The sequence below is a fragment of the Trichomycterus rosablanca genome, chromosome 3, assembly GCF_030014385.1.
Source record: "Trichomycterus rosablanca isolate fTriRos1 chromosome 3, fTriRos1.hap1, whole genome shotgun sequence".
NCBI classification, from domain to species: Eukaryota; Metazoa; Chordata; class Actinopteri; order Siluriformes; family Trichomycteridae; genus Trichomycterus; species Trichomycterus rosablanca.
In genome coordinates this window covers 49,336,301-49,480,479 of record NC_085990.1, presented here as the reverse complement: position 1 = coordinate 49,480,479, position 144,179 = coordinate 49,336,301, and the positions used below count along the sequence as shown (strand labels likewise).

Below are 144,179 nucleotides of genomic sequence, written 5' to 3'. Positions count from 1 at the left end.
GCATGTTCTTACCATATTTGTGTGTGTCTTCTACATCTTTAGTTTTCTCCCACATTAAAACATGCAGAAGGTGAATTGACTGCCTAGTTTTTTATTCTAAACAAGTAAACAAGAGAAGGTTTTTACACAGTGTGTTATTGCTTTGCATCCACTGTGACCCTCACCAGAATGAAGTGATTAGTAAAATGAAATAAATAAATAAATAATTAGTTTGATTAGTTTACTGTATGTACATATTTGATCAGACTGGCCTATCATCTGATACTCTGAGGGGCAAAAATGCCTACAATTCTTTATTTTAGGGGACAGAGCTGGACTGCAGGCAGGCCAGACAAGCACACACATTCTGTGTCTACGGTTGTAGCTCATGCAGAATGAGGTCTGGCATCATCACACAGATTCAACGGTGATTGCTGGCTTTGCCTTACATGGACCAGAGCTCTTCAGATTCCCTGAATCTTTTCACAGTATTGTGAACAGTAGATGGTAAAACACTTAATTATTTGCAATTTTACTGACGTTTGGCACAAAGTGGGGAGCCATGAGCCTAGTAATTTTATCAGTAAAAATAAAGATTTAAGAGAATTAACAAATCACAGATTCTTCTCTTTTCTTGCATGTTTTTTTTTTTTTTACTTTTTCTTGGCCACTAAAAATAAAAAAAAACAATAAAATGATGAATTAAAATAAATTATTATTAATTCGTTTTGTATTCTTTGTTCAGTGGTACTTTAAAACAGCTACAAAGCCAAATTTCCTTCATTGGTTTAGTAATGAGAGTGTAATGAAACCTCTCTCTCTCTCTCTCTCTCTCTCTCTCCTCACATGACTGAGGGAGACGGGATGAGGGTGAAGATAATTGGCCTTTTTTTTTTCACAGTGCAGATCAGTCAAAGTCCGGGAGGATTTTGGGTTGTCAGGGCTGGCTACACGTTGGGTTTTAATTATCCTCCTTGGACTTCTGTGAGGGACAACAGTGTTGGCAGCCCAAACTGTTTTCCAAACAGAGCTTTAAGATCTTTGAGTCCATCAAGGCAAGACAGGGTCATCTCTCGTCACACTGAATAGCTCGCTCTGAATTTACCCAGACCGTCAGAGACTGACACGGGCTGCATGCTTGCACTCTGGAAATCAAAACCGAATGAATAAAATGTATATTTTAGCCTGCGATATTGCTCTAGACAACTGGTTGTGGAATAAACCTTTCTTTAACATTGTCTTGCTACATCATGACCCAAATACAGTTAATAAATGATACACTTAGCATATACTGTATGTGAGGCTTCAGTAAATGCAAAAAACACGATCAAAGACACAGACACTAGAATGTATTTATTTATTCAGATTTTAATGTCATGTTTTACACACTTTACTGGTTACAGTTACTGGTTATGCCTAGTTCCTGATTTTCGCTCGCCTGCTGGTCGCCACTAGATGTAACAACTCTGTGTTCGCTCGGGGATTGAAACTCGGCTCTCGGTCACTATGTGTGAACTGCTCAACGACTCGATCCAAGCAGCTCGCTGATCGCTTGGCAACTGAAGAAAATGATCTAGCATGTTAAATATCTGGATCAGTCAGGCAACTGGCAGTGAGTGCGGTGTCGAACTACAGCCAATGAGAACGCAAGATATGGGGTGAGAAGAAACCCGGGGGAGGAGTTGTAAAAAGATGGGACAGGGGCATAATATAGATTCTATCAGAATACATTGGCACACACACAAGTTTTACAGTATTTCTGACCTTATCATTCTCGACAAACTATAATACCAACACTGCATTGCAAAAAATATTTTTTAACCTCCAACTCACTACAGTACAGACGATCCCTACTGGTTGTGTAGCCCAATCCACTCGGATTCATTTATTTTTCCTCTTTGATTTTACGCTGCACATCAGCGCACAAACAACTTTGATCGCTCGCTTATTGCTGACGTGCATTTTTGAAAGTGGTATCATTTTTTATGCATTTTCTCCCCATTTTCCTCCCGATTTAGCGCACTCACTTTTGTCTTCCGCTGCTGAGAGATACCAGTTTGTATCCGAGGAGAGCACATCACTGTACACGCCTCTTCCAACACGTGTACAGCCCTCCTCTTCTCGCTAGTACTCGTATTATTAAACCCCTCGTCACTTCTCGTGTGTGTTTTCATGACAAAATGTAGTTTGGAAGACCATACAGACTCGCCTGCGATTTCTTATGGTGATAGATTGTGTAGCATGAAGCCCCCTATCACAGATCAGTCATGTAGTGTGAAATACACAACGACTTAAAAGACTCCCGAGTGCAAGAGATCCAGTTGTGTAGTGTGAACTGTACAGCGATCTGAGCAACTTGAAAGTTGTGTATTGTGAACTTGGCATAACACAAGATTCATCAGTTCAAATCTTTTAATGTCAAACACATTCATGGACAATTTTGTATCTCCAATTCACCTCACTTGAACGCCTTTGGACTGTCGGAGGAAACCGAAGCTCCCAGAGAAAACCCACACAGACACGGGGAGAACATGCAAACTCCACACAGAAAGGACCCGGGCCACTCCAGCTGGTAATCGAACCCAGGACCTTTTTGCTGTGAGCCACTGCATCGCCCACAGACACTAAAAATTGGCTAGTTAATAATAAAGGAAAAATAAATTGATAAAGAATGCAAGCATTGTGTCTTTTATTTAGATCCCAGACAACACAAGCAGTGTCCTTGGTCCTTTGTTTATTAATGGATTTTTAAAAAACTGTGTTTTCTAATGGACTGAAAATAGTGTTTTAGTGTCTCTCACAAATGCTCCAGTGGTGTTCTTTCACCATTTAGCCCAGAGTTTAAAGCATGAGCAACTTTCACAGTGTCTGATGCTCTTACAAATATGACCTTGGTATGGTATGTGACATCATTAGCATTATCATCCTTCCTAGAAAAGCTTTACAGACCTGAGGTAAAAAAAAAAATCTGGTTTATATAAAAACTAATCATTACTCTTTATTTGAAATAATCCACTTCACAAAAAAAACACTTTTTGTACTTTTTTCATCTACAAAAACTTTTCCATACTAAATAACTTTATATTTCAAAATGATATTAAAGAGAAAACATTAAGACATTCAACCCACTGATGTTATTCAGATGAAATAAATAAGGATTAAATCTGTATTCTCTCTTATTTAAAGATAAAATAAAAAAGTTTTATTATAGCTGTGTGGCCTTGATATGCCACTACAAATTTGTGTTTACCACATAATTTGTGTTTACCACAAGCATTTTATCACATCTGCCCCCTTCAACTGCTTTTAAACCCCCATTCACACGTGCAGATTTACCCAGGTATCATCTAATAGTTTTTTTTTAACTGGGCACTGTGTGTGATGGCATGTCAGAGACAAAAAGTAATCTGACAAGGTCATTTACCAGGTCGGTTCACATGTGAACAAAAGCTGATGCATCACCTGCTAAAATAAATACTAAAACAAGTAATTAAAACACTAAAACAATAAAAAGAAAACCAAGAAGACCAAATCATTACAATATTTCAGATATTTCCGTAAAGATAATTAAATTGGATTTAAAATCATTATGTCTATCTAAAAATCTGCATATTTGAACAACATGGGCAAGGGGCAGCATGGTGGCGCAGTGGGTAGCTCTGCCGCTTTGCAGCAAAAAACGGCCTGGGTTTAATTCCTCGACCAGGCGTCCGATGTTTATTGTATCATTTCAAAGAACATTGAGTTGTAAAACTTCTGTTTAATTTTGTTATGGATTTGCCAGTAGGGCAGAATGGTGGCTCAGTGGGTACACTGTCGCCTCACAGCAAGAAGGGCCTGGGTTTGATTCCTCGACCAGGCGTCCAGGTCCTTTCTGTGTGGAGCTTGCATGTTCTTCCCGTGTCTGCGTGGATTTCCTCCGGGTGCTCCGGTTTCCTCACACAATCCAAAATATGCAGTCAGGCCAATTGGAGCTACTAAAATTGCCCTGAATATGTGTATGTGTGTGTGTGTGTGTGTGTGTGTGTGTGTGTGTTTACCCTGTGATGGACTTCCAGCCTGTCTGGGGTGTTTCTTACGTTTTGCCCAATGAATTAGACCCATCACAAGCCTGACCAGGATAAAGCGGTGGTAAATGAATGAATGTGAGTTTTGCTTTTGAATTTGGCTCCACTAATCAGCTATTTGAACATATGTTGTTAGTTTGTGCCTACAGTTACAAGGATTTCTTTATAAATGCTCTTTAAAATAAACATTGTTTTCATCTCTTAGTGTGGGAGAATGTGTAAAAATCTTATTTTATAAAGAACTATCAGTATGGTACAAGATGTATTAACTGTATTTACAAATAAATTGATTTTACATTCACTGGTTTGATGTTAGTGGTTTTAATCCTGATGGTAAGTGTGCTGTGTGCTGAGTCTATAATCTAACTGCACCAGTGTGGTAAAATAAAACAGACCAGTAAAATTTTACTCTGTGCCGTCTAAAACCAAACCTCTTTGATTCATGAGGGAAACGCTTCTGGAACAGTTCCCCCTCTCGCCCCCTTATCATTAAATCTTACCTCTCATTTCAACACCTGGCAAATTCCTTTCTCACTGTTCGACCTTCTGTAATTAAGAAGGTGTGTATGTGTATGTGTGTGTGGGGGGGGGGAAGGGTCTTGGAGTGTGGTGTGATTAAAATCATACGATTAAAAATCAATGCATTAATTTCACATGTGTGTAGAGTTATTTTTAAAATGTATTACTAAGATGTTCATCCCACTGTCTGGAGATCACATGTTCAGCTCCTGACAGTGCTTGCATAATGGAATGGGATGTTGTCGGGTTCTTGTCAATCAGAGCAACACAAACCATTTATTGATGCTTATTCACGTAGTGTGTTTATAAATATCATGTTAATATTCTGTATATTTATATGTGCTGTACCTACTATATATATATATATACTGTATATACTGTATATATATATATATATGCTACAGCTCTCGATGATCTCGGCATATTTAAGAGGAGGGTTAAGACCTACCGTTAAAATGAGCTTTTAATTAATATTTTATTTCTTTCTTTTAGTTCTTTCCTACTGTTTTTAATTTTGCATTTGCATTAGTAATAGTATTTATTATTATTATTCATATTCTTATTCTTATTAGTAATATTATTATTAGTAGTAGTATGTACGTATTATTAATCATATTATTATTAGTAGTAGTATTTATTATCATTATTCATATCATTATTATTATTAGTAGTAGTAGTACTATTTATTATTATTATTAATATTATTATTATTATTTAGTAGTAGTAGTAGTATTTATTATTATTATTATTTAGTAGTAGTAGTAGTATTTATTATTATTATTATTTAGTAGTAGTAGTAGTACTTATTATTATTATTATTATTATTATTATTATTATTATTATTTAGTAGTAGTAGTAGTAGTAGTATTTATAATCATTATTCATATTATTATTATTAGTAGTAGTAGTAGTAGTACTTATTATTATTATTAGTAGTAGTAGTAGTAGTAGTAGTATTTATTATTATTAATAATATTATTATGATTATTATTTAGTAGTAGTAGTAGTAGTATTTATTAGTAGTAGTAGTAGTAGTAGTAGTAGTAGTAGTATTTATTATTATTGTTAATATTATTATTATTATTTTTAGTAGTAGTAGTAGTATTTATTATTATTGTTAATATTATTATTATTATTATTTAGTAGTAGTAGTAGTATTTATTATTATTATTATTAATAATAATAATAATATTATTATTATTAATATTATTTAGTAGTAGTAGTATTTATTATTATTATTATTATTATTATTATTATTATTATTATTAATATTATTATTATTATTTAGTAGTAGTAGTAGTAGTATTTATTATTATTTATATTATTAGTAGTAGTAGTGGTAGTATTAGCCCTTACCCTCAAATCAGTAGCTGTTGTGTGATATAAAGGAACTACTCATTTATTCATTCATCTTCATCATCATTTTCATAACCAGATCAGGTCCACAATGTGTCTGGAACCTACCTGAAAATACTGGTTGCAAAGAAACTGTGCCTTTTGGTCAGGAAACCAAGCAACTGCAAAATCACGCGCTTATGCATGTGCTTACTTATCAACAGCAAGTGTCTTTAAAAGCAGTCAATCAGCTTACTGACCTGTTCTGAGAGTTGATGGGAAACCAGAGTAATGTATCTAGAGAAAACCACTGGGAAACTAACTAGTCCTAGCTGTGAACTAACTAATGAAAATTACTTGAATTGGGGGAAATTGGGTATTGAATGCCCAAAAAATCTTCAGAAACTTTGGGTGCAACAGTAAAACACAGGGCTCAACTTAATCTGCAGATAGCGTAGAGTGTTAGACTTGAGCTGTACCTCCCTGGTTTGTAGTCTTAAATAAGTAGCACAGTATGTCAGCTTTATAAATGCGCTGCAGATATCACGGCACTCAGAAATAAAGCACACGGATTGATTTTACTCCTCGATCCCTGCTTTAAGCTCGCAGTTCTCTGCTGGCTTTTACCTTCTTCACTAGATAAATGAGATGCAGCCTATTCCCTTGGCCTTTTGTATCAATTTGTTTTATTTTTTGTTGTTGTAAATACTTTCTCTCTCAGTAATGGGTTCTTTTCAATGTACGTATATGTGAGAGTATACACTTGATGAGTAAAACTTAAGACATGTATGTAATTTATAGATTACAGAGCATAGATTACAGAGCATTTATGTATTACATATACATAGTCTTACAAATTCTTTATGAATTACTCCCCAAGGCCTTACAAACTCATATGTTTTATCTTTTAAACTTTATTATCCTTCTTTTCTGGAATATTTAAGAAAGCTGATTCATATAGCAGTTTATAATTCCATTTTCCCTTTTGTTTAGCATGCCTCTTAATTTATTTGCTATTTCCAGTTAAGTTGATAAAAAAAACTACTACAAAAATCTTTATTAATATTAGTAATCTACAATAAAATTGTAAGTCCTAATTCACAAATGTTCACACAAACGTTGAGCAGCCATGTTAATGGGATGTTGTATGTTTAAAATGTGTTGAGCAAGGTTGTTAATCCTCATCTGATTGCTATGTTTTCTGTCACAACTGTGAGTTGCTTCGCTTCAGATAAAAGCATCTGCCTAATCCAGTTCTGTTCTTCAATTTAGAAAAGATTCACTTGAATCATCAGCATCAGATCCCACCAACTTTTCAGCAGGAACCATACATTTTTTAAATACAGCGGTACCTTGAAACTCAACGTCAGTTGGTTCTGGGAGTGGCGTTGAGTTTAAAAGGTGTTGAGTTTAAAGGAATTTATCCAAAAAGGATGTATGGAAAACCTGTTAATGCATTCCATGGTCCCGTGGAACTGCATATATTTTAGGCTAATGTAAAATAATGAGGTTGTTTTTGACACTTACACACTGAAAATAACACAAATATAATATAAACACACTGAAATACAGTTAAAAACAGTTAAACGTCAATAAAAAATACAGTACAATAAAACCTGCACTTTACTTTGACTTTTTTATTGTTTCCTTACGCTTCCTAATTAGTGGAGAGAACTTATGAGCAGTAATAATTAAGAGAGGTTTAGTGTTTCTGTGTCGTTCTTTTAATACATTAAGTCACATTAAGCTTTTTTTTAACAATAAGTGTTTTAAACTCTCGGAAGAGCTGATTCTTACAATTCCTCAGAACCTCGAGCTGTAACACAAGTTTAAAAGTGAAACAGTGAGGAAAATCCAGATAAACACAGATACATGTGGAGCTTTCAGACGGGATCTGATGGTTATTCCACACACATGCAGATTCGTCTCATATTCTCACTTTGATGACGTTTTACCACACCGCTCAAGCCAAGCGCTGAACAAAGCGGCAGTCACACACAATCTGAGTTTAAGGGTACAAATTTCTTGACGAGTTTAGGGGACGTTGAGTTACAAGGTACCACTGTATTTTGATACATCTATCAATACATCTATTAAAATCTGTGTTTCTTCCTCCTTGTGATTTCTGCTTCTTTGCTGTATTTTTGGGTTTATTTATAACCCTAGATTTGTCTAGATGAACGTGTTTGTCTGTGTTATGTTTGCTATAGGCTTCGATTGTGGACAAAACATTCTAAACTGCTCAGCGCAATGATTCCATATTTACACTGTATACAACATATTTACACTGGTGTGTACAGTTCTGGCAATGTGTGCACTTTAATGTATTATTTTGTTGTGTTATTGAACATGTTCCTGTGTTTTATTCCCCAACATAAAATATTCATGTTCAATTTCTACAAAACAACGGGGTTGCTTTTTAACTGACCCTGTAGTATGTATCACATGCAAAATAGGTTTAAATATACTGTATACCTATACCTGAGTTAATTAATGATATATAATATTTATTTACACAGTATATGCAAAACTGATCTTCCTTTTATTAAAAATGTATTGTTTAAAGGTGAATACTGTGTAATAAATATGTTTACTTAACTCCAGACATTTTAGACAGACCTATTTCTCCTACTGCTCCACACCTCACTGGTCCACACACACTTACACACACAATACAAAACGATGGAAGGAAAGAAAGAAGAGGACAGAACTAGGATGAAGCTTTTCTGGGGCATCACAAAAGACTAAATGAAAAAAAACAAACAATGAGAGCAGAGTCTGTGCTCATAGTACCATTTCAGCATTTCAGCAGGGAGTTCTGCTCACAAACTGAAAAGACAATGTAATCCTATTTTAATGGCTAGCAAAAATTCAGTCACACTTCAACCATGACAGATTTTCAGCCGTGTTTTGAGTAAAAGATTTGACCTTTACTTCTGTATAACTTGTGTCTTGTACATTTTTCTCCTCCCATGCTGTTTTTATTTTGGACTACAATGTGCTACAGTAGAAATCAAAATTGTAAGCAGAACATTTTGACCAATAGCAGGGGCGGCTCGTTCCTTAGGGCGATAGGGCGACGCACCACCAAAGGGCGAAAGGGAAGAAATTTTTCTATCACAGCTGTCTTGCCTCGGAGTATCATAGTCCAATCAGCGTCGAGTTGTGTTCCGTACAGTACCGCCCCTTTTGGGGCGATTTCAGCCTAACTGAAAATCGCCCCGGATTGCTCGCATAGACTCTCATGTTAAGGCTCTTTTTTCGAACTGCAGGCGCTGCAATACAATCTGAATGGCTTCCAGGAGGGCTAGCGATCTCGTCACCATGTAGCAAGTATCTACAAAGGGGGAAAATCATATAAGTTACAAGTAAATTACAAGTAAGTAATGTAATTTTTAAATTGTGAATTGTGCACTTATTGTATTTCCCCAATTGTTTAATAAAGCAATAAGCCACGAGAGGCCGTGCGTTACTGTGATTTTAGCACGGGGAATGACGTTTTAAAACTTCTTTCCCCGTGATAAAATCCTAACAGTAACGCACGGTCTCGAGTGGCTTATTGCTTTTATAAAACGGCGGTCAACATAAAATACAATAAATACAACAATGTTTAATTCATAAATGTTTTTATTGTGTATAAACTTACAATAAAGCATTCTTCCGCGACGCAAGGTAGTTCGATTAACAGTGTTGCTAGGCAACATGAGGGCGAACGTAACATTCACTTTTTCTTTTCAGTGGCGTATTAATATGGAATGATGTGAGGTGGTCATAGGTGTGCGTTTATCGGGGATTTTACAACAGCTTCGAACGCGGCTCAGCCAATCAGATTTTAGGACCGGAACTATCCATTTTATAATAAAGCAATAAGCCATGAGAGACCGTGCATTACAGCGATTTTATCACGGGGAAGGTTGTTTTGGCACGACCACTCACAAACACAAAAACAATAAAATGAAATTTACTGTGTAAACCAGAATTAAAGACATGAGACCAAACAGAGCAAATTACTACATGAATATGCTGTATATTGGATTAACTTACTGATAAAACTTCTTTCCCTGTGATAAAATCATAGCAGTCTCGAGTGGCTTATTGCTTTTATAAAACGGCGGTCAACATAAAATATAATAAATATAACAATGTTCAATTTATAAAGGTTTTTATTTACATAAACACTTACAAAAAGCATTCTTCCGCGAAATCAGGTAGTCCGTTAACAGTGTTGCTAGGCAACATGAGGGCGAACATTACATTCGCAATAAACACACTATTACTTGGAGGAAACACCCGCTTAATGACTAGGATTACTGTTTATATTAATCTGGACATTTCCATGTACAGTACATGACTTAAAATAGTGCTCAACCAAGTTTGTACTTTTTCTTTTCAGTGGCGTATTAATATGGAATGATGTGAGGTGGTCCTAGGTGTGCATATATCAGGGATTTTACAACGGCTTTGAATGCGGCTCAGCCAATCAGATTTTAGGACCGGAACTATCCGTTTTATAATTGTACTTCTTTATTCATTGCACATCAGCTTTAATTTACCCATTGAACGGGTCTCCTTGGCCATCATCGCAACAATTGCCCCCTGAGAGATTTGGCAGGAGCCGCCACTGACCAACAGGATATCGATGGGACCCCTGACATGCTCCAGTGTTAATCTAATCAATACATTTGATGATAAATAATCTTTGATGTGTTGTTTAATTTCAACCAGACAGAAAGAAAAATAAGGAGAAATGGAATCAATGTTAAACAATATACGTACCCAGGTGGCGCAGCGGGATATTCCATTAACACACCAGCACAGAGATTCTGAACTCGGTGTTGCCACTGGTTGGCTGGGCGCCATCTGGTGGGCATAATTGGCAGTGTCTGCAGCAGATACTAATTGGCCACCGTATCTGCAGGGTGGGGGCCGGACTTTGTGTGGTTGGGTGGGTCTTCATACGCTGTGTAAAGACTCTGATTGGTGGAAGAGACGCCTGTGCAGAATGCACGAGTGAGAAGAGGAGGGTTGTACATGTGTCTAAAGAGGCGTGTACAGCGACGTGCTCTCCTCGGATACAATCTGGTATCTCTCAGCAAAGGAGGAAAATGGGGAGAAAATGCATTAAAAAAATCAATCTGCTTTCTCAGCATCCTCGCCTCCTGCAGGTGAAAAGATGCAGTCGGCTACTGCACATGTGTCGGAGGGGGTGTGTGTCAGTCTTGCTCTCCTCAACCAGGGTGGGGATCAGCATCAGTAGAGAGAAAGTATAATGCAATTGGATTATTGGATATGCTAAAAGTCAGGAGCAAAAGGGGAGAAAATGCATAAACAAAAATAAACAAAAATAAACAAAAATAAAAAATTTAAATGATTATTTCATTATGAGAGTGGCACAGTGGCGCAGTGGCTAGTGCTGTTGCCTCACAGGAAGAAGGTTTGATTCCCTCACAGCAAGAGGGTTTGATTCCCCGGGCGGGCAGCCAGAGTCATTTCTGTGTGGAGTTTGCATGTTCTCTCTGTTTCTAACACAAGTCCAAAAACATGCAGCCAGGCCAACTGGAGCAACTAAATTGCCAATGCTAAAAGTGTCAATGTGTGTGTGTGTGTGTGTTTGTGTGTGTCTGTTACCAACTTTACCAATGATGATTCCTACCCATGTAGGCAATTGGAATGTTTTGACTTTGGATCCCAGTTCTGCCATGCAGTCACTGTTGGACTCTTAACCAAGGCCCTTATTTCTCTCTGGTCTAGGGGCGTCGTACAGTGGCTGACCCTGAACTCTGAGATTTGTGGCAAAGAATTTCATTGGAATGCACATGTGTATGTGCATATATGACAAATAATAGTTCCTATCCCCTAGATTATTATGTTTACGTTTATGTTTACGTGAGGTCGATTGTTTCCTCATTCATGTTTGAAAGATCTGGATGAATTGATTAAGTTGTTGCATAATGAGAACACAATACACAAAGACATTTTCATCAATAAAAAATGCTATACTTTTTATTTTCTGTTCATAGATCTGCTCACTACCTCACCAGAACGTGTCTCACCTTCGATGTTATGGTTGAGTAATGGTTACTAATGCTCGTTCGGCTGGAGCTGATGAAGGACAGAGATCTGAACAGGTGGACACTCAGAGAGGAATCTTTGTGATGAATGATGCCAATGCTGTAATGACCAAAAACACACTGATACCATTACAGATGTTTACAGATGTTACTGAGGAAGAAGTGATCACAAGAGTGCTTTGTTATAAAGTGAGTAAACATTAGAAATTAGGAAGGTAAAAATGCTTATTACAGTATGTTTTGAAGAACTGCTGAGTGTTGTTTACTATATTTTTGTGGTGAAAAGTAATTACCCACGATTCTTCACACATCTGATTATTTTAGATTATTAAACAAACATAATATATACACTGATCAGACAAAACAGTATGACCACTTTTCTAATATTGTGTTGGTCCCCCCTTTGCTGCCCCATACGCAACAAACTGTGATGCTCTGTGTATTCTGACACCTTTCTATCAGAACCAGCATGAACTTCTTCAGCAATCTGTTGGATCGGACTACACGGACCAGCCTTCGCCCCCCACGTGCATCAATGAGCCTTGGCCGCCCATGACCGTGTCGCCGGTTTACCACTGTTCCTTCCTTGGACCACTTTAATAGATATTGACCACTGCAGACCGGGAACACATCACAAGAGCTGCAGTTTTGGAGATGCTCTGTCGTCTAGCCGTCACAATTTGGCCCTTGTCAAACTCACTCAAATCCTCATGCCTCATTTTTCCTGATTATAACATCAATTTTGAGGATAAAATGTCACTTGCTGCCTAATATATCCCATCCACTAACAGGTGCCGTGATGAAGAGATAATCAGTGTTATTCACTTCACCTGTCAGTGCTCATAATGTTATACCTGGTTGGTGTAAAGGTAACCTAAGTAAGAATTTCATAAATTTTTTTAAATAAATTATAATTTGTAAAATAAATTATTTAACTTGCCTCTTCAGCCAGTTTATTGAGTTTACTCGATAAGCCAATTAATAAACAGAGATTTGCATTTATTCAGCTGTGTAAAAATTGTATTTCTAAGAGGGACAAAGAAGGTTTATATCTAGAAAGGTTTATGACACCATAAATTAAGGACCTTTATATTCAAATAAAATAATAAAATAGAGAAGTGGTGAAATGAGAACAGCAACTCATCCTAAAAGTGGCAGTGAAGTGGTAGTGTAATGTCTGGTGGCCTTTGCTAGGTTTTTATTAGGTACATTTTTAGAATTCATAATTATGAATTTTTAAATCATTAGTTCAAAAGCTTATGTGTGCTTAAAAAGCAAGTTTAAATCTGAATGGCTAAAAATAAATAATGCAGGGGCGATCAGAAAGGGGCGATTTTATAGCACTGTACATGTGGAGTAGATTTTATTATTTAGTAGTATTTATATTATTTATTTAATGAGTTTGTTTGTTTATTAGGATTTCAACGTCATGTTTTACACTTTGGTTACATTCATGACAGAAACAGTAGTTATTCATTACACAAGATTCATCAGTTTACATGGTTATACCAAACACAGTCCTGGATAATTTTCTATCTCCAATTCATCTCACGTCTTTGGACTGTGGGAGGAAACCAGAGCACCCGGAGGAAACCCACACAGACACGGGGAGAACATGCAAACTCCACACAGAAAGAACCCGGACCGCCCACCTGGGGATCGAACCCAGGACCTTCTTGCTGTGAGGCGAAAGTGCTACCCACCCAGCCACCGTGCCACCTTATTTAGTGAGTAATTACTTTATATTGAGGGGGAATCCAGGACTTTAAAAAAAAATCAGGACTAATTAAAAAATCAGCACTCCGAGCCATCAGCTGCATCACATCTATGGAAACAACGGCCAATTATTGATTCATCCTCAAAGGTCAGTGTGAGAGCCATAATTAAAATAATTGGAGGATAAAAGATAGGGTAATCGAGTGTATTCACATGAAAGTGCTGAATCAAGTGAACGAGAGAAACTGAGAGGTGAGGTGAGAGAGACGAGTGTCTCTGTGGTTGGTGTTGATGGTGGACAGTGAGCTTTAGCAGTGTCCAGCTCATTAGAGAGGTTGAGGTTTATGTGAGATATCTGAGTGGACTACACACACTGAGCTCACCTCTGCCTGACCCGCTGCTGATTGGTGTAGTTACTCCGGTCTCTGCAAAATGATCCTCTCTCCCAAGAACAAAATCCAGATCATGTGGTGGAATCTAACTGTCTGCGTTTTCTAACTACAATCACATTCCATAACGGTAAATTAAAACAACAAACACAAACCTGTCATTATACAATAAAGATTGGTTATATTCTGATTATATGACCATGACATTAGGTGATGTAATGTAATGTAATGACATTAGGTGACCATGTAATGAACTCTTGTTCATTACATGCCACGCCCCTCTCTCCAGGAGCACATGTTGGAGAAGGTTTGTTTTCTGTCTCCAGCCAATGCCCTTCATTATGATTCCTCTTAATTCTACACAGCTGAACCTTGTTTAGGGCTAATGCTCTGTGGATATAAGGAAGAAGCTGGGGAACATTTGTTGGAGACTATTTATATATAGTCCAATTGCCCGATTGCGTCATGCTTCCTCTCCACCAATGCCGATCCCTGCTCTGATTGAGGAGAACGAAGCTAACCCACACCCCCTCCGACACATGGGCCGCAGCCGTATGCATCTTGTCACCTACACTTTGACGAGTGCAGTGCAGCTCAGCATTGTGTATGGAGAGACACACCCTGAGAGCACTCTTTTCTCATCTCTGTGCAGGCGCCATCAAGTCGTAATTGCACCAGTCATGAGAGAGAGAGACCCCATCCGGCTTAGTCCCGCACAAATCTGAACAACAAGCCAATCGTTGTTCATGTGGCTGCTCAGCCTTAGCCGGCAGGCAGAGCTGAGATTCGATACGATGTATTCGAGATCCCAGCTATGGTTCCAGCGTGTGTTTTTACCGCTGCGCCACCTGAGCGGCCGTTGGAGACTATTTTGCCTGTGACTCTGGCATGTTGGGTTGGTTTACTCCTGCTTATTTTGCCTGTTTGCCTTGTTTTGATTTGCCTTTGGATTAGCTTTGCTTCTGTCTGTCTGTCTGTCTATCTGTTTTGCCTTTAATTCTGTTTGTCTGTTTGCCTTAGCCTTTGTCTGTTAGTCTTAGCATTATTTTGGTTTGTTTGTCTGTTCCTGTTAACTCTTGTTCATTCCTGTTTGTTCTTGTTTAGGTTAGGGTTTAGATTCTTGTTTCATTTGTGTTAGCTTAGCTTAGGGTTTTGTATACTTTAGTCCACTTTCATGTGTGTTTAGTATTGTTTTGTGTTCAGATTAGTTTAGCATTTAGCTTAGTCCATGTGTGTTTAGCTTAGTTCCTGCATTTGTGTCTGGTCTTGTCTGTTGTTAACTTGTCTTGTGTGTTTTGTTCTTATTAAACTTTAATCAACATTTAATCATCGTTAATCAACATCTCTTGTGTGTGTGTGTCTGCCCCTCTTGTCTGGTCCTAGCCCAGCCCAAGAATTTCCGTGTATGGGGTTAAATCCCCCATTATAACTCAAATACAGGAAACGGGACATGTTAAAGTCCTGCTCTGATTAAAGTCCAGTTCTGAATTTGGTGGTCCCAAGAGTCTAGACCACTGCATGCATTTTCAGCATTTAGCTGATGATTTATCCAAAGCGACTTATAGTACTGTGACAGTATATTGTCTAAGCAATCAAGGGTTAAGGGCCTTGCTCAAGAGCCCAACAGTGACATCCTGGCAGTGGTGGGACTTAAACCAGTGATCTTTTAATTACTAGTCCAGTACCTTAACCACTGCTGTATAAAATGTGCTAAATATACAGTATAAAGATTATTATTATTACCTTGTGCTAAGTGTTTAAGGTACTGGACTAGCAATCAGAAGGCTGCAAATCCCACGTATGGTACTAATGATGAGAGACACGGTTTGTAGTTGCTCTGTTTTTATGTACTTTGCATTAATTGATGTATGATGAATACTTTAAAGCTTTACTATAATATAAAATGAAATGAAACGAACCCCTGCTACCCTATTATGAAAGAACAAGAGCTGTTATAACCCTGAGGTCTTCCACACAATCCTCCACCTGGACTATTGTTTCAGGTGTCAATTTGTTGCTGGATCCTGTACGTCCTGTCCCCAGTCCTCAGCCCACCTTTCATCATTCTGTTCTTTCTCCTTCATCTCCTCACAGGATTTGTCTGAAGCTGAACACAGATGACATCAGGCGATGTGAAGCGCTTCTAAAGCCCAAACACCTCAGCCGGGTTATTAGAGTCTGGGAAGCAAAATAAACAGTGATTGAGGGAGTGTGGCTTGATCCGGCTTCCTTCGTGACCCTCGGACTGAGGCGAGTGGAATCAGCCCTCTCCCCTCACACCCCAGTGCCTGTGGTTCTGTGTGAGTGGGTGGGTGTATGGTGGAATACTGGGAAGCCTCCTGAGGGTTAAACACTGAACACAAACATCCATGCAAAACCAGGACTCACGTTAGATTTTATCTCAAGGTAAGGTTGCAGTCACTAAAACGTTTATGGCAACTGATTGTGATTAATAATTACAGAGTTACCTTGTAACTACTGTAGATGTCCACTTTGAAACTCAACGTCCTTTGACGAGAAATGTGTGCCCTTAAACTCAACGTGTTCAGTTTGTTTTTTAAAAATGTATTTATTTAATTTCAAATTAACAATAAACAGCCACTTTGTTCAGCTTTGGTTTGAGCAGTCCAGTAAAACGTCATCAAAATGCGAATATGAGACGAATCTGCATTTGTGTGGAACAACCATCAAAGCTCCACATGTATCTGTGTTTAGCTGGATTTTCCTCACTGTTTCACTTTTAAACTTGTGTTACAGCTTAAGGTTCTGAGAAATTGTGAGAATCAACTTTTTATTGCAGTGTTTTTTATATTATATTTGTGTTATTTTCAGTGTATAAGTGTCGAAATCTACCCCATTATTTATCATTAGCCTAAAATATATGCAAGCCCACGGGACCTTGGAACGCATTAACAGGTTTCCCAAACATCCTTATTCGAAAAGATACCTTAAAACTCAACATCTTTTAAACTCAATGCCAGTCCCAGAACCAATTGATGTTGAGTTTCAAGGTACCACTGCATTGATCATTATTGAAATATGACCGTACTGCATGGCCTTGTGAAAAGCTAGACCACGTTGTGAACATTCTTAATGCAAGAACAGAAAAGCAAACTGCAATGCAAGGCCAATGCAGTGCAAGTGTGCATTCTGTTGCACATTCCCACCACCCCAAAACATGCCAGTCAGAAGATTTGCTTCACTAAATTGTCCAAAGATGACATGTCCCCACATGACAGATTTGTTATTGTGCCATGGTTTGTCTTAAATGCTGTGACAAAGGTAAAAAACACCTCTGTCCCAACTTTTTTGGAGTGTGTTGCAGGCATCAAATTGTAAATGTGGCCTAGTGATTAAGGTACTGGACTAGTAATTCACAGGTTGCTGGTTCAAGCACCATTACTGCCAGGTTATGTTACTGTTGGGCTCTTGAGCAAGGCCCTTAACCTTTAATTGCTTAGACTGTAGACTGTCACAGTACTGTAAGTCGCTTTGAATCAAAGCAGAAATCTTTTATTTGTACAAAATCACTTATTTATTTATCTAGATATTTATTTAATGTATTTATTTATACTCACTAAGCATTTGTATCATGTCATAGTCAAGTCATGGTTGGTCCGAAGTCCTCTCCAGAAACATAGGGTGCAAGGCAGTAATATAATACATCATGGAAAGGATGCCATTTAGTTGCAAGGCTCAAACCTGAGACAATGCAGCTGCACAGCACCAATGCTGTCTGCGGTGCAACTGCGCTGCCCTTACAATCTGCCACGTTAATATAATGAATGGAGAGTATCAAGCCTCTGATTTTCCCCTCAGCTCTTCAGTCACTGTACACCGACAAGGCATAACATTATGACCACCGACAGGTGAAGTGAATAACACTGATTATCTCCTCATCACGGCACCTGTTAGTGGGGGGGATATATCAGGCAGCAGTTGAACATTTTATCCTCAAAGTTGATGTTAGAAGCAGGAAAAATGAACAAGCGTGAGGATTTGAGCGAGTTTGACAATGGACAAACTGTGATGGCTAGACGACTGGATCAGAGCATCTCCAAAACTGCAGCTCTTGTGGGGTGTTCCCGGTCTGCAGTGGTCAGTATCTATCAAAACTGGCAACTGGGTCATGTGGGGCCAAGGCTCATTGATGCACATGGGGAGGGAAGGCTGGCCCGTGTGGTCCGATCCAACAGAACTACTGTAGCTCAAATTGCTGAAAAAGTTAATGCTGGTTCTGATAGAAAGGTGTCAGAATACACAGAGCATCACAGTTTGTTCCGTATGGGGCAGCAAAAGGGGGACCAACACAATATTAGGAAGGTGGTCATAATGTTATGCCTGATCGGTGTATATACTGTACTAGTTTATAGGTTTCTCTGCATAGGAAGCATACATGCAAAGATTTAATCACAACATTTCCAAAACGCCGACACGCTGTCATGTGCTTTCCAGCCGTTTATATATTTGAGGAAGAAAAAATAAATCACTACAATATGTACATATAAAATAAGTAGCAATGTCAGCAGTCACATTCACTGATTCTGTTATAGATAAACATTTACATATCGACACACACTGTCTGCATAGAGCTCTCAACATCACTAAGCACATTCTCTCACTCCTCAGTAAAAAAAATAACAGACAGCATTTCTACTACTGAGCCGGTAAATCCGAGATCTGTTTATTATATTTGGTTTATATGTAGATGTAAAAGAACACTAGCTGTACTGAATTTACTGACCACTCTAAGGTGAAGATTTTATTAAAAGTCATGCTGTACTGGATCATAAACATTACATGACGCTGTGATCCTTCAGTCACGGCGTCATTAGCAGAACTTGAATAACCATTTAATGTTTGAGCTGTAATACAGTACTCTTCATTATGCTGCAGATAATATGGAACAGGGTTATAAAGACATGACTGTATTTATCGTTTAAAAGTTATCTGACATTGGGTCTGTCTGAAAACCTACTGATCTCTCTATGGGTGTGTTCGAAAACCTAGTGAGCTGCCTTGCTGTCTTACTGCCTACACAGGCAGCTGCCTAAGTAGAGAGGATTCTAATAAGTCATTGACATATAATGCCAAGTTCACACTACACGACTTTCCAAGTCGTCAGGTCACTGTACAGTTCACACTACACAACTGGATCTCTTGTAATCAGGAGTCTTTCAAGTCGGTGTGGCTTTCACACTACACGACTGATCTATCACCAACTGGAATCACAGGCGAGCTTCTCTGGTCTCCCAAACTACGTTCTGTCACGAAAACAAACGCAAGAAGTGACGAGGGGTTTAATGATACCACGTCCAAAAATGCACGTCAACAAGTAGCGAGCGATCAAAGTTTGTGTGCTGATGTGCAGCGTAAAAGCAAGTACAAAAAATAAATAAATCTGAGTGGATTTGGCTACATGAGCAGCATGGATTGTTCTATAGTGAGTTGGAGGTTAATAAATATTTTTTGCAATGCAGGGTTGAAAATCAGGGCAAAAATCGTGTAGTGTGAACTAGGCATAAGGTAGGTTATTCGAACGCGCTACTTAGACAGCGATAACATCAGTTTTCGCTAAGTAAGCTAACACAGTTAGCCTCATGCCATTCAGACCAATGGGATGGGGTGGCACAACCTGCTAGTATGTCAACTAACATCTCCCTTGTACCGAAAACGGTTAAATTCACTGACGAGCAAATTAGAAATCAGTAATAATTTATTTACATTTAAAAATAACTCCGCACCATCCGCCATGTTTTTTATTTTTCTGTGAGCAAAGTTGTGCTGTACTGAATGCTGGGATTGCCTTCACCGTTAAGGCAGCATCAGATGCTCCCTCATTTTTCTGTCAAAATACAGTTCAGATTTAAGGTGCCTTAGTAGACAGCATTTAAAGGCATCTAGGAATTCGGGAATTTGAACAGCCTTCTTCTCGGGAGTCTATGTACAGAGCTCACTAGGTTTTCGAACACACCCTATATAGATGCATTTTATGTCATCCTACACTCCTGAAAAGAAGGCATGTCTAAATTCTTAGATTCCCTAAAATGTTCCTACTGAGGTGCCTTAATTCTGAGTGATAATCTGACTGAATAACGACGGAGTGTTCGACGCTTCCTCAGCGCTGAAGGCAATCCCAGCATTCAGTGCGGCACAACTTTTCTCATAAAAAATGTGGAGCAAATAACGGAGTTCTTTTCAAATGCAAATAAATTCTCATTGATGTTTGATTTGTATAAAGGTGCACGAGTGTCATTTATTTGCAAATTTGGGCTTATTAGTGACAATTTAACCATTTTCGGTACACGGAGGGAGACGTTAGCTGGTGTGCTAGCGGGTTGTGCCACCTCAGCTTGTTTATTTGAATGACCTGTGGCTCACTGTGTTAGCTTAGTAAGCAAAAACTGTGTTGATGTAATCCTCATGACGTCATCGCAGTATAAGTTTGATGAGTCAGTAGAATCCTCTCTACTGAGGCAGCTGATCAGGAAGGTATTAGGCAGTAAGGCAGCTCACTAGGTTCTCAGACAGACCCGTAGAGTCATTCATTAGTCAGAAATATTCCTTGTGTTCCATTCAGAAGGCTGTTACCCACTTGAACAACATACTTGGGCAGCATAGGTCTCCTGTGGTATCCCTGATGGCCAGATTAAAAGACAGTGTAGCATAAACCCTCATCAGCGATGGAAAACATGTAATCAATGGAAAGCAATGAGTACAAGGGAGAAGTACACTCAGGTTTGAACACGAGTCCATGTCCTTGGCACTAAACAAATTTAAAGTAGCAAGTTCATCCATTAAGTGTTTTTTGGGTGGACAGTAGGATAATAAATAACCAAGGGTGAGGTTCAAATCCATTATCTAGTATCGTGGAGCTCTTTGTGCTGCACCACCATGCAGCCCACAAAGGGAGAATCAGAGTTCTATTTACTTTATCTATCACTGGTCTTTGAAAAGCATGGTGGCTTCAGCTGACTAATTAAACATTTCCCATAATAAGGTATCATTATTCACAAATCATCTCATCTCAGTCAGGGCCATGAGGCCAAGAACCACCCAAAAATACAAGACGCAAGGTGGGACAACATTTCGGACATTGCACCAATCTATCACAGGGCAACACCCACACACTCATGTTTATTCACAACAGAGGGGGTCTAATGTAGGTGGAAGGCAACCTAAAGGAAACCCACAGGGACACGGACGATGGCAAAGGTCCCAGTACCCATGATGCTGTGCGCACCCACAGATGTACTGCCCTATAATGAAGCGCTGACTGTATCTGGACAGCTCATCTAAGTATTCAGTTCAAGTCTTTTATTCACACCCATTGCTAACAAGTGTATCAGAATGTTGCCACATTTTGTTCCTAATGTGGCAACAGTTTGGGGAATGCCCTTCCCTGAGCCAGCTTGATTGTGCACAAAGCGAGATCAAAAAAGCAGTAAAACACACAGCTTACCAGAGCTGACATCTCGAACTCATCGAATCTCAGCTCTGCCACCTGGCAGGCTTAGTGCCTACATGAGCAATGATTGGCTAGTTGTTCAAGGCCAGGGTGCCGGAGGGGGATTCCTCATAACTGATGCTATTCTGACCTCTGCTGACTGATTGATGACGCCTGCACAGAGACAAGGGTGCGGCTCTCTGTGCACAAAGCTGATCCACAGATGAAGTCGCCTCGTGCAGGTGGAAAGATGCAGTCGGCTACTGCACATGTGTGTTAGTCACAGCTCTCCTCAGTCAGAGTGGAGGTCAACATCAGTACAGAGGAAGCGTAATGCAAGCGGGTAATTGGATACGACTGGGAGATTGGGAGGAAATACACGTTTTTTTTAAATAGGATGTTCAACCGACTTATGATCAGGTGTTCACATACTTTTTGAACAGTTTAGGTTCTTCTAAATGAATCATTATAAATTTGCTTTGCTCTTTCTTTTTTGCAGACATTTGGCTCAGCTGGATACATCAATGTGTAAATAGGAAACTAAAACTTCACAAAAGGGTTTGAGAAGGGTGAGAATTTGCTCCTTCCTTAAATGATAAAGGAACGAGGTGGAAGATCTGAACGATATTGTTTGGAAGACATCATTACCAGTTAAACCTATCAAAATTGAATGGAAGACATACTTAGACATACTTAACATTTGCTCCAAGTCTGCTAATTCAGCCTTCATGCGTTCCTATTAATAGACTGGATCAGGTAGCAAATGTTAATTTATTTATTTAATCTTTAATAACGACTTTATCCTGATCATCCTGAAACAATGAGCGGGAGGCAGGTACACACCCTGCACAGGCTGACAATCTATTATAAGGCACAACGGATTCACCCATTTATTTACGTACTCAGTCACAACTAGGGCCGATTTAGAGTAGCCGGTCCACCGTCTGCCTGTTTTTGGAAGAAAAGAACCAAAAGAAAAGGAAACTTCAGAGAAAGTGACAGAAAGAGTCAATATGTTGTATCTACATGTACACTGATCAGCCATAACATTAAAACCACCTCCTTGTTTCTACACTCACTGTCCATTTTATCAGCTCCACTTACCATATAGAAGCACTTTGTAGTTCTACAATTAGAAAGATAGATAAGATAGAAAGATATCCTTTATTTGTCATATATACATATACAGATGTACAGTACAATGGTGTTGGAAGCTGGGGTCAGAGCGCAGGGTCAGCCAACTTACGGCGCCCCTGGAGCAGACAGGGTTAAGGCCTTTTGCTCAAGGACCCAACAGTGGCTACATAGCAGAGCCAGGATTTGAACCGCCAATCTTCCGGTTGATAGCCCAAAGCTCTACCCACTAGGCTACCACAGGCCCCCACAGTCCAGCAGTGACAGTGAGGTGTTTAAAAACTCCAGCAGTGCTGCTGTGTCTGATCCACGCATACCAGCACAACACACACTAACACACCACCACCATGTCAGTGTCACTGCAGTGCTGAGAATGATCCACCACCTAAATAATACCTGCTCTGTAGTTGTCCTGGTAGAGTCCTGACCATTGAAGAACAGCATGAAAGGGGGCTAACAAAGCATGCAGAGAAACAGATGGACTACAGTCAGTAATTGTAGAACTACAAAGTGCTTCTATATGGTAAGTGGAGCTGATAAAATGGACAGTGAGTGTAGAAACAAGGAGGTGGTTTTAATGTTATGGCTGATCAGTGTATATCATAGCATGTGTGTCCATGTGGATTTTCTTCTACCTTCTAAACACATGCAGACTGGAATTGATATTATAAATCACCCCGTACATGAACCAGGACCAAGTCTTTTCAAATGTCACAATATGACAGGCGACTCCAGTCGCTCGCAACAAGAACAGCTCTCAGGAACAAAAGAAAAGACAAGGAACTGTCCGAACCTGCCACACCAAATCTTGAACTGTGCATAGCTGTGGATTTACGGGTGATTCCATCTCAAAATTCATTATATTATAATTATTTATTCATTCATTTACTTTCAATTTACTGCTTTATCCAAATCTGAGATGTGGTGGGTCCTGCGTCTTTAGACACAAGTCCATCAGAGGGTTTATGCACTCACTTAGATCTAGGTACAAGTCCCAGCAGCTAATCCACCTTCTGCATGTTTTAAATAATAAAAAAAGAAAAGACTATAGACATGGAAAAGAATATGTACAACCTTGGGCCTCTAGTAGCAACTCAGCTGCTCCGCTAAATCTTAGTCTAAAAGTGACAAACAATTGTGCCACAGTGGAACAATTCTGATTATTTTGTATAGATGGTCACAATATACACCGATCAGCCATAACATTAAAACCACCTCCTTGTTTCTACACTTATTGTGCATTTTATCAGCTCCACTTACCATATAGAAGCACTTTGCGGTTCTACAATTACTGACTGTAGTCCATCTGTTTCTCTGCATGCTTTGTTAGCACCTTTCATGCTGTTCTTCAATGGTCAGGAGAGGACCACCACAGAGCAGGTATTATTTAGGTGGTGGATCATTCGCAGCACTGCAGTGACACTGACATGGTGGTGGTGTGTTAGTGTGTGTTGTGCTGGTATGAGTGGATCAGACACAGCAGCGCCGCTGGAGTTTTTAAACACCTCACTGTCACTGCTGGACTGAGAATAGTCCACCAACCAAAAATATCCAGTCAACAGCACCCAGTGGGCAGTGTCCTGTGACCACTGATGAAGCTCTAGAAGATGACCAACTCAAACAGCAGCAATAGATGAGCGATCGTCTCTGACTTTACATCTACAAGGTGGACCAACTAGGTAGGAGTGACTAATAGAGTGGACAGTGAGTGGAGACGGTATGTGTGTGATCCAGTCACACGCGCACAACACACACTAACACACCACCACCATGTCAGTGTCACTGCAGTGCTGAGAATGATCCACCACCTAAATAATACCTGCTCTGTGGTGGTCCTGTGAGAGTCCTGATCATTGAAGAACAGGATGAAAGGGGGCTAACAAAGCATGCAGAGAAACAGATGAACTACAGTCAGTAATTGTAGAACTACAAAGTGCTTCTATATGGTAAGTGGAGCTGATAAAATGGACAGTGAGTGTAGAAACAAGGTGGTTTTAATTTTATGGCTGATCAGTGTATATTCAGATATGTTCGAAATGTACACTTACTAGATTTGCATAATGTTAGGATCCGTCAGCTGTTGATATGGCAGGAATGTTTTACCAACCCTTCCTCCTCCCCCGATAGATTTGGCTCATGGCTACGGCCTTGTGTTTATGTAGTAGCACAATATCAGGCATGCTGTGTTTGTGTTGCTGTTGCAAGTGAATTCATTAATTGCAGCACTAAGAATATAAAACCCAATAACATTTTCTTTTATGTTCATTTTATGAGCGATCAGTGTCACAGTGCTAATGCGTTAACTAATTAGCTACATTTAGGTTAGGGAAAATGTGTGTTTATTATGACAAGACCAGCTCTCAGAAAAAAACAAAGACCGGAAATTGTCCGAACATGCTGCTTGTGGTAATACACAAGCGGAACCACAACCACACTAATTCAAGTCCCACTGTGCATAACTGTGGATTTACGAGCAAATTATTTATTCATTCATTTACGTGGGATATTGAAAAAGTTTCCACACTTTTATATTGTGTTTATAAGTGGTGAGGGTGGAAGGAGTAGTAATCAGTCGTATCTGAGAGACTGAGAGACGCTTATAGTCCGGATTTAGCTCCATCTGATTTCCACCTTTTTGGACGCCCAAAGAAGCTTTAAGGGGAAGAAGATTTTCATGTGATGATGAAGTGAAAGCAGCGCTGCATCAGTGGCTACGGGGTCAACCAAAGTTGGTACAATGCTGGAAAACATGCTTTGGAAGAAGACTGTAGACAAAGAATGTAATTTGTCTTTTAAATCCTTAATAAATAGAGTTTAAAAAGTGTGGAAACCCTTTGAAGAACCCGTATATTTATATAACTCGTATATTTTTAAGTTATTTTAAAATGCAGCCAATGGGAAGAGCGAGTCTGAAATCACTGTGCTATCTTCAGAATGGAACACAGAACCAATTCAGTTTACAGGTTTTAATCACTGGGAGACGTAAAGTCTTGATTATGGATGAACGCTTGACTTACAATCGTTGGGCTAATTCGTGGATGTTATTGCACAAGGTGGAAAAGTGTTTTGTGGTCAGAAATGGTCGGTAGCTACAGAAACAACAACTTACAGTACAAGAGTAACCGCTTTGGAGATGGAAAAGACTCATTTATGATTTTTTCAGGCTGATGTTTTGGTTCTTCAGTTTCCTCTCCGTGTGTGGAATTATATCAGTCGCCCTTATTTAAACCGGCTTGTCCTGGACTTTCGAATTAGACTTGAAGAGTCAGGACCGTGGTTTTACTTCCGCCAGCTCACACTCTTCACATATACCAGCTTGTTTATAGCGACGGAATGGTATACCGATGAGGGAGTGTGCCAACCGTCTCTGGCTCTGGGGGTTTGAAAGGAAACGTGAGAGGAACAGAAAGAATCTCATCTACTAATCAGCGTAGATGATGAAGCCGGAGAAGGTGCTGTATTTGTTGTTGTTGCCTCCGTGTGCTTTGCCGCCGTCCAGTTTAATATAGACTTCGTCTCCGGGCTCCAGGTGAAGAACCGCACTGTTACTGGCGTAGTCGTAGTTCTGATCCGCATCCTGTGCTATGGCACTCGCACGCACCTGTAAAGTGGAAAAAAAAAAAGTCATTCGCACTTCTCAAAGTCATTTCAAGTGATTTTATTAGCAGGGTGACCGTATAGTAACTTTTAGAGCCACCGCCCGATGGGAAACAAATAAACCAGATTTAGCTTTCTTCATATAGCTTTAACTTTATTTCAGCACCGTGGTCAGCAGCAGGCCAGCAAAATCCTCCCTGCTCAGCTAACATCTCCACTGCTGAGTGCTGAATCAACTCTTTATAGTGTCCATCTTCATTCTTTCATTGTCTGTATTACCACAGCTTCATCCTGGTCAAAATCACGGTGGGTTTGATTCACTCCGGACAGGTCGCCAGTCCATCACAGGGCAAACACACACATTTATATTTAAATACATAAAATGTACATTTACATTTTCTGCATTTAGCAGACGCTTTTATCCAAAGCGACTTACAGTACTGTGACAGTATAGTATCCAAGCAATTGAAGGTTAAGTGAATTGCTCAAGGGCCCAACAGTGGCAACCTGGCAGTGGTGGGGCTTGAAACAGCGACCTTCTGATTACTGGACCAGTACCTTAACCGCTAGGCTACAACTGCCCTTTAAAATATCAGTACAAACACTCCTGATCAAAATAGTGATATGGACAGGGTGAAGTGATTTAATTACACTTTTGCATCTATTACACTTTTTCTTAATTTAGGAAATCCACAGTGCCCTGTAAATCAGCTCGACTCTCGTCACCATTTAATAAAATGATTAGATTTAATAGAAATAGGTCTTCAATTACCCAGACGAAAATATAAAATAGGCCTCGTTATTCATGTCAGTTTTGAGGTATTTTTTAGAATCAAAGAGACTCACATGTGATTAGATTAAAGACACCGTCAAGTGCTCACTGTTTAAAAGGGTCTTGATTCACCCTTTATCAAATGACATGTTTATTTGATCTTCCAAGTGAACGTCATTACTGTTTATTTATTAAATGTAACATTTGCATGCAGAGGTGCAGTATGTACCACTATCATCTGACAGCAAGAAGGGCCTGGGTTTGATTCCCCGGCTGGGCAATCAGGGTCTTTTCTGTGTGCCGTTTGCATGTTCTCCCTGTGTCTCTGTTAGTTTCCTCTGGGTCAGGTTAATTGAAGCTATTAAAATTGCCTCATGTGTGTGTGCTTAATCATAGGAAAGCTGTAACCTAGCGGTTAAGGTACTGGTCCAGTAATCAGAAGGTTCCCGGTTCAAGCCCCACCACTGCCAGGTTGCCATTGTTGGGCCCTTGAGCAAGGTCCTTAATATACTGTTACCGTTCTGTAAGTCGCTTTGCATAAAAGCGTCTGCTAAATGCTGAAAAAGTAAATGTGCGTCATCCCTGTGATGGACTGGCGACCTGTCTGATGTGTTTCCTGGCTTTCGCCCAGTCAATAAGACCCACTGTGACCCTGACCAGGAAAAAGAGGTGGTAAAACAAACACTGAATAAATAAATGAATGAATTTGCCTGTGTGAAAACTGATGGCGCCTTTCTTGTCAAGTCATTGTCTAATATTTTAATATAAATATTTAAAGTAGTATGCACTAATATGCAGTCTATGTGTTAACTTATGTTTAAATGACAGGGAAATTTGGACTTTCGACTTGTCTGGGGTGTTTCCAGACCCACTGCGACCCTGACCAGGATACAGCGGTGGTAAAACAGACACAATGAATAAATTAATGAATTTGTCTGTGCAAAAAGTGAAGCCGCCTTTCATGTTCAAGTCATTGTCTAACATTTTAATGAAAATGTTTAAAGTAGTATGCAGTAATATACAGTTTGTGTTAACTCATGTTTAAACTCATGTGACCAAAACAAGGGAATTTAACCAGGAGCGTCCAAACGTTTGTGTGCGACCTGTAACTTAAGGATGGAAGAATGTAGGTCTTAAACACAGCAGAAGAAAGGCAGTGTTGCTTTGTTTGACCAACTCACATGTACAACCTTTAAAAAAGTAATAAAATACACATTGATCACGTCTTCGATGATACTTTTTGGGATGTCATTTCAAGTACATACAACAATTAACAACAAGTAATTTATGGTACGACAGCAGTTAAACCCCATTAACAAAAAATAAATTAATAAATAAATAAAAAGAAGTGCTCAATGTGTATTTTATTACCTTTTTAAAGGTTGTATATGTGAGTTGGTCTAACAAAGCAGCACTGCCTTTCTTTTGCTGTGTTTAAGACCTACATTCTTTCATCTTCAAGTTACAGGTCACACACAAACATTTGGACGTTCCTGGTCAAATTCCCCTGTTGTGATCAAATAATAATAATAATAATAATAATAATAATAAATAAATAAATAACAGCTTTATGCATAACAAATAATTAAATTAATAAATTATTTTTATTATTATTATTTATAATAATTAATTTTTAGAGTGGAATTTTAGTTATTTTTACATGAGATAAAACAGATAAAATAGCATCATATAAAAATGGTCTTCAACACTATACTGAAATTGTCATTAATTTTCAGTTCATTTTTAGGGCATTCAATTGAGCTGTTCTCAATCTTGTAAATGAATAGAGTTTCAGTTTTATCATCTCCAATCATCTGCTACATAAAGCATTTAAATGTATTATTTGTATACGAATGTATCCAAGACTTGTTAATATTTTCTTTACTCATATCTGTAATATCTATTTAAAAAAGCCCAAATAAAAAGAAAATAGTTCATAAAAAACTTTCATTTTTTTGCACTTCAAAACAAGTCATCAATACTTATGAACCATGTGTTGTTTTAATGACACATTTTAAGTGGAGTAAAAGAAAAAGGACTGGAACAGGGATGATGGTGCGATGTGCTCTCACCTGGTTGTTTTTGCACAGATCTGCCCACATGCTTGTTCCATCACCGCCGCGCATCAGCACATGGTAGGTAAAGAAATAGATCCCTGGTATGGAGCAGGTGAACTTTCCTGTGGTCGGATCGTAGTGATTCCCCAGATTCGTAACTACATCGTCGAACTTGAGTAACTCGTAACCTTCGTGCTGCTTTTTAAGCCCCGCGTAAAAGGCGATTTTGGGGACGGTGCTGTAGGTGGCGGCACTGATGGCTCCTGCGCTGTTGGGCCCCGGCGGTCCAGGTAAGCCTGGTCGTCCCGGATCTCCTCGCTCTCCAGGGGGGCCGGCGGGTCCCGGAGGTCCGGGCTCTCCAGGTGGACCACGTGGTCCAATCTTCCCGGGACGGCCTGGCTCTCCCCTCGGCCCCTGGATAAAGGTGGGCAACGATTGTACGAGACCGGTGTCCCGCGCGGCTGTCTCCGCTGTGGCCGTACTGCTGGGTGATTTGGTGCCGTACGGATCGCACACCATCCTGCATGTACCCAGCATCTCATAGTGCGCCGATGTGCCGGCCGAGTTCACCAAAACTGGGATGAGCACGACCAACACCAGAACCATGACCACTCCGAGCACCCCGGCCGCGATCATGCGTTTTCTGCTGCCGACCAGCCGAGTGAGCGCCGGACGCTCCTCCTGTCTGCTTTTGGGCGAAATCTTGCTGGTTGTTAAGTGACACCCTGGAGAAAAAAACACAACCAATTGGCTGTGATGATAATGTTAATGAACCGTTTTGGGCAGGGCCCAAACTTTTTTCCTCTAACTTTTTTGGGGGGGGGCAGATGTTTGCCTATTCAAGTCGCACTGAAAGTTCTCCAAGCTTATCTCGCTCCAGCCCGCTGGACTTTAAAAAGCACTTGCTCCAGCATCTCAAACAACCTGTATAGAATTTAAATCTCCATTATCACGTAGGGAACACGTTATTCACGGCGTATGTATCCCACGAGCACGTAGTTGTCCCGGTTCTTAAGGGCTTCCTTAGTGCGTAAAGGCAGCGTAAGGCAGCATCGGAGCGACAAATGCGCGCTGCTGAGATGCGCTGTGAAGAGAAACAGAAGCAGTGAGCGCACAGAGCTGACCGCCCAGCATCAAGACACAGCAGAAAAAGAGAGGGAGGGTGAACCACAGAGCATCCTTCCAACTAAACAGAATAGAAGATGTTCAGCCACCACCTCTTCTGCAAGCCTGATACCTCCCTCTGGTCTGAAGTCAGAGTGTTGAGCATCAAAAAGCAGCATGAAAAAATGATGCTGAAAAGCGGTACATGTGGTTACATCAGTTAATAATGCTGTGCCAAACAGCATGTGCAGTATTTTCTGGGTTTAGCTGGTCCAGTGACAATGCCTTGGAAAAACAATTTAATTCCCTAAACTATTTAAAATATTTTATTGCTTCAGATTTACTTATTTATTAATAAATCATCCAGAACAGGATTGTGGTGGACCTGGAGTTCTGGAGACGGGAATACACCCTACACCAATCCATAGCTACCTTCATATACATATAAATATATTTAGCTACACACACATACACACATGCATGTGCTTAATCACAGCTAGTTAAAATAGTGATATTAACATAATTAATATCAGCTGTAGCCTAGTGGTTAAGGTACTGGTCCAGTAATCAGAAGGTTGCCGGTTCAAGCCCCACTGCCAGGTTGCCACTGTTGGGCCCTTGAGCAAGGCCCTTAACCCTCAATTGCTCAGACAATATACTGTCACAGTACTGTAAGTTGCTTTGGATAAAAGCGTCTGCTAAATGCCGAAAATGTAAATGTAAGTGTAAATAATTTCCTGGGTGTTATTTACAGTTGAAGTCAAAAGTATACATACGCTTGTAGTGGACATATACAGTATGTCATGTCAGAGTTTATATTTTCAGCATTTATCCAAAGCGATATACAGTATACAGTCTAAGCAACTGATGGTTAAGGGTCTTGCACAAGGGCCCAACAGTGGCAACCTGATAGTGGTGGGGTTTTAACCAGAAACCTTCTGCTTGCTAGTTCAGTATCTTAACCGCTAGGCTACAACTGCAACTGAAGTTGTTCAACAAGTTCAATAAAGTTAGTTTACTCTAAGGCCAGGACAACTTTCTTAACCCTGGACAGAGTCACTTGTGTTCCAGCACAATAAATAAATAAAAATTTACAGCAGATCTGTTTTTGGTGGATCTTGCACTGACCAAATGTGTTAACTTGAGTATCCAAAAGGACGTTAACAGTGCTGATAAAAAAGCAACAAGTAATCTACAGTTGTTTTCACAAGCTTTTGTAATGTCATACATACTGAACATATTTAAACAGATGCACAGATACAGGTTTGCATGGTGGCTAAGTAGCACTGTCGTCTCACAGCTAGAAGGTTTGATTCCCTGGTGGAGTTTGCATGTTCTCCTGGAGTCGGTTTCCTCCCACAATTTAAAAACATGCGGTCAGGTTAATTGGTGCTACTAAAATTGCCCCAGATGTGAATACGCATGTGTGTGTGTGTGTATATGTGTGTGTGCGCCCAGTAAAGTGTACCCACCACAACCCTGAATAGAATAAAGCTGGTGTAAAATGGTAAATGACTGCATGCACCTATAAATATGATAAAAAGTATGTGGACATCCCCACTGATTAATGAGTTCATGTGACCCTCTCGACAAATTACACTTGAGATTTTCTTTTCCTGCCTAAATGGCAGAAATTATTGTAAGCCATGGTGTACAGTCTAAAAAGTTTAGACACCCCAGGTTTTGTCGATTTTTATAGTAAAAATAACGAAACCAATCCAATTATATGTATTTGCTGAATTAAGCATACTGTTTAACCCTTTAATGGTCTGACCATGAAAATAATGTTTAAATTATTTCTTAGCATGTCTTAGTTTCTTGGGACTATACCAACGACAAACAATTATATAATAATATGTATTATATTATATTGTATTGTATTGTATTGTATTGTATTGTATTGTATTATATTATATTATATATAAAGTATATATAAAAATATATTATTTTTTTACACACAGTATTTTTTAATGAGCCTCTACCAAACAGATCACAAAAAGATGCAACTTTCTTGGATGATTATTCAGCTGCAGCTTCAAGTCGACATAAGTTGAGTCAAGTCAAGTCAGGTTTATTTATAAAGCCCCTTCAAACACCTCAAGTGTCATTCAAGGTGCTGTACAGTAAAATCAGAACAATAATAAAGCAAATCAATGACATAAAGTACAGTAAAAGACATATAGCAACCCATAAAGATTAGAAAGGATGTTTTCTTAAAACCATCTACCAATATTTTTGAATTTAACACACATGAACCAAGGAGTAGATACAACCCGAACACTCACTTACTTTCTTAACCGATTATCCAATTAGGGTTGCATGGCGGTGCTGGAGCCTATCTAAGGTTTTCAATGGACGGGGCACCAGTCTATCACAGGGCAGACACACATACACACACACACCCCTTCACCTATAGGGCAATTCAGTGTCTCCAATTAGCCTGACTGCATGTTTTTGGACTGTGGGAGGAAACCGGAGCACCCAGAGGTAACCCACACAGACAAGGGGAGAACATGCAAACTCCACACAGAAAAGACCCAGACTGCTCCATCTGGGGATCGAACCCAGGACCTTCTTGCTGTGAGGTGACAGTGCTACCCACTGAGCCACCGTGCCGCCCCACAACCCAAACAAGATTATTTAAAAACAGTGTAAAGAAACATTTATAGCATTTAAAAGACGCTGTTATTCAATGCAACTTACAATTATGAATGAATACAAAGAAATAAAGGGGTAAGGGATTTACTAAGTGGCCCAACAGTGGCAATTTGACATTGCTGGGGCTTGAACCAGCAAACTTATTAGTCCAGTACCTTAACCACAGAGCTACCACTGCCCTGATAAAAAACACAAAATATCATTACTTGCTATAACTATTCCATATCTCACATTTGTTCAACAAAACATAAAAAATCTGACCAATGGGTGGCCTAACTTTTCTGTCCTATTCCAAGTGTATGTTTAATTTTTTTATTTATTTTTTATTCATTTTTCCCCAATTTTCCTTCCCAATCTAGTCATATCCAATTACCCAATTGCATTACGCTTCCTCTCTACCGATGCTGATCCCCACTTCTGATTAAGGAGAGAGAGACTGACACACGTCCCCTCCGACACCTGCGCAGTACTGACTGCATCTTTTCACCTGCATGAGGCGAGTTCATATGCGAATCAGCTTTGTGTACGAAGAGCCACACCCTGTCCACATTATTCCTTGACTCTGTGCAGGTGCCATTAACCAACCAGCAGAGGTCATAATTGCCTCAGTTATGAGGAGCTCTGGTCTGGCTTCCCACCCTGTATGAACAACAGGCCAATCGTTGTCCATATAGCCGCCCAGCGCAGTCAGATGTCAGCTCTGGTGTGCTAGCGTGTTTTACCACTGCGCCACCTGAGCGGCTCGTGTATGTTTATTTTTTTTAATTAACATTTATGTAAATGTAACATTTAAGAGATTGGGAGAACAGTGTTTTAAAGCACTGTAAATACTGTAGTCATTATCTCTGAGCACTATGTACTGTTTGCGTATTGACTGCATGATTTTAGCTCACTGAAGATTTTGCTTTGTAGAAACAATTTGTCAGGACAAAACTTGTTGATTTGACGATATAACCAATGTATCGTTACACCCGTTTATTTTTCCTCTAATTAACAGCCACTTTAGGCCGGTGCATGGTGAAAAATGCGCACACCGGGAGTTTGCACTTAAAGCTCGTACTCAGAGGCTGAGAATGAGCTGTGAAGGTAACAGAGCGATCATGAACATGACACCTTTGCCAATACTGGACTGGCAAGTGATGTATTGCTCCTCCAGAACGCAAGGAGAAATCATTTCCTCAGAATCGACTCTAACTCACAAATAATCACTTGCTGAAGCAATTTTGTTTCTTCTGATTTTCCTACAAATTTGTCAAGTTGCTTATCCAAAAGGACGGAGGGGGGCAGAGCTGATGAAAGGAGCCCTAATAGATCAAAAGTGATCTATAGTTGTTGTTGTTGTTGTTGTTTTCACCACAATAACTATTGGGAAAGTTTTAATTCACATTCACATATTTAGACAGATACACAATATGAAAACCCCATTATTTTTATATTATTATTAGGTTAGTGGCAGTAGTAGCTCAGCAGTTAAAGTACTAGACTACAAATTAGAAGGTCCTGGGTTAGATCCACAGGTGGAGCGGTCCGGGTCCTTTCTGTGTGGAATTTGCATGTTCTCCCTGTGTCTGTGTAGGTTTCCTCTTGGAGCTCCGGTTTCCTTCCACAGTTCAAAGACGTGCAAGTGAGGTGAACTGGGGGAAAAAAAGTCTGTGACTGTGTTTGACATTAAACTTGAACTGATAAATCTTGTGTAACCAGTAACTATCTGTCCTGTCAGGAATGTAACCAAAGTGTGTAAAACATGATGTTAAAATCCTAATAAACAAATAAATAGAAATTAGAAAGGTGTTGGTGCATTGCCATGTTGTCACTGTTGGGCCCTCAATTGCTCAAATTGTATTCAGCCACAACTCTAAGTCGCTTTGGATTAAAAAAAAAGCATCTGCTAAATGCTATAAAAAATTAAATGCAAATTTACATTTAGGAGTTTCAGCCTCACTCATTGCTGACAAGTGTATACATTTAATTATATCAAATAAATGATATACTTCAACTTTGTGGCAACCATAAGGGAAATACTCTTTCCTGTTCCAGCATGACTGTGGCCCCATCAAAGGCGTGGTTGGATGAGTGTGGTGTGAATGAACTCCAGTGACCTGCAAAGTCCCGAACTCTACCTCACTAAACACCAACTGTAGGCCGGGCCTTCCTTTTCAACATCAGCGCCTGACCTTACAAATGCTCTTATGACTGAATAGGGACGAATTCCCACAGATACATTTCAAAAACTTGGAAAGCCTTCCCAGCAGAGCTGTGCGGGGTGGGTGCGTGGGGGGTGTATGGGATACTCCGTGTTAAGATAAGATAAGATAGCCTTTTATTATCCCACAGGGGGAATTTGTAACGTTACAGCAGCTTTCAAAAATATACAGATATAAAATGTTTTATACATATATTAATAAAAGAAATGTAAGAAATGTATACATACAGTATATAAAAGATATATAGAATATATAAAACATTTACAAGAGGTATATAAAATGATATATAAAACATTACAAAAATACAAATGACAAAAGAATCAGTCTTTGAAAAGCAGAAGACATACAGTATATTGCCCTGTTTCATAAAGTGAACTGCACATTGTATGACAATTATTGCACATGATTCAAAAAATGTATTGCACATCGTTTAGGTTTACTTCAAATAAGTGCAAATATAAAACCATACGAGTTATTGTGATGGAGATGACTGTCTGCGCTTGGGGTGGTGCTGGTTACGTAGCCTTACAGCAGAAGGAGCTGCAGTATCTCTCCCTCGAGCAACGTGGGTGAAGAAGCCTGTCGCTAAAGGAGCTGCCCAGTGCTGCCACTGTCTCATACAGTGGGTGAGAGGTGTTCTCCATTAGGGATGAAAGCTTGGCCATCATCCCTCTCTCATGGTTGCACATGGTTTTGAAATAGAATGTGGAACAAGCTTGTAGTCAGGTGTCAATTATTGCACATAATGATCAGTGTATACACAAAAAATGGAGAGGGGGGTGGGTGTTAGGTCTGTTTACATTTTCAAAACAGTCAGGGGTGCTGTGTTGGGTAAACAGTCGTTCAAGAAATCAATTATTTCTGGTCTGCACAACCAGAAGCAATTGAGGGATCTAAACTGGCTTGAGGTCAGTAAATGTGTCTGATTGGCACCCTGTGCAGAGTGTATTCCTGTATTTACATGTGGAACTGGACCCACTGTGACCGTTTTCAGAATGAATCAGGTACTAAAGATAAACAAATAAATACATAAATAAAAATCAGTGTTTGGGTGTGTCAGTCACAAATGATATGCTTCCAACTTTGTGGCATTACTTTCCTGTTCTGGCATGGCTGTGCCTCTGCTGACTGAGTTCTGTAAAGACGTGGATTGATCAGTTTGGTGTGGAGGAACTTCAGTGGCCTACATTGAGCTCCGACCACAACCTCGTTGAATAAATTTGTGATTAGGCGGAACATCTAATGCGAGTCAGGTTCTCTCGTCCAACATGAGCGCCTGACCTCACAAATCCTCTTTGGACAGAATGAACAGGCACAGATCTTCTCAGTCACAATTCAGAATCGTATTCAGAATGAAGTCAGAGCGCCTATAGCTGTAAGGGCGTGGAGGGATTAATAATACGCATGGTTTTGGTAGATGTCCATCAATCTCATGGTCAGTTGTCAACATGTTATTGGTCATACTGGGTCTGTCTGGAAACCTAGTGATCTCTCTGCATAGACACATTTTACGTCATCCTACGCTCCCGAGAAGAGGGCGTGTCTAAACTCTTAGATTACTTAAAATGCTCCTACTGAGGCGCCTTAATTCTGAGTGATGATCTGACTGAATAATGAGGAAGCGTCCGATGCTTCCTTAGCGCTGAAGGCAATCCCAGCATTCAGTGTCGCACAACTTTTCACTCACTCACTCACTGTCTTAACCGCTTATCCAATCAGGGTCGTGGGGTGGGGTGGGAGGGGGGGGGGGGGTGCTGGAGCCTATCCCAGCTTTTCAATGGGCGCAAGGCATATAGTAACACCCTGGATGGGGCACCAGTCCACTGCAGGGCAGACACACACATACACACACACCCATTCATCTATAGGACAATTCAGTGTCTCCAATTAACCTGACTGCATGTTTTTGGACTGTGGGAGGAAACCGGAGCTCCCGGAAGAAACCCACACAGACACGGGGAGAACATGCAAACTCTGCACAGAAAGGACCCGGACCGCCCCGCCTGAGGATCTAACCCAGAACCCTCTTGCTGTGAGGCTCAACTTTTTTTAGAAGAAAATGACAAATATGGCGGGACGAATGTGGAGCAACCAACGGAGTTCTCTTCAAATGTAAACAAATTCTCATTGATGTTTAATTTGTATAAAGGTGCACAAGTGTCGTTTATTTGTAAATTCGGGCTCATCAGGGGCAGTTTAACCGTTTTCGGTACACGGGAGACGTTAGCTGGCATGCTAGCAAATTGTGCCACCTCAGCCCACTGGTTTGAATGGCCTGAGGCTAAATGGATACGTGGTAGCTCAGCGGTTAAGGTACTGGACTAGTAATCAGAAGGTTGCCAGTTCAAACCACACCACCGCCAAGTTGTTGGGCCCCTGAGCAAAGCCGCTAACCCTCAGTTGCTCAAAACTGCATCAGTCATAATTCCTAGCCGCTCTGGTTTAAAGCATCTGCTAAATGCTGCAAATGTAAATATAATCATGTTTTGAGGGCAGTGGTAGCTCAGTGGTTAAGGTACTGGAGTAGTAATGATAAGGTTGCTGCCAGGTTGTCACTGTTGGGCCCTTGAGCCCTTGAGCCTTGCTTAGACAGTGTATTATCACAATACTGTAAGTCGCTTTGGATGAAAGCGTCTGCTAAATGCGGAAGTGTAAATGCAAGCTTAGTAAGCTAAAGCTGCAGTGACTTACTCGCTGTAATCACTGTCTAAGTAGAGCGTCTAAATAATCTGAGTTATGAGTTACTATAGCCACAAAGTTGGAAGCATATAATTATTTACACCTGTTATCAATGGGTGTGACTGACGCACCCAAACATCTCAATAATTAGGAAGAATGTCCACTTACTTTAGATCATGTACTGCATACTAATCCACAACAGAAACGGCTTCCTGATCAGGGTCGTAGTGGGTCTACAGCCTGAATGGAAACACCGAGCACAGGGCAGGAATGTTTACTAAACAGATAGGCAGCAGGCAGCAAGGCAGCTCACTAGGTTTTCAGACAGACTCATAATGTCTGTTAATTTTCAAATGCGATGTCTTTTAATGTCCTTCATTTACAAACAACACCAAAATTGCCCTGGTAAACCTGACCTTGTATTCAGCACAGTCTGGACAGGTCTGAGTATTGTCCACTCTCTCCCTCACCTCCATAAATCAACCTTTAAAAATCGATGGGTTTGGTTAACCCGGCAGTTTCTGTGTCTGTGAGCCTGTGAGTCGCATAGACAAAAAGATATTAAGCGCTTAAACAGAAAAGTGCCGTTTTTTTTTTTAAAGCAACAGAAAAGTCATCACACGGAGCATCATCTGAACAGCTTTTCTCAACAGCTTTGACTTTGGGTGGGGGGGGGGGAGTACACAAAATGATTACTTTGAAAGGTCAGTGAGTAATTGGGCGTCAGAGTCAGGGATGTGGCATGAATAATGATCCATCGACGCCGAGTCATTTTTAAACCTCAATTTCCCATTTGCTGTTGATACTGACAGAAAGATTGGAAGGACCAGGATAAGGAGCCGGAGAGGCGTTCTTCCGGGCAGCGGAGGAGATTGATTGCGTGACGGGGCAGTCCGGTAATGAATCGGTCTGGAGTTCGGTGCTAACTTTGAAACCACACCTACGTCGTTTCTAACTTCTGGATGAAGAAAGTTCAGCGTCCGTGAGCCGTATTCCCCAAACGGAATAAAGAAAGAGGAAAAATGTTATAAAAGGAAAAGTGAGCACAGGATGAAGTGAATAGATGAAGGGTGTGACCGAACGCTGGTAGCGTGTGCGCTCGACTGGCATCGTCTCAGCAGCGTGCCGTGGACAGATGTGCCTGCTGAGTGTGTGAGTGTGAATGAGGAGGACAGGAGGACACACAGCACCTGAGACAGGATAATAATAATGAGACAATAATAACACTGAGAAAGGTGTGTGACAGGATCTCTCAGGGGTCTAGCCTGCACACACACACACACACACACACACAAAGAGCTTTGTCAGACTCATAGCAGTGAAAGGTCAACACTTCCTCCTTATCTCCTGTCACCGGGCCGGGCAGGGCTTTGACATGACCTCTCATGAGCTGATCGTTTTTAGATGTGTGATGATCCTTCATAACGGTTCCAGATCACACTCTCTAACTCTGAGTTCTATAAGCGCAGTAGTTTCAAACTTGTTTCAGTAAAGCCACTGTTTTTTTTTTTTAAATGTAACATTTATTTAATATTTGTTGAGACTTTTATCCTCATCAGGGTATTTTAAACCCTGGGTCGGGTCGCAAGCCGAAAAAATGGGTCGCAGAGAAAATAATAATAATTAAATAAACTTGTGGGTGGCACGGTGGCTCGGTGGGTAGCACTGTCGTCTCCCAGCGGGGCGGTCCGGGTCCTTTCTGTGTGGAGTTTGCATGTTCTCCCCGTGTCTGCGTGGTTTTCCACCGGGAGCTCCGATTTCCTCCCACAGTCCAAAAAAACATGCAGTCAGGTTAATTGGAGACACTGAATTGCCCTATAGGGGAATGTATGTGTGTCTGCCCTGCGATGGACTGGCCAGGGTGTTACTGTGTGCCTTGCGCCCATTGAAAAGCTGGGATAGGCTCCAGCAATCCCTGCGACCCTAATTGGATAAGCAGTTAAGAAAGTGAGTGAGTGAGTAAATAAACTTGTACACGAACACCTTCTTGTGGAAGCTTTATGATACATCTTGTAAATCACATTTGAGACCAGATAAATTAAGATGCATTGTTTGTGTTACCTGGGTCATGTAAAAAATCATGGACAAAATGTGGTTCCCTTGAAAAAAGTTTGAAATAACCTGAAGGTTGTTGGTTCACGTTTCAGAACTGTCAGATTGCCTCTGTGGACCCTTGAGCAAGGCCCTTAACCCCAAATTCTTGTCCTTTTGGATAAAAATGCCCAGTAATTGCCAAAAATGTACCATGATGCCAATTAACCCATTTACATCAAAGCAACAATTTAGATTAACCAACCTATGGTGGTGGAAAGAGAAGGGGAAAAAATAACACCTACACCATATTCTTGACTAGTGAGGGGATTTGTGGCATACAACAAGAGGACAGTACAGTAGTGTTCAAAAAAAATAGCAGTCCAACACCATTAACTTGATGAATCACTGTTTTTAGTAGAAGTGCTATTTCTACATAGCAAAAAATTTACTTGAAAGTGTAGTAGAGTAATGAAAACAAAACAAACCCAACAATTAGGACATGCATGCCACTCATTCTGAGTAATTGAAGCATTGATTGAAAGGTGGTTGTTCAAAATAATAGCAGTGAGGAGTTCAATTGGTGAAGACATTCATTCTGCAGAAGAACGGGTGTCAATTTTGGCCCTTATTTAAGGTAGGAGGGGGGCAAATGTTGCACAGGTTTGTCATAGCACATTTCCTTTTGAAATACTGGGTAAAATGGGTTGTTCCTGACATTGTTCTGATGAACAGCATACTTTGATTAAAAAGTTAATTTTAGAGGGAAAAAACATACAGAGAAGTGCAGCAGATTATTGGCTGCTCAGCTAAAATGCCTTGAAGTGACAACCAAAACCTGAAAGATGCAGAAGGAAGCGTGTAACTACTGTTTGAATGGATCAGAGAATAGCCAAAATGGCAAATACTCAGCCAATGATCACCTCCAGAAAGATCAAGAAACATCTGAAGTTAGCAGTGAGTACAGACGATGATTAAATGAAGCCAATTTACCAGCAAGAACTCCTTGCAAAGTCCCGTTGTTAAGATAAAGACGTGTCCTGAATGGGTTCAAATCTGCCAAAGAACACATTGACTGGTCCAAAGAGAAATGACTCAACATTTGTGGACTGATGAAAGCAAAATTGTTCTTTTTGGGTCTAGTGGCCGTAGACAGTATGTCAGACGACCCTCGAGCACTGAATTCAAGCCACAGTACACTGTGAAGACAGTAAAGCATGGTGGTACAAAATGATGATATGGGATGTTTTTCATACCATGGTGTTACACCTATTTATCACATACGAGGGATCATGGATCAGTTTAAATATATCAGAATACTTGAGCAGATCATGTTGCCCTATGTCGAAGAAGAAATGTCCTTAAAATGGGTGTTTCAACATGACAATGACCCAAAACATCTTGGTTACAGACAAACAAGATTGAGGTAATAGAGTGGCCAGCACAATCCAGAGAACTTGTGTTCTGATATCTGAAACACGTTTTTTTGAGGCAAAACCCAAAAATGCAGAAGAACTGTGGAATGTAGTGTAATCATCCTGGACTGGAATACCTGTTCAGAGGTGCCAGAAGTTGGTCGACTCCATGCAACACAGATCTCAGAAACAATTGTTATGCCACTAAATATTAGTTCAGTAATTTAAAGTAAAGTGAAACCTCAAACATTTTTTCATGTTATAGATACATTTTTTTAGTTTTTAAAGAAAAATGCTGCACTGCTATTTTTTTGAACAGCCTAATATTAATTTTTCTTAATTTTCTGTAAAGGATTAACACAAACTGGCTACATTTTGTTAATGTTAATGTTAATGTTTTAGAATTGAAAGTGTAGTATTTTCAGTGCATTTGCATTTATGGAAATAAAAGTTATTATAATGATTTTGTGCTTTATTCACTTTTTTAAAGTCACTGCTATTTTTTTGAACACTACTGTACATGGGCACTCGGTTGGCCGGGAGCCAACACAGACACATGATTGGCTGTGTCTGTAGCAGAGATGGGGACTAGAGTCTGCAACTTGAGTCCGAGTCGCACGTAAGTCGCACACACAGCGACTTCAGACTCAACTCGGACTCATTTCAAATGACTCGTGACTCGCAAAAAATTACTTGTAGACAACAAAAGTCAGTGTGTGTTAACATTAGTTACATGTGACAAGTATATATACAGTGGTGTTCAAAAAAATTGCAGTGATTCTAAAAAAGTGAATAAAGCGCAAAATCATTATAATAACTTTTATTTCCATAAATGCAAACGCACTGAAAATACTACACTTTCAATTCTAAATCAAAACATTAACAAAATGTAGCCAGTTTGTGTTAATCCTTTACAGAAAGTTAAGAAAAATGAATATTAGGCTGTTCAAAAAAATAGCAGTGCCAGCAATTTTCTTTAAAAACTCAACAAATGTATCTATAAACTAAAAATGTTTGAGGTTTCACTTTACTTTAAATTACTGAACTAATATTTAGTGGCATAACAATTGTTTCCGAGATCTGTGTTGCATGGAGTCGACCAACTTCTGGCACCTCTGAACAGGTATTCCAGTCCAGGATGATTAGACGACATACCACAGTTCTTCTGCAATTTTGGGTTTTGCCTCAAAAGAACGCATTTCAGATATCAGAACACAAGTTCTCTATGGGATTGAAGTCAGGGGATTGGGCTGGTCACTCTATTACCTCAATCTTGTTTGTCTGTAACCAAGATGTTTTGGGTCATTGTCATGTTGAAACACAAAATTTTAAGGACATTTCTTCTTCGACATAGGGCAACATGATCTGCTCAAGTATTCTGATATATTTAAACTGATCCATGATCCCTCGTATGTGATAAATAGGTGTAACACCATGGTATGAGAAACATCCCATATCATCATTTTGTACCACCATGCTTTACTGTCTTCACAGTGTACTCTGGCTTGAATTCAGTGCTCGAGGGTCGTCTGACATACTGTCTACAGCCACTAGACCCAAAAAGAACAATTTTGCTTTCACCAGTCCACAAAATGTTGAGCCATTTCTCTTTGGACCAGTCAATGTGTTCTTTGGGAAATTTGACTTAACAACGGGACTTTCCAAGGAGTTCTTGCTGGTAAATTGGCTTCACTTAATCATCTTCTGTACTCACTGGTAAGTTCAGATGTTCCTTGATCTTTCTGGAGGTGATCACTGGCTGAACCTTTGCCATTCTGGCTATTCTTCGATCCATTCGAACAGTAGTTCCACACTTCCTTCTGCATCTTTCAGGTTTTGGTTGTCACTTCAAGGCATTTGAGATCATTTTAGCTGAGCAGCCAATAATCTGCTGCACTTCTCTGTATGTTTTTCCCTCTAAAATTAACTTTTTAATAAAAGTACTCTGTTCATCAGAACAATGTCAGGAACAACCCATTTTACCCAGTATTTTAGAAGAAAATGTGCTATGACCAACCTGTGCAACATTTGCCCCCCTCCTACCTTAAATAAGGGCCAAAATTGACACCCGTTCTTCTGCAGAATGAATGACTTCACCAATTAAACTCCTCACTGCTATTATTTTGAACAACCCCCTTTCAATCAATGCTTCGATTACTCAGAATGAGCGGCATGCATGTCCTAATTGTTGGGTTTGTTTTGTTTTCAATACTCTACTACACTTTCAAGTAAATGTTTTGCTATGTAGAAATAGCATTTCTACTAAAACATTGATTTATCAAGTTAATGGTGTTGGACTGCTATTTTTTTGAACACCACTGTATATATATATATACAGTGTATCACAAAAGTGAGTACACCCCTCACATTTCTGCAGATATTTAAGTATATCTTTTCATGGGACAACACTGACAAAATGACACTTTGACACAATGAAAAGTAGTCTGTGTGCAGCTTATATAACAGTGTAAATTTATTCTTCCCTCAAAATAACTCAATATACAGCCATTAATGTCTAAACCACCGGCAACAAAAGTGAGTACACCCCTAAGAGACTATACCCCTAAATGTCCAAATTGAGCACTGCTTGTCATTTTCCCTCCAAAATGTCATGTGATTTGTTAGTGTTACTAGGTCTCAGGTGTGCATAGGGAGCAGGTGTGTTCAATTTAGTAGTACAGCTCTCACACTCTCTCATACTGGTCACTGAAAGTTCCAACATGGCACCTCATGGCAAAGAACTCTCTGAGGATCCTAAAAGACGAATTGTTGCGCTACATGAAGATGGCCAAGGCTACAAGAAGATTGCCAACACCCTGAAACTAGGCTGCAGCACAGTGGCCAAGATCATCCAGTGTTTTAAAAGAGCAGGGTCCACTCAGAACAGACCTCGCGTTGGTCGTCCAAAGAAGCTGAGTGCACGTGATCAGCGTCACATCCAACTGCTGTCTTTGAAAGATAGGCGCAGGAGTGCTGTCAGCATTGCTGCAGAGATTGAAAAGGTGGGGGGTCAGCCTGTCAGTGCTCAGACCATACGCCGCACACTACATCAAATTGGTCTGCATGGCTGTCACCCCAGAAGGAAGCCTCTTCTGAAGTCTCTACACAAGAAAGCCCGCAAACAGTTTGCTGAAGACATGTCAACAAAGGACATGGATTACTGGAACCATGTCCTATGGTCTGATGAGACCAAGATTAATTTCTTTGGTTCAGATGGTCTCTAGCATGTGTGGTGGCAATCAGGTGAGGAGTACAAAGATAAGTGTGTCATGCCTACAGTCAAGCATGGTGGTGGGAATGCCATGGTCTGGGGCTGCATGAGTGCAGCAGGTGTTGGTGAGTTACATTTCATTGAGGGACACATGAACTCCAATATGTACTGTGAAATACTGAAGCAGAGCATGATCCCCTCCCTCCGGAAACTGGGTCGCAGGGCAGTGTTCCAGCATGATAATGACCCCAAACACACCTCTAAGACGACCACTGCTTTATTGAAGAGGCTGAGGGTAAAGGTGATGGACTGGCCAAGCATGTCTCCAGACCTAAACCCAATAGAACATCTTTGGGGCATCCTCAAGCGGAAGGTGGAGGAGCGCAAAGTCTCGAATATCCGCCAGCTCCGTGATGTCGTCATGGAGGAGTGGAAAAGCATTCCAGTGGCAACCTGTGAAGCTCTGGTAAACTCCATGCCCAGGAGAGTTAAGGCAGTTCTGGGAAATAATGATGGCCACACAAAGTATTGACACTTCAGGAACTTTCACTAAGGGGTGTACTCACTTTTGTTGCCGGTGGTTTAGACATTAATGGCTGTATATTGAGTTATTTTGAGGGAAGAATAAATTTACACTGTTATATAAGCTGCACACAGACTACTTTTCATTGTGTCAAAGTGTCATTTTGTCAGTGTTGTCCCATGAAAAGATATACTTAAATATCTGCAGAAATGTGAGGGGTGTACTCACTTTTGTGATACACTGTATATATATACAAAAGTGAGTACACCCCTTAGTGAAAGTTCCTGAAGTGTCAATATTTTGTGTGGCCACCATTATTTCCCAGAACTGCCTTAACTCTCCTGGGCATGGAGTTTACCAGAGCTTCACAGGTTGCCACTGGAATGCTTTTCCACTCCTCCATGACGACATCACGGAGCTGGCGGATATTCGAGACTTTGCGCTCCCCCACCTTCCATTATCATGCTGGAACACTGCCCTGCGACCCAGTTTCCGGAGGGAAGGGATCATGCTCTGCTTCAGTATTTCACAGTACATATTGGAGTTCATGTGTCCCTCAATGAAATGTAACTCCCCAACACCTGCTGCACTCATGCAGCCCCAGACCATGGCATTCCCACCACCATGCTTGACTGTAGGCATGACACACTTATCTTTGTACTCCCCACCTGATTGCCGCCACACATGCTTGAGACCATCTAAACCAAACAAATTAATCTTGGTCTCATCAGACCATAGGACATGGTTCCAGTAATCCATGTTCTTTGTTGCCTTGTCTTCAGCAAACTGTTTGCAGGCTTTCTTGTGTAGAGACTTCAGAAGAGGCTTCCTTCTGGGGCGACAGCCATGGAGACCAATTTGATGTAGTGTGCGGCGTATGGTCTGAGCACTGACAGGCTGACCCCCCACCTTTTCAATCTCTGCAGCAATGCTGACAGCACTCCTGCGCCTATCTTTCAAAGACAGCAGCTGGATGTGACGCTGAGCACGTGCACTCAGCTTCTTTGGACGACCAACGCGAGGTCTGTTCTGAGTGGACCCTGCTCTTTTAAAACGCTGGATGATCTTGGCCACTGTGCTGCAGCTCAGTTTCAGGGTGTTGGCAATCTTCTTGTAGCCTTGGCCATCTTCATGTAGCGCAAAAATTCGTCTTTTAAGATCCTCAGAGAGTTCTTTGCCATGAGGTGCCATGTTGGAACTTTCAGTGACCAGTATGAGAGAGTGTGAGAGCTGTACTACTAAATTGAACAAACCTGCTCCCTATGCACACCTGAGACCTAGTAACACTAACGAGTCACATGACATTTTGGAGGGAAAATGATAAGCAGTGCTCAATTTGGACATTTAGGGGTGTAGTCTCTTAGGGGTGTACTCACTTTTGTTGCCGGTGGTTTAGACATTAATGGCTGTATATTGAGTTATTTTGAGGGAAGAATAAATTTACACTGTTATATAAGCTGCACACAGACTACTTTTCATTGTGTCAAAGTGTCATTTTGTCAGTGTTGTCCCATGAAAAGATATACTTAAATATCTGCAGAAATGTGAGGGGTGTACTCACTTTTGTGATACACTGTATATATATTTATATGATCCGACATCATTCTGATTGTCATTTCTGCTCTCTAATAACGCTCCAGCCACTATAACCAGCAACGCACGCAGTGGGTAAATGTTCCAGCCAGCTTCCGACGTAGTGATGAAGCGTCGCTCCCTACTCCCTACTTGAATTTGCATCTCACGTAAAATAGTGGAATACCCTACATAGTGCACTTCAGAGGAACAACTAGGGTGAATTGAACGCTCCAACAGAATTGGCGCTAATGGTTGAAAGAGCGCTTTCTGAACCAATCAGACTTCTGATTTAAATTTTTAGTAAGAAATGCTGTTATTTACATTAATTCAGTTTGCGTCACACAAATGATTGTCAATGAAACGCTTCAATGGCTTTCCAACGAGTTCGTGTTTTACTTCACAACTGGTACCTTCTTGTTACAGAAATTACATTCATTTGCACAATGACTAGGAGAGTAAAGGCATGAAGTAAAATGGCAAATTACAGTCGCTAATCTGTTGTTGTTTTTTTATCTGAACTTATAGATTATTTGTTTATTTCTATGCTACATCTCCAATATATGTTTTGTGTTTATTATATTGACTCGTGACTTGACTCGGACTCTAGCCTAAAGACTCGTGACTTGACTCGGACTCTAACCTAAAGACTCGTGACTTGACTTGGACTCTAGTCTGAAGACTATTGACTTGACTCGGACTCTAGCCTAAAGACTCGTGACTCGACTCGGACTCTAGCCTAAAGACTCGTGACTCGACTCGGACTCTAGCCTAAAGACTCGTGACTCGACTCGGACTCTAGCCTAAAGACTCGTGACTCGACTCGGACTCTAGCCTAAAGACTCGTGACTCGACTCGGACTCTAGCCTAAAGACTCGTGACTTGAACTGGACACTAGCCTAAAGACTTGTGACTTGACTCAGACTCTAGCCTAAAGACTCGTGACTTGCCTAAAGACTCGTGACTTGACTAAAGACTCGTGACTTCACTCGGACTCTAGCCTAAAGACTCGTGACTCGACTCGGACTCTAGCCTAAAGACTCGTGACTTGACTAAAGACTCTAGCCTAAAGACTCGTGACTTGACTCGGACTCTAGCCTAAAGACTCGTGACTTGACTCGGACTCTAGCCTAAAGACTCGTGACTTGACTCGGACTCGTGTTTTGTGACCTCTGAACATCTCTGCTCCGGACTTTCATAACTCCAGAATCAGAAAAGACAGAATAGAACAGGTTTCTATAGGTTAAATAGAACAGTAGCCAGATCAAGTCCATTCAGTTTTTGCACAACGATGGTGTATAATAAACAACAAACTCTGTAAACAAAGACACTCAAAGCTGCCAAAATGCACCAACAGATTTTATTTAAACTGGTTATAGACTAATACACATGGCATACGGTGAGGAAATTAAAGCCAAACGTGACACAAATACATAAAAATGACAATTATAATGAAACGTTCTGTGACTTAAAGCTGCTGGTGTAGACGTGAGTGTAGAAATCAATCTGGTACAGTACAGAACAACACTGAGCACATTCAAACAAACGAAGCTAAATAAACACCAGCACCATGACTTCAGTGGTCCGTTGTTCAAAGCTGCTAGGACTAATCTACATTTCAGAAAGCTTTCAACACTTTGTTTGTTTGCAGCCATTTATATTAGCCATAAAAGACAAGAGGTATAGCAAAGAGAAAGAGAGAGAAACGATTCTGCACATGTTGATCTAAGACCCCAAACCCCTTCTATAATCCCCTCGAGTTATGCAACAGCTCCACCGACAAGATCAGCAATAGAGGGAAAAAAAACTGCTCTTGAGGAAAGCTGGGTCCTTTGTTGATTGACTTGAATTAAATAGTCAGGTGGGATCCTCATACTTAATCTGTATAAAAAATAGTAAAATAAAATAGTCTGTATTTAACTAAGTATTGCATTTACCTTTCTTTTTGTAAGAAAATACAGTAATATTGTTACACTCTACTAAAACCCAAGTCTTAAAATTTAAAAATAAGATTTCTCTAATAGAGCTTTTTATTTTGTATGCACTCCCAGTGTTGTCATACAATCATATCCAATGGTTGATTTGTATTTCCACCTCAACTGCTGAAGACCTCCACTGCTGACTGAGAGCCGTGACTTACACACGCCCCCTCTGACATGTGTGCAGTAGCTGACCGCTTCTTTTCACCTGCACCAGAAAGGTTCATATGGGGATCCGTAGCACGCACGGAGAGTCACACACTCAGCAGCAGGTATGACGAATCCCTATGTCCCTCCCTCCCTCAGACTAGCCAATCATTGTCCGTAAAGGCACCCGGACGGCTGTCAGCAGAGCCGAAACTCAGCATGTCAGCGCCGGTGGTGTAGTGTGCTTTACCGCTACCCCACCCGAGCGCCCATAATAGGACTAATTCTAAGTCATAATTGTGTACAACAAAGGCAGCTACACTCATCAATAGGGGTGGCACGGTGGCTAAGAAGCAAGAAGGTCCTGGGTTCGATCCCCAGATGGGGCGGCCCGGGTCCTTTCTGTGTGGAGTTTGCATGTTCTCCCCATGTCTGCGTGGGTTTCCTCCGGGTGCTCCGGTTTCCTCCCACAGTCCAAAGACGTGCAAGTGAGGTGAATTGGAGATACAAAATTGTCCATGACTGTGTTCGATATAACCTTGTGAACTGATGAATCTTGTGTAATGAGTAACTACCGTTCCTGTCATGGATGTAACCAAAGTGTAAAACATGACGTTAAAGTCCTAATAAAACAATCACTAATCAATAAATGTTTAGGTTTGTCCTGTCCAATTACAAGATAATGTATGATATACGAGGGATCTTCAAAAAGTTTCTGCACTTTTATATTTTGGTTATAAGCGGTGAGGGTGGGAGGAGTAGTAATCGGTCGTGTCTGAGAGAGAGTCCGGATTTAGCTCCATCTGATTCCCACCTTTTTGGACGCTTGAAGAAGCTTTAAGGGGAAGAAGATTTTCATGTGATGATGATGTGAAAGCAGCACTGCATCAGTGGCTACACACTCAACCAAAAACTATTTTTGCCGATGGTGTTAAAAAGTTAATAAATAGAGTTTAAAAAGTGCAAAAACTTGTTGAAGAACCAACTCCAAGACCTGCTGCACATTTAAAATTAAAAACCTTTGTGATGTTTTACCTTACAGCAGTATAACTGTTAACATCTATTAAAGTGTGTTTACATTTTTTGGCCACCTCTGTATACACCGATCAGGCATAACTTTATGACCACCTTCTTAATATTGTGTTAGTCCCCCATTTGCTGCCAAAACAGCCCTGACCAGTCGAGGCATGGAGACTGACACCTTTCTATCAGAACCAGCATTAACGTCTTCAGCAATTTGAGCTACAGTAGCTCGTCTGTTGGATCGGACCACACGGGCCAGCCTTCCCTCCCCACGTACATCAATGAGCCTTGTCCGCCCATGACCCTGTCGCCGGTTTACCTTCCTTGGATCATTTTTGATAGATACTGACCACTGCAGACCGGGAACACCCCACAAGAGCTGCAGTTTTGGAGATGCTCTGACCCAGTCGTCTAGCCATCACAATTTGAGGATAAAATGTTCACTTGCTGCCTAATATATACCACCCACTAACAGGTGCCATGATGAAGAGATAATCAGTGTTATTCACTTCGCCTGTCCGTGGTCATAATGTTATGCCTAGTCGGTGTATTTCCATAGGTCTATTTACGTCTATTAAAGTGTTAAAAATTTTTTTGGTCACCTCAGTATATACAGAACACGATGAGACAGAATTTCTGATATCACTGAGAAAACAGGAAGGATGGTTTACATTTCTCCTCACAAACGACTCTGATGCTCTAAGTTTTACCCTGATTACATTTAGGGTACCTTCTAAAAGTCCTTATTTAATACAACAATCTTATTCATGATTACATACAAGTGCAATGTAAGCGTATTTAAAATGGAAAATAAAGATGCGTCTGTGTAGTAGTGTTAAATGTTACATACTGCAGCTTTAAAATAAAAATACTGTTAAATATTTTGACAGAACAGAAATAAAACATCAGTTTGTTACATTTTTGAACGTTCAGTTAGACAAAATTCTAGACAAAAGTAAATTTGATATGAAATGACGTTTACTGAAATACTGTCCAACTTTAACAAATCAAAAATTATAATAATATAAAAATCATAGTACAAAATATTCACCCCTCAGGAGGATTTACTTCAGGATAAACGAATATATAAAGATCAGGAAGCATAAAACAAACCGTATGGACGTGCAGCATTTGTACGCAGTTCGTGATAATCTAGATTATTTGTAGCAGAGGAAGCCAGAAAGAAGCAGGAGCTCGATATACTCGTGATCAGACCTGAAGCACGGTGAGGCCACACACGTACAACACAGGAACTTCACTGGTATAAAATGACGTGTTGTTTTTGGTAAATAAATAGAAAAGTGAAGGAAGGCACATGCAGAGCGGTCCGGCTCGAACAGGCAGACAGGGATTCCTCATCCACCCTCCAGAGTCTCACTTGTTTTTGGCAGCCAGGGGTTTGCGACTGATCTTCTTTGATTTATCGTTGTTATTTTTGGGAGGTTCGGGGTTCGCCTGCATGTGTCGCCCGTAAAGACTGAAAAGCAGAACATACGATTTGTGTTATATACACAGCACTGTTTCAAAATACAAATATATACACTTAAAAAAAACAAGTGAACCTTATCTGGATTTCAGCAATAATTAAATATAACATGAAACCTGACAGATAAAACACACACTCTTTAACCTGGTCAAGGTCGCAGGCCCTAATTCATTGCAGAGCTTACCTCCAATTATTATTTTTTTTTTTCATTACTAGACTGTCAATAGATAGATAGACAAATAGATTCTTTATTGATCCTTTGCAGGAAATGTCTTTGTTACAGCAGCTCACATCAGACAACAACAACAACTTGTATACATACAACATTCACTTACAGTAAAAACACAAGCAATAAGAATAAAAATGTACAGTATGGTACTATATACATTATATACAGGGGTTGGACAAAATAACTGAAACACCTGTCATTTTAGTGTGGGAGGTTTCATGGCTAAATTGGACCAGTCTGGTGGCCAATCTTCATTAATTGCACATTGCACCAGTAAGAGCAGAGTGTGAAGGTTCAATTAGCAGGGTAAGAGCACAGTTTTGCTCAAAATATTGCAATGCACACAACGCATGCACACAATGCACCAATACACACAGCAAGACTGGTGAAAGATTGGTTTGATGAACATGAAAGTGAAGTTGAACATCTCCCATGGCCTGCACAGTCACCAGATCTAAATATTATTGAGCCACTTTGGGGTGTTTTGGAGAAGCGAGTCAGGAAACGTTTTCCTCCACCAGCATCACGTAGTGACCTGGCCACTATCCTGCAAGAAGAATGGCTTAAAATCCCTCTGACCACTGTGCAGGACTTGTATATGTCATTTCCAAGACGAATTGACGCTGTATTGGCCGCAAAAGGAGGCCCTACACCATACTAATAAATTATTGTGGTCTAAAACCAGGTGTTTCAGTTATTTTGTCCAACCCCTGTACATACTATATACAATGCACGAGTGGCACCCCAATCACACAAACTGGTGCTGCCCTGCCCAAGATTTAGAGATGTTTTTTGTTACTTACTCTTAATTGTTTTTGTCAATCTGAAAATCAACACTGCATTAAGATTTAATGGCTTGGCAGTAGATACAGAATCAATTTTAAATGTATTTTTAAGGGGATCATTCTGGTTTGGCACAAAACGACTCTCCCACCCACACAGACACAGCCAATCATCTCTGTGCAGACAAGAAAAGTTTGAAAAGACCATGAATGACACGATGCATGTGATGCAAACCTGAACACAGGTTACAAATACCAAAACACAGTTTTATAATTGTTTTTACTGTTAATTTAAGTTACAGGTACAGGTCAAAATTCAAGCTTTAAATTTGTATATTCATGATTTGGCATTAAGTTGGCATATGAAGGTGCTACAAAATGTGCAAAACAGAGTATGGGTTACACTATAATGGAAAAGGTCTGCGGAAACCCTCCTAAATGGGTCCCATATCATTATTTTTTTAGTTTATTATTATTATTATTATTATTATTATTATATCATAATTGGAAACATGAACATACCAGACGTGTACTCTGCTACAATAAAGGTCAATTAGTACACTAGTACTTAGACATTAGTACTTTGGGGCAAAAACCTCCTTAAAAAAGTTCAGAAAGGTCTCATGAATTATTTCCTGTGACCATATCAAGTGTATTTTGTTTTTATTAGGATTTTAACGTCATGTTTTACACTTTTGGTTACATTCATGACAGGAGCGGTAGTTACTCATTATGCAAGGTACAAAACCCAGGACCTTCTTGCTGTGAGGCGACAGTGCTACCCACTTATGTCCAGAACTTACAACAGACTTTATCACAGACTGGACTGGACAATGAAGAACTGCAATTATTTCTGTTGCTAGTTATAACTTTCAGTTCAATTTAATTTTGTGTTTGTATGATTTGTGTAAATCGTAATTATTTAAAGTTTCCTCCAGGCCAAAGAGGATGGAGGTCCCTGCTGAGTCTGGTTCCTCTGAAGATTTCTTCCTGTAATTTTAAGGAAGTTTTTTCCTTGCCACTGTAGCCCTCGGCTTGCTCAACTAGGGGTTTTTGGTCTGTTGGTTCTGGATTCTGTAAAGTTACTATAAGACGATGTTCATTGTAAAAAGCGCTATATAAATAAAATTTATCTTGACCTGACGGCCACCATGCCTCCCCCCATATCAAGTGTATTTGTATATTGTAACATCACTGTAATTTGTGTGAGTAATGCTGAGCAATTAATTTCATTTCCTGGAACACTTGAATTTTGATACAGTTCTTAGGTCACACAATCCACATTATTCCAGCGTGTGTTCGTATAAATGATCATGGGAAGTGCTCAATAAAATCATAACATGGCTGTTAGGTTACACAGAACGTGTTAGTTTATTATCAAGTCTGGGATCAGAATAAACCACATTTTTTTTACATTAATGCCAAAACCGAGCTACTTTATACAACCTAATCCAAATCGGACCAACTAAAAAAATAAACAGTACATATAGGGACTGTAATGAGAGACAGAAGGGGGGTATTTGGGGTGGTTTCTGGCTTGAAAAAGGCATAATTGAGAATGCCAAACACTGATGAGTGCCCCACTGAGACAGCGGGCTCATTGTGCTGTTTAAGGCTGTCCAGCCACAGCTGTGTTCTGCATAAGGAAACTGCACAGAGAGACAATTATTCAAAAGCAGGCTGCACTTGGAACAGAGAGGAGAAAATCGCACCAAGAGAACGAGAAAGCGAGGCGAGGGAAAAAAAGAGGAAGAGCCATTTCCAGTCCGCTGCCTTTCCCTGTGTAAGGGGCACTGAAAGTCTGAGCTAAGTGACACCAGAGGAGAAAAAGAACGCGAGAGGGGAAATAGACAGGACTATAGTGAGAACATATGTGGGCGGTTGGTAGGGGCCAGGCTAATTGATGCTGTGCTCCAGTCATTGCCACACTAATAAGGCGTTGTGATTGATTGTTTAAAAAGTGGCTCGTGATTGCAGGGTCTGAGCTCGGTACTACCCCGGCGAGCAGCTTCAGAGCGTAATTAAAGAACGGTACTGGAGAAATACTTCTAATTGCGGAGAATCAAAATGTCAAGTGAGAGTGCTGCTCCGGGGCCAGGGTTCAGATTTAATATTTGCAGATCACTACAAACAGCCCTGGTGGAGTTTGTGGTTCATCAGAGGGTTTCCTAATAATGCCGTTAATATGAATCAACTTTTCAAGGCTTAAAAAAGCAACAATGCATTTCTGCCCCTGCCGAGCAAACGGAAAACTAAAACTAGGATTTAAAGCTACTCTAGTCTGCCTCCCTTTCTTTCCATATCGCTCCCTCCCCTGAGGTTCAGAGACTCATGTTCCTCCACAGCTGCCCAGTGAGGCGAGCAGGGAAGGGTCCGATGGGAGGGCTAAACAACCAGCCCAATAGAAATCAGAGAGTCTGTAAATACCAGTATCATTTTATAAAACTTCCTATAAATCTAGGAGAAAATAACAGACTAACATGGTCTAGCATTCATTACATTTACGGCATTTAGCAGACGCTTTTATCCAAAGCGACTTACGCACTGAAACGCACTGCATCGTGGGTAGAGTGTATCGTTACATCCCTAATCGTTACACAGGGTTCATCAGTTCACAAGTTCAATATCAAACAGTCATGAGGTTACTTACAGTACTGTGACGGTGGCAACCTGGCAGTGATGGGGCTTAAACCAGCGACCTTTTTGTTACTAGTCCAGTACCTTAACCACTAGGCTACAACTGCCCACTCATTATTTTTTCATGGAAATAATCAAACAAATCAACACTGCATTAAGATTGATAAATTTTTTAAATGTATTTACTTTTTAAATGGTTGACACAACAGATCATGTCAGTGATGACAAGAAACGTTTGACCACAAGACCATAAATTACACAATGCAAGAAACAAACCTGAACACATACTAAATACTAAAACACAGTTTTTATAGTTTTTTTATTCTATAGGATTCTTATTCTCATTTTCAGTTTGAAAACCTTGTTACTTGTTTACATGATTTTCTTTTATTTTACTATTACAATTTATTTTACTATAAGTTCCAGGTACAGGCTAAAATTTAAGCTTTAAATTTGTGTGTTCATGATTTGGCTTGGACTAGACATCACACAAACAGCTGTTTTATTAATTTATTAGGATTTTAACGTCATGGTTTACACACTTTGGTCCCATTCATGACAGAAACGGTAGTTAATCATTACTAGGGATGTAAAGATGCACCACAAGACAGTTAATAATCGATGGAACGACTCAAATCGATTTGAGATGTAAAATGAATCGATATTCACTTCGCGATCCACCTCGCCTGGTTGACGTCACTACACAGAGTTGCCAAGCTGTGGGTTTTCCAGCCAAATTTGGCTTAATTCAAAATGTGTGAACATTTAAAGGTAGCGGGGTAGTGATTACTGCCTGACCTGGCAACCCTGTCACTACACTGTTTTAGTTAGTTTGTTTGTTTATTAGGATTTTAACGTCATGTTTTACACTTTGGTTACATCCATGACAGGAACGGTAGTTACTCATTACACAAGGTTCAGTAGTTCACAAGGTTATATAGAACAGTCATGGACAATTTAGTGTCTCCAATTCACATCACTTGCATGACTTTGGACTGTGGGAGGAAACCGGAGAAACCGGAGCACCCGGAGAAAACCCACGCAGACACGGGGAGAACATGCAAACTCCACACAGAAAGGACCCGGACCACCCCGCCTAGGGATCGAACCCAGGACCTTCTTGCTGTGAGGCGACAGTGCTACACACTTAGCCACCTCTTCACCCTCACTGTTTTAGTAAAATGTGGGATTTTTACACAAAAAGGGAAATGTGCAGCATTGTTTTGTATAGTTTGTACCTACCTCAGAAATAAAAGCATTCATTATTTAGATAAATAAAAGATAAGCACAAATAGAGCATTTTCATTTATTTTTAAAGAGAAATAAATAAAAGGGAATTTTGTCATAATTTGTCTTCAATTTAATTTTCTTAAGAAAAAAAAACGGAATAAAATCGTATCGTGAAACGCACTGCATCGTGGGTAGAGTGTATCGTTACATCCCTAATCGTTACACAGGGTTCATCAGTTCACAAGTTCAATATCAAACAGTCATGGACAATTTAGCATCTCCAATTCACCTCACTTGCACGTCTTTGGACTGTGGGAGGAAACCGGAGCACCTGGAGGAAACCCACACAGACACGGGGAGAACATGCAAATCACAGAGAAAGGACCCGGAGCACCCCACCTGAGGATTGAACCCAGGACCTTCTTGCTGTGAGGCGTCAGTGCTACCCATTGAGCCACTGTGCCGCCCAACAGCTGTTTTAAATCTTGCCAATGTTTACATCTGTTTACATATTTCTTTTCATATAGGCTTGTTTATTCTATTTTATTTTTCTTCTATTTTTATGACCTGTTTCCCCCTCATTTAATCCTCTCTATTCTCTACTTTTCTTTTACGTTTGCATATTTGTAGAGTTCCCAAGCCTCCCAACACACATTGCTGCTAACTTTTGTACAAATGACAAACTTGAAACATTGCAAGGCATTAAGGTGATAAACGAAGGTGCTAAGAAATGTTAAAGACAGAGTATGTGTTAACCTATGATGCGAAAGCTCTGCGGAAATCCTCCTAAATGGGTCACATACACTGATCAGTCATAACATTAAAACCACCTCCTTGTTTCTACATTCACTGTCCATTTTATCAGCTCCACTTACCATATAGAAGCACTTTGTAGTTCTACAATTACTGACTGTAGTCCATATGTTTCTCTGCACGCTTTGTTAGCCCCCTTTCACCCTGTTCTTCAATGGTCAGAACTCTCCCAGGACCACTACAGAGCAGGTATTATTTGGGTGGTGGATCATTCTCAGCACTGCAGTGACACTGACATGGTGGTGGTGTGTTAGTGTGTGTTGTGCTGGTATGAGTGGATCAGACACAGCAGCGCTGCTGGAGTTTTTAAACACCTCACTGTCACTGCTGGACTGAGAATAGTCCACCAACCAGAAATATATCCAGCCAACAGCGTCCTGTGACCACTGATGAAGGTCTAGAAGATGACCGACTCAAACAGCAGCAATAGATGAGCGATCGTCTCCGACTTTACATCTACAAGGTGGACCAAGTAGGTAGGAGTTTCTAATAGAGTGGACAGTGAGTGGACACGGTATTTAAAAACTCCAGCAGTGCTGAGAATGATCCACCACCTAAATAATACCTGCTCTGTGGTGGTCCTGTGGGGGTCCTGACCATTGAAGAACAGGGTAAAAGCAGGTTAGAAAAGTATGTAGAGAAACAGATGGACTACAGTCAGTAATTGTAGAACTACAAAGTGCTTCTATATGGTAAGTGGAGCTGATAAAATGGACAGTAATTGTAGAAACAAGGAGGTGGTAAACTGCAAATAGTGTTAAAATGCTGCTGTTTTGGTCTTCTTGAACACACTGGATGTGTGTTCTGATACTATGGGGCAAAAACCTCAATCCTAGAGTTTAAAGAGGTCCTATACATTAATGCCTGTTACCATATCAATTTCTACAAGTGCCTTTGTATAATGTAACATCACTGTAATGGACACATGATGAATTTCCCTCTGGAATCTATCTATCTATCCATCCATCATAAGGTACAACTGATAAGTAATAACATTTTATAGTTCTAGTTTTTTGTTTACTATCATTACCCTGGAATAAAACAATTAATATATATATATATATATTTTTTTTTTTTACTTTTTATTAACGTTTCCAAGTAAAAAATATATTGTGCATTACTGCTGTCTCTGTGTGCACTGGCAGGAACTGTAAACCACTCGGGCTGAGAGCAGTCAGAAGGATCAGCGCTGACAGATGCATGTAGATGTTGGTGCGCGATCCTGGCTTAAATTGGGCTGTTTTACATCCGGCTAATATGCACGGGGTGTGTGGGGATCACTGGAGCGTTCTTTCTCTGTCAGCATCTAACACCACTGACAAGCCCTCCAGCATGGGATGAATACTGAGAGACCGGAATCAGAAGACCTAGACAGTCCAGATGAGCTACAGCGTTACGTCTGCATTAGCATTAAAGACTGGTCTCACACCAACTGTGGTGAAAGCCACGCCACTGCAGGACGGCTTCAAAATGACGTTCATTAACATATACGATTTAATGACATAATTTATGTGTAAATATATGTGGATTTTATTAGGTTTTATTCATTGATGAGCCAAATGGCAGTTGTAGCCATGCGGTTAAGGTACTGTACTAGTAGGCAAAATATTGCTGGTTCAAACCCCACCACTGTTGGGCCCTTAAACAAGGCCCTTAACTCTGAATTGCTTAGACTGTATACTGTCACAACTGTAAGGCACTTCGGATAAAAGTGTCGGTGTGTGCCGAAAAGGTGCATGGCAATGTCTACTCGGTCACAATTGTGGGTGACACAGTCAGGGATGTATTATATGTCGGGTTGGTTGTAATTACTTGTTATGACCAGACACTTGTCAGTGCACTCTCTGTACTGGTCCCAAGCCCGGATAAAAATAAGAAGGTTGCACCAAAGAAGACATCCAGCACAAAGACTGTTCCAAGTCAAGCGTGTGGACCAGATCTGCCGTGGTGATCCCTAAATACGTAAATTAAATAAATAAATGTGTTGGTGTGTTAGTGTGTGTTGTGCTGGTATGAGTAGATAAGACACAACCAGTGCTGCTGCAGTTTTTAAATAACGTGTACACTCACTGTCCACTCTATTAGACACTGCATGCTTTGTTAGCCCCCTTTCATGCTGTTCTTCAATGCTCAGGACCCCCACAGGACCACCACAGAGCAGGTATTATTTAGGTGGTGGATCATTCTCAGCACTGCAGTGACACTGACATGGTGGTGGTGTGTTAGTGTGTGTTGTGCTGGTATGAGTGGATGAGACACAGCAGTGCTGCTGGAGTTTTTAAACACCTCAATGTCACTGCTGGACTGAGAATAGTCCAGCAACCAAACATATATCCAGCCAACAGCGCCTCGTGTGCAGCGTCCTGTGACCACTGATGAAGGTCTAGAAGATGACCGACTCAAACAGCAGCAATAGATGAGCGATGGTCTCTGACTTTACATCTACAAGGTGGACCAACTAGGTAGGAGTGTCTAATAGACACACAAAGGACAGTGAGTGGACACGGTATTTAAAAACTCCAGCAGTGCTGCTGTGTCTGATCCACTCATACCAGCACAACAAACACTAACACACCACCACCATGTGTCAGTGTCACTGCAGTGCTGAGAATCATCCACCACCTAAATAATACCTGCTCTGTGGTGGTCCTGTGGGGGTCCTGACCATTGAAGAACAGGGTGAAAGCAGGCTAAAAAGTAGGTAGAGAAACAGATGGACTACAGTCAGTAATTGTAGAACTACAAAGTGCTTCTATATGGTAAGTGGAGCTGATAAAATGGACAGTGTGTGTAGAAACAAGGAGGTGATTTTAATGTTATGGCTGATGCACATGTACAAAACAATTAAATAACTTTTCTGCATATCCCAGTTTGTTTGGAAGCTGGGGTCAGAGCGCAGGGTCAGCTATTGTACGGCGCCCCTGGAGCAGACAGGGTTAAAGGCCTTGCTCACGGGCCCAACAGTGACTGTAAAGCAGAACGTGGATTTGAATTGACAATCTTTCGATTGATAGCCCACAGCTCTACCCACTATGCTACCACAGTCCTATCAACGTCACATAAAACCAGTGTAAACAGGGTGTTTTATAAACTGTAATTTAGCAGCTTTTCTTCTAACCATGACTGACTGTGCACTCTCAGAGCAACAGTTCTGTACAGTCAGTTCAACTGGATTCCTGATCCCAGATCAATAGAAAGTGGACTTATTACTTAAAAAGCATGGATCTGCTACTCTGCCTCAGTATAAACAAAAAGATTTCACATTCCAGTGAACCCCAGCGAGCATTTAGATCCAATTAAAACCCAGAGCTGGGGCTGCCCACTTCACGGAATCTGATTCCTGATGTGGCCATGTGATTCCTCTGGGTTACTCAAACCCACTCGGGTTAATTACTCTCAGTTACTGCCTATTGTGTCTGTACACAGATTGCTCGAGCACAAGTGTGTGTGTGTGTGTGTGTGTGTGTGTGTGTGTGTGTGTTTGGGATGCGACTGCTCATTGTATATGAATGTGTTACAGAAGTGAGAGTGAGTGTGTAGCTCCGTATGTGGGACTCAGCATTTAGCAGACGATTTTATCCAAAGCAACTTACAGTACTGTGACAGTATAAACTGATCAGCCATAATATTAAAACCACCTCCTTGTTTCTACACTCACTGTCCATTTTATCAGCTCCACTTACCATATAGAAGCACTTTGTAGTTCTACAATTACTGACTGTAGTCCATCTGTTTCTCTAAATACTTTTTTAACCTGCTTTCACCCTGTTCTTCAATGGTCAGGACCCCCACAGGACCACTACAGAGTAGGTATTATTTAGGTGGTGGATCATTCTCAGCACTGCAGTGACACTGACATGGTGGTGGTGTGTTAGTGTGTGTTGTGCTGGTATGAGTGGATCAGACACAGCAGCGCTGCTGGAGTTTTTAAACACCTCACTGTCAGTGCTGGACTGAGAATCGTCCACCAACCAAAAATATCCAGCCAACAGCTCCCCGTGGGCAGCGTCCTGTGACCACTGATGAAGGTCTAGAAGATGACCGACTCAAACAGCAGCAATAGATGAGCGATCGTCTCTGACTTCACATCTACAAGGTGGACCAACTAGGTAGGAGTGTCTAATAGAGTGGACAGTGAGTGGACACGGTATTTAAAAACTCCAGGAGCACTGGAGTGTCACTGCAGTGCTGAGAATGATCCATCACCTAAATAATACCTGCTCTGTAGTGGTCCTGTGGGGGTCCTGACCATTGAAGAACAGCATGAAAGGGGGATAAAGCATGTAGAGAAACAGATGGACTACAGTCAGTAATTGTAGAACTACAAAGTGCTTCTATATGGTAAGTGGAGCTGATAAAATGGACAGTGAGTGTAGAAACAAGGGGGTGGTTTTAATGTTATGGCTGATCGGTATATATGCGTGTGACAAATTAAAGGCAAATCTAACAACATATAGTGTCTGTCAAATAAATTACACAGATTATTATTATTAGTGTCTGCTAGAGAGGAACCTGGAAGGAAAGTAAGTTAGAGGAAGCACTTGAAGGCTAAAAGGACAGGATCAGAAAAGACACGAATTATAGCATTCCCACCCATTAAAGCTGGCAGATAATCACTTCCCACCTCAGCCACTATACAGATCAGATAACGTATTTAAAAAGCATGGAGCCATGACACTCCGCTCAGTCTGAAGCACAATCCACTCTCACACAGCCAGTGGAAATCCATGGCCAGGCTCGATGAGACTTAAATGACAATAATGAAGACGCATGACAAGATCCAGAGAGCAGTTCAAAAGTAATTGCTCCCCCGATGCCAGCAGTATTAGATATAACTTTATCAATGGTGATGAAGCGTATTGTTTGCTGACCTGCGCTGTGTGCTGCTGGAGTGGAATGTAGATATTCCACTGATATTCCACTTAGCTCATCATAACCACAGTGTATTAAAGGATTAATAGCCGCTGGAATTGTTTCTCCCCACGAACCAACAAAAGATGCATCATTCTAATAACGACGGGACTCTCTGTAGAAGGTTTATGGGAGATACTATTATGCCATGTCGTGATGCACGCTTTGGCATCGTCTTCGTAATGAATAATTAATTGTGTGGTAAGCAGCGGTTGGTTTTCTCAGTTTTTCCTGTACGGAGAGACGTGGTGAGGAGGCTGTGGATTTGTGTTTTTAAGGTGAGAGGCCGTTAATGAGGCCTCTGACTGATAACCAATAGGAGACCGTGGAGGTGTGGAAGCAAGGCCTGGAGAGCTGTCTATGAGCCTGGGCTAATGAGAAAGGATGGGGTGCTCCTCACCTCCCTAACCTCCTTAGCCAATACTCAGTAATCATAAGCACAAAGAGGCTATTGTGCATAGAATAAACAGTGGGTGCCAAAGGTCTGAGACCACTGGTAAAAAAAAAAATGCTTCTTCCATACCTTTTATTCCAAAATCAAGATAATGTTTTCCATTAAGAACCATATAATCAGCATAACAAAGTGGAACCTTTAAAAATCTTAGTATTTAACAGAAGCATGCATGTGCAGAGACTCCACAAGTTTGTGCAAAATCTGATGTTCCATGTACAACCCCAAATCAGAAGAAGTTGGGACAGTATGGAAAATGCGAATAATAAAATAAAATAAAATAAAATAAAAATGCAGTGCTCCTTACATTTACTTTGACTTTTATTTGATGTCAGACAGGATGAACCTGAGATATTTCATGTTTTATCTGCTCAACTTCATTTCATTTATTAATAAACATCCATTCCTGCATTTCAGGTCTGCAACACATTAGGAGGGACAATTTAGGGCTAGTAATGAGGTGGAAAAAACGAAATAATGATGTGATGTGATTTTAAACATGTAATGTCAACAGGTGATTGTGATCATGGTTTGGTACAAAAGCAGCATTTAGGAAAGATGATCAGAGGATCCAGTTTACCAACAAATGTGTGAGAAAATGATTGAAATGTTTCAAAACAATGAACCTCAAAGAAAGATTGGAAGGGATTTGCATATTTCTCCCTCTACAGTGCAGAATATCATTAAACCATTCATGGAATCGGGAGGAATTTCAGAGCGTAAAGTCCAAGAGCACAAGCTTAACCTGAACGCCCGTGATCTTCCATCCCTCATACGGCATCAAGAACCACCACTCAACAATAGCTGATATAACCACATGGGTGAGGGATTAGTTTATCAAACCTTTATCAAGCTCTACAATACAGAGTTACTGCACAAATGATACTTAAACTTTACTGTGCAAAAAAGAAGCCTTATGTTAACCAAAAGCGGCGTCGACTTCTATGGGCTCGGAGGCATCTAAGATGGACCATCACACAGTGGAAATGTGTATTGTGGTCAGATGAATCAGCATTCCAGGTCTTTTTTGGAAAAAAATTAACACTGTGTGCTCCGGACCAAAGACACAAAGGACCGTCCAGACTTATCAGCAACAAGTCCAAAAGCCAGGGTCTGTCATGGTATGTGGGCGTGTCAGTGCCCTTGGCAAAGGTCATTTACACTTCTGTGATGCAGCATTAATGCAGAAAAGTACATTGAGATCTTAGAGCAACATGTGCTGCCTTCAAGACGTCGTCTTTTCCAGGGACGTCCAGCATTTTTCAACAAGACGATGCAAAACCACCTGCTGCACACATTACAAAGGCATGGCTGTGGAAGAAGAGGGCAGACCTGCCAACCTTGAAAGAATTTTATGAGTACAAATCACCCAAAAATGTCAGAAATGAAAGTAAACTGAAGACATTCTTTGTAAATAAATAAATAAAATCAGTTTTCTATGTACAAACAACAAAAGAACATTCAAATTTATCATGCATAATGTTTAGACAGTTGCATTTGTTAACTTGTTAAAGGTTGCAGATTTGGCTTTTTTAAGTAGTGTCACTGAAAGTCTCTGTGTAAAAAACTCATATTGAATAGATGAACCTTGTAATCTTGACGAGTGATTAACAACACCGTCGGGTTAATATTGGGCTAACTTAACGTCTTAATTTTTTTACCTTTTCAATGTTATGAGCCAACGGGCAAAATGGGATTACCATTTGAACAACATATTTTACATCGTTGATAAAATCTGACAAAAACCTCATGAACAGTTTGTAGCGTCTTTCTCAATAATGCACAAAAAACGCCACTAGCACGCTGACCTCCCTACGCTCTCGGCACAAGCAGCAAGCTGATTGGCTCTTTTTGTTGAAGGGCGGGACTTTATCCCTGAATGGACACCATGATTCGCGTTGCGAGAAGTCCCATTCGTACTGCAGTCAGTGGCGGGTCTCATCATTAATACGGTCCCTGACAGAAGCGCGAAGCTAGGCGAGGCGGGGCGGTTGGGTGAAAATGAAGCACTGATTGGCCGAAAGCACTCAGCTTACGCGCAGATCTCTGTGGCTCAGCGGCGGAATCAACTTTAGTGACAACCTGGTAACAACTTGACTGAAAGTGGCGAAATGCGAGATCAAATGATATGCGTACTTTAGAACATGGAATCGTACAAGCGTACTAGGAGGTCAAAATGCGTGCCCGTTACGCAAAATGCGTACATATTGGCAGGTCTGCGAGGGTACGGGTACTGGACTGGCCTGACTGCAGTCCTGACCTGTCCCCAATAGAGAACGTGTGGGGGAAAAATGCGACGACGACCCCGTACTGTTGCACATCTTAAGACGTGTTTGCAGGGAGAACGAGACAAAATAAAAGCTGAAACATTAAATCACTTGGTCTCTTTGGTGCCAAAACGTCTTTTAAATGTAGTGAAAAGGACTGGCAACATTACAAAGTGGTAAATGCTTTACTGTCCCAACTTTTTTTAGAATGTGTTGCAGGCCTGAAATGCAGGAATGGATGTTTATTAATAAATGAAATAAAGTTGAGCAGATAAAACATGAAATATCTCAGGTTCATCCTGTCTGCAATCAAATAAAAGTCAAAGTAAATGTAAGGAGCACTGTATAGCGTGGGTTTTACAAAAAAAATTATGTTTAATGCAGGCTTAGTGGGTTTGTGGGTTTGGAGGCTTAGTGGGTTTGTCTGCACTCTAATAATCCAATAATAATTACCCAAATAATCCAGTAGTCATTAAAACAGCATACTCTGATATCTTCTAGTTTATGTTTGTATGTTTGTTCAAATGTTAATCAGACATAATTGGTTTATTTTAAAGCATGCGTGCCCTTAAATAAGATCTCTGCTAATGACTGCCAGGTTACCACTGTGTACCACTGAGATCAAATTTAAATATAAATCAGTTTTGAACTGAATACAACTTAGAATAAAAAAGAAAAAAAAAAATACATATGAAAAGGAGCAATCTCTTTGTATTTGTTGTATTTGTAGCGTTCGCCTTGGCCGCTTGCTATCAACAAGTGTTTAGAGGAGAGGATGAATAAAAGATGGTGGTGAGGCAGGCTTTACCATATGTTAATGCATTATGAGCAAGCAGTTGCTCTTTCACACTGTCAGTCAGCCCAAAAATCCCTCTGTCAGGTTAACAAGCCACCCCATGAAATATACATGCAGAGCCCCCCTCTACCAAAGCAATCCCTACTGCGATGAGACTTCCAACCCCTTTTCACCAGAGAGAAGAGGAAGGGGAGGAGAGGAGGAGATAAATCACTGGAGCAAACATTTATATATTTTCACTCCTAAACTGACAACTGATGTATAAGTTCTATAAGCACATGTTGTTAGTTTAACAGCACACGTCCATGTCAGAACTTTTACTTTTTATTGACTAAATAAACACTTGAAATTTTTAAATAAAAATATGCCAAGCAGAAAAGTTAGAAGTTAATGGTTACTCAGTAGTTAAGGTACAGGACTGATGGTTCAAGCCACATTAACAATAAACTAGTCGTCTAGAACTTGAGCTAGATAGATAGATAGATAGATAGATAGATAGATAGATAGATAGATAGATAGATAGATAGATAGATAGATAGATAGATAGATAGATAGATAGACAGACAGACAGACAGACAGACAGACAGACAGACAGACAGACAGGTGTATGGATAGATAGATAGATAGATAGATAGATAGATATAGACAGACAGACAGGTGTATGGATAGATAGATAGATAGATAGATAGATAGATAGATATAGACAGACAGACAGACAGACAGACAGATAGATAGACTGATAAACAGATAGACAGACAGACAGGTGTATGGATAGATAGATAGATAGATAGATAGATAGATAGATAGACAGACAGACAGACGGATAGATAGACAAACAGACAGATAGACAAACATGGATAAATGGATGGATAGATAGATGGGCAGTCAGACAGATGGATAAATGGATGGGTGGGTGGGTAGATAGATAGATAGATAGATAGATAGATAGATAGATAGATAGATAGATAGATAGATAGATAGACTGATAAACAGATAGACAGACAGACAGGTGTATAGATAGATAGATAGATAGATAGATAGATAGATAGATAGATAGATAGATAGATAGATAGATAGATAGACTGATAAACAGATAGACAGACAGACAGGTGTATAGATAGATAGATAGATAGATAGATAGATAGATAGATAGATAGATAGATAGATAGATAGATAGATAGACTGATAAACAGATAGACAGACAGACAGGTGTATGGATAGATAGATAGATAGATAGATAGATAGATAGATAGATAGATAGATAGATAGATAGATAGACAGACAGACAGACGGATAGATAGACAAACAGACAGATAGACAAACATGGATAAATGGATGGATAGATAGATGGGCAGTCAGACAGATGGATAAATGGATGGGTGGGTGGGTAGATAGATAGATAGATAGATAGATAGATAGATAGATAGATAGATAGATAGATAGATAGATAGATAGATAGATAGATAGATAGATAGACTGATAAACAGATAGACAGACAGACAGGTGTATAGATAGATAGATAGATAGATAGATAGATAGATAGATAGATAGATAGATAGATAGATAGATAGATAGACTGATAAACAGATAGACAGACAGACAGGTGTATAGATAGATAGATAGATAGATAGATAGATAGATAGATAGATAGATAGATAGATAGATAGATAGACTGATAAACAGATAGACAGACAGACAGGTGTATGGATAGATAGATAGATAGATAGATAGATAGATAGATAGATAGATAGATAGATAGACTGATAAACAGATAGACAGACAGACAGGTGTATAGATAGATAGATAGATAGATAGATAGATAGATAGATAGATAGATAGATAGATAGATAGACTGATAAACAGATAGACAGACAGACAGGTGTATGGATAGATAGATAGATAGATAGATAGATAGATAGATAGATAGATAGATAGATAGATAGATAGATAGATAGATTAGATAGATTAGATAGACTGATAAACAGATAGACAGACAGACAGGTGTATGGATAGATAGATAGATAGATAGATAGATAGATAGACAGACAGACGGATAGACAAACGGATAAATGGATGGATAGATAGATGGGCAGTCAGACAGATGGATAAATGGATGGGTAGATAGATGGGCAGTCAGACAGTTGGATAAATGGATGGGTAGATAGATGGGCAGTCAGACAGTTGGATAAATGGATGGGTAGATAGATAGATGGGCAGTCAGACAGTTGGATAAATGGATGGGTAGATAGATGGGCAGTCAGACAGTTGGATAAATTGATAGATAGATAGATGGGCAGTCAGACAGTTGAATAAATGGATGGGTAGATAGATGGGCAGTCAGACAGTTTAATAAATTGATGGGTAGATAGATGGGCAGTCAGACAGTTGGATAAATGGATGGGTAGATAGATGGGCAGTCAGACAGTTGGATAAATGGATGGGTAGATAGATGGGCAGTCAGACAGTTGGATAAATGGATGGATAGATAGATGGGCAGTCAGACAGTTGGATAAATGGATAGATAGATAGATGGGCAGTCAGACAGTTGAATAAATGGATGGGTAGATAGATGGGCAGTCAGACAGTTGGATAAATGGATGGATAGATAGATGGGCAGTCAGACAGTTGGATAAATGGATAGATAGATAGATGGGCAGTCAGACAGTTGGATAAATGGATGGGTAGATAGATGGGCAGTCAGACAGTTGGATAAATGGATGGATGGATGGATGGATGGATAGGCAGTCAGACAGATGGACAGATAGATGGGCAGTCAGACAGATGGACAGATGGATAGATAGATGGGCAGGCAGTCAGACAGATGGATGGATGGATGGATGGATGGATGGATAGATAGATACATATGATTTCACATGTTTGACTTCCTTTCATAAGTTTGCTGTGGTTTTCCAAAAAATATGACAACATCTGCTGTGTCACAAATATACATACAGCATCTTAAGGGCTACTTGGACTGTACCTAAACTCTTGCCAAGGTTAAAAAAATTTAATGTGCCTGGGTGATACCAACAAAGAACCAACAAAAACAGGTCTAGCATAAATTCCAACCTGACTGAACCTGTGTGCTTTTCTTCACATTCATTTTAGATTACGAGAGTGTAGGCTAAAAGGCTGATGCAAAAAAGTTTCCAAACTGAAATGTGGTGTTGTTCACGTGAACAAAGAAAAGCTTCTTTTTCACAAGGCAGCACTTACGCTTGTGGCAGTTTAAATCGTGCTTGATGTTTTACCATGACGCGTAACATGGATTGTAAAAAGGCTTTTTTTTTTAGGTTATTATTTACAGTCAGGTAAGACACAGTGGGTGCCCTGCTACAGATACTTTTAAACCCAGTGTAGCATCTTTTCAGTGGTCAACAGTCAATCAGTTGTGTTATTGGTCAACAGTGCAAATTTTAAAGCCAGGTCAAAAAAAATCTCCCTGTAATTTGGGTTCTCAGTTCCAACCAAGATCAAACATAACATTAAAACCACATCCTTGTTACTACACTCACTGTCCATTTTATCAGCTCCACTTACCATATAGAAGCACTTTGTAGTTCTACAATTACTGACTGTAGTTCATCTGTTATTCTGCATGCTTTGTTATCCCCCTTTCATGCTGTTCTTCAATGGTCAGGACTCTCACAGGACCACCACAGAGCAGGTTTCATTTGGGTGGTGGATCATTCTCAGTACTGCAGTGACACTGACATGGTGGTGGTGTGTTGGTGTGTGTTGTGCTGGTATGAGTGGATCAGACACATTATTGCTGCTGGAGTTTTTAAACATCTCACTGTCACTGCTGGACTGAGAATAGTCCACCAACCAAAAACATCCAGCCAACAGTACCCCGTGGCCAGCGTCCTGTGACCACTGATGAAGGTCTAGAAGATGACCGACTCAAACAGCAGCAATAGATGAGCGATCGTCTCTGACTTCACATCTACAAGGTGGACCAACTAGGTAGGAGTGTCTAATAGAGTGGACAGTGAGTGGACACGGTATTTAAAAACTCCAGCAGCGCTGCTGTGTCTGATCCACTCATACCAGCACAACACACACTAACACACCACCACCATGTCAGTGTCACTGCAGTGCTGAGAATGATCCACCACCTAAATAATACCTGCTCTGTGGTGGTCCTGGGAGAGTCCTGACCATTGAAGAACAGGTATTTGTATTAATTGCTGCCTGACAATGAGTGCTTATGTAAAATACTGATGAAAGCTGAGAAAGACAAAATAAGGAGTGAGAACGGCTAATTAAAAGAAAAAAAGGCAAAGAGTAAAAGTGTAAAAGAGTTTAAATGAGATGAAAACAGTCTGAGAGACGTGATCCCCGGTGCTGTTTGAGCTGAAGGACTTTTAGGCAGGTGTGAATGAAACTGTTAAGCCTCGGACATATCACGAGTCCGAGCTTCACATCCTGTTAACACGTGTATAACAGGACACACATACACACAATACATATCGTTGCTGTATCCTCAAACTCTCTCACACACACACACTTGTTAACCTCAGTCCATTGGCCTGGTCAAAGTAGAAATAACCGTGAGCTGAAGCTTTGTTTTAACAGCTCATCTGCTGTAGCACACAGAGCTGAACTGGCTGGTGGAGCCGTGCATATCGGATCTCTTCAGTGCTAGCAGTATTAAGTATTACTGTGTTAAGGCAACAACAGACTCCACAAGCACTTTGAAAGGTCCCCAGAACGAATTTTGGATATCTTGAAGTTTTACTTGTTTATTCGGACAGTAGCAGGTTCTTAGCTGTCCAGCAAACAAAGAAGCCACCGTTAAACTTTAATGGCTCCAACTGGAAGCAGTTTTGGATATCCCTTCGAAATTAAATGGATAAATGGGCACTGTGGGGCAAGGGTACTTTGAATCCACCATGTATGAAAATAAACTGGAGAATGCTTGTTTTATCCCATCAGAGGCCATTATACAGTGGTACCTCGTACTTTGACGTCCCCTTAACTCGAAATCTTGAATTTGTAGCCTTAAACTCGAGGTGTGTGCGACTGCTACTTCAGCGCTCGTCATCAAAGTGCGAATATGAGACGAATCTGCATTTGTGTGAAATAAAATAAAAATCCAGTCTGAAAGCTCCACGTGTGTCTGTGTTTATCTGGATTTTCCTCACTGTTTCACTTTTAAACTTGTGTTACAGCTCAGCAGAGTGCTGAAGCGTGCCGGCAAAATTACAGCAGACCCCTCTCATCCTGGAAATCACCTTTTTCAACTTCTTCCATCTGGCAGAAGACTCAGGACAATAAAAACAAAAACATCCAGACACGCTAACAGCTTTTTCCCCAGAGCTGTAACACTTTTTAACCAAAGTTGTTCTCTTGGGCAAATTATGGTAAATACTGGTTAACAGTCCGTGTGCTGTCGGGTCTGTTAAATATGTTCTATGTTACATGTCATACATGTGTAATTATCTGTACTATTATGTGTATTGTGTGTACTACTGTGTGGACTATTGTGTGTATCATTGTGTGTATCACCAAAGCAAATTCCTCGTATGTGTAACATACCTGGCGAAATAAAGTGATTCTGATTCTGATTCCAAAGCTTCTGAGAAATTGTAAGAATCACCTTTTCCGAGAGTCTAAAACACTTACAACGTGACAATGTATTAAGAGATCGACACAGGAGCACTAAACCTCTCTTAATTATTACTGATCATAAGTTCTCTCCACTGATGAAATTCCCTGCTTGTTGTTTTAGTACAATAAGTCACGTTAAGCTTTGTGCACCGCTTCATATGTGAATGCGCCTTTACTGAACCTGTTAAGGAATACGGCATTCCAAGATCAAGCATCTCCACGACTAAGACGCATAAGGAAACAATAAAGAGGTAAAGGTAAAATGCAGGTAAACTGTTTTTTAATTCTTTGTCAGTATTTTATATTATATTTGTGTTATTTTCAGTGTGTAAGTGTCAAAACCCCATTATTTTACATTAGCCTAAAATATATGCAGTTCCACATGACCATGGGACACATTAACAGGTTTCCCAAACATCCTTATGGGAAAAAATACCTTGAAACTCAACGTCTTTTAAACTCGATGCCACTCCCAGAACCAAATGACGTAGAGTTTCAAGGTACCACTGTATGCACACTGCATTTTATCTTATAGATGTAAACACCCTCTAGAAAGTCTGAAGTGGCATAAGGAGGCCATTTTATTCCTGCATCATATCAGAGCCAGTTAAAAATATACATATTTTCAAGGAATAATAAATCATTACAGACTACAGGAAGACTGCTGAGTCTGATGCCTTGGCATTACTCAATAAGAAAATCAAGACTGAGCTGTCAAAGACAGATAAATAGATCCATCTTTATGAGATGGATCTATTTATGACCCTGATACTGAAGATGTTTGACTAAATTAGCCTAACAAGCGTCCTGCAGTTTTACACCCATCAGCTTTGAAATTGATCAGAACTACAGACAGCTCTCACTAAATCCAGAAATTTCAATTTATCAAGTAATAAGTGCAGACTTAGCAGTCAGTCACTGAAACCTTCAAAATCACACTTATACATTGAATGATAGAATAAATGGAAGCTACAACACACAGCACAGCTACTTTAATAGTTGAATGTAAACCTAGAACATCCAGCGACGGTTACCCGAGTCGTGTTTTTAACTGCTTTACACTTCGACATCTTGGACATTTTGACTAATCGATTGCTAACTGAATTGCTGTAGGTTTGCTAGGGCACCTCATAGTGCAAATTAACCATTCTTATTCCTCGGCTGCTCCCGTTAGGGGTCGCTGGCGGATCGTCATTCGCATTATTGATTTGGCACAGTTTTTACGCCGGACGCCCTTCCTGACACGACCCTCCCTATTTATCTGGGCTTGGGACCGGCACTACAACGCACTGGTTTATGCATCCTAGTGGCTCGGTACCTATAGGACAATTCAGTGTCTCCAATTAGCCTGGCTGCATGTTTTTGGACTGTGGGAGGAAACCGGAGCACCCGGAGGAAACCCACGTGGACACGGGGAGAGAATGCAAACCCGGAACCCAGGACTTTCTTGCTGTGAGGCGACGGTGCTACCCACTCAGCCCCTGTGCCGTCCCTCATAGTGCAAAATAACCATTAAATGTGAGAAACTTGAACATTTGTTAAATTGCTAAACACAAACCTTGAATTTTACATGGGAAACGGCTAATTTATGGTTTTTATGGCCGTGAATTAGGTAAGGCCTTATGTATATTTAATGGTGGGTTACCATCCTGTGTTGCTTGCAATACCATGTTTCTGTGCCATTAAGTTGAAGGAACAGTCTGTGGATCTCCAAATGTACAAAAGTATATCGTTATGCATTTTCTCCTCATTTTCCTCCCGATTTAGCGCACTCAATTTTGTCTTCCGCTGCTGAGAGATACCAGATTGTATCTGAGGAGAGCACGTCGCTGTACACGCCTCTTCCGACACGTGTACAGCCTCCTCTTCTCGCCCCTGCATTCTGCACAGGCGTCTCTTCCGCCAATCAGGGTCCTTACACAGCGTATGAAGACACCACCCACCCACACATGAGCTGCGTCCGGAATCGCATACTTACAGAGTACGTACTAGATTGGAGGAAGTATGCACTACTCGGCCGGTAAAGAAGTACATACTTTCAGTACAGAAGTATGCAGTATGCACACATTTACATTTTCAGCATTTAGCAGACGCTTTTGTCCAAAGCGACTTACAGGACTGTGACAGTATACAGTCTGAGCAATTGAGGGTTAAGGGCCTTGCTTAAGGGCCCAACAGAGGCAACCTGGCAGTGGTGAGGCTTCAACCCGCAACTTTCTGATTCCTGGACCAGTACCTTAACCACTAGGCTACAACTGCCCTAGGTGTTGTGTACCACTAGGTGTTGTGTACAACTGCACACAACACCGCTACGTACTACATCCGCCATCTTACCAACGTCAAGTGATGATGTGAGGACGTAATATCACCATAGTTACAGACTCATTACAAACACCACTCGCCAAAATTTTGGATATTTATCGTCTTTAAAAATTTTATTTTATTTATCTTACTTACACTTGTGCACAGAGGACTCTCCGTTTTCCGCTAGCTTTCTTGTTTCTTCTTTCGCTTCGAACGCCTACGCAGCTCCAGTCGCATTATGGGATACATTAGCGGACCACAAGTGTGCATCGCTTGCATACTCAAACATGGCTGCCCAATAAGTAGGTCATCCGGGTACTTCTCGCGTACCTTTTTATGTGTACTATGTATTCGGACATACTAACCGCTCTCGCGTACTCATTTCGCGTAGTATCGAGTATGGAAGTATGCGATTCCGGGGGCAGCCATAGTCCGGCCCCCACTCTGCAGATACGGTGGCCAATTAGTATCTGCTGCAGGCACTGCCAATTATGCCAGCCAGATGGCGCCCAGCCGACCGGTGGCAACATTGAGTTTCGAACCGAGGAGTTCAGAAACTCGGTGCTGGTGTGCTAGCGGAATATCCCACTGCGCCACCTGGGCGCCCATCCATCCACTGTATATTTAATAACAGACAGACATGTAAGCAGGAGACTTACTACATAAAACAGTTTTATAAAGTTTACTGTGTATCAAGTCATCAAATTACCTTGTGGTGAATGCAGTACCACGTTTTATACAACCAATCTGAATCAAAAATTTATTCTAGGGCTTCAAAGTCCAACAAATTAGGAACTGCCAACTGACTGACTGCATTATGACCATAACAGGTTGTGCTGTGCAAGAACTTGAGGGCTTAGGGCATTTTTCTATTCTAGATAGTGAAGTTAAATACACTTCCTAATGTATATCACTACACACACACACACACACACACACACACACACACACACACACACACACACACACACACACACACACACACACTTTCAAACAGTTAAACTCCCTGAGCATCCTACATATTTACACTGATGAGAATCTGAGAGCCCCGCATGGCGACAGGTTTACTTACTACTTGTAGGTCTCGGAGCGCACGTATTCAAAGACGTGGGAGACACCCAACTGAAACTGATCCGCTATGGGAGTCACCCAGGGATTATTCTCAGCCTTAAACACCTGCTTCGGGCCGGTCAGGTCCAGATTACCTACAGAAAAGGAAAGAGAAATGAGAGGACGTTGAAAGAGAAGAAAAGAGGGTCGAAGGGTAGCGGGATGTGAAATTAAAAGCAGGAGAGAAAGGGGTGCGAACATTTTGACAGCGTAACTGTTCAGGTCGCAGCGATGATATAGCGCAGCTTAGGACACGAGGGGCCTAATTAAATTGTTTCTGATTAGAAAGTGTTGAAAAAGCTGTCAGAGGAGCAGCTAAATTAAACTTGGGCCTTGGCATCCAGCATCATGTCTCATAAAAGAAGCAAGGCAGAACTATTAACCCATTTTAGCTGTTAATCTGTTTCCTCACGTTCAGCTCCTGCTATACCACATTCCAGTTACAATCCAGTTTTAGAAAAGTAAAAGCTTATACTGGGACAAAACTTCTCTCTTGTAGAAGCTGCCTGTAATGGATGGATGGATGGCCATGATAACCCATGGGTCATTTCCATGGCAGGAAGCAATAGTGATGGGTCTTTGTTTCTTATTTATTAGGATTTTAACGCCATGTTTTACACACTTTTGGAACATACATGACAGGACAGGTAGTTACTGGTTACACAAGATTTATCAGTTCAAGTTTAATATCAAACACAGTCATGGACAATTTTATACCTCTAATTCACTTACACGTCTTTGTACTGTGGGAGAAAACCGGAGCTCCCGGAGGAAAATTCCTTGGACAAGGGAAGAACATGCAAACTCCACACAGAAAGGACCCAGATTGCTCAAACTGGGAATTTAACCCAAGACTTTCTCGCTTTCCCCCATTCCCACTGCTGTCATGGTGTTTCTGGTACTACCCTCAGTATTTTTACCTCCTGTATGCGGTTGACTGCTCCTTGTTATCAGTGCTTTTCACTTTCCTGTCTTTCACATACATGAATATACACAGATCTGGATGGATGGATGGATGGATGGATACTTTATTAATCCCGAAGGAAATTAAGGCCTCAGTAGCAAGTGACATGAATCAAAAAAGTCAAAAGTAATAGTACACACTACAGAGATTTACATTGTACAAACAAGTATCTGTATAACTACAACACCACTCAGACAACACACAACACCAAACAGGACCTGAGGATGCAGATGGAAATGTTATTTCGGTTAACTGTTGGTCAGTCAGTGTGTCTCTCCCAACACTACGGTTACAAGTACAGTGCTTCAAAAACAAGAAAATTATTTTGACTTCCTGACTGAGCCATAGTATTTGTTTAACAGACATCTTTTGAGTAACTTTAGCTGTTTAGAGAGAGAGAGAGAGAGAGAGAGACACTAAAACACAGCATGATTGCCTGATCTGACTTCATTCCAAAGCTGCATTTTTTCCTGGAAAGTGGAGTGGACAAGTCGGACCGGATTTTGAGAATGTTGCTTCAGAGATGAAAAGCTGAGCTTAAATATTCTTGTGTCACATAAATGGTTATTAAGGGTGATTTATGGTTAGAGGTGTTTTAAAACTAATTGATAAAAGGTTGGCTAACATTAGGTGCATGCCGATATGTGTGCTGGTATCCAAAGTTAAAGTGCTTTACCATCCAAGTGTGTTCTGGAAAATGAAAAATGAAAAAAAAAACTCAATGGAACGAGAAAGTAGAGCACAGTGGATGATAATAAGCTATTTATTATGATTTATTTCCTTTTGAAGCAGCGCTTAGGCGGCGCAGCGGTAAAACATGCTAGCCCACCCCATGCTAGCCCTGAGATCTCAAGCTCTCAGGTAAGAATCTCAGCTCTACTATCAGCCAGCACTGCACCTACACAGACACACAGTCATAGTAGATGAGGAATCTTTTATTCACCCCATGAATTCATGTGTTTGTTCTATTGGTCATGATTTAAATGATATAAATGCATTAAGTTCCTGTGTCTGAGTTAACTGCAGCATGCTCTTCTGAGAGGGGGTATGTCTGTACACAGGGTGCATAATTCATAACACCCATCAGAGGGTGACTCAGGATTAAGCACTACTCCTGCACTTTGGGTTTCACATAGGAGTGAGTGATCATTAAGGCCCTACCTAATTCATACCTTTACAGTGTATTATTTAATATTTAGTGATTTAATGTATTTCCTTTGTGTAGCGTTCAAGTGCAATTCAGTTAGCAATCTCTTAGTCAGAGGTGGGCAATTACATTTTCCAAGGGGCCACATAAGAAACTGGGACTGTTGTGGAGGGCCAGACCAATAAGGTGAACTTAATTCTGCTCAATATTAATTTTATCTCTTTATTTACATTTACATTAGTGACTTAGTGACAAAGTGACTTACATAAGGGATGTCCCGATCACGTTTTTTTGTTCCCGATACCGATCCCGATCATTAATTTTGATCCTGATCCGATACCGAGTCTCACACCGATACTTGTATTTTCTAGATATTGTCTAGATAAGAACTAGATAATACTGTTCACACAGTGCACACTTCAAGTACATTACAGTTATTCAAATTAATCCAATGTATATGTTTAACAACTGAATAGCTCTGCAGTGCTGTAGGAAAAAATGCTGCATCCAAACTATTGGCCTAATGTTTTGTATTTTTACAAAATCAATCAAAATGAGTGATATAATTACAGTTTTACTTGAAACTTTACATTCGAAAAAAAAAAAAATCTGTTTAATGCAGTGATGCACTAAAAATGAACAGAAATCTGTGTAGCAGCTTAACTTGAATATAAGAAAATAAGTTACTTGAAAGCATTACAGTAAAACCTGAAATGTAAAGGCTCTTTTGTTATGAAGGAAAGCCAGTTCTTAAAGTGCTTGTATTGTGACAGTGGTTTGATGGACGTTTGTACACGAAGTGAGTGTGTTTTGACCCTTTAGGCCTTCCATAGAACATGAAACAGCGTGCTTGACTCAACTATCCGGTATTCGGTACCGTAACAGAAGAAGTTAATAAAGTGTTCTGCTCCCAATTTGTGAATACACCGTGTATTTATTTCTTTATTAAACGAGTGCATCACTACGTTGTTTTGTAAACCGGAGTGATCCTTGACTCACACACCATATAAACAGTAAAATTCTACAGTAATGAACGCAGCTCTGCTACTACCGCCTCGTGAAACGCTCGCATTACAGACGTTACACTTCACTGTTGGACTTGTTTTACCTTCCAGTTTAAACTATTTCCACACACCGGACATGCTGACGTAAAACAAAAGATCGGGATTAAGATCGGGTTTAATAAAGCCTCGATCCCGATCTTTGAGATCGGATCGGGACATCCCTAAATACAGTTACAGTATACAGTCTGAGCAACTGAGGGTTAAGGGCCTTGCTCAAGGGCCCAACAGCAGCAACCTGGCAGTGGAGGGGCTTGAACCAGCAACCTTGTAATTACTAGTCCAGTACCTTAAGCACTAGGCTACAACTGTCCACTCTTTATGAGAAGCAGTGAATTGTGCCGTTCTAATAAGCTGTATAGATGTTACAATCAGAAAATTTGAAGTATGCAGAGAAAAAACATCAACATTATTTTACTATTTAAACAAACACATGCAAAAAAAAATGTGAACAAAATGTGCAGGTTTTTAAACTATTTAGTTTTGAGTCTAATTACTTCATTTGTTTTTCAGTCCTTTGTTATTGTTGGATATTCTGTTTAAAATCACTGAGCTGGTCCTGACTGCTTCAGTTCTGGACGTGTTAAACTTTATAAACAGTCTTTGTTGCTTTTGCAGTTTAGTTACTGAAGCTTCAGGTGTGACGCTCCACATCGTTCATGTTCTTTTCAGTTTAGTACCATAACAGCGATTTAAAGCCTAAATTGTGATCCTTAACCAGCTTTACATCTGACTTCAGTAAATAAATACTTCAGTTCACGTCTTGTTAAAAACTCCACCGTCAGTCACACTCAGTTCTGTTCGCATTATGGTGAAGCTGATACACTCGCACACACGTAAATCCAAACTTACGGATATTAAAGACATAGCGCTCCCGTCAAAATCAATCCTGTTGTATTGCATATGTGATGTACATTTATTTACATCTGATTTTTAATTGCCTCGAACCTCATGTCTCCCGGCCCGCCGTACAATGCCCAGGTCTGCTCTTAGTCATAATGTTGCAGTGTAAAGTAGCTAAAACACGACTCGGGTAACTGAGTTTGGAAAACTCACAACCAGTTCTGTTTTTGTATTACCAAATTCAATTACGTAATGACTGCCGTGAAATGTGACCAATGACCAATCTCCCAAATATTGATTCATAATTAATAGGGCTGTAACGATGCACCACAAGACAGTTAAAAATCGGTGCACATGTGCCACGATTCAAATCGGTTATTCATTTAAGATGAATCGATATTCACTTTAAACAGCAGAGGGTGCTGGCGCTATTCACCTCGCCTGGTTGACGGCACTTCACAAAGTTGCCAGGTAGGGGATTTTCCAGCCAAATTTATGTGTGAGGATACTTTCTTTATTTGTATTATTCATTTATTTATATAATGTTGGATTTGTTTTAAGATTTCATTTCAGGTTTTTTTTTTAACACAGTAAGCATTATTTGGCACAGTTTGTACCTACCTCAGAAGTAAAAGGACATTCATTATTAAGATAAATAAAAGATAAGCACAAATACAGCATTTTATTTTATTTACTTTGTCATAATTTGTCTTCAATTTCATTTTGTTTAAAAAAAAAAAAACCCAAAAAATATCGGGAAAAAATCGTATCGTGAACCCAGTATCGTGAATCGCTAATTCGTTACCGTTATCGTTACATCCCTAATAATTAACATACCAAGTTTTAACTAGAACTACTGGCATTCATTTTAAACAGATATTTACAATAATGTTTGTAAATAAATCCCCTTTCGGCTGCTCACATATGTACAGTATGTATGTATTTTTTAGGGGTCAACACAGAAGGTCATTCTGGTCTGCAGATCTGAGTTTGGGAGGGCATCTGGAGTAAACCCTTTTATCCGGTCTTGGGACCTGTCACTGATTAGTGCACTTTCCAATGGCTAGGCTGTTTGGCCACCGCCCAGTCATCAAATCTACGAAAGTGGAGCAAATAGTCTTTATGTGTGTTTAACCTAACCACGACTCACCTAATTCAGGTGGCAGGACAGTCAGTCTGTTGCCCTGAATGTGCAGCTCCTTCAGCTGGGCTAGCTCTCCAATCTCTTTCGGCAGGGAGATCAGGTCGTTGTCCCTCAGACTCAGCTACACAGTAGGACAAGAGACAGAATACACAAACAGGTCAGAAACATCATCCTTGTCATTTACTGGTCTTATGTTGTTCTTTAAGTGCACTTTTTATACCAATTCATACCAAAGACATTAAGTATTGTTTTCATAATGGCTTGGTACCATTTCCGTCCCCAGGACATTATACAACGATCAGGCATAACATTATGACCACCTTCCTAATACTGTGTTGGTCCCCCTTTAGTTGGTCTATTCTGACACCTTTCTATCAGAACCAGCATGAACCAGAACTTATCAGAACCAGCAATCTGAGCTCCAGTAGCTCGCCTGTTGGATCGGACCACACGGGCCAGCCCTCGCTCCCCACGTGCATCAGTGAGCCTTGGCCGCCACCGGTTTACCACTGTTCCTTCCTTGGACCCCCTTGATAGATACTGACCACTGCAGACCGTGACACACCCCACAAGAGCTGCAGTTTTGGAGATGCTCTGACCCAGTCGTCTAGCCGTCACAATTTGGCCCTCGTCAAACTCGCTCAGATCCTCACGCTCGCCCATTTTTCCTGCTTCTAACATCAACTCTGAGGATAAAATGTTCACCTGCTGTCCAATATACACCTAACAGGTGCCGTGATGAAGAGATAATCAGTGTTATTCACCTCACCTGGCAGGGGTCGTTTTGTTATGCCTGGTCGGTGTATGTATAAATGTATATGAAAATTCCACTTAGAAACACATTCTGAGTAGTTAAGTGTGTGTGTTACTAGATTCAGTGTCGAACAAAGATAAAAAATGAAGTTTAATTTCATCGAGTTACTACACACAAACGGTGCCCATTCAGTAGAATGGCCCTGTCGTTCCTGTGAGTATTTAGTACATTCAGTAAGTATGTGTTTAATGGTAAGAGGTATTCTGTAGGTATCACAGAGTAAAAGATACAACACAACACAATACAATACAATAAATGAATGTGTTAAACGTGAGAGTCCAATGCGGCATCTGGTATAGACCATTGTAATGCATTTAATCATAACAAAAAAAATTCCCTCTATTCAGCGTTCCTGTGGGCATGTTGAGCCACAGGCAGCACACACAACACTGAATCCTACCGCACGAACTTGTGATAAAAGATAGCACACACTCCAGAAAAAAATAAATCCAACCAACAGCATGGTGCAGGCGATTGATTTAATGGCAAATTTAGATAAATTACTCACTATCTGTAGCTTAGCCAGCTTGCCAATGTCTGGGGGCAGGATCTCAAAGTCGTTGTCACTGAGATAAAGTGCGCGCAGGGTGGCTGAAATGAGAGAAAAGGTGAGACCGGGGTGCTGCAGACCTGAACGGTGCACTGTCTGATCAATACAGATGGTCAGCGTTGATTAATACTACATGTCCAAACTTACAAAGATAGCCGAACAGGATCAAACAGATCTACTGCAGGTAGGTTAGCACAGATCAAACACAGCGCAGTAAACACACACACAGACAGACACACTGACACGGTTCGGGCTGGATAAATGACAATACTGACTTCACTGTACATTAGGCCACATCAGACTGGTATTATCAGAACATTTTTATTCTGGTCAGGTAACCAATAGATCATGTGTGTTTAAAACTATCCACACTTTTCATTTCCTGCTTAGGAAATTGTAGTTGTAGCCTAGCGGTTAAGGTACTGGACTAGAAATCAAAGGGGCGCTGGTTCAAATCCAACCTCTACCAGTTTGTCACTGTTGGGCCCATAAGCAAGTCCCTTAACCCTCAATTGCTTAGAACATATACTGTCACAGCACTGTAAATCGCTTTGGATAAAAGCGTCTGCCAAAATGCTGAAAATGTAAATGAACACAGTGCTGGACGATAATTCGATATCGATATATATCGCGATAGAAAATGTTTCCATAACGGTGATATGATTTTTAAACAAATTCGATCGATATACATGACGTCAGTGCGTGATGACGTACGCCACAGGCACGAAGCCGGTGCTCAGCGTTACCGCTCTGATTACACTCCGCTACAACACGGTGGATATTAGCGGCTAAATGAGTTCAACAGCTGTGAGTGAACGAGCATCCACAGTCAGGGGCGGAGCCGGGGGGTGGCCGCTTTGCCGGTGTTACTTTTTTGAGGAAGCATTTTTGCACGCAGGTGTTTCCACAGGGACGCAATTCAACAGCGCACCTCAAGCAAGTAGTTCTCCACCAAAACAGTGCAGTTACACACTCAACATAAACGTCAACCGCCAACACTATTACAGAAGAAGTACAGTACTACTGAGTACTAATACTACTAATACTACTGAGTACTAATACTACTAATACTACTGAGTACTAATACTACTGAGTACTAATACTACTAATACTACTGAGTACTAATACTACTGAGTACTAATACTACTAATACTACTGAGTACTAATACTACTGAGTACTAATACTACTAATACTACTGAGTACTAATACTACTGAGTACTAATACTACTAATACTACTGAGTACTAATACTACTGAGTACTAATACTACTGAGTACTAATACTACTAATACTACTGAGTACTAATACTACTGAGTACTAATACTACTAATACTACTGAGTACTAATACTACTGAGTACTAATACTACTGAGTACTAATACTACTAATACTATTGAGTACTAATACTACTAATACTACTGAGTACTAATACTACTGAGTACTAATACTACTAATACTACTGAGTACTAATACTACTGAGTACTAATACTACTAATACTACTGAGTACTAATACTACTGAGTACTAATACTACTGAGTACTAATACTACTAATACTACTGAGTACTAATACTACTGAGTACTAATACTACTAATACTACTGAGTACTAATACTACTGAGTACTAATACTACTGAGTACTAATACTACTAATACTACTGAGTACTAATACTACTGAGTACTAATACTACTAATACTACTGAGTACTAATACTACGGAGTACTAATACTACGGAGTACTAAAACTACTGAGTACTAATACTACTAATACTACTGAGTACTAATACTACTGAGTACTAATACTACTGAGTACTAATACTACTAATACTACTGAGTACTAATACTACGGAGTACTAATACTACTGAGTACTAATACTACTAATACTACTGAGTACTAATACTACTGAGTACTAATACTACTAATACTACTGAGTACTAATACTACTAATACTACTGAGTACTAATACTACGGAGTACTAATACTACGGAGTACTAATACTACGGAGTACTAATACTACTAATACTACTGAGTACTAATACTACTGAGTACTAAAACTACTGAGTACTAATACTACTAATACTACTGAGTAATAATACTACTGAGTAATAATACTACTAATACTACTGAGTACTAATACTACTGAGTACTAATACTACTAATACTACTGAGTACTAATACTACTGAGTACTAATACTACTGAGTACTAATATTACTTAGTAGTTGTGGCACGCTACGAGTAAAGGCACTAACGGGCTCTGCGCGTTCCAGTGTTGCCAGATTGGGCGGTTTTCCTCTAAATTGGGCTTTTTTTTTTTTGAAAACAATTTAATGGCAGTTAAATAACACTTCTATTTAAAAGAAAACATTCAGTTTTAAGTAACTCCAGCATTGTAGAAGGCTATTAAAAGTAAAGTAAATTTTCAATGCTGATTTAGCGTAAGTGTTGGTCAGTCTGTGTCATATTCTTGAAAGAAAATTAAAATTTGTTTTCCAGGCATTCACACTAGCATGTTCTGGGGTTCAGATGAGTCTCATCAGTACACACAAGTTTGCAGTCAAATGATCAAGTATTGCAAAGGAATAGCTTTGAAATTCTTCCTCGTAATGTTAAGGTTATAGGTTATGTTTTAGTTTTTTACTTGTCAGGGAAAATGAGAAAAAATAAAAAGCTTATTATGCTAGGCTTGATGTATTTCTACATGGCACTTACTGCCTGTACAGGTAAATGAGTGAGTGACCAAAACATTACTAGATCAACAGCAACTTGCCACATAAAAAAATAAGGTATCAGACAGTTTCTGTGCCACCCCTGTGTGAGCAGTGGTCTCAGTCTGGCCACCACTATGGAAATTGTCTGGCTCCGCCACTGTCCACAGCTGAAAAAGAAGCAGATGAAATAGCTGATAAGAGAGGAAGGACTAATTCAGTCGTGTATTCAGCTTGTATTTCTTGCCAGAAACCAGAAAAGAGGTTTGCAGGTACCACCATCCAATTTTGGTGTTCTTGGCAGTTTTTCTGACATTTGTGTTATTCATATCGATATCGGAATTATATCGTATCGACCGAAATTAGGAGTTGTATCGTGATATAAATTTTAGCCATATCGTCCAGCCCTAAATGAACATTATCAATTTCTTTGTTGATTCAATTTAAAAATGATTACACATACACCGATCCGTCATAACATTAAAACCACCTCCTTGTTTCTACACTCACTGTCCATTTTATCAGCTCCACTTACCATATAGAAGCACTTTGTAGTTCTACAATTACTGACTGTAGTCCATCTGTTTCTCTTCAATGGTACGGACCCCCACAGAGCAGGTATTATTTAGGTGGTGGATCATTCTCAGCACTGCAGTGACACTGACATGGTGGTGGTGTGTTAGTGTGTGTTGTGCTGGTATGAGTGGATCAGACACAGCAGCGCTGGTGGAGTTTTTAAACACTTCACTGTCACTGCTGGACTGGAATTAGTCCACCAACCAAAAATATCCAGCCAACAGCGCCCCGTGGGCAGCGTCCTGTGACCACCGATGAAGGTCTAGAAGATGACCGACTCAAACAGCAGCAGTAGATGAGCGATCGTCTCTGACTTTACATCTGCAAGGTGGACCAACTAGAAGGAGTGTCTAAGAGTGGACAGTGAGTGGACACGATCCACTCATACCAGCACAACACACACTAACTCACCACCACCATGTCAGCGTCGCTGCAGTGCTGAGAATGATCCACCACCTAAATAATACCTGCTCTGTGGTGGTCCTGTGGGGTCCTGACCATTGAAGAACAGGGTGAAAGCAGGTTCAAAAAGTATGTAGAGAAACAGATAGACTACAGTCAGTAATTGTAGAACTACAAAGTGCTTCTATATGGTAAGTGGAGCTGATAAAATGGACAATGAGTGTAGAAACAAGGAGGTGGTTTTAATGTTATGGCTGATCAGTGTAAATATAATCTTACAATCCCTGAGAACACGATGCAAATGGACACTCGGATACACTGAAACAAAACATTCTGCTTGTGTATGTGTATTAAAAATGCAAACATTTATCTGTCTGGTTTCATGTAATGACACATTTATCTAGGTTACATTCATGACCGGACATGCAAACTCCAAACAGAGAGGACCAGAATCGCTCCACCTGGGAATTGAACCCAGGACCTTCTTGCTGGGAGGCGACAGTGCTACCCACCGAGCCGTCCTCCCGTTATGAAATAACGGAGCACCTGATAAACACTCACTGAAATCTAAATCAATCCACTGTTCCCATTGTAAAAGCGCAAGTTTTCTATTCAAATTTTCAATTCTATCCATGCTCTTCGACTGAGTGCGTGTATTCAGATGAAGCCTACTCTTCCTCCTCCTCCCCTTCCTCTGGTACGCTCTGGCGTCGCTGATTGTCCTTAATCACCTGAATCTCATTCATTAATCAGATCCATTTTAATTTGCTTGTGGAATCAGTGGTAATATCAGAGGCTAGAACGTCACCGGTGATAAATACAGCAGACAGGGTGATGTGGAAGGGCGACTGAAGATCTGATTGCTGTGCTGCGTGTTCTCTTGGTGCGGCATTATTATTAAAATAACAGGCCATTAATGATTCATACGGCGCACCAGAGCCGGTCAGTGATCATCACTCGGTGCCTGATAGGGACGGGTTGATTGGAATGATGATGACGTTTTGTCAGTTAACCGTTATGCTGTTTGTGGCATGTTATAGTGCTGTGAGATGTGATGTACGGTGTCTGTGGGTGGAAGTGATCACACGTGTGCCAGACTTACTGAGATAGAAGAAGTTTCCTGGCAGTGACGACTCGTTCAGGTTGTTGTAGGTCAAATCCAGGACCTCCAGCGCTGGCAGAGACCCGAAACCTCTGGGCAGGGTACTTAACCTGTTCATGCTAAACACACACACACACACAGTTACAATTAGGACACAAAAAGAGCCGCGTTTCACATCAGTCATTAAATTACGCTCATAAATTGAATGATAGAATAAATGGAAGCTACAAAACAGCACAGCTACTGTAATAGTTGAATGTAAACCTAGAACCCTGACCCCCCCTCCCCACAACATGCACTAAACTGGTTGGGAGTTTTAACATGAAGACTGACAACATATACGATAAGGTTGCAGCAGGTCGCACAATCATGATGTCGGGCTTCTTCTCTGCACACACTGCTGATACATCGCACATCATTAGTGGAAACTCTCACTGTCCATTTTATCAGCTCCACTTACCATATAGAAGCACTTTGTAGTTCTACAATCACTGACTGTAATCCATCTGTTTCTCTACATGCTTTGTTAACCTGCTTTCACCCTGTTCTTCAATGGTCAGGACCCCCACAGAGCAGGTATTATTTAGGTGGTGGATCATTCTCAGCACTGCACTGACACTGACATGGTGGTGGTGTGTTAGTGTGTGTTGTGCTGGTATGAGTGGATCAGACACAGCAGCGCTGCTGGAGTTTTTAAACACCTCACTGTCACTGCTGGACCGAGAATAGTCCACAAACCAGAAATATCCAGCCAACAGCGTCCCGTGGGCAGCGTCCTGTGACCACTGAAGGAGGTCTAGAAGCTGACCGACTCAAACAGCAGCAGTAGATGAGCGATCGTCTCTTATCGTCTCTAATAGAGTGGACAGTATTTAAAAACTCCAGCAGCGCTGCTGTGTCTGATCCACTCATACCAGCACAACACACACTAACACACCACCACCATGTCAGTGTCACTGCAGTGCTGAGAATGATCCACCACCTAAATAATACCTGCTCTGTGGGGGTCCTGAGCATTGAAGAACAGCATGAAAGGGGGCTAACATAGAATGCAGAGAAACAGATGGATTACAGTCAGTAATTGTAGAACTACAAAGTGCTTCTATATGGTAAGTGGAGCTGATAAAATGGACAGCGAGTGTAGAAACAAGGAGGTGGTTTTAATGTTATGGCTGATCGGTGTATGTGTTTTATTGTTACAGATGTTTTCTCCATTTATCAGGTGTTGGTGGGTTATTCTGGTGTGGCAGATTCTCCACCTTGAGTGTATAACTAGGGCTATACGTCGTCCTTGGTGTGTCCTTGGTTTAATTTTGATATTTGGGTGTATGTACAGACGTTTGTTTCCTTGATGTAAACATGTATTAGTCGTTTAATATCTGTTGAAGGGATTTCGATGGTTTTTTGATGCTATTCCGCTGTGTCCTGGTATCCAGCATAATTTCATGTCATATTCCAGTTCTGTTAGCTTGTTGATTTGTCCTTTGCAGAACAGTCCTAAGTAAACAAGTAAACAATTACTGATCTAAAAAGTGGTAAAGGTACCTGACAATAAGCTAAGAAAGGAAAGAATGTATCTAAATAATAGAGACAGAGACTGAGATCAGAGGCTGAATAACCCTGGCCGTTTAAGCCGCTCCTCTTCATGTCCCGCCCAATTTCATTAGGCACCTTTCACCTGTAGCTCAGTGATGGGAAGCTGTCAGACAAGATACACACGGCCGTGTCAGGGATTTAAGAGAGACAAACACACGGCTGTTTGTGAAGCAATTACACGAGGTGAGGAATTGTTTTGATCAATGAGATGGGGGTAGGCCGGGACGCGTTGCCACGAATACGGCGGTCCGGCTTATGTCTTTAAGATTATACCAGGAAATGATGCGTCTGACAGCAAATCAATAAAAATGTGGGATTTTGGATGCTGGGTGAGATTGTGACATGATTTAATCCTGCGTGACATTGAGGAGGCCTCCTACTCATCCTCACCGTCAGGATCTAACGTGGGGTCTGAGGGTTTGGGTTCTGAGTAAAGTTTTACTGAAGGGAAGTATTGTGCAATACACAACACATACCTAGTGAAATCATGTGCTTCATTTCACTGACCTTGTTTTTCAAAAATCACAGATTTAACAGATTATTTAAAGAAAAGAGCCACATTTCATGGCATTAAATGACAAATTGAATGATAGAATAAATGGAAGCTACAATACACAGTGCAGCTCCCTTAATAGTTGAATGTAAACCTAGAACATCCAGCGACGGTGCGAGGCTTCACGTTCTGTCTCAAATATAAAAATACTAGTCCGTGTTTGGACAGCCCTCCATCTGCGTCCACAGAATTGGTTGTGTTTTTGTTTTTTTTTCCAAACTCAGTTACCAGAGTCGTGTTTTTAGCTGCTTTAGACTTCCACTGTCGCCTCACAGCAAGAAGGTCCTGTGTTCGATCCCCAGGCGGGGCGGTCCGGGTCCTTTCTGTGCGGAGTTTGCATGTTCTCCCCGTGTCTGTGTGGGTTACCTCTGGGTGCTCCGGTTTCCTCCCACAGTGCAAAAACATGCAGTCAGGTTAATTGAAGACTCTGAATTGCCCTATAGGTGAATGTGTGTTTGTGTGTATGTGTGTTTGCCCTGCGATGGACTGGCGCCCCGTCCAGGGTGTTACTGTGTGCCTTGCGCCCATTGAAAAGCTGGGATAGGCTCCAGCACCCCCCGCGACCCTGACTGGATAAGCGGTTAAGAAAGTGAGTGAGTGATTGCTAACTGAATTGCCGTAGGATTGCTAGGACGCCTCATAGTGCAGATTGTTTGTTTGTTTGTTTATTAGGATTTTAACGTCATGTTTTACACTTTGGTTACATCCATGACAGGAACGGTAGTTACTCATTACACAAGATTCATCAGTTCACAAGTTCATTTAGTGTCTCCAATTCACCTCTCTAGCGTATCTTTGGACTGTGGGAGGAAACCGGAGCACCCGGAAGAAACCCACACGGACACGGGGAGAACATGCAAACTCCACACAGAAAGGACCCGGACCTCTCCACCTGGGAACTGAACCCAGAACCTTTTTGCTGTAAAGCGACAGTTCTACCCACCGATCCACCGCGCTGCCGATTGAATGATGAGAAAAGTAGAAACGTGGACAGTTCCTCACCCCAGATTCAGGTGTTTGAGTTTCTGAAGGCTGCTGATCTGAGTCGGCAGTTCTTCTATCTGATTGTTGAACAGGTTCAGCACCTCCAAGTTCTTCAGGTCGGCAATGTTTGGAGGCACAGCTGTCCGAAAAAAAAAAAAACAATTACATTGTCACTCTAGTGTCTCTCAACAACATCCTTCAGCTATAGTAAAATGACATTCAAATTAAGAATAAAAACAAGCTCTTAGTAGAAATCAGGGTTTAATGGCTTTTACTCTGCTCCCGTCTGGGAGACGATACCGCAGCATCCGGACTAACACAACCAGACTGTGTAACAGTTTTATCCCACAAGCAATCAGACTCCTCAACTCAGTACTGTAACAATTTCCTCTGGAAATGTTTCTGCTGCCACACACTGAACTATATTGACTATGTTAGACTGTTTTTACCTGTTTATTCAGATATTGAAAAAGTCTTTTTGTATTTTTGCACCTTATTTACTTTTTAGGCTCCATTGCCAATTTTACACTGCTAATGTACAACATGTCACTACCTCATGAACCATTGTACCATCTATTCACCATCATGCACTAACACTTGTCTTTAGTCCTGTCTTTTAATTACTTGTTTAGATTAGGGATAATTAGGAATATATTTTGTAGTTATTTATAATAGGATTTTTTGTATTTATTGTTGTACTTACACTGTTTTGTATTTACACTGCTTTTGTCTTGCACTTTTTGTACCGTGTTACACCGTGATCCTAGAGGAACGCTGTTTCGTTTCAATATGTACTTGTATGTAGCTGAAATGACAATAAAACCTCTCTGACTCTGACTGTTGGTAACCTGGTGATTTAACACGCTAAGTTTGAGACTCTGTGTCTGGACACACTGTCTTTGATGACTCCATTCCAGGTCACAGCACAGCCATAGATTTGCTAGAACAGGCAGGACAGCAATAGAATAGATTCTGTTGTTACAAGCCCACTTGAGCTCTTTAGATAAAGACCGATGAGGATAACAGGAGCCCCTATCGGATAGCTTGCTGATCAATTGCTTTCGTTATAATATTGGGAGGGAATTTCACACAAATGCTGCAAATGCCTTTAGAGAGATCTGTTCCACTGAGTGCACCCAAACCACACTGAGATGATATCAGAACCTGTCAGAGTTCTGGCACGCACCAGCAATCGCCCTCACATCAGTTATCAATATGTTTAAACTATCAGCTAATGCTGTTGTGCACTGTAAAGCAGCTCACGGCTTTCAAAGGCTGTAAACTGCAGTAGATAACTATCCTTGCAGATAGTCTGACTAAATTTTGACCCCTTTAGAGTCGCCCCATGTTTAACACTACAATCACTACAGTCATTCAGGGTTAAATAAATAATGTTTGTTTGTTTGTTTATTGGTATTTTAACGTCATGTTTTACACTTCGGTTACATTCATGACAGGAACGGTAGTTACTCATTACACAAGATTCATCAGTTCACAAGGTTATATCAAACACACTCATGGACAATTTAGTGTCTCCAATTCACCTCACTTGCATGTTTTTGGACTGTGGGAGGAAACCGGAGCACCCGGAGTAAACCCACACAGACCCGGGGAGAACATGCAAACTCCACACAGTAAAGGACCCGGACCGCCCCACCTGGGGATCGAACCAAGGACCTTCTTGCCGTGAGGCGACAGTGCTACCCACTTAGCCACTGTGACGCCCTCAAGGTTAAATAAATAATGAGACACGTGGGCTTTACTTGATCTTATATAAATGAACTTTAACAGCATTGAACACAAGAGGTTAATTTTTAACAGTAATTTTATTATTAATCTGTGTGATGGGCTCATTCACAAACATCTCAATATGTGGGCAAATATTTGGACATATTAATGCATATTAAAGCTTTCATGGTTCATATAGAAAAATATTAACAGAAAAACTTTAGGTGCAAACATTTATGCCAGTACATATTGAACCTTTTCAATGTTGAACATTTGTAATGAAATAGCCACATATGCAGCTACTGTAGATCAATCAGTGTGAAGGCCTCAGAAAAGTATGTTAAGGGTGGGAGAACACTATCCCCCGTTTAAAGCGTAAGGATGAGAATCGATGTAGCAGACAGAAACCGGGTTTCCATGCAAACGTTTCGCAAGTGTAAAGCGCATTTATGAAATATCGACAGAAAAAAAGTGGAAAATGTTGCGTTTCCATCAACTACAGTTATGCGAAAAAACCTTTACATGACGCGAGAGACGTCGGGCAGAACGAGCGATGGTCCGTCTAATGTGGGCTCAAATCTCCGTGCCACGGCGACGTTCACCCCGCATCTCGGGACGTAAACGCACTAAACAATTTTGGGAGCACATTGTGCAGAACCATTTTTCAAACGAGCTTTGGATCAAGAATTTCAGAATGTCAAAATCAGCCTTTGATGAGCTATGCACCATGATCGGGTCATCTGTAGAGCCAAAAGTTCACAGTCACCGGCCACACGTGCCAACTGAAAAGAGGATCGCTATTGCCTTGTACAAGCTGGCCACTTGTGCGGAGTACAGGGTAGTGGGTGAGACGTTCGGCGTAACAACAGTTCACCGTAGTGTATACGCTGTATGCCAAGCAATAACATCAAAACTAATGAAACATTACGTCGTATTACCAAATGCGCAGGAGGCAGAAGAAATAGTGCAGCGTAATTATGCAGCGCACCACATACCACAGGTGTACGCTGCACAGGATGGTACACACATTCCAATCCTCCCTCCAGCAGTCGGGTACAGGGAATATGTACATAGAAAGCGATGGCCATCGATTGTTTTGCAGGCACTTGTGGATGACCAGTTGTTGATTCGTGATGTGTTGGCTCTCTCGGCAGCGCACATAACGCAGCAGTTATTAAAACATCACCTTTTCATTCAGTTTTAGTACATGTATATACAGTATATATATACAGTGTATCACAAAAGTGAGTACACCCCTCACATTTCTGCAGATATTTAAGTATATCTTTTCATGGGACAACACTGACAAAATGACACTTTGACACAATGAAAAGTAGTCTGTGTGCAGCTTATATAACAGTGTAAATTTATTCTTCCCTCAAAATAACTCAATATACAGCCATTAATGTCTAAACCACCGGCAACAAAAGTGAGTACACCCCTAAGAGACTATACCCCTAAATGTCCAAATTGAGCACTGCTTGTCATTTTCCCTCCAAAATGTCATGTGATTTGTTAGTGTTACTAGGTCTCAGGTGTGCATAGGGAGCAGGTGTGTTCAATTTAGTAGTACAGCTCTCACACTCTCTCATACTGGTCACTGAAAGTTCCAACATGGCACCTCATGGCAAAGAACTCTGAGGATCTTAAAAGACGAATTGTTGCGCTACATGAAGATGGCCAAGGCTACATGAAAATTGCCAACACCCTGAAACTGAGCTGCAGCACAGTGGCCAAGATCATCCAGCGTTTTAAAAGAGCAGGGTCCACTCAGAACAGACCTCGCGTTGGTCGTCCAAAGAAGCTGAGTGCACGTGCTCAGCGTCACATCCAACTGCTGTCTTTGAACGATAGGCGCAGGAGTGCTGTCAGCATTGCTGCAGAGATTGAAAAGGTGGGGGGTCAGCCTGTCAGTGCTCAGACCATACGCCGCACACTACATCAAATTGGTCTGCATGGCTGTCACCCCAGAAGGAAGCCTCTTCTGAAGTCTCTACACAAGAAAGCCCGCAAACAGTTTGCTGAAGACATGTCAACAAAGGACATGGATTACTGGAACCATGTCCTATGGTCTGATGAGACCAAGATTAATTTGTTTGGTTCAGATGGTCTCAAGCATGTGTGGCAGCAATCAGGTGAGGAGTACAAAGATAAGTGTGTCATGCCTACAGTCAAGCATGGTGGTGGGAATGCCATGGTCTGGGGCTGCATGAGTGCAGCAGGTGTTGGGGAGTTACATTTCATTGAGGGACACATGAACTCCAATATGTACTGTGAAATACTGAAGCAGAGCATGATCCCCTCCCTCCGGAAACTGGGTCGCAGGGCAGTGTTCCAGCATGATAATGACCCCAAACACACCTCTAAGACGACCACTGCTTCATTGAAGAGGCTGAAGGTAAAGGTGATGGACTGGCCAAGCATGTCTCCAGACCTAAACCCAATAGAACATCTTTGGGGCATCCTCAAGCGGAAGGTGGAGGAGCGCAAAGTCTCGAATATCCGCCAGCTCCGTGATGTCGTCATGGAGGAGTGGAAAAGCATTCCAGTGGCAACCTGTGAAGCTCTGGTAAACTCCATGCCCAGGAGAGTTAAGGCAGTTCTGGGAAATAATGGTGGCCACACAAAATATTGACACTTCAGGAACTTTCACTAAGGGGTGTACTCACTTTTGTTGCCGGTGGTTTAGACATTAATGGCTGTATATTGAGTTATTTTAAGGGGAAGAATAAATTTACACTGTTATATAAGCTGCACACAGACTACTTTTCATTGTGTCAAAGTGTCATTTTGTCAGTGTTGTCCCATGAAAAGATATACTTAAATATCTGCAGAAATGTGAGGGGTGTACTCACTTTTGTGATACACTGTATATGCGTGTGTGTGTGTGTGACTTAGAGCTTGAAACATCATCGTTTATTCACAAAACCCATTTCCATCCCCTTTTTTCGCATTTCGGTGATGCGATATTCTAACTTTTCCACCTCGTTCAAGCGTGAAAACTTTTTTTGCGATATTTGGGTCTTTTTTCGAATTTTGAGCTTTTCCATCCAGGTTTTTTAATGCGCATTTTCAAAATTCACAAAAAGTTGGTGGAAGGAAAACCGTCTAGAGTTAATAATAACAATAATCTAGAGCAGATTTGCCTTTTTGAGTCATATATAAATATACACACATTTAAATGTACAGCCCAAAGAAATGCTTTTCAGCATATCACAGCTTCTTTGGAAGCTGGGGTCAGAGTGTCTGGTGCCCCTGGAGCAAAGAGTGTTAAGGGCCTTGACGAAGGTCTCAACAGTGGCAACATAACCCACAACTTTTCGCTTAATAGCTCAAAGCTCTACCCACTAGGACAGGCATGTCCAAAGTCCGGCCCGCGGGCCAATCTGATTTGTTCATCTGAATGCTTACATTTGGTTACTTTGTTGTTTGCTGTGTGAAAATAGAATTATTAAATAACAGCATATTTATATACATGTTTCCCAAATTTATGCCAAGTTCACACTACACGACTTTCCAAGTCGTCAGGTGGCTGTACAGTTCCCACTACACAACTGGATCTCTTGTAATCGGGAGTCTTTCAAGTAGGTGTGGCTTTCACACTACACGACTGATCGCAACAGGGGGTTTCACACTACACCATCTATCACCAACTGGAATCGCAGACGAGCTTCTCTGGTCTCCCAAACTACGTATTGTCACGAAAACAAACGTGAGAAGTGACGAGGGGTTTAATGACACCACGTCCAAAAATGCACGTCAACAAGTAGCGAGCGATCAAAGCTGATGTGCAGAGTAAAATCAAAGAGAAAAAATAAATGAATCTGAGTGGAATTTGCAACACGACCAACATGGATTGTTCTATAGCGAGTTGGAGGTTAATAAATAATTTTTTTTGCAATGCAGCATGGGTGTTTTGTAGAGAACGATAAGGTCAGAAATACTGTAAAACTTGTGTGTGTGCTGATGTATTCTGATATAAACTATATTACGCCCCTGTCCCACCTTTTTACACTCCTCCCCTGCGTTTCCCCTCACCCCGTATCTTGCGTTCTCATTGGCTGTTCGACATAGCACTCATTGCCAGTCGAGCAACTCAGATTCAGATATCTGACATGCTAGATATTTATCTTCAGTTGCCGAGCACTCGAGTTGTTGAGTAGTTCACACTTAGCGATTGAGAGCCGAGTTTTGATCGCCAAGCGAACGCCGAGTTGCTCCCGAGCCGGCAAATCTAGCGCCGACCGGTCAGCGAGCGAAAATCAGGGCAAAAATTGTGTAGTGTGAACCAGGCATAACAGAAAGTCCTGAAGGAGAACGTCCATCTGTTAGTTTGTGACCTAAAGCTCAAGCACAGTTGGGTTCTGCTGCAGGACATTGATCTGAAGCACATAAGCAAGTCCACCTCTGAATGGCTAAAAAGAAAGAAAATGAAGGTTTCGGAGTGAGTCAAAGTCCTGACTTAAATCCTGCTGAGATGCAGCAAGACCTTAATTGGGTAGTTTATGCTGGAAACCTTCCAATGTAGCCAAATTAAAATGATTCTGTAAAGAGGAGTGGTCCGAAATCCCTCCACAGCGATGTAAAAGCCTTACCGCAAATTATCGCAACAGTTTGTTTGCAGTTGTTCCTGTTTTACATGTGATATAGGTTTTTTTTTCTTTATGCATTTTCTCCCCTTTTTTTCCTTTTTTAGCGCGTCCAATTTGCCGATTGCATCATACTTCCTGTACAATGCCGATCCCTGCTCTGATTGAGGAGAACGAAGCTAACCCACGCCCCCACCCCCCCAAACGTGGGCAGCAGCCGTATGCATCTAATCACCTGCACTTTGATGAGTGCATATGCGGATCAGCACTGTGTACGGAGAGACACACCCCGACAGCACTCTTTTCTCATCTCTGTGCAGGCGCCATCAATCAGCCAGCAGAGGTCGTCATGAGAGAGAGACCCCATCCGGCTTAGTTCCACCCATATCTGAACAACAGGCCAAACGTTGGTCACGTGGCCGCTCAGCCTTAGCCGGTGGGCAGAGCTGGTGATATAGGTTTTGAAACATGTAAATGTGACAAAATTAGCAAAAATAGAAGAAATCGGGTGAAGGTGAATACTTTTTTACAGCACTGTAGGTCTGATATTGACCTTTTCAGGGGTTTCTGTTCTGGTAAAGAGCTTTATTATTCAAATGATCTAATTTAACCCATTTTAACCTGATCAAATAGTAATTAAGAGCATTACATAGTGCTGTTTAAATACTATCAGTGTGTAGTGCTTACTTTAATTTGTAATTCTTAGAGAAATACTATAAACTGTAATGAATTAAATACCTGCATGCACTTCTATGAATGTGTGTTGAATTAAATATGAGCTCACTAAGTCAAATACCTTATCCAAATGTCTGAAAACCCACACGGCTTTTTAATGGGCAGGGTGATTGATGGTAATAAGTAAGAGCAATGTTTCCGCTGCAAGGTGGAAGCATTTTCGAACCTTTGGCCCGACTATTTCTCTCATTCCCTCTATCTCATTACCCTGCCAGCTGTAGTGTCTCTTATCCTCTCCAGCTCGGGTATTTTACTCCCAGGTCTCACTAATGAAAAGCTTCCAAATGTCACTGTAATTTCTGACTACCTAGAAAAGTTCAAAAGATGGCCCACTCTACAACTCCACACTTCATGAGGGCGGACTTTAATATAAGAGCTTCTGATCCTAGAAACAAGTGTTCTGGTTTCTTTGATCAATAAGGCCGTGGGTGGGCAATTACATTTTGTAAGGGGCCACATAAGAGACTGTTACTGTTGTGGAGGGCCGGACCAATAGGGTGAACTTCATTCTGCTCAATATTAATTTTTTTTTACAGTTCTGATAAGCTGTTACTGCTAAGAGTCGATGTTACAATCAGAAAAAGCAGGCAGAGTAAAAACATCAACATTATTTCACTATTTAATCAACTTTCTTGAAAACAAATGTGGATTTGGATATCACAAAGCTGATCTTAACTGCTCCAGTCCTGGATGTGTAAAACTTTATAAAAAGTCTGTGTTGGTTTGCAGTTTAGTTAGTGAAGCTTCAGATGTTTAGTACCGTAACGGCGATATAAACACTAGATTTAAATTGTGATCCCTAAACAGCTTTACACACTCCGGCACGTACAGTCAGTACAGACTGCATTTTTCACCTGCACGAGTCGAGTTCATACACCGACGGGCACTGTGTACGGAGGGCCACACCCCCATCAGCATTATTCCTCAGCCCTGTGCAGACGCCATCAGTCAGCCAGCAGGGGCCGCAGTCGCACCAGTTATGAGGACCTATGATCCAGTCGTTGTTCATGCTGCCGCCCAGCCCAGTCGGAGAGGCAGAGCTGAGAATCGATACGATGTATTCGAAACCCCAACTCTGGTGCGCTAGCATACTTTACCGCTGCGCCACCTGACTTTCAAAGTTCATGTCTTGTTAAAAACTCTGTCGTCTCTGTCAGTCGCGCTCAGTTCTGTTCGCCGACACATTACGGTGAAGCTGGATACACTCGTCTCTCACACGCGTAAATCCAAAGTTGCAGAAATTTAAAGAAATAGCGCTCCAGTTAAAATAAATACAATCCTGTTATGTGGCATGTGTGATGTACATTTATTTATGTCTGATTTTTAATTGCCGCTGACCTCATGCGGGCCGGTTGGGGATGGCTCACGGCCGTACAATGCCCAGGTCTGAATAAGGCCCTACCTAATTCATGGCTGTGAAAATCGTGCCACGGACCGTGAAATAAGCCGTTTCCCACACAATATGTAATTTGCTGTGAAATTCAAAATTTAAAGTTTGTGTTTAGAGGTTTAATATTTTTCATTCGCGTAGTGTAGCGGTCCCTAACCGGTTTCATATAAGATATTATTTCACGGACCGGCGGGGGGGGGTTAAAATAGAATAATTGAAGTTTGATAATATGAAGTTAAAATAGAATAATTACACTGCTCACACATGAGCTTTTTTCACTGCAACAAGACAATGCTCCCACCTAGGGGTGACTGGAGACAATAACACCCATGTGTGTTGGTCAACTGGTGACTGATAAAAAGAACATCCTGATTAAAATAGTTCTGAAACGTAAGTGCAGATGGGCGCTTGGCTATGTCTGAGGGTGGGCAGACCGAGGGGATTGACAGGTGAAGGGTGTGTTTTAGGTAAGACCCTCATCAGAAAGAAAACAGAGAATTAAATTAAAAACATAAGTGCAGATGCTGTAAGGGTCAAACTGCAGTCAGTTTAAAGTAAAAGGCCACTGCAGTTATTCTGACCAATCATATAAACATTTCTATTCTGACTTAAGTGGTCTCTTTCAGAATGATGTTCCAACTGTATAAGGGAATGAAGTAGGGCTGCAACGATTAGTCGACGTAATCGATAACGTCGACTATAAAAATTTGTCGACGTGGAATTTCATTGTCGACGCGTCGTTAGTATTGCAATGCACTAAAGGGACTGCAGGGGGCGCAGCATCGCTTCCATGGCGCAGCGGGGAGTTTATGAAGACAGAGAGGCAAAGATAGAGAGACTGAAACTTTCTAAAGTATTTCAGCCAAAATAACCCAAAGAAACGAGCTGAACGCCGACGCTACAGAGCAGAGTTACGGTTTCACACCAGCACTACAGTGAAACGCCTTACAGCTGTGATGAGCAGCGATATTCCGGTACGTTTTTACACCGCTTTGTGCTTTAATCAACGTAGTTAATGTTTGTTAATGCTTGTCGGAAAACTATCTAAGAGTTCGCTATTTTTCAGGTTTGTTTGCTAGCTAACTCTAAGTGCAATAGTTATTATTAGTCATTTATATGAGTAACGTTCTAAATAATAAGCCTCCTCCACTTAATGATAGCTAGTTAGCTCAGCAGATAATTCAGTTAAGATATTTAACCTGTTATGGTTTAGTTAGCATAGCCAGTACACTATTTGTAATAAACTATGATACATAGCCTTCAGTTTGTGATAATTAATACAGCTTTCTCTTTTGCTCTTTCTATTAATAGCACTAAGCAATGGAGTGTGGATGACTTTGACCAGAGAAGAGGTTCATGCACCCCTCAGATGGCCGAGGTCTTCACAGACAGCATTCACATGTTTCTCAACCACATGTTATAAATGTTTTTGACTTCCAGAGTGATAACTTCTGAAACATAACAGCTTCTAATGCTGTCCAAAGCTTTCTTATTAAATTGATTTTTTTTTATTGTGATTGTGTATTAAAGTTTCAAATATATTTGATTAAACTATCAAGTTTCATATTCATGTTTCATGGGTCATTATTTTAATTTGATATTGGAACTTAAATTACAAAACAGGGTTTTATGTTAAGGCAGAGATGGAGGGTAAGACATAAATAATCGTTGACTAGTCGACTAATCGAACAAAATAATAAAATAAAAATAATCGTCAGATTAGTCGACTGCTAAAATAATCGTTAGTTGCAGCCCTAGAATGAAGGCTTACTTAATGTGTTAATGAGCATAATAGGATGTAAATCACGTGCTGTGGCTATGACTAAAATAACACGTTATTTATTTATTTTATTAGGAATACTTTGGTTCCATTCATGCCAGGACAGGTAGTTACTGTTTACACAAGACTCACCAGTTCAAGTCTTTAATTTCAAACAGTCATGGATAATTTTGTATCTTCAATTCACCTCACTTGCACGTCTTTGTACTGTTGGAGGAAACCGGAGCTCCTGGAGGAAACCCACACAGACACGGGGAGAACATGCAAACTCCACACAGAAAGGACCCGAACACTCCACCTGTGAATCGAACCCAGGACCTTCTTACTGTGAGGCGACAGTGCTACCGACTTTGGCCACTGAGCCACCGTGCCGCCCGACTAAAATGATACAAGAGAACTTGAATTTATGTGATGGGTAAAACACACCAACACCATTATAAAGACACAGATTAGGGAAAATAGCTTTTTAAGCAATCATGTTCCATTACATAGTTTTACAGAGACTAGAATCTACACCAAGCTGCACTAAAATTGTCCTCGGTGCCTACAGTGGCCCGACACGCTGAGGCCCTGCAAGCTGGATTTGCCAGTAGTTACAGACGCACAGATACGTAACATCAGCAGCTGATTTCATAAATTGTTCCTTTAGGTGGTGTGACATGATAGTGCATGTAAGCAGCAGTGATTCTGGCTAAAAATAACACCTGATAAACAGGAGAATATCTCATTGTGAAATCTTAATGGAGATTAGGCGAGTCAGAGTCCAATAGTTTTGGCTTTTTGTACTGAAACGGTTCTGCCATGATGTTGTTTACAGATTAAACCACACCAAATAAATAATTAAGCAAAACACAAACCTGCAAATAAATCCCAATAACACTAACACTAATGTAACAAACATTAGTTCAGATCCCTGTTGAACCCCTTTTGTTTAGTTTATATACATCCATACTTGCATACATTAAATGTACACAATGATATGACTTTAATATGAACAAAAAGATGAATTTATGAACAAAAACTTAAACGATTGTATTTATTGTTCAGTTATTCGGTTTGTAGCATTTACTCATATGAAGTATGGTAATGGTTTTTATGCTCAGTATTTACCATTAACCTCTGGCCAATGTTGCTCTCTAGTGGTTTGAATGAGCACATAACAATTAATTTATACTTCAAGACCCAAATGTTGGTGAACTGTTTGAAGGCCTGCAGGCTGCTATAGTTTATTCATTTATTTTATTAGGATTTTTTAACATCATGTTTTACACTTTGGTTACATTCATGACAGAAACGGTAGTTACTCATCACACAAGATTCATCACTTCAAATCTCTAATGTCAAACACACTCATGGACAATTTAGTATCTTCAGTGCACCATACTTGCATGTTTTTGGACTGTGGGAGGAAATCGGAACTTCTGGAGGAAACCCACATAGACACGGGGAGAACATGCAAACTACAAACAGAAAGGACCCAGACCACCCCACCTGGGAATCGAACCCAGGACCTTCTTGCTGTGAGGTGACAGTGCTACCCTTAGAGCCACCGTGCCGCCCCAATATAGACAAAAAGATGTATTTATAAACAAACTGTACACTCAAACCCTTTGCTTATTGTTCAGTAATTACACATGTAACATTTACTCATGTGAATTGCAACGATGGTTTTTATGCTTGTATGACTGTTGGCAGCTTAAGTTGAGCGCAGGATTACCATCAATCTCTGGCCAATGTTGCTCTCTAGTGGAATAAATGAGCACATAGGAATTAATTTATATTTCAAGGCCTGAACGCTGGCATACTGTTTGAAGGCCTGCAGGCTTCTAAAGTTTATTTATTCACTTTATTAGAATTTTGTCATGTTTTACACACTTTGGTCACATTCATTTATTATGAACAGGTTATTACTAGGTTATTTATTATGAATAGGTTATTATGAACAATGGCTCCCACCCACTTTATGACACGGTGATGAGACAAAGGAGCACATTCAGAGCAAGACTCATTCTACCAAAATGCACCACAGAGCGCCACAGGAAGTCTTTTCTACCTGTGGCCATCAAACTCTATAATTCCTCCCTTAATTGCCATGGTGATGGTGGACGCTGGCGCATTTGGCTGCCGCTACCGTTACCGTATTTTACCGTATTTTATTGTATTTTTATCGTTTTTCGTTTTCATCTTTTTACACACCTTGTGGATCTATTTCTTTTATGTTACTTTTGATACTTTTATTTGTGCTTTTGATACTTTTTGTTCTTTCTACTGTACATCGCGTCTGCGGCCGGTGGTGAACGGTGGATGAGTTTTCCTGGGATCGGCACGATGTTGAACTATTCCGTTGACCAGCTGAGGAAGTTCAACAACTGCACTACTCCATCGTGTATTTCAGTCATCAAACAGCTTGGACTCCTTCGCCGGCCTCGTTATATTCACAGGGGCTCCCGGAGAAAGCTTGTTTATCTTCGAAACGGTAACGCTATTCCATCCTTCTGGTCAGCCGTGCGCACTGTCGCTCCGCAAACACGTCATCAGAGCGCTGCTGCCTTGCACACCAGTAGCGGTGTAGTCTCCATGACAACGCTGTCCACGGAGTGGGATGGGAAACGCGGAGTGGACTCTGCAAATCTCCGTTCTCTTCCTCGTTCCTCACAGCCAACTACACAACAATACCACTTGAAAATGGCATTGCTTAATGTTCGTTCACTCAACACAAAAAGTACTGTACTTAGTGAATTTATATCTGACAGTGAACTAGACTTTTTCTGTCTCACTGAAACTTGGCATAAACCCTTGGATTATTTTATGTTAAATCAGACCACGCCAATGGGATACTCGTATATTGATGAACCTCGTATGGAAGGGCGAGGTGGTGGTGTTGCTGCAGTCTATAGGGATGATATTAAAATAACCACTTTGTCTTTTCCTGCTGCTCTTTCTTTTGAACACCTGGCTTTCAAGTTGTCAGGGCCTACTCCTCTGGTCACTGCTGTAGTTTATCGTCCGCCAAAGCCAAACGCTTCCTTTCTCTCTGACTTTTCAGATTTTTTAACCCAGCTTAGTGCCCTCTCATCCTCTGTACTGCTTATGGGTGATTTTAACATCCATATTGATGACAACAACTGTAAATTTGCCAGGGAATTTTTGGAATTGTTACAGTGTTTTAATTTCACACAGCATATACATTTTCCAACTCATAAAAAAGGTCATACTCTTGACCTTGTCTGCTCTACTGGTGTCCTAGTTCATCAGCCGTCCAGCCATGACCTTACTGTCTCTGATCATTTGACAATCATCATGGACATTGAGGTCACTAGGCCCATCACTAGAGCTAAACGTAAAATATCCTTCAGGAATCTTCAATATATCTCTCCCTCTGCTTTCTCAGATTCTCTTGTTAAAAAGATGTCTGTCTGTCCTGTACTGTCTAGTAATTCATCTGACCTTGTCGATTACTATAATGACATACTCGCCTCATGTCTTGATGAGCTGGCTCCTTTGAGAACCAAATTTGTTTCATTTAGTCATTCTGCACCATGGTACACAATTGAGCTTCACCAAATGAAATCCCGTAAACGCCAGCTTGAAAGACTTTATAAGAAAACCGGTCTAACAGTACATTATCAGATTTATTCTGATTATCTTCAACATTACAAAGACGCTCTTACGGCAGCCCGATCCACTTACTATTCCGAACTCATACATGCTGGATCAACAAATCCTAAGACTCTCTTTTCCACAATAAATAAACTTCTCAAACCAGTTGACAATACTACCAATTCCTTTACAGTTGACAAGTGTAACTCTTACCTCTCATTTTTTCAAACAAAAGTTGAGAATATCCACAATTTTCTGACAGTTTCCCCTGTCATCTCTGTTTCTCCGCCTATCTCATCTCAATTTATTACCCAGCCTCTGTCTCAGTTCTCACCTGTGTCTCTTTTGGACCTATCTGAGATCTTAACAGGGATGCGAAGCTCCACTTGTGTTTTGGATCCTGCTCCATCAAAACTTGTTAAGGGTTGTTTTCCAGTTATCTCATCACTTATCACAGAGATAATCAATTCCTCTCTTAGTTCTGGCTCAGTCCCTCAATCACTCAAATTGGCTGCTGTTACTCCCATACTTAAAAAACCTGGACTTGACTCTAACATTATGAGTAACTTTCGGCCCATTTCCAATCTTCCATTTCTGTCGAAAATACTGGAACGTGTTGTTGCCTCACAGCTCAAAGATCACCTAAATTCCAATAATCTATTTGAATCATTTCAGTCTGGTTTCCGCCCCCAGCACAGCACTGAGTCAGCCCTCCTCAAAGTCACAAATGACCTTCTTCTTTCCTCAGACTCTGGACAAATTAATATTCTCATCCTCCTTGATCTTACTGCAGCTTTTGACACCATTAATCACTCCATTCTTCTGTCCCGCCTTGAATCCTCTGTCAACATCACTGGTACTGCCCTTTTGTGGTTAAGGTCATATCTCGTAAACAGACAACAGTTTGTTAATATCAACAATTGTAGTTCTGCCATTGCTCCACTGTCCCAAGGCGTTCCCCAAGGCTCAGTGTTAGGTCCCCTTTTGTTTATTCTTTATATGCTCCCCCTTGGTGACATCATACGTCGGCATGGTTTACATTTCCACTGCTATGCTGATGATATTCAGCTTTACATCTCCTCCAAATCCATTAATACTGAACTTCACTCCACTCTGACAAATTGCATCACTGAAATGAAATTGTGGATGAAAGCTAATTTCCTCAAATTAAACTGTGAAAAATCAGATATGATCATCGTAGGTCCTACATCCCTGGCAAAAACCACAAAAAATTTTCAAATTACCATTGATAATGACACTTTGTCTCCGTCTTCTAACATCCGAAATCTTGGTGTAATTTTTGATAGCAACCTCTCTTTTGACCGCCATGTAAATCACATCACCAAAACTGCTTTCTTTCATCTAAAAAACATAGCACGTCTACGTCCATCTCTCTCCTTTTCTGCCGCCGAAACCTTGATTCATGCTTTTATTACATCCAGAATTGATTATTGCAATAGCATCCTTTATGGTACATCTAACAAAATCCTAAAAAAACTTCAGTATATCCAGAATTCAGCTGCTCGCCTCCTTACTCATACTCGCTCCCGTGATCATATTACACCTGTTCTACAAAAACTTCATTGGCTTCCCGTTGCTCAACGCATTCAATTCAAAATTCTTCTATTCACTCACAAAGCTCTCCATAATCAGGCCCCATCCTACCTCACCGACCTGCTCCATCAGCACATTCCCTCCCGTAGCCTTCGCTCTTCTGAGGCTAACCTACTGTCCATACCCTCTAGGACCAAGCACCGGACCTGGGGTGACAGGGCCTTTTCCATAGCTGCTCCATCTTTATGGAATGCTCTCCCCAAACACCTACGAGATTGTCCTGACCTGTCCAAATTCAAGTCACTTCTCAAAACTCATCTATTCAAAATGGCATTTAACTTGTAACAACACGAAATAAATGCTTTTATTTTTGCTATTCTTTTTAATAGTTTTTATACTTAGATCACGACAGAAATGTGAAGTCCTAGATCCTAAAACTTGTAAAGTTTTCAGTTTCCTGATTGCATGTGAATCTGTCCTGTTTCTGTCTAATTTTAAGAAATTGTTCTATATTTGTTGTTCTCTCTCATAATTTAGCTAATTTTTAATGAACTGTCTTATGCTGCTCTCTTTGTTTTTATCTTAATTATTCTTGATGTTGATGTACTATTTTGATTTTGTACTATGATTTGTATGGTGTATGTACGTATTTGTTTTGATTATTTGTCTTATGTAAAGCGTCTTTGAGTATCTTGAAAAGCGCTATATAAATAAAATGTATTATTATTATTATTATTATTATTATTAATGTGTGACACTATGGTACACCTGTGCAATATTCTGTGCAATTTTTTGTATTCATATGTGCAATAATAATAATAATGCAAGCATTTAATTATTTAATTATGTGTAAATAACTTTTTAACTTCTATATGTAAATTTTTCTTCTTTTTTCCTTTGTTTTAAGCTAGTAGAGAGTTTATTCTTTCTACATAAATGGGTGCTACTGTAAGAACTGCAATTTCCCTCTGGAATCAATAAAGTATTCTGATTCTGATTGATTCTGATTCATGACAGAACAGGTAGTTACTCGTTACACAAGACTCATCACTTCAAGTTTTAATGTTAAACACAGTCATGGACAATTTTGTATCTCTAATTCACCTCACTTGCATGTTTTTGGACTGTGGGAGGAAACCGGAGCTCCCGGAGGAAACCCACGCAGACACGGGGAGAACATGCAAACTCCACACAGAAAGGACCCGGACCGCTTCACTTTGGGAATTAAACCCAGGACCCTCTTGCTGTGAGGCGACAGTGCTACCCACCAAGCCACCCCAATATAGACAAAAAGATGTATTTACAAATACAAACAGTATACTTAATCCCTTTGTTAAATATATAGATTGTTCAATAATTATATGTAATATTTACTCTGTGGTTTTTATGCTTGTATGTTGTCGCAGCTTGACTGTTGGCAGCTTTCAGCACGTTCAACTCAGTATTTACCATCAACCTCTGGACAATGTTGCTCTCTAGTGGTTTAAATGAGCACATAAGAATTAGTTTATATTTTAAACTGCCGCCCAGCCTAGTGTTTAAGGTACTTAACTAATATTTGAAAGGTTGATGGTTCAAGCCCCATCACCGCCCTTGAGCAAGGCCTTTAACCATCAACTGCTTAGACAGTATACTGTCACAATACTGTAAGTCGCTTTGGATAAAAACGTCTGTTAAATACCAAAAACGTAAATGTTTTAACAATACATTGCATTACATTCTTTATATTTAGGCTGTGTGTATTGCACATTAGGAGATTTCTAATGGTCTTTTCTGCATTTTGCTCAATAAATCAGACCCACCGCAACCCAAACCAAGATAAAGTTAAGGTAAAACAGACAATGAATGAATGAATAGATGAAAAAGCCTGCTTACCCGGCAGCTTGTTGTGGCTCAGAACAATCTGAGTTATGTTTGACAAGGTGACTAAAGAAAAGAAAAAAGAAGAGATTAATTCGATCATACCGAGCCTACTCGGCTTGTATCAGTAATTAACAGGTTAGGTTTTGTAGATTTTGTTACAGTTCAGGCTACATAAAGCGGGCTTTACATGTACGAGCCCCATTTCACTAAATGTTGGTACATTTTGTCAAACACAATAACAAGAAGAACTTGTGTATTTTAATAATTCTCTTGAATTTGTATTTAACTAATAAAACTAGAAATGTCCAATGTTTTCACTGATTAACTTCATTGTATTTTGTAAACAGAAACACATTTAAAATGTGATGCCTGCAACACACTGTAAAAAAATTGACAAAGCAAAATAAGCATGACTATTTGATAGAATACAGTGAAGGTACAGTGTTGTAGTACATCCCACAGTAAGCGGATTAACTGCTAACAGGTGAGGGAATCATGATTAAGTTTAAAAGGAGGATCCACCAAAGGCTAACGATGATGGATGGTGGTTCACAACTTTGTTTTTAACTGGTTGACCATTCCCTCATGTAGTTTGGTACAATCACAATTGGCTACTTAGGTGGCACAGCGGTAAAACACACGCTAGAACACCAGAGCTGGGATCTCGAATACATCGTATCGAGTCTCAGCTCTGCCATCCGGCTAGGCTAAGCGGCCACATGAACAACGATTGGCTTGTAACTAATGCAGCTACTGATTGATGGCGCCCGCACAGAGATGAGAAAAGAGTGCGCTGATCAGGGTGCGTCTCTCTGTACACAGTGCCGATTCGCATTGCACTCGTCAAAGCGTAGGTGACGAAATGCATACGGCTGCTGCCCACGTGTCGGAGGGGGCGTGGGTCAGCTTCGTTCTCCTCAATCAGAGCGGGGATCGGCATTGGTGGAGAGGTAGCATGACGCAATCGGGCAATTGGACGCATCGGGAGAAAATGCATAAACAAAATAATAATAAAAATCTTAATTAGGTCTTTCACCACCTACTGTTCATAATATTGTGAAAAAATCTGAGAATCTGGAGAAATCTCATTCTGTATCGGGCAAGAACAAAAACCATTACTGAATGTGCATGATCTTCGAGCCCTAAGATGACACTGCGTTAAAAACATCAGGCTACTGTCATAAATACAGTTACATGGGCTTGGGAGTCTTTCAGAAAACCATTGTCACTTAACGAAGTCTGCCGCTGCATTATAAGACACAAACTGAAACTCTATTACACAAACAGAAAACCACACATCAATTCAATGCAGAAACACTACCAAGTTCTCTGGGCCCGAGATAATCTCAGATGGACTGAAAGACAGTGGAAACGTGTTCTGTGCGCTACAAAAACATGGCTTCATAGACACAGAGTGCGGGTGCTTGACGGATCTGTCCCCTATTGAAAATGTATAGTGCATCATGAAGAGAAGAATCAGACAAATGCAGCTACGGAGTGTTAAGCAACTAAAGTCTCATATCAAGCAAGAACTCCACTTGCAAAACTGCAATAATTAGTGTCCTTAGTTCCAAACCATTAAAAAGTCTCATTAGCACACCAGCGCTAAGACTCTGAACACCCCGGTTCAAATCTCGGCTCCGCAACCGGTCGGCTGGGCGCCATCTGCTTGCAGCAGACAAAAACTGGCCACATTGTCTGCTGGGTGGGGAAATGGACTACTGGACTATGTGGGTGGGGTCTTCAAACGCTGTGCAAGGACCCCGGTTAGCAGACCGAGGTGTCTGTGCAGAAGCATGGGCGAAAAGAAGGGGTCCGCTAGAACAGCGCTTCTCAACATCTAACATTTTTTGCACCACGGACCGGTTTCATATAAGATATAATTTCATGGACGGGCTGGGGCGGAGGGAATTAAAATAGAATAACTATACTGCTCACAAATTCATCACTGCTACGAGACGCTGCTTCCACCTGGGGGTGATATGAGACGATAAACACCCGTGTGTTGGAAATATGGCTGATGTAGCGATCTCTAATTATTTATTCTTTCTGTGCGACCCGGTAATAAATGTCCACGGCCCGGTGGTTGGGGACCTCTGCGCTAGAACATGCTCGTGTCGGAGGGGGCATGGAGCAGGCAAATATAACCTTTCTCGAACACAATCAGGGATCCCCGGCAGCAAAAGACAAACTGACTATGCTAAATCAGGAGAAAAAGAGAGAAAATGCATAAATAAATAGAAAAAAAGAAGAATCACACAGTATTGTATCAAGAGGAATGAACAGAAATTCCACTTGCAAAACTGTTAACACTAAGTGTCCTCAGTTCCCAAACTATTAAAAAGTCTCATTGATAGGAAAAGTGAGGGAACTCGCCTGTCCCAACTTTTTTGGAGTGTGTTGTAGGCATCAAGCCAGCAATATAATGTAGGGATTGAATATTTGTGACATGGCAAATTCTCTAAACTACTTATTATTCATTTTCTTTGTTTAATTGTTATATCATTCACCTGATAAAACTAAATTGAAAGCTAAATCTAGTTCTGCAGTAAAGTTTACAGTTAGTAATCCTTATTTTCTTTGCAACCGTTTATCATTAAGACCAGATGGACGTTTAGACATCATTCTGATTGTGTCATTTCTGCTCTCTAATAACGCTCCGGCCGTTTTACCCGCAAGCAGTGGGTAAATGTTCCAACCAGCTTCCGGCGTACTGATGAAGCGTCGCTCCCTACTCCCTACTTTCAATTGGAAACTCACTTAAAATGGTGGAATACCCTACGTAGTGCACTTCACAGTAACAAATAATGTGAATGAAACGCTCCTACAGAATTGGCGCTAATGGTTGAAAGAGCGCTTTCTGAACCAATCAGACCTTCTGATTTTAATTGTTAGTAAGAAATGCTGTTATTTGCATTTATTCAGTTTGCAGCGTCACACAGATGATTGTCAGTGAAACGCTTGATTGGCTTTCTAACGAGTTCGTGTTTTACTTCACAACCGGAAAAAGTTTGGAGGTTTTTAATTATAAGCACATTTACAAAATAACGGATTATATTCCTAATGGGACACACGCTTATAAATTTAATAGCATCTGGAAGAACATAAGCTAAGGTAAGCAGTGGTTTTGGATTTTTTGCTGTGTTTTGGATTTTGGCCGCTGTGCCGTAATTTGCAATGAAAACAAAACAACAACAAACAAAAATCAGTTTAAGCTTTTAACTGGTACCTAGGAAAGTAAAGGCACGAAGTAAAACGGCAAAATACAGTCGCTAATCTGTTGTAGTTTTTTCATCTGAACTTACAGATTATTTGTTTATTTCTACGCTACATCTCCAATATATGTTTTGGGTATATTATATTGACTCGTGACTCGGACTCTAGTCTAAAGACTCGTGACTTGACTAAAGACTCGTGACTTGACTCGGACTCTAGCCTACAGACTCGTGACTTGACTCGGACTCTAGCCTAAAGACTCGTGACTTGACTAAAGACTCGTGACTTGACTCGGACTCTAGCCTAAAGACTTGTGACTTGACTAAAGACTCGTGACTTGACTAAAGACTCGTGACTTGACTCGGACTCTAGCCTACAGACTCGTGACTTGACTCGGACTCTAGCCTAAAGACTCGTGACTTGACTAAAGACTCGTGACTTGACTCGGACTCTAGCCTAAAGACTCGTGACTTGACTCGGATCCAAGCCTAAAGACTCGTGACTTGACTCGGACTCTAGCCTAAAGACTCGTGACTTGACTCGGATCCAAGCCTAAAGACTTGTGACTTGACTCGGATCCAAGCCTAAAGACTCGTGACTTGACTAGGACTCTAGCCTAAAGACTCGTGACTCGACTCGAACTCTAGCCTAAAGACTCGTGACTCAACTCGGACTATAGCCTAAAGACTCGTGACTCAACTCGGACTCTAGCCTAAAGACTCGTGACTCGACTCGAACTCTAGCCTAAAGACTCGTGACTCGACTCGGACTCTAGCCTAAAGACTCGTGACTCGACTCGGACTCTAGCCTAAAGACTCGTGACTCGACTCGAACTCTAGCCTAAAGACTCTTGACTCAACTCTAGCCTAAAGACTCTTGACTCGACTCGGACTCTAGCCTAAAGACTCTTGACTCGACTCGGACTCTAGCCTAAAGACTCGTGACTTGACTCGTACTCTAGCCTAAAGACTCTTGACTCGACTCGGACTCTAGCCTAAAGACTCGTGACTCGACTCGACTCGGACTCTAGCCTAAAGACTCTTGACTCGACTCGAACTCTAGCCTAAAGACTCGCGACTTGACTCGGACTCGTATTTTATGACTTGTGAACATCTCTGTTAGACTCACATAATCCAGGAATGTCCAGCATGTTTGAGACTCCTCGGTCACACATGTCCACCTCGGTGAGATTCTTATCCTTCGTCTCCTCCACGATCTTCTTTAGTGACTTCGACATTTTCTACAACCAGAAACAAACAGAATTACAGACACGAAGTACTCATACGTTACAGTCCACTCTGCATACTAGCGTACTAAATAGTATGCACACCAGTAGGACGCTATTGGTGCTGCACTTATTTTTCCGCATACTAGTTAGTACGCCAGTACGCTAGTATGCACTTACAGTCCCATACAAACAGATAAAAGCTGTTGCTACACTTAGCTTGAAGTTGCTCGCTACAGCTAAAGCGGTAAATAAAGCTCACAAAAACCCCCAAAAGTTTCAGTTTTACCTTAATGAATACAGCAAACGTATAAAATTCAACTGTTTAAAATAAATACGTCCTCAGGCACAGTTATTTACTCTTTACAGCAACGGCTTCACACCCAAACGGAAACACTCCAAATTCCATAAAAGGGCATTTCCTATATACAGCAGTGACAAAGATTGTCTGGGGCGGGTCCACTCTCTGACCCAATCAGCGCTCGCCATCGTTGTGAGATCCAAGATAGGCAACAATTTGATCCAATCAAAACGTGAGCTCATGCTCGGTTGTTTTCGTGTCCTCCAATAGGGAGAAAGGAAGGAATAACAGAAAAGCTCTCTGCCGTTAAATACTAGTTACCACAAACACTGTTTACATTCATGAAATGTCTACAGTTACTTCATTTCTAAACTGTACAGTGTTTATAGCGCTACTATGTACAGTGTATGACATATTATTACTATTACTATACTAGTATGCAACATATTAGGGGCAAATCGTAGCCTAGTGGTTAAGATACTGGACTAGTAATCAGAAGGTCGCTGGTTTAAGCCCCACCACTGCCAGGTTGCTGCTGTAGGGCCCTTAAGCGAGACCCTTAACTCTCAATTACTTGGACTGTATACTATCACAGTATTGTAAGTCGCTACTGAACTAGTAATCAGAAGGTCGCTGGTTTAAGCCCCACCACTGCCAGGTTGCTGCTGTAGGGCCCTTAAGCGAGACCCTTAACTCTCAATTACTTGGATTGTATACTGTCACAGTATTGTAAGTCGCTACTGAACTAGTAATCAGAAGGTCGCTGGTTCAAGGCCCACCACTACCAGGTTGCTGCTGTTGGGCCCGTAAGCAAGGCCCTTAACCCCTCAGTTGCTCAGACTGTATACCATCACAGTATTGTAAGTCGCTACTGAACTAGTAATCAGAAAGTCGCTGGTTCAAGGCCCACCACTACCAGGTTGCTGCTGTAGGGCCCATAAGCGAGGCCCTTAACTCTCAGTTGCTCAGACTGTATACTGTCACAGTACTGTAGCCTAGTGGTTAAGATACTGGACTAGTCATCAGAAGGTTGCTGGTTCAAGCCCCACCACTGCCAGGTTGCTGCTGTTGGGCCCGTAAGCAAGGCCCTTAACCCCTCAGTTGCTCAGACTGTATACCATCACAGTATTGTAAGTCGCTACTGAACTAGTAATCAGAAGGTGGCTGGTTCAAGGCCCACCACTACCAGGTTGCTGTTGTAGGGCCCATAAGCAAGGCCCTTAACTCTCAGTTGCTCAGACTGTATACCGTCACAGTACTGTAGCCTAGTGGTTAAGGTACTGGACTAGTAATCAGAAGGTTGCCGGTTAAAACCCCACCACTGCCAGGTTGCAACTGTTGGGCCCTTGAGCAAGGCCCTTAACTCTCAGTTGCTCAGAATGTATACTGTCACAGCACTGTAAGTCACTACCAAACTAGTAATCAGTAGGTCACTGGTTAAAGCCCCACCACTGCCAGGTTGAGCAAGGCCCTTAACTCTCAATTGCTCAGACTGTATACTCTCACAGTACTGTAAGTCGCCTCGGATAAAAGGCATCTGCTAAATGCCATAAATGTGAATGTAAAAAAAATTATACATTATGCATGAAAAAAGTTTTCGGTTGAGCGTGTAGCCACTGATGCAGCGCTGCTTTCACATCATCATGAAATGAAAATCTTCTTCCCCTTAAAGCTTCTCTGAGTGTCCAGAAAGGTGAAAATCAGATGGTGCTAAATCCGGACTATAAGCGTCTCTTAGTCTCTCAGACACGACCAATTACTCCTCCTCCCACCCTCACCGCTTATAACCAAAATATAAAAGTGCTGAAACATTTTGAAGATCCCTCGTAAATATAAAAAAAACGCTTATCCAATTAGGGTAGGGGGGTGGGGGGGGGGGGGTGTGCTGGAGCTTATCCAAGCTTTTCAATGGGTGCAAGACACACAGTAACACCATGGACGGAGCACCAGTCCATCACAGGGCAAATACACACACACACACACACACACCCATTCACCTATAGGGCAATTCAGTGTCTCCAATGAACCTGACTGCATGTTTTTGGACTGTGGGAGGAAACCGGAGCTTCCGGAGAAAACCCACGCAGACACGGGGAGAACATGCAAACTCCACACAGAAAGGACCCGGACCGCCCCACCTGGGGATCGAACCCAGGACCTTCTTGCTGTAAGGCGACAGTGCTACCCACCGAGCCACCGTGCCGCCCAGTGGCAAAACAGTGACGGCCAAAAGTCAAGTCAAATTCATTTGCATAGTGCTTTTTAAAAATAACATTTTGGTGATTGTCTCAGTGCAACTTTACAAATTCCAGGACCAAAAAAACCCTTATGAGCAGTCTAAGGAAAAATGATTCCCAAATATAAAAAAATTGAAGCAATCTTGGGAGGAATCAGACTCAACAGGGACCTCCATGCTCCTTGGGTGGCCTAGAGCGAATTAAGTCTGAGACCACTGGTAAAAACGCTTCTATTTTATTTAAAACGTTTGCTGATTGTATTTCATTGCAAATGATAAAATTAGTGTAACAGCTTAAGTGAGAAATTTGTAAAACATTTATTAGCATCTGGTATGCCCATATATACTGTACAAACAGTATAAAACCATTATTAACATCAATCCTGGTCAGTTTTGTTGAAAAGACGTCATGTCAGTACAACATAAATCTTGTAATCCATTAAGAGTTCTCTCAGAGTAAAAGTATTTCTCTCTTTAAGACCAGGCCTAAGCAGGTGGCTTCTCCGGCGCCACAGTCTGGTCTGGTTAAACTTACCTTGTGTGGGAGACACATCCTTCTGCCTGTCTCTGGTTACCAGCACTAGCGGGGGCCAAACTGTGACGAGGCTCTTCATTACTGGAGCACCATGGTATGAGCTGGACGTAACCCAACACACTTTACGTCTCGTCTATGAATACATTCAGGTTTGAACTGTATACCTCTGTGCCCCTGTATTCTTCTGCTCTGGTTGATGATTACAACAGGGACTGAAAAACAGTGACGTTCTTTTTTTAGCCCTGAGTATATTTAGTGAGGGGGGTGAAGCGGTGACAGATGCCTGTAGCATGGATGAACTTTGCTTTGATATGAGAGGGAGAGACTTGGAATTTGGAGTCATTACATGTACCCAGTCACTGAAAAAATCATTAAAATTGCACGACACCATTGTACATTATCTGGAAATGTCTTGCATGCTTTTATTTTTTTTCCAATATCTTTTCTTAACAGTAGTTTAGAGGCCATACATTACATTCATTACATTAGTATTTAAAAGGGATGTAACGATACACTCTACCCACGATGCGATGAGATTCACGATACTGGGTTCACGATACGATTTTTTCCCAAGACAAATTCTGACAAAGTTTCCTTTTATTATTTCTCTTTAAAAAAAAAAAAAAAATACTGTATTTGTGCTCATCTGTTATTTATCTAAATAATGAATGTCCTTTTATTTCTGAGGTTGGTACAAACTATGCCAAACAATGCTGCACATTTCCCTTTTTGTGTAAAAAAAACTGAAATGAAATTTTAAAACAAACCCCACATTATATAAATAAATAAATAAATACTACAAATAAAGAAAGTATCCTCACATAATTAAATTTGGCTGAAAAATTCCAAACCTGGCAACCCTGTAGTGACGTCAACCAGACGAGGTGAATAGCGCCAGTGCCCTTTGGTGTTTGAAGTGAATATCGATTCATTATACATGTAAACCGATTTGAATCGTTACACATGTGAATTGATTTTTAACTGTCTTGTGGTGCATCGTTACATCCCTAGTATTTAAATGCGTTTAAAACTCCCACCAATTAAAGAAGTATGTTATAAATGCATCTAAAGCAGGGGTGTCCACACTTTTTTTTACAGAGGTATTCCTCCTGAGTTTCCTTACACCAAAACAAAGAGTGAACAATTCTTTATTAAAAAAAACCTTTATTTATCATTTTTACTAAATTATTCATTTATTTTATAGAAACGCAGGGGAGGAGTTGTAAAAAGGTGGTACAGGGCCTTAATATAGTTTATATCATAATACACCGGCACACACAAGTTTTACAATATTTCTGACCTTATCGTTCTCTACAAAACACCAACGTTGCATTGCAAAAAATATTTATTAACCTCCAACTCACTACAGAACAATCCAAGCAAAATCCACTCAGATTCATTTATTTTTTCTCTTTGTTTTTACTTGCACAAACTTTGATCGCTCGCTACTTGTTGACGTGCATTTTTGGACGTGGTATCATTAAACCATTAGTCACTTCTCGCGTTTGTTTTCGTGACAAAACAATATTTGGGAGAGCAGAGAAGCTTGCCTGCGATTCCAGTTGGTGATAGATGGTGTAGAGTGAAACCCTCTATCGCCAATCAGTCGTGTAGTGTGAAATATACACCGACTGAAAAGACTCCAGAGTGCAAGAGATTCAGTCGTTTAATTATTATTATTATTTAATAATTTTTTTCGGCTCTGGTTTGAAAAACCCTGATGTAGAGGAAACTCATGTGGACACAAAGAAGTGAAATTTCTCACAGGCAGTGAAGATTAAATTCAGGTCACCATGTATCAAGATTGTAATTCCAAGATTGTAATTCCTCTGCAACTTCACTTGCACGCAGACTATACTGAGAGCCACACATTATTATATCACCCCAACACTCTTCCTTTTGTCTGACACAGAGCTGCATGGTGTACGAAGAGACACACTATGCTGCACAAGTGATTTCCCCCACCACTCATACAGGCACCTTACTGCAGCCGCTATAAGGGACCCCATCGAGATCTTGGTGGTGCGCTAGTCTAGTGCATTAGACCTCTGTGCCACACAAGTGCCCCAACCACTCTACCTGCAGCCTTGCCTATCTGAAATCATTTAAATAAAACCCCTAGTTTTTTACGTGTTTTATTGTGGTTATTTTTTCAACTTTTAAACAAAAATAAAAATAAAGCATCTTTATTAAACATTACTTTTGTGGTGCAGAACGTTTATTAATCTTATTGAATCCTGTGATATGGCTCAGTGACCCAAGGTGCAGACTGAACCCAGGTCACTGGAGCTGTGAAGGAAACACTTTACCTGCTGTACCACCCTGATGCCACAAAAAATACACTAAACACAGTCACAGCGAAATATAAGTAAACATCATCTTTATTTTAAAAATACAACACACAGAGATTGCTGATCATATAAACATCTACACATAAGATTGTCAAGCAATTTTATTAATTAATTTGTATAATATGTATATTTAATTAGTCTGTAAATATTGCACTTGATAAAATGGCTTACATGATTAAAATCTGTTTGTAAACTTGCATTTAAGTGTGTACATGTACATTTTCTCCAGCTTGTCATCAGCTGCTCCATGTGAGCCTAAATCCAGACGGCAGTTTGGCAGACTGGGCGTGGAACACCACGAAGACGTGGTGTGAGCTGGCTCTGAATGGAGCGATATTTGTCTCCTACAGCAAAGAGGAAAAAAATAAACAAATGACATTATAAAATATATGTTTTTAATAAGCAAGTAATTTGAGAAGTATTTTGTGGCTTTGCTGATCAAATTCTGGTACATATCACAACATACAGCAAATACAGGTGACTTCTCTGTGCCCATATCAAAAGTGCTAGTTTGATTCAGAAATGTTGACAAGTCACAAAATACGAGTCCGAGTCAAGTCACGAGTCTTTAGGCTAGAGTCCGAGTCAAGTCACGACTCTTTAAGCTAGAGTCCGAGTGAAGTCACGAGTCTTTAGACTAGAGTCCGAGTCGAGTCACGAGTCTTTAGGCTATAGTCCAAGTCAAGTCACGAGTCTTTAAGCTAGAGTCCGAGTCAAGTCACGAGTCTTTAGGCTAGGGTCTGAGTGAAGTCACGAGTCTTTAGGCTATAGTCCGAGTCAAGTCACGAGTCTTTAGGCTATAGTCCAAGTCAAGTCACGAGTCTTTAAGCTAGAGTCCGAGTCAAGTCACGAGTCTTTAGGCTAGAGTCTGAGTGAAGTCACGAGTCTTTAGACTAGAGTCTGAGTCGAGTCACGAGTCTTTAGGCTATAGTCCAAGTCAAGTCACGAGTCTTTAGGCTATAGTCCGAGTCAAGTCACGAGTCTTTAGACTAGAGTCCAAGTCAAGTCACGAGTCTTTAGTCTAGAGTCCAAGTCAAGTCACAGTCTTTAGACTACAGTCCGAGTCAAGTCACGAGTCTTTAGTTCGACAGATTAGCGACTGTATTTTGTCGTTTTACTGAGTGCCTTTACTTTCCTAGTCATTGTGCAAATGAATGTAATTTCTGTAACAAGAAGGTACCAGTTAAAAGTTTAAACTGATACGTTTTGTTTTCACTGCAAAACAAAAGCGCGCGATAAATTACGGCACAGTGGCCAAAATCCAAAACACTGCAAAAACATCATAACCACTGCTTACCTTAGCTTATGTTCTTCCAGGTGCTATTAAATGTATAACCGTGTGTCCCATTAGAAATATAATTATAATTAAAAACCTCCAAACTTTTCCTGGTTGTGAAGTAAATCACGAACTCGTTAGAAAGCCAATCAAGCGTTTCACTGACAATCATCTGTGTGACGCAAACTGAATAAATACAAATAACAGCATTTCTTACTAAAAATTACAATCAGAAGGTCTGATTGGTTCGGAAACCAATTTCAACCATTAGTGCCAATTCTGTAGGAGAGTTCCTTTCACCCCAGTTGTTCCTGTGAAGTGCACTACGTAGGGTATTGCACCATTTTAAGTGAGATTCCAATCCAAAGGCAACGAAAATGTTCAAATCAAGTGAACTTCAAACTGTGTAGGGAGTAGGGAGTGACACTTCATCACTACGCCGGAAGCTGGCTGTAACATTTACCCATTGCGTGCGTTGTGGGTTAAGACGGCCGGAGCGTTATTAGAGAGCAGAAAACGACATATATATATATACTGTATATATATATACAGTATTCATATATATATATATAATTGTCACACGTAACTAATGTTAACACATGCTGATGCTAGGGACTCTTGTTGTTTTTGATTTTTTTGCGAGTCATGAGTCGAGTCCGAGTCATTTAAAATGAGTCGAGTCGAGTTTGAAGTCGCTGTGACTCGAGTCCCCCTCTCTGGTTTAATTTATTACTTGTTATTTAAACACGTATTTAGCAAACCGATTGCTCTTTACAGAAAGAACAGTTTTACCCACCGCTCCACAGTATGGCCCAACAGGAGGTGAGCTGGCATCCGGTCCATCATAAAGTTTTAGATAGTTGTTCTGACAGTCTCCAGGATCATCAATGCTGATCTGGTTAAACGTGACTGTTACAACTCTTCCACCTGGAGCTCTAATACCCCACTCACAGTGTGTGCCGTTGGCGTAGGTACCGGGGAAATCCGGACTGGTGAAAGATCCATGGTCTCCGTATAACATGCCACCACAACCTGAGGAAGAAGATCAGAAAATGTAACCAAAATAAGGTACACTCATTATAAATCATGATCTGTTTATTAGTATGTTCTCAACTTACCAGCTGGTGAGGAAGTCCAGGTGATTTCAAAGCCATTGCGGGCAGCAGAGAAATCACTTTGGAAGTGCAGGAAGAGCGTGTTGGATCTGGGGAAGAACGGATTTGGTAGTGTGCTCCCACAGTATCTGCCAAGTAGAGGTGCTGAAGCTGTGCTGCCGTTCCTTACCTAACACACACACATATACGAAATTCAGGTGCACGTATGCAACAGAAGAATATAAAACTCAGCCCACAGATACAGTGGTACCTTGAAACTCGACATCATTTGGTTCTGGGTGTGGCGTCGAGTTTAAAAGACGTTGAGTTTCAAGGTTTTTTTCCAATAAGGATGTATCGGAAACCTGTTAATGCGTTCCATGGTACCGTGGAACTGCATATATTTTAGGCTCATGTTAAATAATGGGGTTGTTTTTGATACTTATACTAGAAATAACCAAAATATAATAAAATAAAAAAAAACACTGAAATACAATTGAAAAACGGCTTTGCCGCTTCTCATTTGAATGCACCCTAATGCTTACACCTTTTTTTTTTTTTTTCTTACATTGCACGCACATTGAGTTTAAGGAAAGCGTCAAGTTTAGGGGAACAAATTTCTCAAACAAGGAGATGATCCCCCATTAACTTCTGCTCAACCCAAGTATCTCAGCCTCCCATTCTTTACTATCATTTAGAGACAGAATGAGAAAGACAAAAAATAAAAACCTGACCTCTAAGAAATCAAAGTTACAGGAGGGATGAGATTCCACATCAAAACTGTCAAAGAAGAGAGAGATGGAGCTGTTCTGAGGTGCATGGAGAACAATGTCACAGTTCACTTCATGAGGATACACTGCAGGCCAGCCTGGGCTTTTCAGGTACCCATAAGCCTGCTCATAGGTCCTGCTACATCCTGGGTAATGACATACAAAGACAGACATTATTATGCAAGTACTTTATGTAAGAATTAATTATTACTAGTTGTCGTATTACGTACGTGATTATACTATCATCCTGGGGACATACCTGCCACTTGGTAGGTGAGACTGAAGCCATTGCCAGGCATGAAGGTGTCCGACTGGAAGGTGAGGTGCATGGTGCGGTCGTAGCTGTAGAAGTCAGGGATGTGGGAGTCTACACCACAGAACTTATGTGCCTGCCCATAGTCTCCCTGAAGATGATCACATGATCATTATCACAGATAAGAATGAAGAAGTGTGCAGTACAATGAAATTCTGTGGTCAAAGTATAGGGTCAGCCATTGTACGTACAGGGTTAAGGGCCTTGCTCAAAGGCCCAACAGTGCCTGCATAACATAGCCTGACAATCTTCTGATTGATAGCCCAAAGCTCTACACACTGGGCTACCAATGTCCACCAAATAGGTTGCACAGGAATACACTATTAAACACAAGGCTTAGAATAAAGCCAAAGTAAGATGTTTAAAACCCTTCTATATACTGGTTTATTATTGAATCTGTATTATATAACTTTTAGGACTTGCGATTTGTGAAAATATTTTTGGTTACTCGACGTGTAATGACTGGGTCAATTTAGACTAGCTAATTCCCCTTCTGGATGGTGTTGGGGTGTAGAAGGAAACCTAGAAACTTCATAAAGAAACTTACACTGATCAGTCATAACATTAAAACCACATGAAAACTTGTTTCTACACTCACTGTCCATTTTATCAGCTCCACCCACCATATAAAAGCACTTCTCTATCTCCAACTGTTTCTCTACATACTTTTTAGCCTGCTTTCACTCTGTTCTTCAATGGTCAGGACCCCCACAAGACCACTACAGAGCAGGTATTATTTAGGTGGTGGATCATTCTCAGCTCTGCAGTGACACTGACACATGGTGGTGGTGTGTTAGTGTGTGTTGTATGAGTGGATCAGACACAGCAATGCTGCTGGAGTTTTTAAATACCGTGTCCACTCACTGTCCACTCTATTAGACACTCCTACCTAGTTGGTCCACCTTGTAGATGTAAAGTCAGAGACGATCGCTCATCTATTGCTGCTGTTTGAGTTGGTCATCTTCTAGACCTTCATCAGTGGTCACAGGATGCTGCCCACGGGGCGCTGTTGGCTGGATATTTTTGGTTGGTGGACTATTCTCAGTCCAGCAGTGACAGTGAAGTGTTTAAAAACTCCAACAGCATTACTGTGTCTTATCCACTCATACCAGCACAACACACACTAACACACCACCACCATGTCAGTTTCACTGCAGTGCTGAGAATGATCCACCACCTAAATAATACCTGCTCTGTAGTGGTCCTGTGGGGGTCCTGACCATTGAAGAACAGCATGAAAGGGGGCTAACAAAGCATGCAGAGCAACAGATGGACTACAGTCAGTAATTGTAGAACTACAAAATGCTTCTATATGGTAAGTGGAGCTGATAAAATGGACAGTGAGTGTAGAAACAAGGAGGTGGTTTTAATGTTATGGCTGATCGGTGGTGTACGTGGACATAGTGAGAACGTGCCATACTCCACACAGACCAGATTCTGTTTAACCAGAGCACAGGATCAAACCTGGTACCATTGTATCCAAGTATACAAGATTTACTGTGGAAAATTTAGTTGAACGCTCATTGATGTACTGTACTACCTGCTCTTAAGTGCTTATTGTTATTAGTTTTTAGAAAATAATAGTAATTATTTATATAATAATTGTTGTAATTACCTGTACTTAACAGACAGAGTGGACACGGTTCACTAACTGAACTAAAACTCACCACTGGCCAGTCCTTCATCTCCAAGAAGTTGCTGGTGCAGCTCTGGCTGGGCTGCAGATGAAACTGCTGGACTGCAACTTTCACTGACTCCTGAGGAGGAGCATCCAGAACCCAGCGACAGAAGGTGAATGGAGGATATGCGTTAGGGTAAGATGGAGAAATGATGGTCTGAGGTGTTGCTGTGGCATTAAATGTTCCTCCACATAACCCTTTGCAGAAGAAAAACCCAAAATTACTCACTGTAAGGGGTAAGTGGTTGAACATAGAAACTATTATTTACTGATAACTACTTGAAGTCTGGTGTAATTTGGCCTTTCACATTATAATATCCATGAAACACCATCCTTTCCATTTTGTTAAAGTTAAATAGATTTGTGTTTTGATGTTAAATTTTAAAAATTATACTGTCTCAGCAATGGAGGACCTTGCAAGGGCCCAACAGTGGCAAGCTGGCAGTTGTGGGGCTTGATTACTAGTCCAGTATCTTACCCACTGTGGATAGATAGATAGATAGATAGATAGATAGATAGATAGATAGATAGATAGATAGATAGATAGACAGACAGACAGACAGACAGACAGACAGACAGACAGACAGACAGACAGACAGATAGATGTATTAATCACAAAGGGAAGTATTTCTATTATTTAATAACATTAAATTATCATCTACATTAAATAAAAAAAATGATGTATTGCTTTACTATTTATATAGGGCAAGCTGTAGCCTAGTGGTTAAGGTACTGGACTAGTAATCAGAGGGTCGCTGGTTCCAGCCCCACCACTGCCAGGTTGCTGCTAGGCAATGCCCTTAACCCTCTATTGCTCAGACTGTATACTGTAACTAGAATGTAAGTCGCTTTGGATAAAGGCGTCTGCTAAATGCTGAAAATGTAAATGTTCTATGGTTAGCATATGTTCTACTTTGCTTGCAATACCATATTTTCACCAGAGAGGGCTCCAAATCCTCAAGTTACATAGTGCAATTTTAACCTAATTGGTGTACATTATAACCTTTTTCTATAATCTTAAATTAAGTAAATCAATCAGTTCACTATAATATTCTTTTTTTATTACATAATACTAAAAAACCCTATCTTCTTGATGCTACTGTCTGTTTCAGCAGGACAGAATTAGGTTTTTGGACTTGCCTCCCTAAAGTCCAGATCTTTTCTCTATCAAGAATTGTTGTCTGTAAAATCAACTCTGTCAGGAAGGCTTTAAAAATACAGGCAGAGTTGTACCAGAGTTTTGTTGACGGCTATTAAAAGTTATTAATAAAGGTGATGATTAATAAATGCGACATATTATTGATCAACATTACAGTGAATCTGGAGCCATCACAGAAACACTGGGCAGCACTGGAAGTCCATACCAGGATTTTACTCACTTACTTACTCACACTTACACATTGGGGCAATGAAAGGAAGATATTCTACCTCCTGGCATGTTGAGAGAAGGGAACAGAAGTTCCTAGTAAAAACTCAGTAAAAAAGAAGCGGATCAAACCTGAGACCCTGGAGCTGTTAGTTTATAAAGCCCTGTCCCAGTGTTACACATTAATAGCATTAATAATCACTCAGCTATCTTTACATAAAAAGAATGTAGAAAAGGTGATGGTCTTACTGTCTACTGCACTGTAGGTGGCATTAAAGCCTTTGAAAGCCACTGAACCATCAGACACAAAGTGCACAGTCAGGAAATTACTGGCTGACGTGTAGGGAGCAGGAACTGTAGTTCCACAGTATGATCCAACCAGTGGGTAATCAACACTGTCACCATCATAGACCTTCAGAAAAAAGCAACCATCAAAGATATTCAGCAAATTTCATAGAGGATTTATGCTATATGAACAAAAGTATTGGGACACTTCTTCTAATTACTGAATTCATGTTTGTTTGTTTATTAGGATTTCAATTATGTTTTACACTTTGGTTACATCAATGACAGAAATGGTAGTTACTCATTACACAAGATTCATCAGTTCACAAGGTTACATCGAACACGTCGTCTTGGACAATTTTGTATCTCCAATTCAGCTAACTTGCATGTCTTTGGACTGTGGGAAGAAACCAGAGCTTCCGGAGGAAACCCAAGCAGACACAGGGAGAACATGCAAACTATTTTATTACAATTTGGTTTTGAAATGGGACATCCACCAAGCTTAGGTCAAGTGACTGAATATTTTTGGCCATATAGTGTACTAGGATTCACCATTTAACACTGTATTTTATATATATACACAATATAAATATAAAACAATGTACATACCTTGACATAATCATACAGACATGAGGAGCCCACTCCATTTTCCAGCTCAAAAGTGGTGAAAGCAAGGTTGATGACTTTATTGGGAGCAATGGCGATGTTCCACAGACAGTTCATGTATGGGTCATACCTTCCATCCATGTCGATATCAGGAGAACCAAACATCCCCGAGGAGGAGGTGAGGTAGCCTCCACAACCCTGCTGAGGACCTGAGTGATCAAGAAAGACCAAAAGAAAGACAAAAATGGCTTAGAGACCATGAACAAGAAGGTGGTTCATCCAGAGTGAGGCTCAGCTACTGTGAACTCCCTTTAAGGTGGGAATCTCAAATGCATAAGTTCTGATAGTGTGAGACTTTATTCGAGCTCTCCCCTGATTATGTAGGGACAGTGGTAGCCTAGGGGGTAGGTAGAGCTTTGGGCTATCAATCGGAAGATTGTGAGTTTGAATTCCGGCTTTGCTACTGAACCCTGCTTTAGGGGGAACTGTACAATAGCTGACCCTGCGCTCTGACCCCAGCCTCCAAACAAGCTGGAATCTGTGGAAAAATAATTTCATTGTCCTGCGCACATGTATGTGTACACACCGACCAGGCACAACATTATGACCATGGACAGGTGAAGGGAATAACACTGATTATCTCTTCATCACGGCACCTGTTAGTGGGTGGGATATATTAGGCAGCAAGTGAACATTTTATCCTCAAAGTTGGAAAAATGAACAAGCGTGAGGATCTGAGCGAGTTTGACGAGGGCCAAATTGTGACGGCTAGACGACTGGGTCAGAGCATCTCCAAAACTGCAGCTCTTGTGGGGTGTTCCCGGTCTGCAGTGGTCAGTATCTATCAAAAGTGGTCCAAGGAAGGAACAGTGGTAAACTAGCGACAGGGTCATGGGCGGCCAAGGCTCATTGATGCACGTGGGGAGTGAAGGCTGGCCCGTGTGGTCCGATCCAACAGACGAGCTGCTGTAGCTCAGACTGCTGAAGAAGTTCATGCTGGTTCTGATAGAAAGGTGTCAGAATGCACAGAGCATCACAGTTTGTTGTGTATGATAATCAGTGTTATTCACTTCACCTGTCAGTGGTCATAATGTTATGCCTCGTCGGTGTATATGACAAATTCTATTCTATTTTTCTATTACACAAATAAACAGCGGATGGCACTAACTGTCCACCAAAGTTACTCCCAGCCATAGCATAATTAAAAGTGGGGTACCAGGAAATGTAATGGGTTGAGTAGACAGGAGGGAGGGCAGGGTTGTGAACCCAATGTATTGACTTGTACTGGTGCTCCTGATCCACATTTATTTAAACATATACACTGTAAAAAGGAGAATCCTAAGCACAATAAAATAAATAAAAAGTTTTAGTACATTATACAATAGTGTACATAAATTAAACTGCTATTTTGGGCCTATACCCAAACATTATGTAGTGAGGTGAATGTGTAAATGGTGAAATTGAGAATAAGATGTTTGATGTATTGATGGAGGACCAGTAGAGGACGCTAGAGGAAAGTTTTACTGTCAGTCAGCAGACAAAAAACTGGTTGGAAGTTAAAATGTGCACAAAGATGTCTGACATAAATTCTAGCAAGTTGCTAATAAAGAAAATCCAAAGTATTTTTTTGGTTGATATCACACATAACAACATCACCATATACATAAACAGTAACAGCATATAAGTGCACTCAATAGATAAAGAGATACTGACTCAACTTCTGTGTGAATTCTCTACAGTTTTCGAACAAAGAAATGAACACAATCTCTGATTAATAATTTAAAAAAGAAAGAAATGAATGCAAAGGTAAATGCTATTTTATATTAGATGTATGTACAAATAGAAAGAAATACAATACTAGCTGTGAGAGATCCTTCCAGATCCACCAAACGCAGGTCCAGAATATTCATTAGGAATTGACTGTTATTAATTATTTGCCTCTTTAAATCTTGTGCTACATTTCATTTACATTTTAAGCATTTAGCAGATGCTTTTATCCAAAGCGACTTACAGTTATGACTGAACACAATTTTGAGCAATTGAGGGTTAAGGGTCTTGCTCAGGGGCCCAACAGTGGCAACTTTGCGGTGGTGGGGCTTGAACCGGCAACCTTCTGCTTACTAGTCCAGTACCTTAACCACTGAGCTATCACTGCCCTTGAGCAGGCTCAACGATTATAAGCTATGAATCAGAAATTGATCATTATAATATCATTATAATATCAATAGCTGTATAGAGTTGCTTGTATGCACATGATCTTAGTAAAAACGTACATTATTTATTATTATTTAAAACTTACATTACATTATTTTTACAAATGTCACAGTTAAGTGTATTTAAAAATGCAAAGTAATATCTAGATCTCGATGAAAAAATTAACTAATAAGTATCTAAATGCTTTCAACTTTCAGCAACAGGATAGGGAAGGCCCTTTGTGCCCCTGTCCACAAAGCAAACACTATAAAGACATGAAGAAAAGCTTGGTTTAAAAAAAACTCCACTGGTCTGCACCGAGCCCTGATTTCAGGAACATCAACTGAGGTGTTAAGTGCCCAGCCAGATGGATGCTCTTTTGACTAAATGGGCACAAATTCCCACAGACCTGCTTCAAAGTCTTGTAGGAAGCCTATTCAGAAGAACGACCGTTGTTATAGCTAAAGAGATCACATGGAGGTCGGTCTATTTTATTATGATTTGTTTTTGAAATGTGACGTCCACCAAGCTTAGGTCAAGTGTCTGAATACTTTTGGCCATATAGTGTACTAAGATTTACAATTTAACACTGTATTTTATATATATATTGATCCGGCTCTGCTACTGAGCCACTGTTGGGCCGTTGAGCAAGACCCCTAACCCTGCTTTAGGGGGAACTGTACAATAGCTGACCCTGCGCTCTGACCCCAGCCTCCAAACAAGCTGGAATCTGTGGAAAAAGAATTTCATTGTCCTGCGCACGTGTATGTATATACACAGACCAGGCATAACATTATGAGCACTGACAGGTGAAGTGAATAACACTGATTATCTCTTCGTCACGGCACCTGTTAGTGGGGGGGATATATTAGGCAGCAAGTGAACATTTTATCCTCAAAGTTGACGTTAGAAGCAGGAAAAATGGGCGAGCGTGAGGATTTGAGTGAGTTTTACAAGGGCCAAATTGTGATGGCTAGACGACTGGGTCAGAGCATAACCAAAACTGAAGCCCTTGTGGGGTGTTCCCGGTCTGCAGTGGTCAGAATTTATCAAAAGTGGTCTACCCCTAGCTACCCCTAACAGATAGTTACATTCCCCAGCAATTAAAACTGTAGAAATTTCAGCTTGGCATGAACAACTAGTATTAACTAAACAACACTGAGAAAAAAAAGTAGACACTACTTGCTCTTTTACTTTTTAGATGCAAAGCACCTCATAGACCTGGCTCAGAACTCATTCAGCCGACAAAATAAAATCTCCAGAAGAGAGCTGTTGGCACAGAAAGTATTTTATCATGTGCTTTGTTCATATTACAATAAAATGCTTTTTTTATGTTTATCAAATGCTTTATCCTGGTCTGTATTGTGGCAGGTCCAGTTTCACTGGGAGACACTGGCTACAGGGCAGAAATACCCTGATATGGTCATTAATCCATCACTGAGCACAATAAATTATTACTCATGTAATGTAGTTTTCAGGGTACATACATTATTCTTAAATCTTTCTTCAAAAGTTTATGCCAAACAGAGTTTACATGGATCTGGAATCTATGCCGTTCACTGGGTGAATGACAGGAATACACCCTGGATAGAGAGCCGGTCCATCTGTCCACTGCACCCTACCTGGACCCCAAAACTCCCACTCAACCATATCAAGTTCTCCTACTTTATAAAGAGGGGCACATTTCAAATAGCATTAGTTTACTTAATCTGGTATTTAAATATCACATATGTAATCTCCAGATGTGGGTAGAGAAGCCAAATGTCATTTGCATCTAGCAAAACAAAACAAACACTTTTCTGTTGCTTAACATGACAAAGAAAAGAGAGACACGTAACACTGGTCCTTTTGTTTCTGCTCTTCGACAACATTGCCTGATAGTACGTTTTTTATCTGTGTTGACAGGGAGCCCTAACAGATTGTGGTGAATACCATCGATTGTAAGCAAGATGCTGCGCTGCATGTACCAGGCTGTGGAGGACAGAGGGGTAAATCTAACGACATCTTGTTTACTCCGCTACACAAGTTAAGTGGAGATCTTCCCAGCCCAGTTCTTTAAAGCCTCTTTTGTTCATTGTGTTCTGATTACATATATTATAAAATGTGACATACATGGCACACAGTTTGAGATGATACAGTTTTCTTAAAGCAGCAGATGTGTATCTTATAAACATCCCAATTCTATTAGAACTTTGTAATGTCTCTAAAAGAGTCACTCAGCAAATATGCCCATGAGCCACATCATTTACAGGACAGAAAACAGCACTGCACAGCAGAAATGTTTTAATGTTTTTTGTCAAACTAACACACTGTACTTTGTAGTTCTACAATTACTGACTGTAGTCCATCTGTTTCTCTGCATGTTAGCCCCCTTTCACCCTGTTCTTCAATGGTCAGGACTCTCACAGGACCACCACAGAGCAGGTATTATTTAGGTGGTGGATCATTCTCAGCACTGCAGTGATACTAACATGGTGGTGGTGTGTTAGTGTGTGTTGTGCTGGTATGAGTGGATGACACAGCAGTGCTGATGGAGTTTTTAAACACCTCACTGTCCCTGCTGGACTGAGAATAGTCCACCAACCAAAAATATCCAGCCAACAGCGCCCCGTAGGCAGCGTCCTGTGACCACTGATGAAGGTCAAGAGGATGACCAACTCAAACAGCTGCAATAGATGAGCGATCGTCTCTGACTTTACATCTACAAGGTGGACCAACTAGGTAGGAGTGTCTAATAGAGTGGACAGTGAGTGGACACAGTATTTAAAAACTCCAGCAGCGCTGCTGTGTCTAATCCGCTCATACCAGCACAACACACACTCACACACCACCACCATGTCAGTGTCACTGCAGTGCTGAGAATGATCCACCACCTAAGTAATACCTGCTCTGTGGGGGTCCTGACCATTGAAGAACAGGGTGAAAGCAGGTTAAAAAGGCATGTAGAGAAACAGATGTAATACAGTCAGTCATTGTAGAAATTCAAAGTGCTGCTATATGGTAAGTGGAGCTGATAAAATGGACAGTAAGTGTAGAAACAAGAAGGTGGTTTTAATGTTATGGCTGATCGGTGTATATTGTCTAATCAATTGAGGGTTAAGGGCCTTGCTCAAGGGTCCAACAGTGGCAACCTGGCAGTGGTGGGGCTTGAACCAGCAACCTTAACAGCTAGGCTACAATTGCCCTTTTTTCAATCAAATAAGATAATTTTACTTGCTGTTTAAACATTACAAATTTAATGATTTGTATCCCTGTACTCACATATTATTGACAATTTATGTAATCCTGATAAATTCATTAATATACTGCACATATGCTAATAGACAGAGCTGCAATTGAACACACAATACAATTGAGTGGTAGCTCTGGATTTAAGAACTTGTGATCAGAACATTGCTGTTTCATGTCCCACTTTTCTGCTAGTTCGAACTTTTAGTTGTATTTAATTTTGAATGTATTTTATATGTACGATTTGTGTAAATCCCGTTCATTCAAATGATCCTCCAGGCCACCCGAGGGTTCCTCTCTGGTTCCTCTCAAAGTTTCTTCCTGTAATTTTAAGGGAATTTTTTTACTTGCCACTGTCGCCCTTGGTTTGCTCGACAGGTGTTTTTGGTCTGTCGGTCCTGGATTCTGTAAAGCTGCTTTGAGACTATGTCTATTGTAAAACTCGTAGAAATAAGATCTGCTTTGGATAGGGGACATCAACTGTAGTGGTTTTTATTACTTAAGAATTAAGCTGATTCTTGAGGGTTTGACTACTATTGGTACATGGTAACGCAACTAATATACTGGTGCATGGGTTTAAAGGTATCAGAGTGAGATGATTAAACAAGCACTTCAGTACAGTTAAGTATTTCGGTAATTACTACATTTACATTTGACATTTTTTGCATTTACTGAGACAGTATACATTGCAAGCAAATGAGGGATGAGGGCCTTGCTCAAGGGCCCAACAGTGGCAAGCTGGCAAATCTTATACAGACTAGGGTGGCACAGTGGTTCAGTGGGTAGCACTTTCACCTCACAGCAAGAAGGGCCTCTCTGTGTGGAGTTTGCATGTTCTCCCTGTGTTCGTGTGCTCCGGTTTCCCCCCACAGACCACAGACATGCAGTCAGGTTAATTGGAGCAACTTTAAATTGCCCTTAGTGTGAGTGTGAGTGTGTGTGAGTGTAATCCAGGATCATGTGGTGTTAAAACAGACAATGAATAAATGATACAGGTTGGATTGTTGTACATGTAAAATGATAAGCATGACTTATTTTCAGTACAGTGAATTGTGTGATGAAAGGCCGACTGTACCTAAAGTTTCTCGGAAGGAGGCCCTCCAGCCTTCAGCTGCCACAGAAAAATCTGTTTTGAAGACAATGAACATCTGATTGGTTGAGGATCTGAGTGTTTGGGGGATCACACTCCCACAGAAACGTCCCAGCAGTGGAGACAGGGTGTCCGGTCCATCATAGACTGCCACATAGTCGAAAGCACAGGTGGACGATGCTTCAAGGTTGAAGTTATTAAATCTTGGAAATAAAAGAGCATAAAAATTGGGTATGAGCACTACCAATATATAATTTCACAGAAAATATATACACCGATCAGGCATAACATTATGACCACCTTCCTAATAATGTGTTGGTCCTCCTTTTGCTACCAAAACAGCCCTGCAACTGTGATGCACTGCGTATTCTGACACCTTTCTATCAGAACCAGCATTAACTTCTTCAGCGATTTGAGCTACAGTAGCTCGTCTGTTGAATCGGACCACACGGACCAGCCTTCGCTCCCCACGTGCATCAATGACCCTGTCGCCGGTTTACCACTGCTGCTTCCTTGGACCACTTTTGATAGATACTGACCACTGCAGACCGAGAACACCCCACAAGAGCTGCAGTTTTGGAGATGCTCTGACTCAGTCGTCTAGCCGTCACAATTTAATCCTTGTCAAACTCGCTCAGATCCTCACGCTCGCCCATTTTTCCTGCTTCTAACATCAACTTTGAGGATAAAATGTTCACCTGCTACCTAATATATCCCACCCACTAACAGGTGCCGTGATGAAGAGATAATCAGTGTTATTCACTTCACCTGTATATTCATAAAGAGCTGGGACATGAACAATGCAAATCTTGTTTTATGGACCTTGCCTTCCCCAAACAGTTACCAAAAAGTTTGAAGCATACAATGTCTTGTGAGGCTGAAATAACTGACCTCAATAATTACACTTCTTTATTTATTAGGATTTTAACGTCATGTTTTACACTTTGGTTCCAGTTATGCCGGACAGGTAGTTACTGGTTACACAAGATTTATCAGTCATGGATCATTTTGTGTCTCCAGTTCACCTCACTTGCATGTTTTCGGACTGTGGTCGGAAACCGGAGACTCCTCTTCTCAGACTCCACACAGAAAGGACCTGGGATTCGAACCCAGGACCTTCTTGCTGTGAGGCATCAATAATTAGAAGGGATGTCCACGTTTATTTGATTCAGTCATTCCCTGAGTAGTTAGAATGGAAAATTAAAGACACCCCCCCCCCCCTTCCCCACACACACAATGCTTTGAAAGGAATTGATACAGTTGATAGACTTTCAGGGTCACAGTTCGTCTGGAGGAGACAAGTTCATCACAAGTTCATCACAGGGCATCCCACAGTTATTTACACCTAGAGGGGGCGGCACGGTGGCTCAGTGGGTAGCACTGTCGCCTTACAGCAAGAAGGTCCTGGGTTCGATTCCAAGGTGGAACAGTCCGTGTCCTTTCTGTGTGGAGTTTGCATGTTCTCCCCGTGTCTGCGTGGGTTTCCTCTGGGTGCTCCGGTTTCCTCCCACAGTCCAAAGACGTGCAAGTGAGGTGAATTGGAGACACTAAATTGTGTGTTCGATATGACTGTGTTCGATATAACCTTGTGAACTGATGAATCTTGTGTAATGAGTAACTACAAACAAACAACTAGAGGACATTCTGAGCAGACAAACTACCTACTACTGTTCTGGAGGTGTGTAGGTGTGTGTGTGTGTGTGTGTGTGTGTGTGAGGGCTGGTGAACATGCCAAACTCCACACAAACAGTAAAAAAAATCTCAGGATCATTTTCTATACCCTGAAACTGTGTGGTACCACTTGATGATTGTAATATATGAACTGGAGTATAGAAATGCTTCTCCACTGATGTGGTATTTTAAATCCAGTGACTCTAGAATAAAGACTCAGACTTACTTAAGTTCAACGATACGATTGTTTTGGACGATGATGTGGTAGGTGCAGTTAATGTTGTGGTGATAGTCGATCACAGAGTGAGCTGGACTGCCTACTGTTCCAGAAGAGCTGTTGTATACACCTCCACATGCTAGAAATAAAAGCAGACCATTATGGCACATTTAAAACTGAACATAACCACATATTAAAGAAAAGAAGAAGTCTGTGGGTTCAGGTGCACCAGCTTTCAAAACAAATCACCACATACTGTATTTAAACATACAGGAATTCATTGTGTAAAGTAAAAACCCTATTATACTCTGTTCTACACAAGCTCTAGTCCTGGTATCAGGTTTGTACATCAATCTCATTTTGCTACAAGTCAGTATACACTGATCAGTCATAACATTAAAACCACCTCCTTGTTTCTACACTCACTGTCCATTTTATCAGCTCCACTTACCATATAGAAGCACTTTGTAGTTCTACAATTACTGACTGTAGTCCATCTGTTTCTCTGCATGCTTTGTTAGCCCCCTTTCACCCTGTTCCTCACCCATTATTTGGGTGGTGGATCATTCTCAGCACTGCAGTGACACTGACATGGTGGTGGTGTGCTGGTATAAATGGATAAGACACAGCAGCACTGCTGGAGTTTTTAAACACCTCACTGTCCCTGCTGGACTGAGAATAGTCCACCAACCAAAAATATATACAGCCAACAGCGCCCTGAGGGCAGCGTCCTGTGACCACTGATGAAGGTCTAGAAGATGACCAACTCAAACAGCAGCAATAGATGAGCGGTATTTAAAGTGGACACGGTATTTAAAACCTCCAGCAGCGCTGCTGTGTCTGATCCACTTATACCAGCACAACACACACTAACACACCACCACCATGTTAGTGTCACTGCAGTGCTGAGAATGATCCACCACCTAAATAATACCTGCTCTGTGGTGGTCCTGTGGGGGTCCTGACCTTTGAGGAACAGTGTGAAAGCAGGTTAAAAAGTATGTAGAGAAACAGATTGAATACAGTCAGTAATTGTAGAACTACAAAGTGCTTCTATATGGTAAGTGGAGCTGATAAAATGGACAGTGAGTGTAGAAATAAGGAGGTGGTTTTAATGTTATGGCTGATCAGTGTAATGTCTTACACAACAAATGTCTTAAAATCACAACATTTACTGTATCTAATATTAAAAGAAAAACTTCTTCATCCTGTGTGTTGGGTTGGGTTTTATGGCATGTTCATTTATGTTGAATTTGTTTGTGTCTAAACATTTGTGTGGCTGTGGGTGTGGGATAAGAAAAAATCCCTATAACATTTGCATAATTGCCGAGTTTCAAATTCCTCTAATTGTCTAAAAAAGTGCTGAGTCCCTTTATTCTAGTCATTTCACTTTTTTGGATCCGGTGAAAGGCTGTCACATTCCTGCCCACAGTCTGGGGCATTGCCAATGATACAGCCATACAGTGAAGGGTAAGATTTGTTTGGTTAGGTGCATCAGACTAGCATTAGCAATCAGACAAAATCCAGTAGAGGTAAAATCTATTAAGTTAGCAAAACATGTTTAGTTCTAGAATTTTATTCAAAAGAATCTAAATGCAAAACAATTTTCTGCTATGGCAAAAATTTACAAGCAACATTTCAGGCTCAATGTTTTATTACAGTAATTTAGCAGTAACTGGATCTATGGGAAGCAAAAATATTTACTATTATATAAGTAGTTCAGATGTAAACAGTCATTTTAATGTAACAGCATGAATACGTCTTTAAGTTACACAGAAAGTTTAGTTACTAATATTTCGAGTACTGGGCTCCCACTATAGTTGTAACCCACCCACCCACAACAATCCGATTCAATCCATCCAATTCTATCTTTATAGAATCTACTCTATCCCTTTATCCATTCATCCATCCATCCATCCCTTTGTATATACAGCTATCCATCCATCCGTACTATCATTTATTTGTATATACAACCGTCCATCCATCTATCTATCCATCCATCCATCCATCCATCCATCCGTCCGTCCGTCCGTCCGTCCGTCCATCCATCCATCCATCCATACATTCATCCATGCCTCCATATACACACCCATCCATCCCTCCATACAGTGTATCACAAAAGTGAGTACACCCCTCACATTTCTGCAGATATTTAAGTATATCTTTTCATGGGACAGCACTGACAAAATGACACTTTGACACAATGAAAAGTAGTCTGTGTGCAGCTTATATAACAGTGTAAATTTATTCTTCCCTCAAAATAACTCAATATACAGCCATTAATGTCTAAACCACCGGCAACAAAAGTGAGTACACCCCTTAGTGAAAGTTCCTGAAGTGTCAATATTTTGTGTGGCCACCATTATTTCCCAGAACTGCCTTAACTCTCCTGGGCATGGAGTTTACCAGAGCTTCACAGATTGCCACTGGAATGCTTTTCCACTCCTCCATGACGACATCACGGAGCTGGTGGATATTCGAGACTTTGCGCTCCTGCACCTTCCGCTTGAGGATGCCCCAAAGATGTTCTATTGGGTTTAGGTCTGGAGACATGCTTGGCCAGTCCATCACCTTTACCCTCAGCCTCTTCAATAAAGCAGTGGTCGTCTTAGAGGTGTGTTTGGGGTCATTATCATGCTGGAACACTGCCCGAGACCCAGTTTCCGGAGGGAGGGGATCATGCTCTTCTTCAGTATTTCACAGTACATATTGGAGTTCATGTGTCCCTCAATGAAATGTAACTCCCCAACACCTGCTGCACTCATGCAGCCCCAGACCATGGCATTCCCACCACCAGGCTTGACTGTAGGCATGACACACTTATCTTTGTACTCCTCACCTGATTGCCGCCACACATGCTTGAGACCATCTGAACCAAACAAATTAATCTTGGTTTCATCAGACCATAGGACATGGTTCCAGTAATCCATGTCCTTTGTTGACATGTCTTCAGCAAACTGTTTGCGGGCTTTCTTGTGTAGAGACTTCAGAAGAGGCTTCCTTCTGGGGTGACAGCCATGCAGACCAATTTGATGTAGTGTGCGGCGTATGGTCTGAGCACTGACAGGCTGACCCCTTACCTTTTCAATCTCTGCAGCAATGCTGACAGCACTCCTGCGCCTATCTTTCAAAGACAGCAGTTGGATGTGACGCTGAGCACGTGCACTCAGCTTCTTTGGACGACCAACGCGAGGTCTGTTCTGAGTGGACCCTGCTCTTTTAAAACGCTGGATGATCTTGGCCACTGTGCTGCAGCTCAGTTTCAGGGTGTTGGCAATCTTCTTGTAGCCTTGGCCATCTTCATGTAGCGCAACAATTCGTCTTTTAAGATCCTCAGAGAGTTCTTTGCCATGAGGTGCCATGTTGAAACTTTCAGTGACCAGTATGAGAGAGTGTGAGAGCTGTACTACTAAATTGAACACACCTGCTCCCTATGCACACCTGAGACCTAGTAACACTAACAAATCACATGACATTTTGGAGGGAAAATGACAAGCAGTGCTCAATTTGGACATTTAGGGGTGTAGTCTCTTAGGGGTGTACTCACTTTTGTTGCCGGTGGTTTAGACATTAATGGCTGTATATTGAGTTATTTTGAGGGAAGAATAAATTTACACTGTTATATAAGCTGCACACAGACTACTTTTCATCGTGTCAAAGTGTCATTTTGTCAGTGTTGTCCCATGAAAAGATATACTTAAATATCTGCAGAAATGTGAGGGGTGTACTCACTTTTGTGATACACTGTATATACACCCATCCATCCATCCATCCATCCCTTTGTATATACAGCTATCCATCCATCCGTACTATCATTTATTTGTATATACAACCGTCCATCCATCTATCCATCCATCCATCCGTCCGTCCATCCATACATTCATCCATGCCTCCATATACACACCCATCCAACTATTCATCCATCCCTCCATATACACACCCATCCATCCCTCTATATATACACCCATCCATCCATCCGTCCATCCATATATACATTCATCCATCCCTCCATATATACACCCATCCAACTATACATCCATCCCTCCATATACACACCCATCCATACCTCTATCCATCCATCTACACACCCATCCAACCATCTGTATATACACCCATCCATCCATCCATCCCTTCCTCCCTCCCTCTATATATACACGACTGCATTACTTGACTGTTATGACTATTGGCTAAAATGGTGCTCTTATGCCCACAAGTGAATGCCCACTAAACCACTGGTGAAAATGCTTTTGTTCCAATCTTCCTCGGGAAGCAATGTGCCAGTGAGCAAACCTCACTAAAATGAATAGAAGCTAACGCAAAACCTTCAGTCTAGTTGTCTTCAGTATTCTACTTATAATAACCATATGAAGTACTAAACCTATATAATCCTTCATTGTTATTGTAGATGATATAATTATCAGGCATGAAACAATGCACTAAAATACTTTGGCAACAGTGTAAAACAGGATGATTAATAAACACTTACGGATAGCTGTGTATTCAGCCAGGAATCCATTGTCATTAATGATGGAGTCAGAGTAGAAGTTGAGGAACATGGGACCAAAAGTGGAGAATGGGCCTGGTAGGGTGTCTCCACACAAAGTGGTAATGAGGTTTTCATTTGAGGAAGAGCCCTTGTAGATCTTTACACCATCAAAGACGCATGTTGAGTGAGCTAAAAGAGTGACCACATATTAAAAAGTGTACGTCTTTATTGGCTTTTAAAGTATATTAAAATACAGTTAATAGCTATATGTGTATTTACTGAAAACATTCCGATCATTGGAACAGTATGAGAACATCCATGACCTTTAGCTGACTTGTAAAAACAGTGGGTTGCTGAACGAACTGTTCTTGATTAATGTTTGTGACATTTAGTACCTTTTAAAGCAGAACCTACCCTCTATCTGGAAGGTTTTAAAGGTGATGAGAATCACAGTCTGTTCTCCAGCATCTATTCGGTAGTCACAGTTGGAGTTGGGTGGGTAATGATCTGGGTAGTTAGGGGATACCACACGTCCAGCAGTGGCCGAGAAGTTTGCTCCACATCCTGGAAGAAAAATAGATTTGGGGCACTTTTAATATGCAAAGCAAACAAAACTCTAAGACTCAAAGATAAACCATGAGGTACACACGTGTGGAGAAGGAGGCTGAGAAGCCTTTGCCGGGTGTGTCAGAGGACTGGAAACGGGTCGTGATGACGTTGAATGGAGCAATGATGGAAGAAGGAGCCGTGGAGCCGCAGCCTGTTGCCAAAAGAGCATCGTTCTGCTGTTTGGCACCAGACCACACCTAGGGGAAAAAGGTAGATTGCTTGTGTAAGAAGCAAAAGCAGAAGAATGTGTTTCCAGTTAAATGAAATGTCTGTGTGAAGTCTGGATTGTGCTTGGTCAGAAATGCTTCGGAGAGTCTCCTAAAATACATATTTAAAGGGCATAAAAACATAGAAAACTAGTATAAAGATTTACCTTTATATAGTAAAACAAAAAGATAGAAGGGGACAGCAGTAATATGTGAAAACATTGATTTAAAATAACCAATACAACTATTGCATTTTCTCCCCCTTTTCTCCCTTTCAGTGCGTCCAGTTGCCGATTGCGTCATGCTTCCTCTCCACCAATGTTGATCCCCGCTCTGATTAAGCAGAACAAAGCTAACCCACATCCCCTCCGACACGTGGGCAGCAGCCGTATGCATTTTGTCACCTACACTTAGACGAATGCAGTGTGGATCAGCACTGTGTACGGAGAGACACACCCTGAGAGCACTCTTTTCCCGTCTCTGCGCAGGCGCCATCAATCAGCCAGCAGAGGTCGTAATTGCATCAGTTATGAGAGAGTCCCTATCCGGCTTAATATCCCACCCCTGTCTGAACAACAGGCCAATCGTTGTTCATGTGGCCATTCGAGATCCCAGCACTGGTGTTCAGTGTGTGTTTTACTGCTGGGCCACCTGAGCAGCGTTACCCATGATTCTTCATGTGAAACACCATCACGGTCAGTTTAGTATCTCCAGTTGAGCTAACTTAGAAGTCTGTGTACTGCGGGAGGAAACCCGAGCTCCCAGAGAAAACCCACAATGACAAGCGGAGAACATGCAAACTCCACACAGAAAGGACCCGAAGCTCTCCACTTGGGAATCAAACCCAGGAACTTCTTGCTGCGAGGCAACAGTGCTACCCCATGAGCCATAGATGTTATTATGCTCTAAACATCATGTCAAAACAGTAAGTGTACCACAGCTTGTTGAGCATTCATTGAGTCTCGTTAGAGGCGTAAAGCTGTGTATGTGGAAATTTGTGTCTATTCAGTTAAGATAGAATTTGTGAGGTCAGGCACTAACATTGGACCTGGCTGGCTTACAGTCAGCATTCCAATACATCCCTAAGGTGATCAGTGTGGTTTTTACATGTGCAGCATTTAGCGGACACTTTTACCCAAAGCGGCTTACAGTTATAACTGAATACAATTCAAGCAGTTGAGGATTAAGGGCCTTGGCTCAGGGGTCCAACAGTGGCAACTTTGTGGTGGTGGGGCTTGAACCGCAACCTTGCAATTAGTTGTCCAGTACCCTAACTGGTGGCAAAGGTAAGCGCTCTAAGGTAAAGTATTGATCAGCAGGGGACATGGGTTACGTTATCATGCTCACCTGCCATGCCATTAAATACCGGTTTTGCCGGCCTACTCAGTGATATCCCATATGTTCAGCACTTTTGTCCGCCAGCTCTCGTGCTGGCATTATTTTGATCTTTTTCCAGGGAACTCAGCTGGTGGCATTTTATCTTTTGCAGTGGACTGCAATGCAATATTCATTATGGATGCTGGATGCTTCACACCGAACTTAAAACCATGTCATTATTGACCTCACTTGGCTTACAAACTGTAGTCACGAATATGGAAGCAATCAGTGGCTAAAACACCTGAGCACCTGAAATTAGATATGGTGTCCATATATTTTTGGCTATATGCTGTAGCATTCCTTTTTTATGTTTTGGGACATTGTCAGTATTTCTCAGTGTCTGTCTTGTCTCATCATGTAAGACAAACATCCAGTCACCCCCCTTACTGGTGAATCACTGTGGAGATGGATATAGATTTGAAGCACCTATCTGACCATCAAAGACCTGCCTAAAGCTCAGATCAGACCTAAATAAACTTTAAATACTAACTTTGATGTAACTGTTCTGGCAGTTTCCACTTGAGTCAGGAATCTGGAAGTCGTTGGCAAAGCTCATCTCCAAATGATTGCCTTCATGCGCAATGACGGTCCAGGAGCACTCAATATTGGCTGGAAAGTTCTGAGGGTAATTGGGGGACTTGATAACACCAGTGTCAGCGTGAATTACCCCTCCACATCCTGTAGATCAAAACATAAATTATTAATTAATTTTTCCAACAAATCACTTTTCCATAAAGGTGAGCTTTATACACCGACCAGGCATAACATTATGACCACTGACGGGTGAAGTGAATAACACTGATTATCTCTTAATCACGGCACCTGTTAGTGGGGGTGATATACACTGATCAGCCGTAACATTAAAACCACCTCATGGTTTCTACACTCACTGTCCATTTTATCAGCTCCACTTACCATATAGAAGCACTTTGTAGTTCTACAATTACTGACTGTAGTCCATCTGTTTCTCTACATACTTTTTAACCTGCTTTCACCCTGTTCTTCAATGGTCAGGACCCCCACAGGACCACCACAGAGCAGGTATTATTTAGGTGGTGGGTCATTCTCAGCACTGCAGTGACACTGACATGGTGGTGGTGTGTTAGTGTGTGTTGTGCTGGTATGAGTGGATCAAATACCATGTCCACTCACTGTCCACTCTGTTAGACACTCCTACCTAGTTGGTCCACCTTGTAGATGTAAAGTCAGAGACGATCGCTCATCTATTGCTGCTGTTTGAGTTGGTCATCTTCTAGACCTTCATCAGTGGTCACAGGATGCTGCCTACGGAATAATGTTGGCTGGATATTTTTGGTTGGTGGACTATTCTCAGTCCAGCAGTGACAGTTTGGTGTTTAAAAACTCCAGCAGCGCTGCTGTGTCATCCACTCATACCAGCACAACACACACTAACACACCACCACCATGTCAGTGTCAGTGCAGTGCTGAGAATGACCCACCACCCAAATAATACCTGTGGTCAGTATCTATTAAAGTGGTCCAAAGAAGGAACAGTGGTAACCAAAGACAGGGTCATGGACGGCCAAGGCTCATTGATGCACGTGGGGAGCGAAGGCTGACCCGTGTGGTCCGATCCAACAGACGAGTTACTGTAGCTAAAGAAGTTAATGCTGGTTCTGATAGAAAGGTGTCAGAATACACCGTGCATCACAGTTAAAAGGGGGACCAACACAATATTAGGAAGGTGGTCATAATGTTATGCCTGATCGGTTTAAATACACGTACAATTCTCTATTAAGACAAATTGTATTTTATTAAGGCATATTAATAAAAAGAACATCAAATGTGATGATCAAACCTGAAGAGTCTGTTGACCAGGTAGCCACAAAGCCTCCTTTGGACACAGAGTGGTCAGCAAGGAACACCACAGCTAACTTGTTAGAACCCGACTGGATCGTCCCAGGTGATGTATGACCACAGTACTGTCCAATCACAGGGGAACCTGGAGAACCTCCATTAAATATAGTCACTGAGTCCCAAGAACATTGGGCGTGTTCTTCCACTTGGAAATATGTGAATGTAAGCTGGTCAGAGATAAAAATACTGTTAGTGCACTGTACAAGACGAATTTAAAATACAGTACTACTGTACATTAATATAAATTTACTGTGATGGTGTGGCCTTTTGGAGCCTCCAGTAACCAGGCACAGCGACTTGGGCTGGGGTAGTTATCTGGATAACCAGGGCTGGAAATAACCCCTCCCTCACCAGACTGGGAACCTCCACAATCTGAAAGTCATGCAGTTCAGCTCAGTACGGTATTACACAAACAAAAAATGTGTGTATCTGCACAAAAAGAAAAATGTTACCTGAGAAGTAATATGTAGCTTTGAATCCCAAGTCCACCACAGCTTCATCAGACAAAAAGTGAACCCAGAGTTCAGGAGTGAACACCACAATTGGGACTGGAGGAACAGTTTGACCACACAGTCTGGCCAAAAGTTCACCATTTACATCACCTAAAACAAGAAGAAAAAGAAATATGCCCTTTAAAGTTGGCTCTGTTTAGCCATCCAGCACAATGCCTGTTGGTGGGTGGCAGTTCTGGTGTGCTAGCGTGTTTTACCACCGTGCCACACAAACGCCCCGTTCTGTTTCAAGGCAAATGAGTAGATGTGATGGCCCTACTTCGACTAGCTTGTCTATCTGTTCTATCGCATCTCCACTTTTATCGTGGATTTTTATTTAGATAGATAGATAGATAGATAGACAGACAGACAGACAGACAGACAGACAGACAGACAGACAGACAGATTAGATAGATAGATTAGATAGATATATACTGTAGATAGATACATTAGATAGATAGATAGATAGATAGATAGATAGATAGATAGATAGATAGATAGATAGATAGATAGATAGATAGACAGATTTGATTAGATAGATAGATAGACAGACAGATTAGATAGATATATACTGTAGATAGATACATTAGATAGATAGATAGATAGATAGATAGATAGATAGATAGATAGATAGATAGATAGATAGATAGATAGACAGACAGATGATAGATAGACACACAGACAGACAGATTAGATAGATATATACTGTAGATAGATACATTAGATAGATAGATAGATAGATAGATAGATAGATAGATAGATAGATAGATAGATAGATAGATAGATAGATAGACAGATGATAGATAGATAGATAGACAGATGATAGATAGACACACAGACAGACAGATTTGATTAGATAGATAGATAGACAGACAGATTAGATAGATATATAGATATATACATTAGGTAGATAGATAGACAGACAGACAGACAGACAGACAGACAGACAGACAGGCAGACAGAGATAAAAAATAGACTGGTAGGTGCCGGTACACGCATACAAAAAAACAAACACTATAAATGTACAACACTGATGGAGCTACTGGAGAGGCTGCCGCTTGCGATGGTGCCTGAGAAGAAAAAGGCTCCTATTTGTTTTTTTGTTATTTTGGCCACCTATTATTTATCATGTTCTCTTTTCCTTTTGTAATTCTTTAGCCACAGTATTGTTCTACCCTGGTTAACTATCCTGCAATTGGGTTCATATCTTACAGTCTCACAGGTGCTGGGCTACACCTGGTGAGATGCGGCCCGTCCTGGACTGTCAATCCTAACGTACAATAAAAGCTTTAAGAGTATAATTTACTTTATTTTATTATTCATCAACACTCACCCATTCTGAACTCAAGATAGTCCCATTCACACGTTTGATGGTGCTCTAGGTGCATTCGCTCGATGATCACCACAATGGATGAATTCACATGCTGGGGATTCTGGATGAGCCACTCACAGTTCAGATTGTTGCTGTAGTTACCAACACCATAATCCGGGGAGGTGAAGTTCCCTGGAGTATTAAGGATCCCTCCGCAAACTGAAAACAGTGACCAGCCAAGTTTAGCACACATAAGACTGTATATGTTAATTGAAATGTAGAGCTTATTGAGTCCTACTGCAAAAACCTCTTACCTGCTGGTTCATCTGAAGAGTAGTCAGCAGTGAATCCACCATTAGACACGGAGGAATCAGTGGCAAAAACAACAGTCATGGTGTTACCAGAGGATTTCACCTGCGTTCCAGCAGGTACAGAGCCGCAGAACCTCTGCAGCCTGGGAGCATTGGAAACCAGGCCATTGAAAACCTGAGAACAGCAATGGGTTTATTTAGTAGTGGGCAATAGGTATCTAAAGAGCAAACATGTGTCTAGAAATTAAGTCCAACAGTTGCAATTTGAATTGGCTGGACATAGTTTAGGATTAAGGCACACATCTAAGTATATAAAGGCACACAATTTACACTGCACTGTCAGGACAAAACCAAGCCATGGAGTCCAAGGAACTGCCTGTGGATCCAGTCTGACAGATCTTGAGCAGATTTGCCATGAAAAATGGAATAAACTGCCCAAATACTGGTTTGCAAAGCTTGTAGAGATTTGCAGCTCTAATTACTGCCAATGGGGCTTCTACAAGTATTGATAATTTTTTTTTTTTTTTTTTAATGAATTAAAAATGTAGGGTTACGATAGGTCCAGAAATACTGAGTTTATGCAGTTACACCCCTGGACAGGACGACAGTCGTCTCAGCCAACCAAATATGTACACATATATGACACTACTGTTAGGTTTAATTAAAATCTGTGTTACTGCCGATGCAAATCATGCTATCAGTATAAAAGTGATGTCCTTACCTCTACATAGTCATACAGACAGCTGCCGTGGTCCTCCAGCCGAAGGTCATTGATAGTGAGAGTGACTCTACGGCCCTCGGGCACAGTGATTTTCCAGCGACATACCCGATTGTGAGGGTACAGGTTGGGGTAGTTTGGAGATGAAATAGTCCCAGAGGGGGCATTAAGATCCCCTCCACATTCTGACCAAATAAGAGAAGTTAAAAGTTAAAGATAAAGCCATTCTTGAATTCTGTTTAACACTTATAATGATTTTCAAGTTCACCCACCCTCAACGCTAGCTTCGAATGAAAGGCTGAATCCTGCAGCACTTTGACTGCCGTCACTGACAAACTTCACATATGCGTAGCTGTCTCCCGTGTCCATAGCTGCCGGCAGATTGTTTCCACAGTGCTTTCCGAGCAGGCGGCCTGAAATAACAGTATTTATAGATCAATCAGATTTTTTGTAAATGTATAATATGTAAGAGTAAACATTCTCATGTTCATGGTGTTTAAGGTGCTGTACTCACCAGATGCGTTGTACTCGCGAATTTCAACATAATCACTGCTGCAGTCAGAGGAGCTCTGCAAGCTAAAAGCCGAGTAGCTAAAGGTCAAGTAATGTCCAGTTGGGCCTTCCAGGTACCACTCGCAATGGGAATTGTCTGGGTAGTTTGAATCCGGGTATCCTGGGCTTTTAATTGTTCCACTTTGGGCAAAGTATGTGCCACCACACGTAGCTGTTTGGGTGAAATAAAATATGAACCTTTAACTGCTAAATTCTAATAAAACAAAAATATTAAAATACTGAGTATTAAGCCTGCACATAAATGTGATCATTCTGGTCTTAATACCTGTTATGACACCTGTCATAATACGGAATGTAATGAGCTGTAATGACACTACATGTTATGAAATTTGTCAATTACAGTTACTGGTTTTGATAACACTGTTATAATACCTGATATTAACTTTTATAATCAGTCATGGCAGCATATAACAGCAGACATGACAGGTTTGTTAAATGCTTGTCACATGACGGAGGGTTCCAGTTAAGTTTTACCACATATTTAATCATGAGTGTGAGTGTGTTTACTTCGAGTTACCTATAGAGTACTTGGCTTTGAAGCCCTTGTGTGTATTGCTGTGATCCGTGCGGAAGCGAAGGTACATAGAAGAGGCAGTGGAATGCTGGGGAAATGGTTTTGTACTGCCGCAGAG

The 144,179-nt window shown here is 40.8% G+C and overlaps 3 protein-coding genes across 4 annotated transcripts in view; all 3 read right to left on the bottom strand.

Annotated features, from left to right (window-relative positions):
* Positions 1-26,041: 26,041 nt before the first annotated feature.
* c1ql3a (complement component 1, q subcomponent-like 3a) lies at positions 26,042-29,731 on the bottom strand. The gene is made up of 2 exons (XM_062992203.1): positions 29,099-29,731; positions 26,042-26,258 (listed from the first exon to the last, which is right to left on the bottom strand). The coding sequence occupies exons 1-2, from the start codon at positions 29,717-29,719 to the stop codon at positions 26,079-26,081; spliced, it is 801 nt and encodes a 266-aa protein (XP_062848273.1). The 5' UTR covers positions 29,720-29,731; the 3' UTR covers positions 26,042-26,078.
* Positions 29,732-47,821: 18,090 nt separating this feature from the next.
* Positions 47,822-113,545, bottom strand: rsu1 (Ras suppressor protein 1). 2 transcript variants are annotated; one of them, XM_062991411.1, is made up of 9 exons: positions 113,449-113,545; positions 110,280-110,391; positions 105,948-105,998; positions 88,715-88,835; positions 85,564-85,682; positions 80,740-80,822; positions 79,424-79,538; positions 74,221-74,353; positions 47,822-51,106 (listed from the first exon to the last, which is right to left on the bottom strand). In XM_062991411.1, exons 1-9 carry the CDS (start codon positions 113,464-113,466, stop codon positions 51,004-51,006), a joined length of 855 nt encoding a protein of 284 aa, XP_062847481.1. In that variant the 5' UTR covers positions 113,467-113,545; the 3' UTR covers positions 47,822-51,003. The 2 variants fall into 2 exon arrangements, with proteins under 2 accessions (XP_062847481.1, XP_062847482.1); XM_062991412.1 differs by lacking the exon at positions 113,449-113,545 and adding an exon at positions 110,666-110,752.
* Positions 113,546-115,887: 2,342 nt separating this feature from the next.
* The window catches only part of cubn (cubilin (intrinsic factor-cobalamin receptor)), an 80,485-nt gene continuing 52,193 nt past the window's right edge, over positions 115,888-144,179 (bottom strand). Inside the window, exons 44-66 of the mRNA XM_062991407.1 lie at positions 144,065-144,179; positions 143,489-143,698; positions 143,247-143,387; positions 142,978-143,159; positions 142,260-142,431; positions 141,967-142,164; positions 140,595-140,744; positions 140,393-140,514; positions 140,084-140,309; positions 138,755-138,942; positions 136,722-136,878; positions 136,487-136,636; positions 136,073-136,261; positions 131,596-131,725; positions 129,684-129,901; positions 123,191-123,396; positions 122,546-122,708; positions 120,920-121,128; positions 119,199-119,343; positions 118,904-119,085; positions 118,194-118,359; positions 117,872-118,107; positions 115,888-116,143 (exon numbers count right to left, since the gene is read on the bottom strand). The exon at positions 144,065-144,179 is cut by the window's right edge and continues 64 nt beyond it. Of these exons, the coding sequence (XP_062847477.1) occupies positions 116,036-116,143; positions 117,872-118,107; positions 118,194-118,359; positions 118,904-119,085; positions 119,199-119,343; positions 120,920-121,128; positions 122,546-122,708; positions 123,191-123,396; positions 129,684-129,901; positions 131,596-131,725; positions 136,073-136,261; positions 136,487-136,636; positions 136,722-136,878; positions 138,755-138,942; positions 140,084-140,309; positions 140,393-140,514; positions 140,595-140,744; positions 141,967-142,164; positions 142,260-142,431; positions 142,978-143,159; positions 143,247-143,387; positions 143,489-143,698; positions 144,065-144,179 (3,963 nt within the window). The 3' untranslated portion in view covers positions 115,888-116,035. The remainder of the gene's footprint in view (positions 116,144-117,871; positions 118,108-118,193; positions 118,360-118,903; positions 119,086-119,198; positions 119,344-120,919; positions 121,129-122,545; positions 122,709-123,190; positions 123,397-129,683; positions 129,902-131,595; positions 131,726-136,072; positions 136,262-136,486; positions 136,637-136,721; positions 136,879-138,754; positions 138,943-140,083; positions 140,310-140,392; positions 140,515-140,594; positions 140,745-141,966; positions 142,165-142,259; positions 142,432-142,977; positions 143,160-143,246; positions 143,388-143,488; positions 143,699-144,064) is intronic.

Excerpts from the sequence above, each read along its gene's own strand:
- c1ql3a (XM_062992203.1), bottom strand. The coding sequence starts at position 29,719 with ATGATCGCGGCCGGGGTGCTCGGAGTGGTCATGGTTCTGGTGTTGGTC. Across the intron at positions 26,259-29,098 it reads ATCTGTGCAAAAACAACCAG|GTGCGTGCGAGTGCCATAGC; the intron begins GTGAGAGCACAT and ends TCCACTTTACAG.
- rsu1 (XM_062991411.1), bottom strand. Across the intron at positions 80,823-85,563 it reads AGGAAACTTCTTCTATCTCA|CCACCCTGCGCGCACTTTAT; the intron begins GTAAGTCTGGCA and ends CTCTCATTTCAG. Across the intron at positions 74,354-79,423 it reads TGTCCTGCCACCTGAATTAG|GTAATCTGGACCTGACCGGC; the intron begins GTGAGTCGTGGT and ends CCTTTTCTGTAG.